The following is a 144179-nucleotide window of genomic DNA, read 5'->3' as shown; positions in this document are numbered from 1 at the left end:
TCTTTTAGTGTGCCTGGTTTCAGGCCCTAATCAGATGTTTTAGTCAGATTTTGAAGCTAGTTTCAAAGGCTACTCAGGTGTTTTGGTTCAGAAGTCAATGCTGCAAAATGATCAAGTTGAAGATCCTAAATTCAATTTCTTTCTCCTCGGGTGCATTAATTCAGTGTATCTGAGCATGTTGAGCAGATCAGTTGTTTAAAAACGAAAAAAAAATTAGTTGGGCCCTAGATGATGGCCAAATGAGTTGGTTGGTGCCTTTGGAAAATAAAATGTTTTATTTAAATCAAATATTTAAATAATATATCACATATGAGAATACTCCAAGAAAAAATTATTAAATCATTTTAATAAATGATTTAATACTAAATGAGCAACTATTCTCTAAATATGGTGTTTGGTGTTGTATAAGTATTTTATATGAGTGACAATGGGGACATATGAAAGACTACAGTCATAATTTTTATAGTAAAGGATACCTTACCTATTGCACAAAAATTAATATTTTTCTCTTGCATTAGTGGGATCCAGAAAAAAAAATGTTAAAATATATCCCCAAGGAATATATTGTCACACTAAACTACATAACAAGAGGGGGGATAAAAAAATGTGCAGGAAAGTAAATATTGAAAGAGACTTTTTGAGGTCTTATAATCTTGCACAACACAAAGGGGAACTCTAAGCTTGTGTGGGGCAAGAGAAGTAAAGGGGCGAAAGGCGGGTATCTTATCCCGCGGGGTCCGGCAAGGGTTAATAAAGTAGCACGGGACAAGAAGAATATGCAGCGGACACATTAATGTCTTATCCCACACATGATCTTCATGACATGAGAGAAGGCGCAGGATAACAAAAAAGAAAAATAAATGAGAAAATGATTTAGGGAAAACATAAGAAATAATTGCAGGCAACATGTTAGGGTTTGCATGCCTTTGGAGGAGGATCCAAGATTCACACGACATGTCGGCAATGACTGATTAGATCATGGTAGGAAATAGGTATGGAAATTGTGGCATTTATGAGAGGATTCTTGACCATCTCTTGGAGATTTGGTTTGCAACCATGAATGATGGAAGGAAATATTAGATAATGTATCACCATAGTATGCAGAGAAGAAAAAATGTGAAGAGGGCCATGTAATAAATTCTTGGGGCCAATTCTTGCATCATATACCATTCCGACTGTTGTATCACAAGGCAAAAAACTGAGATTTGGATAGCACTTGGAGGAATGAGTAGGATTCATTCAAAAGGGAGGTATGTGTTGTTTGCAGACCTTGTAAATCCACTGGATCTCACCAGATGCTATTGTGCCCACGAATGGCGTTGGTAAAGCAAAAAATCTATATGGAAGCACAATGAAGATGCTCATGTGGTAACTATAGAATTGAGTGGGTACCTCGCAATACATTTTAGTAACCATGAAAGATACGCTTTTGGGCAATGATAAGTATTGCAAAAAATTTCATGCAGAGATTGTATTGTGGAAAATACTAAGGGTGGCACAAATAATGGCAAAGAAGACACTCAAAATATTTGATGCGGATGCATCTGGGGAATTATGGCATCGCTTGTGGTTGTTTAGGGCCTATGACAGTGCTTTGCAAGCCCAGGTTACCAGTGATTTTTAGTGGCTCGATAGATGTTGGAACCAATAGTCAGGAAATAGATTCAAACACATGGTTGATCGAAGAAATTGTTTGAGATGTTTTTTTGTGTCATAGAAGGGGGTTCGCAAGGAGGATCCATTTCTTGGGGTTGCCTCTTTTTCATTAAGTTTTGGCAATGAGTGTGTGGATCTTGGTAGGCATTCACAGTGCTATGTAACTCATGCTTGGCCTTGTTCACATGCATAGCTCTGCAATGGGTGAAGGAGTTGATGAGGTGTATGAGGGCTAGGCTCCTTATTAGCAAAATGTTTTGAAAGAGTCACGATTCCACCAATGGTTGTGTTAGAATGTTAATGCAATAAGGCTGGATAGGTCAAATTCTTAGAAGCCCTTGAAATCTTTAGATCAACAATTCATTTGGTGATTTGAGTATCATAGAGCAGATGTAGAAGGTGCAAAGTAGAATATGAGTTTAAGGTCCACTCACAAATGATCCAAGTAAAACATGTGAGGTGAAGAAAGTGAGATTCAATTACTTCTTTTATTTCTCAAAAGCTACTATTCCAATTAAGATTATATGTGAAATTTTACTGATGGTGGGAGAGCTCTACGAGAGAATACTATGTAAAAGGAAGAGTTAAATACTATTGATATTTATTTTCTCTCCTAGAATTGTATATTTTCTCATGGGAGGGTCTTCACTAGTTGAAGCACGAATTTTACTAGAGGGGGATTTTTCTATTGTTAAAGGTAAAATTGGCACATTCAAGATAAATTAATGCAGTAAGATGTTAGTGTAGAATGTGATGAGAAAGTGAGTAAAAGAAATATTAGGAACAAAGAAGAAATACATTATCAAGAGGGGAAAATGTAGGAGGTAAGACATTTTTTTTGGAAAGAGGAGTATGTAACAAGTGAGAAGGGATCTTTTATCAAATCTGAAAGTGACAGGACACCTTTTTTAAGCACAAAGGGGAGTTTTTCTTTTTTAGTTAAAAGGGAGTGTTGTCCTTGATTTCAGCATGACCAAAATAGTGAGGCAACCCTACGAAACTGGTCCATTTCGTACCTCATGTCCTTCGGGAAAGGTTAATCGACTCCGTCGGTTAGTCAAATTCTGCTTTTTGTCATTTTTAAGTTAGATGATTTTTTGCAATTTTACCTGCAAGTCGGACTTTAAAGTCTGACCTGCACGGTGTTTGGGTGTTTTAGTCACTTGCACATCAGACTTTAAAGTCTGATGTGCAAGTTTTGCAGTTTTTAAGTTGCTGCAGATTGGACTTTAAAGTCCAACATGCCAGTCGATTTGACCTTTGTTTAATTGCAGGTCAGACTTTAAAGTCTGACCTGTAGGGATCAAATAACTACAGGTCGGACTTTAAAGTCCGAACTGCAGGAATTTCTAGCTACAGATCGAACTTCAAAGTCTGACCTACATGGCGTACACTGCATTAATTGCAGTCATTAATAAGTTTTTATTAGGGGTTATTAATTAGGTTTCACTTCATTTTAGTTTTGTTTTAAGTTAGTTTCTTTCCTTGTCTTCTCTCTGCTCCTCCAAGCTCACCATTCTACAAATCTTTCTCCTATGCGAGTGCGTTCACGTTTTGAGGTATGTTTTGTTTCCTTTCGTGCTTTTCTTGCATTTGTTTTGTTTTTCATTGTTGGTAGATAGGATTTTTGTTATTTTTGGTTCCTTTTGTTTTTGTTGGTTTTGTTTCTAGGGTATGTCAAATTTTAAAATCTGAATACCCTAGAAACTTAGTTTTTCCCCATTTTACTGTCAACCACATGTCGGATTTTAAAATCCGACATGCGGGAGTTGTTTTTCCCGTGTCTTCACATGAGACTTTAAAGTTCAATGTGAAGAGGTTGAGATTCTTCCTAAGTCGGCATGTCGGACTTTAAAGTCCAGCTTGTTGATCCTTGTTCTTCCATAAGTTGGTAGGTTGGACTTTAAAGTCCGACATGCCGAGGAGCTTTTTCCTTCCCTCGGTTGCACATCGGACTTTAAAGTCCGATGTGTACACCATGTTTCTACTAGAGCATAGATCAGACTTTAAAGTCTGACCGACGGGATTCTATTTTTCCCTATTATGTAGGCCAGACTTTAAAGTTTGATGTACATAATAACCTCTTTGCTAGAGTGCAGGTTAGACTTTAAAGTCCAACCTGCAAAGTTGTTTTATCCTCTTCACACATCGGACTTTAAAGCCTGATATGCAATCTATGAATTTTTCCCTTGCACATTAGACTTTAAAGTCCAATGTGCAAATCTTGGTTTCTTTCTTGATGATTGGACTTTAAAGTTTGACCTACAAGTTGTTGTCCAGTTATTTCCCAAGGCCTTTTTGACTCCGGATTCCTTTTATGTTTGATGAAATATTCCCTTCTGATGCTGATGATTTTCAAAATACTAATGATTAATATTGAATGCAACACTTTGAAAATGTCTAAGACTACTCAAGGCAAATCAGAGCCTTCTTCAAGTCAGTTAGAGCCTTCGCCAAGAAATCCATTTGTGAAAAAGATGAAGTACAAGTATGATAAATACTTGAACATGTTCCCAGAGAGCTTAGTTGACTCCAATGCCAAAGAGATAAGGGATACATAGATCGGTCATGTGGACATGCAAGAGTTCATTTATCGAGTTGAGAAAGCCCCTTCACATATAGAAAATTTAATCAAATTAGAGTTACACAAGTATGCTTATTTCCCAGTAGTAGCTCATGATCCAGAATTTGTAGTTGCAGTGGCAGATCACTTTGATCCACATACAGGGTAGGTGAAGGATTTAAATCAGAATGTTGTCATGACATTAGACAGTATTTTCTTCAACAATGTGTTTAAGGGTTCGCTAGTGGAAGAAATAGAAAACATAACCAAAGATGGAGCTCAAGAGTATTATGAGAAAAATGAAGTGAAATGTAAGAAGATGATTAATATAGTTTTCTTATATTCAGCCAGGGGCTCCACCACTTCAAGATGGCCTAAATACTTCTATAGGAATGATTTCAATAAAGAATACAATGATATGGTCACTATGCTGGCATGAGTGAAAGGTTTGAGAGATTCTCATTACTTTTCAGAACTGGATGTGCTACTACATGAGCATAATTAGGAAAGGGAATAGCAAAATTGATTGGGGTGAGCAGATTAGTGATGCACTTTATGCACAACTAATAGAGGTAAAAACAACACTGAAGTTCTATATGACCTCGTACCTTGTGTATGCAGTAGCCTCTATGAGGCAATATCTAGGTTTGTCTAGAAAGGGTGATACAAGGTTATTACATGTCTGGAACTATTATGATAAGATTACAATCAATAACCAGGGAATTCATTTCAGAAGGGTCAATGATGCCTTCTTTTCTATTTGGAAGTATATGCTTGATAAAAGTTTAGAGAAAAGAAGACTTTCAGAAGCGTCTTACAACAAAGTTTCTTTCTTTGGTTGTGTATTCCTCCAATTTCCCACTTTCACATATATCTATATAGGCTGTTATAAAAGTGAACCATTCATGCTACCAAGGTATCCTTCAGATAAAATTGTTCTCATGGAATTATGTCGACAATTGATCCATGTGCATGAGAAGTAGTCACAAGCTCATAAGACTAGCCTAAAATTTCTAGAAGCCATTGGCCGATATTCAGTGATGACCAACCCAAAGGCCAAAAATATGGAAGAGTAAATGCAATGGAACACCATGAGGAGGTTCGAGGCTCATAATAATTTTGATTTTTGTGGGATGAAGAACAAAATTAGGAGCTATACACATGTATATTGACTCAAAGATGTCTGGGAAGATTATGAAAATGAGGAAGATGTGAGAAGAATGGATTTCAGTCATCTCACTTTAGAGCAAATTGAGAACCTGGATTTGACTAAAATCCCAGATATAATGGAAGATACTCATGATATTGTAGACCCAGTCTACTTTGAATGGAAGATTGTTGATTCTCCATTTCCACCCATCCAATGGTCCAGAAAGGAAAATAAGTCTATTACTCAAAGAATTGCTCCTATTCTGGCCAATACTAATGCATGGTTATTGAAGAAGAAGATAAGAATGAAGCAACTTCCTTCTAGTTCTGGTGATGATGATAATAGTGATGGTCTAGTTGGTCAAAAAGTTGAATTAAGGACCAAGGGCAAAGCAGATGTGCAAGAACCTCCATTAATCCCTTCGATACAATCTAAGGGAAAAGGACCTAAAATCAAATTCACTATCAAAGGGTCAAAGAAAGGTAAATCATCATCAGTTGCACAAGTGACACAAGCAGAGGAGCCTGAGCAACAAGCTATTGAAAAGTTTGTAAAAGAAAAATAATGAGAAGAAAGAGAAATTATTCATGAAGAGGAAATGCAAGTTGAATAGCCAACTCATCAAGGTGAGAGTGATACCCCCACCACCTCACAGGTATCAACTCCTACATAAGTTATCATTCATTCTATTGAATCAAATTTAGATCAAGAGGAAGATGAATATGATGATGAAGGGTTGAATATAGAATTAACACAAAAAGAGGGTGATCAACAATATGTTACATTGTCTAGTCTTGATGATGTTCCTACATCCATTATTGAGTCTTCAATTCTAGATTTTACTGAATCTTTGGAACAAGTAACTATAAAACACCAGTCGGTGACCCTACCTTCCATAACAATTATAACTAAATTTCCACCTATTGTAAGTACTATTGTTTCCACTAATGTACCATCCACAGTTGCAACCACAGTTGTTTCCAAGGAGGTATCAATAATTGTTACTGCTGGTCCATTAACAAAAACATCATATGTTGTCGCAGCCTTAGTACCAGTCATTCCATCTTCTGCTGCTGCAACTTGCGATTAGAATGTCTCTCAAATGCCAGTTTACATTCAGAAGGAGGCTACAACTCCATCTACTAAAGCAGATTTACCACCATGGATGGATATAGTAGCACCTAAAAGGAAGAAATACCAAATGAATTTGATTTTGAGCAGTTGGCTCCTCCTAAATCCAAAAGCACTAAAAAGCCAAAGACTATCTCTCGGGTATTGGTGGATCCTACTACAAAAAGAAAATATGTTGAGGTCATGGTGCCATATTAGATAAGAACACAAATAATAATCAACTTGGATATTATACTATGCAAACTATAGAACTTGGAGTGGAGACACATGAGAGTGTCAAGTTTAGACTCTCAAACTTCTTTCAATTCTCTTATGTGAAGGTTTGATCAAGAAAGAGATGAAAAGAAAGAAATGAAGCAGAAATGTGAGCAGCTGACCAATGTGCTTCTCAATGTCACACAATCTTCTCAGGAACTTGAGCTGATTGTTTCCTCAATTGATACCGAGGCTCTCAAAAAAGTGGAAAAGGTGGGCATCAAGGGTTGAGTAGTGGACGAATTGATTGCCCATTTGAAATCAGAGGGTTCTCATCTTCTGGATTCAATGATTATGTTATTGACTGACTTTGAATTTTTTCAAAGTCAAATGCAAGGTGTCAAAACTTCTTTATCTCAGGAGGTAGAAGATATTGAAAAGTGTGTAACTCTTTGGGGTGAAATGGAGGATTTCAGAATTGATGTCCTTGTAGAAAATAAAGTAATTTCAACAAGAGAGAAATACATCCAGACTTTGTCATTATTATCTCATAAGAGGGAAATAAGAAGGTCAATGATTATGGAGCTGGATCGGGAGAAGAAAGAAGGTGATGATGAGATTAAACATATTTCAGCAAGGATAGCTGAAATTCCTTGTTATTTGTGTGATGATAATCAAAAGCTTGTGACCAGTGACACCATCATACAAGAATTTCTTTCCCTAATAGATCACTGTACAAAACAAGATTTCACATTGAATGCATTTGATAAATTGCTAGAAATACAATCCAGTTTTGAAGTTCTTGCACCAATGTTGAAATATGGAAGGAAGAAATACATGAAAGCTGAAGATGCAATTTCCCATGTTCGCACCATCACTAGTTATACCACAATGCCAGACAAAGCCAAGATGGAAGTTGTTTTGGCCAAGTTCGAGGAATTCCAAAAATCCAATGAGGAGGAGAAACATGAATAAAGTGTCCCCATTGACACTTTCTTTTCATGTAGTTTCATTCTTAGTCATTGCAAATTTTCTTGCAGTTGCATTTTTCATTTTATGCAGTAGTTGTAGTCAAGTGGGACTGTACAATTGAATTAGTCAACTGTGCCTAGATTTTTTTCCACTCTTTTCCTATATAAAGAGGACCCTCATTTGTACATATTTATCTTTTATTATTCTTAGCAAAACTCTGCTAATTTTTTGTCTCAACTAAGACTTTATGCTTTCTTGATGTAAAAGTTGATTCAAGGAAATAAAGATAGCAATCCGCTAGTTTCCAGACTTTGTGTTGGGCAGAAGATTGTGATTATGATTGGAATCATTCTTATGTTTAGTTCTCATAATCATTTCTTATGCACTTGAATCTTTTTTGTGAAATTGTGAATGTTAAAAAAAAGAGCTTTCTAATTATGTAAATAGACTTTGTGCTATTTACATATTTGGGAAATTTTCTGATAATTAAGTAATTATGTAGGAAGCTTTGTATGCTACTAATTGCTTGTAGTTTTTAGGAGTCATTAATCACATCTTGAAGACTTTGAGCTACAAGTTGTGGTTCAATTTAAAATAGTGGTGATTAAAGTAGCTGCACTCATGTAAGACTTTGAGCTTACATGATTGTCTAGATATTAAGAATCTTTGTCAAGAAATTATTTTAGTTGTTAAAGTTTATTAAGTTGTAAGAAATATCACCAAGTGAAGGGAGAATACATTAATTCTGAAAATAGAGAATTTCATACCCTAATCTAACACCCGAATTTTGTTTTGTATAAGTTGTTGAGATACCCAAAATTCCAATAGGGAACCTCCCCTTGATGAGAGGAAAGACATTGTCTTATCATAGCTGTGTGTGAAATATATATTTTGTCATTGGTACGCTGGTGACAAAATATTCACCCAATGGTGACTTTGCTGGGGAGCGACGTGCAACCGGTATCTTCTCTTTTGGGTTGTAGTGCACTTTTGATTGTAATATATGTATTGCTGATTTTCTCAAAGTATTAATCTGGCTGGTCGAAGTTTCACTCAGGGATAATGAGCAAGAAGAATTTTTTATCCTACCTTTGAGTTTTTGTAGCAACATAATTTTCCTTTTGTGACTCCTCCACGAACGTGATTGTTAGGATAATCGATGGACAACTAAGAGGGGGGGTGAATCAATTGAAAACAGATTATAAAACTTTAAGAACACAAAACCTTTTACCAGAATGCATAAACCAAATACCAGAATAGCAGATATAACAATTAAGCACAAACTTAAATCATAGAACAATTACCAACCATCCATAACACATAACACCATGATTTGTATGTGGAAAACCCGGTAAAGGGAAAAACCACTGTGGGAAGCCTACCCACAGTTAGATAATAATTTTGTAACAAGTATGTGATTACAATAATAGGGGCTTGCACATGCAGGAAGGCCAATGTCCTAAAGCGCACTACTCAACACTAAAGGAGCCTCACTGACTACAAAATAAATCCAGACTACAATCCAGAAAGATGAATGAAGTGCACGAATAGCATCTCCTATGCCTGATTACAATTCTAGTTAAGCTCAATACTAGAGGTCTTAAACCTCTTTCACAAACCCAATTCGATCACCTATGATAGAAAAAAACCTTTGCATATGATTACAACTTTATTCGCACACAAATAATCCCATAACCTTGACTTACCACATGATCTACAAAGAGATCTTACATCATATTTATACCAAACCATGATCTAAACAATTAGGTCGGCCACCTAAAAGATAATATAATAGATCCGTTACATAATCCTGCAAACCAATTATAAACCAAGTCGGCCTAAGATCGAAACAACACAAACCAAACAATAAATCCAACCGGTGACATATCGGGAGCATCAACCAACATGCTACATAAACTGGTCCATAACCTAGTAGAATAATACTGAACCCAAAATAGATCACCATAACCCAAATGAAACACTACGAACAACTAGAACACAAACAAGATAACCATCAACATACTAATAACCTTCTAGAAGCCGCACCAACACCACTTAATGGATTCAACAAAATATTTTCATCAAAGCGCTACTGGTAACCAAAAGGCTTACTAGAACATACGATAGCATCCAAATCACCAAATCCAGAACCAACTGAATGTGATGGAAATCGGAAACACATAAATAACCAATTCCAACAGCCGCACAAAAACCGGAGACACATCTCTAGATCAACATGATAATCCAACCACTCTATCGGAAATCGGTAGACAACAAAACAACTAGTGTTGACATCACTGACAAACATCAATGCAACACATAATCAATTCCTCCAAGTTGCCAACAATCTCCCCATTTGGCATTGATGGCAATACTAGATGTAAAAAATATCCAAGTGCCAAGAAGAGTCAAACAAGTCTCCCCCAAAGGAAGACATCCAACAAACTCTCCAAGATGATATAACAATGAAGTTCTGAACCAATAGACCAAACTCCCCCTATGAATGATATCCCTTTTAAGATTTGTTTTTCACATATATATCTCTCCCCCTTTGACATCAATGCCAGAAATTTGACATAAACATCAAAGAAAAATCATAAATCCTCTGAACCACACAACTAACTACTCCCCTTGAGTAGTAGCACCAACACATCAATCCAGAATGAATGATAGTTCGGATAATGCATGTCCGACTGATGCCAATCAACATCACTCAAGTCTCTACTGGAGGGGCAAAAACTCCCAATCTATCTCTGAAGTACTCAAATGATTCCTTATGCAAAGGTTTAGTGAAGATATCGGTAGTTTGCTCTTTAGTGTTCACATAAACCAGTCTGACTTCGTTTGCTTCTACCTTCTCGTTCAGAAAATTATACTTGATAGAAATGTGCTTTGTTTAAGAATGAAATACTGAATTCTTTGATATGTCAATAGCAGTAGAGTTATCACAGTGAATAACTACCAGTTCATTACAATCAACCCTTATATCCTTCAATATTTGCTTCATCCATATAACTTGTGTACAATTGGTAGCAAAAACAACATACTCAGCTTAAGCAGTAGATAAAGAAGTACATGACTGTTTCTTGCTGATCCATGAAACAACTTTCTTTCCAAGAAAGAAATCTCCACCGCATGTGCTCTTTCGGTCATCAACATCTCCAACCTAGTCAACATCTGTATATGCACAAAGTGTAAAGTCATCATTTTTAGGATACCACAAACCATACTTAGTTGTTCTTTGCAAATACTTGAAAATCCTTTTCACCGTACTGTCATGATTCTCTCTAGGATCACTCTGATATCTTAACACAATATAAACAACATTCATTATATCCGGTCTAGTCTGAGTCAGATATAACAAACCTCCAATCATAGATTTATACCTTGTAGGATTTATCAGAGTTAATGCATCATTCTTTGTCAATTTCTCACTTGTAACCATAGGAGTACCAACCGGTTTAGAACTTTCCATACCGAATTTCTTCAACAACTCTCTAGAATACTTAGTTTGACAGATGAAAATACCTTTATCATTCTGAGTAATTTGCAAACCTAAAAAAAATTTCATCTCTCCAATCATAGACATCTCAAATTCATTCTTCATATTTTAAGAGAATTCCATACATAACTTATCCTCACGTCCAAAAATGATATCATCAACAAAGACTTCAATAGTTGATATGTCATCATCAGTCATCTTATAATATAAGTCACTATCAGCATTACCTTTACTGAAACCAAGCTTCAAAAGATATTTGTCCAATCTAGCATACCAAGCTCTAGGGGCTTGTTTCAATCCATATAAAGCTTTCCTTAACTAGTTGCAAACCATGTTCTTGTCATGTGAAAGTGAAAATCCATCAAGTTGCTCAATGTAAACTTCCTCTTTGAGATCTCCATTCAAAAATGCACACTTAACATCCATCTGATAAACCTTGTATTTCTTATGGGCAACATAAGCAAGAAATAATCTCACAGCTTCAATCCTAGCTACCAGAGAAAAAGTCTCATCATAATCAATTCATTCCTTATGAGAATATCCTTTACATACCAATCTAGCCTTATTCCTCACAAATTGTCCATCGTCATTCATTTTACTCCTAAGAACACATTTAGTTCCAATAACGTTCTTATTTTTAGGCCGAGAACTAAAGTCCATGTGTTGTTATTTTCTATTTGATTTAATTCCTCTCCCATAGCTCTCATCCAGTATTCATCTTTAGAAACTTCAATAATTGATGTCGATTCAACTCGAGAAATTAAATATACCTCATAATTTGCCAACCTTGTTCTTGCCAGTACTCCTTTGTTCTTGTTTCTATTGGAAACCAATAACACTGAGAGGGGGGGATGAATCATATAAACTCACAATTCAATGTATTCAACAGATTCAACCTTGGTAGCCTTTACTTTAATATGCAACCTAGACTGTAAATCATTCAAACTCATAAACTAATAACCTTAAAACATCACAACACATTTAATACCAGATTTAACGTAGAAACCCAAATAGGGAAAAACCACTGTGGGATTTTGGACCCACTAAGAAATATACCCTTCTAGAGTATTCTCGGTTAAAAGCCAATCCTGTTACATATTACATAAACACATTGCTAGATGTGACCTGGTTAAGGGATTTCCCTCAAATTTGTTAGAATCTTCACTTTGTTAGAAGTGACCTTGTTAAAGGATTTCAAACACTCATTCAGAATGTTACCTTGCTAGAGGATTTACAAATAAGACTATAAGGTCCACTCGATTAAGATATTTCCTATCACTTACAGAATAAATAACAGTAATAAAATATATCTGCAACTTCACATCTGAAATGCTAAAGCAGATTCTATGTGCTCAATGTACTCAAGATAATCTTGTCATAAGACTTATCTTGCTTCTTGCTGGGCTGCTCAATCTGTTCTTCAATCAGATCTTCAATCTTCTGTGCTCGGTGATCACTACAGCAGCATCACTGTTCTTCTATTTGCCCACATCCATTGTTCATCAACAATTCCTTATTTATAAACAATTCCCAACTGCTTAATCTCCTTGATCACATTTCCCATGATCAATCTTACCCATCAGATCATCATACTTGACTAGATTCATTGAATCCTTCGATCTGAAAAATATTTTATCTCGCCTTGGAACTTGCATTCCTTCCTTGGTACTTGTGCTAGGTTATGACTGTTTAATCTATGCTGTAGATCTGACTCTTGTATTTCCATTATCGTAGATCCTCAACAAACTTCTTGCACGACATACCAATCATTTATTCATCTCCAGCTCATTAGCATCCTTCATTTAATAATGCTCTTATTTCATCCAATGTGTTCTGTTACTACTCGGTTGTTACTTGGTTAATACTAAACTTTTACTCGATAGACATTCTGCCTTCATTAACCGATATCGATAACCTTAGTGTTACCGACTAGCTCCTTGCTCGGTAACATAGAATAGTATCAAACCTTTACTCATGAAATCTTTTCTCCTTCTTGTTCAGGCAATGAATACACATATATAGGATATCAAAACAATCTAAACAACATAATCTCATCACTGTCTAACTCGGTAATAGTTGCCCATTTGAATAACTTATTTTTCCCCTTCATTCTCATCTTTTCTGTGTCACTTACCGACATCTTTATACTTATCAACATACTCATTAAGATATGGCAACATCATACTGAATCAGAAAATCAATTTCTTGACATCAATGACAAAATAATATTATTAAGACAGTGATTATCCTTTATCAGTTATATCAATATTATCCAACAACCTTCTCAATATCCTTATACCAATAGACTTATTGAAATGCCAACAATCTCCCCCTTTGGCATTGATGGCAATACCAACTTTAATGGCAATACCAATTTGATTTATTTCAATTGATTCGGATTTAGATTACTGTAAAACTATCTGCTATTAATCCTTGAGCTGTAAACATCTCCTACAAACTTTCTCCCCCTGTCATTAGTCATCTCCCCCTTTGACAACAATGCCAAAAAGTAAAACTAATGCATGATTACTTTCCCTGTGAAGTAATTTCCTTGCAGTTAAAACATATAAAAATGTATCATCGCAGTCTCGATGAGAGCATCTTGTCTTCAATCACTATTTCCTGCACAACTTTAGGAGACCTCCTAAAGTGTGTAAATCAACATCAACTCATAAATAGTATTCTGTAGAGTCATAGAATTGATGCTTTCACCGAACTCTAATAGTGAGTAGAAGATAGGGGTAGGACCCCTAACTTGCTTCTGAGATACTCAAAAGTGTCCCTTGGCAGTGGCTTTGTGAAGATGTCTGCTATTTGTTCCTTTGAACTAATATATTCCAGCACAACTTTCTTTTCTTGAACTTCTTCTCTGAGATAATGATACTTTATAGAGATATGCTTTGTCTTAGAGTTCATTACCGGATTCTTTAAAATGTTAATAGCACTAGTATTATCACATATTATAGTTACTGGCTCGGTAACTTTCTCATTCATGCCTTCCAATAGTTGTTTGATCCATGCTATATTAGTGCAATTCAATGCTGCAGTGACATATTCAGCTTTAGCTGTTGACTGTGAAATGCATCCTTGTTTCTTGCTAAGCCAACTCACTAGTCTTTCTCCCAAAAAGAAAGCTCCACCGCTTGTGCTTTTCCTATCATCAATGTTTCTGGCCCAATTAGCATCAGTATAGACTTTTAATTAAAAATCATTCCTCTTTTGATATACTAAACCATAATCTTCAATGCCTCTTAAGTATCTGAAAATTCGCTTGATTGTTGTCATATGGGTTTCTTTGGGATCTGCAGAAAATCTTGCAACTATACCTATTGCATGTGCTATATCAGGCCTACTGTGAACCACATATTGAAACTTTCCAATCATAGATCGGCAAAGTGTCTCATCAACAGATGTAGATTCATCATTCTTTGATAGTTTACAATTGGTAGTCATAGGAGTACTTACAAGTTTAGAATCCTCCATTCCAAATTTCTTCAAGATTTCCTTTATATACTTGGATTGAGTAATGAAAGTCTCATCTTTCATTTGCAATATTTGTAAACCTATAAAATACTTTATTTCACCGATTAATGACATCTCAAATTCTTTGCACATTTCATTTCCAAAGTTCTTGCATAAAGAATCATTTCCATAAAAAATAATATCATCAACAAATATGGCTGAAATCAGTATTCCATTGTCCTCATCATTTTTCATATACATGTTGTTGTTTTCACTTGTTCTCATATAACCAATCTTGATTAGATAAGAGTGCAATCTTTCATACCATGCTCTATGTGCTTGCTTCAGGCCATATAATGCTTTGTTCAACTTACATACCTGATCTTTATTCTTCTCTTCAACAAATCCTTCAGGGTGTTCAATATAAACTTCTTCTTCTAGTATACCATTCAAAAATGCAGATTTAACATCCATTTGATATGCCTTGAAATTTTTGTAAGCAGCATATGCCAACAATGTTCTTACTCCCTCAAGTCTTGCCACAGGTGCAAAAGTCTCACCATAGTCTATTCCTTCTTCTTGAGCATAACCTTAGCAGACTAGCCTTGTTTTATTCTGAATGACCTCACCTTTTTCATTTAGCTTGTTTCTGAAAATCCACTTTGTATCGATTACATTTTTCTCTTTTGGTCTTGGGACCAGTGTCCATGTTTCAGTTTTCTTGATTTGTTCAATCTCTTCTGTCATAGCATTTACCCAATCTTCATTGCTAAATCCCTCTTTTCCTATCCTCGGTTCAAATTCAGATATCAGACATGTGTTCTATCTCAGTTTGTTCCTTGTCATCACTGGATCATCCTTATCTCCTATAATCTGACTTGATGCATGATTCCTTCTGACATATTTGGCTAATATAGGCTCGGTAGGCTCTGTATGATCTTCTTCATCACTCGGTAACTGGGTATTTTCTTCATTTTCTTCATCAACTTTCTCAGTAGGACTTCTTGGTTGAACATATACAAACCCTTCATAATCTTCTAGTTCTTTGGAATTTCCTTCATCATTTCTTTCTCCAAATTCATCAATTTTCACATTTGCACTTTCCACTTTTTTGTTAGATGATTTGACCAGACATTTAAATGCTTTACTTCTAGAAGAATAACTAAGAAATGTTCCTTCTTCACTTTTCTAATCAAACTTTCCATTTCTGTCATCTTTGTGAACATATCTACTCCCAAATATTTTAAAATAGCTCACATTAGGTTTCTTGCCATACCAGATTTCATACGGTGTCTTCAAAGTTCTTTTCTTCAGTTATACTCGGTTCAGGGTGTAAACTACAGTGCTTATTGCTTCTCTCCAAAATGTTTGAGGTACCCTCTTTTCTATCATCAGGGTTCTGGCACAATCTACAATAGATTTGTTTCTTCTTTCAGCTATCCCATTTTGCTATGGAGTTCTTGGTGCAGACACTTGTCTCTTTATACCATGATCATTGCAAAATAAGTTAAATTCATCAGAAATGAACTCTCCTCCTCTATCAAATCTTAGACATTTCAGTTGTCTTCATGTTTCATTTTCAACTCTTGCCTTATACCATTTGAACATTTGAAAGGCTTCTGATTTTTCTTTTAAAAACATAACTGACATCATCCTTGAGTAATCATCCACAAATAATATGAAGTATTTATCACTATAATAACTTTGAACTTTCATAGGACCACAAAGATTAGCATGCACAAGGTCTAGAATTCCTTTGGAAGTGTAGGACTTACTTTTAAAGCTTGATCTTGTCATCTTACCCATCTGGCATCCTCGGCACATTGCATTCTTAGGTTTTTCCAAGCTAGGTAGACCTCTTACACGATGCTTCTTACTTATTTTGACCAGATTATCAAAATTTACATGACAACCTTTTATGCTATAACAGGGTATATTCTATTTTTGCATACAGACAATTGTTCTGAGTTGAGTCAAGATGAAATGTATTACCTCTTGTTTGAGTCCCGGTAGCAGCTAACTTTCCATATTTGTCATGAACTTTGACAATTCCCTTCTGAAATTCTATCCGGTATCCTATATTGTTTAGCTGTGCTACACTCAACAAATTGTATTTCAAACCTTCAACCCAATATACATCATCACATTTAGCATTGTCAAGAAGTGTGATAAATCCTTTACCTTTCACCGGACATGGTGCATCATTACCAAATCTTACATAACCTCCATCATAATATTCTAATTTAACAAACTTGTGTTTATCACCTGTCATGTGATGTAAGCATCCACTATCTATGATCCAAGAATCATTATTATTTATGTGAGATATTGAGGTTTTTTCTTCATACCTTTCTTCATCTGATCCATCTTTGATAGCCACATAAACAACTTCCTCTGTCTCAGTTTCATCAAAATTTATCATCGTTGGATTCCTCATCAGCTACTAGGCATGTCTTTCTATCTCGCCTTCTGAAGTCTCGGTGCCCTCTGTAATGATTGTCTATCTGTCCGTCATCTCGGTATTCTCTTTTTTCACTAGATTTTTTGTCATGGCAGTTAGAAGCCATATGTCCTATTTTATCACAGTTAAAACATTTCAAAGGTAACTTTCCTTTATACTTACCTTTGCCTCTCGGTAACCTTCTGGCTAATAATGCTTCAAACTCTTCTTGTTTTCTGATTTCCTCATATAGTTTGTGTACTTCTTCCATGTTTTTGTGAAATATTTCACTTGCTCCACTGTGATTTCCTTCAGTATACTTATACATTCTATCATTGTAATCATCATATTCACCAAGATGAAAAGAACTGAATGCAGATTCAACTTTATTTACTGAAGACCCATTGTTATCAAAATTACTTAACTCAAATGCATGTAGCTTACCGATAGTGGCATCCAAAGAGACTGGCATGTTTGGTATAGACCTTAATTCATTAATTACAGAGACTCGAATGTCATAAGTAGGTAGAAGTGTTCTAAGCAACTTACTTGTTACATCCTTTTCTTCAATAGTTCCTCCTGCTCCTTTGATTTGATTGACAGTTTCCTTTAACCTTGTACTGTATTGGATTATGTTCTCACCTTCATTCATTCTCATGGATTCAAGTTGACCTCTTAGAATATCTACTTTTGCTCTCTGAACATGTTCATCACCACTATACACAAATATGAGCTTATTCCATATTTCTTTGGCATCATTACAACCTTCTAGATCATTAAACTCTAAGTTGGTCAATGCTGATGTTATTTCAATCATTGCTTGAATATGTTCTTTCTTTGCCTTTATCTCTTCCATTGTCATTGGGTAGGTGCTCAGTGTAGTGTAATCATTCTCCAGATAATATGTTGCATATTCTCCTATTTCTGATAAGTGCAGCTTCATCCTTTTCTGCCATGTGGAGAAACTTGACTTGTTCAGTTTTGGGGCATCCCTCTTATACATCTTTGGATCTTGCCTCAAGTTCCTTTAAACTTTTCTTCCAGAGTCCAGAGCTCTGATACCAATTGTTAGTAAGATGAGAGGGGGGGGTGAATCATATAAACTCACAATTCAATATATTCAACAGATTCAACCTCGGTAGCCTTTACTTTAATATGCAACCTAGACTGTAAATCATTCAAACTCATAAACTGATAACCTTAAAACAACACAACACATTTAACACTAGATTTAATGTGGAAACCCAAATAGGGAAAAACCACTATGGGATTTCAAACCCACTAAGAAATATACCCTTCTAGAGTATGCTCGGTTAAAAGTCAATCCTGTTACAGATTACATAAACACATTGCTAGATGTGATCCGGTTAAGGGATTTCCCTCAGATCTCTTAGAGTCTTCACTTTGTTAGAAGTGACCTTGTCAAAGGATTTCAAACACTCATTCAGAATGTTACCTTGCTAGAGGATTTACAAATAAGACTATTATGTCCACTCGGTTAAGAGATTTCTTGTAACTTACAAAATAAATAATAGTAATTAAATATATTTGCAACTTCACATCTGAAATGCTAAAGAAGATTCTATGTGCTCAATGTACTCAAGATAATCTTGTCATAAGACTTATCTTGCTTCTTGTTGGGCTTCTCAATCTATTCTTCAATCAGATCTTCAATCTTCTGTGCTCGGTGATCACTACAACAGCATCATTGTTCTTCTATTTGCTCGCATCCATTGTTCATCAACAATTCCTTATTTATAAACAATTCCTAACCACTTAATCTCCTTGATCACATTTCCCATGATCAATCTTAGCCATCAGATCATCATACTTGACTAGGTTCATTGAATCCTTCGATCTAAAAAATGTTTTATCTCGCCTTGGAACTTGTATTCCTTCCTTGGTACGTGTGCTAGGCTATGACCGTTTAATCTGCACTGTAGATCTGACTCTTGTATTTCCATTGTCGTAGATCCTCAACAAACTTCTTGCATGACATACCAATCATTTATACATCTCCAGCTCATTGGTATCCTTCATTTAATAATGCTCTTATTTCATCCAATGCATTCTGTTACTGCTCAGTTGTTACTCGGTTAATACTGAACTTTTACTCAGTAGATATTCTGCCTTCATTAACCGATATTGATAGCCTTAGTGTTTATCGACTAGCTCCTTGCTCGGTAACATAGAGTAGTGTCAAACCTTTACTCATGAAATCTTTTCTCCTTCTTGTTCAGTTAATGAATACACATATATAGGATATCAAAACAATTAAAACGACATAATCTCATCACTGTCTAACTTGGTAATAGTTGCCCATTTGAATAACTTATTTTTCCCCTTCATTCTCATCTTTTCTGTGTCACTTACCGACATCTTTATACTTATCAACATACTCATTAAGATATGGCAACATCATACTGAATCAAAAAATCAATTTCTTGACATCAATGACAAAATAATATTATTAAGACAGTAATTATCCTTTATCAATTATATCAATAATCTCCAACAACCTTCTCAATATCTTTATACCAATAGACTTATTGAAATGCCAACATGGGGGTGAATTAGTATTATACAGAAATAGTAGATTTTAGCCTTAACAAAACATTCATACACCAACTGGTATAAACCGAATTGAAAGATGTAATCTAACCAATAAGACAACACATAAATGAGAAACATAACACATATTTATACATGGAAAACCTCAGAGGAAAAACCAAGGTGGGATATGTGACCCATAATATCAATTCATTGGCCATATGGAGAGATATTACAATATATGATGGGCTTGCACTTGCAAGAAGGCTTATAACCTAGAGCACACTGATCATCACAATAGGAGCCTCACTGACTACATAACAATCCAGACAAAAATATGGAGAAGTATGAACTGCTTAATATAGCTTTGTCTGGTCTGATTAAAACCCTAAACCTCAGTACCGGAATAACCCTTACAATGAATTCCTCCCATACATAGTGTCTCTGAATAATTTTGCATTACATTATATCCGCATATCCATCCTATCATTATTATTATCCTTATTATAAAATGATCTAATCAATATCCCCTATATACCCTATACAAATTTATGCCTTATGTCAGCTTACAAAGGTATGTACAATATCATATTACATGTTGGCCATATAAATGAATAAGCATTAAAAAATTTTGTTGATGCCAGATCCAAGATGTGTTGGCCTCCAATATCGATTAACTTTACTATACCATGTTGGCCTGCATTGTCGATGACCAAAGAGATCTTCTATCCTGCCGGTGTCGGTGCTAGTGCTGGTGTAGAGTCTGTGAAGTGCCTGTCGGTACACCATATGAAGCCAGAACCCAAAATCATGTTGCCATGAATGACAACATAATGAAACCTAACCAATAGAGTGTCAATTTCTACCTTTGGCATTGATGGAAACACTCATGTGAAAAATGGTCATGGTTTCAATTGTCGGTTTTATCCTGCCCTGCTCCCCCTGAGCTGAATATGCAAAATGCTCCAATACTCCAAAATTCCAAAAACTCTGTAGCTCCCCCTAATGTATGTAACCCTTCATTCTTTTTCCCATCTATACTACTCCCTCTTTGACATCAATGCCCAAATTTTTTTTAAAAATATCTAAGAATAATAATTGTACACTGAATACCTCCAAAAATGTCTTACCGGAGCTTGACAAATTTCAAGATTTCTGGGTAATCTTTCTCTAATAACTCCATATAAGTATCCCAGCTAGTTTTGAATATGCCAGAGATTGATACAAGTCCACTCAATAAATATCCAAGTGATTCTTTCTCATTAACTTCTGTCGATGTGGTCTTACCAAGCATATCCATGCATTCCCTCTTATGTACACCAAGTGAATCCAATCTTGGACTCACCAAAACTCTGAGACTTCTAGCTCTCCGAATGATCTTATCTTTTCCTTTTCAAGAGAACAAAATTTGGTTCTCCAAAGTCAAAAATTTTCCATCAATAGATGTTGTCAGTGAAATTAGTCCATCAAAATAGTTAGCAATACTAGCAATTTTGTCATGTATCTCTTTTATCTTTTCATCTACTTTTGATGTAAGAATCTCTATATTGCAACATACCTTGTATATTTTAGTACCTTGTTTCAAAGTATTTTCTATCAAAATTAGTTTGTCCTCAATCTTTTTCTTCTCTCTCTTAATGATTTGATAAAAAATGACTCTCTTAGCCAAAGTGAATTTTTCAAGTGCTTGTCAGTTAGAGATCTACTGTAATGATTGAAAATATTTAGAGATGTGCTCTGTTATTACCTTAAGCTTGCCAAAAGGCCTTGCTTCATTCTCAATCTTACATTCCAGGACCAATCTGTGCCAAACAGTTATGGATTGATCTATAATTCCTTTGTTTGTAGTTCCTTCCTTCATCAGTTTCTAAGCAACCATCATCATTAGCTCTGTGGGACTCATCTCTGTGATGTTTTTCTTTTCCACTAGAGCAGTGTCAATTGTCAATAATTATGTGCTAGCAACTGGTTCCCTACTGGATTCCCCTATTTTCTCTAGTGATTTAACTTTTATTGCCTCCTCACTTGCACCGGTGGCTTTGCCACTTGGTGCAGTCTGTGCAACTACCGGTTCCTCTCTAGGAACAATATCCTCAACCTATACATTAGTATCTAGAGAAAAAGTGTCTTCAATGTTAGTATCATGTACAATGTTCTCAGCATTAACCAATGTTTTAGTATTTGTTTGTACATTTGTGTTAACTGGTGGCTCAATTTCCATTATCTTGATATTCTTCAAAATTGAGGGTGGAGTACCCATAATCCATTTACCTTTCCCTTCAACCGGTGTATCTACAATATCAGTCTTTATCTCCAATGAAGTGAAGATTCCTCTATGCTCTCCCAAAAACATTATCCAAGCCTTCTATGTTTCCTTTATTATCTCATTCATCCTTCCTAACATTAGGCTAGTTATTCTATGCTTTCTCTAATAACTCCATATAAGTATCCCAGCTAGTTTTGAATATGCCAGAGATTGATACAAGTCCACTCAATAAATATCCAAGTGATTCTTTCTCATTAACTTCTGTCGATGTGGTCTTACCAAGCATATCCATGCATTCCCTCTTATGTACACCAAGTGAATCCAATCTTGGACTCACCAAAACTCTGAGACTTCTAGCTCTCCGAATGATCTTATCTTTTCCTTTTCAAGAGAACAAAATTTGGTTCTCCAAAGTCAAAAATTTTCCATCAATAGATGTTGTCAGTGAAATTAGTCCATCAAAATAGTTAGCAATACTAGCAATTTTGTCATGTATCTCTTTTATCTTTTCATCTACTTTTGATGTAAGAATCTCTATATTGCAACATACCCTGTATATGTTAGTACCTTGTTTCAAAGTATTTTCTATCAAAATTAGTTTGTCCTCAATCTTTTTCTTCTCTCTCTTAATGATTTGATAAAAAATGACTCTCTTAGCCAAAGTGAATTTTTCAAGTGCTTGTCAGTTAGAGATCTACTGTAATGATTGAAAATATTTAGAGATGTGCTCTGTTATTACCTTAAGCTTGCCAAAAGGCCTTGCTTCATTCTCAATCTTACATTCCAGGACCAATCTGTGCCAAACAGTTATGGATTGATCTATAATTCCTTTGTTTGTAGTTCCTTCCTTCATCAGTTTCTAAGCAACCATCATCATTAGCTCTGTGGGACTCATCTCTGTGATGTTTTTCTTTTCCACTAGAGCAGTGTCAATTGTCAATAATTATGTGCTAGCAACTGGTTCCCTACTGGATTCCCCTATTTTCTCTAGTGATTTAACTTTTATTGCCTCCTCACTTGCACCGGTGGCTTTGCCACTTGGTGTAGTCTGTGCAACTACCGGTTCCTCTCTAGGAACAATATCCTCAACCTATACATTAGTATCTAGAGAAAAAGTGTCTTCAATGTTAGTATCATGTACAATGTTCTCAGCATTAACCAATGTTTTAGTATTTGTTTGTACATTTGTGTTAACTGGTGGCTCAATTTCCATTATCTTGATATTCTTCAAAATTGAGGGTGGAGTACCCATAATCCATTTACCTTTCCCTTCAACCGGTGTATCTACAATATCAGTCTTTATCTCCAATGAAGTGAAGATTCCTCTATGCTCTCCCAAAAACATTATCCAAGCCTTCTATGTTTCCTTTATTATCTCATTCATCCTTCCTAACATTAGGCTAGTTATTCTATGCTTTCTATTGCATACCTTCCTATCTGTAGCCTCAATTGTCTTTTCCATCTCATCTGGAAGTATAGAAACACATATAGATAAAATTTATTGCATCTTAATGTGCTTATCCTCTTGCATTGCAGATAACCTTCTAGTATCTAACATGTTATATAGCCCTGTTAGTATTTGATTTTCTATTTCAATTAATGCTTTCTTATAGATATCTAAATATAGAAGAATTTCTTCCTCTACCTCTCTTTGTTCATCATCTTCAAATGTATCATAATAGGACTTAACATTTTTCATCATCCCATCCTTAGTAATTTCATCAACAATTTCAGCACAAGTCTTAGGCAGAATAATTGTTACATTATCAATCTCTAGTGTAAAATCAATGTCACTCTTCTTCCTTCTTCTAGAAGTACCAAATACAGTTGCTGGTGTAGCCTTGGGTGCATTCTTTTGTATCAGTAATTTGATGGTGACCTTCCTAACTGATTGTTTCTTTGCTTCCACTTTAGGTTCTTCCGGTTTCTTTCTCACAAACCTTTTGAATGCTAATGGTGTGTCATCTCCAGGCTCAGAATCTACAATCATAGGTTCAATGTGAACTACCAAATCCTTCCTCTTTCTCCCTTTATCCAGGACAACATCAATGAGTGCCTTAATTGTCCTTAGAAACTTCCTGTGCAAATTTTCTGGCCTTACCTTCTTGTTTTTCCCTCTTCTTTCGGTTGAACTCAGTTTCAACCTCAAGAGTATTTTGATGTGTTGTTCCACAAGGTTTTTCTGCTTCATCTATATCTGCATCAAGTAGAACTTTTGCATATGCATCAAGAACTAATGCATCCACATCATAGCCCATTTCAGCTATCCAAATCTTCGGGGGCTTGACTGCTTCCATGAGGGTCTTATATTTCTTGACCATGAAATGTATGTCGGTAGAGTATTTCTCTACTATATGCTTAGGTACTCTTATTCTAGACCTCATAGATTTATGAAAAGCCTTGAAGTAACCCCATATCTTATCATCTCTAAGACTTCCCAATGCAGAAATTGATTGTTTTAGCTGTCTTCCTACCCGGATGTCAAAATCCCATTGCTTCCTTCTAGAACTGGGAGTATCATTCAAAAAGTATAACATTAAGAAGACCAACAGATTTCCATACTGAAAGGTGCCCTTCTTTTCACCTTTAATCTTCCCTAAATTGTTCAATAACTCCTCAAGCATCTAGTCACAAAGATCTAACTTGATATTTTCTCTCATCATCCTATATGCGGCCAAAATACATGAACTAGAAACTGAATTCAGTTGGTTAGTCCGAGTTACCTTGTAGCCTATGATCATGCTTCCAAATTTGATGTCGGTGTTGGTGATAGTTCTCAAATTCATCGATCTCTTGTCTGATATGGCATTGGTGATCCTCCTTACGAAGTCATTTGATACTTTCTTATCTGGATGTGGCCATGTCGATGACAAGCCAGTAATTACCCAAATGGCTTTCTTAGTAATTTTGTAGGGTCGGTCTAGCCATATGAATTCCCCATGTACTCTGATCAATACATATCTGACTATCTCATCCTCAAACTCTGGAATATCCAGAATATCAGTGAACCCTAGATCTTTGATATGTTGATATGCCGGTTTGATCTTACTAGATTCTCCCATGATTTCATTCATATACATCCCTTTGATCTTTGAAGTGCCTAAGTCCTCTATATGACAATGGATATAAGCCCTAACATCTTCCACATATACCACTCCCTCCAGAACGCAAGAAAATGCTCCAACTGAATCTTCCTTGGTAGCCACATGTGGATACCCCTTAAAAATTGGCCTGGGGTGGTCCTTAATCTCTATTACAGTTGGATTTGCAATGAAAATAGAAGCAAAAGATGATCCCGATTCGATGATTCAAGAAAAATACCTTTAGAACGCTTTCGGTGAAAACCTCCAACAAATCCTTCCAGATGCTGGTGTGATCGGTCAAGAAGAAATCTGATCGCCTCTGAATAGCTTCTGATTGCACTAAGTCACTCTGAATCATTCCAAAATTGCTCTGAATGTTGGGTGATTAACAATGAAGTGTAATCGACCTTTTATCCATCGAGAAAACCCTAATCTTCCATTGACATAAATGAGTGCCGGTAAAAGATACCGGATCTCACTCTGAACATATCAATGCTAGATAATCCTCTCCAATATTTCGAACATCTTCCAAAATCTCCTTCAGGGGCATATGCACCATCTTCCATGAAATTTGCCTACCACTAAGGCATTTGTGTAGTACCCCTTCTCAATAGGACTTATTAGATTGATATTTTGGTTGCAGTTTACTTTTCAGTTGATACATTCTGCTAAACATTATTCAGTCATATTGGATATTATTTCATGTTTATCTGGATATGAGATGTATGAGTTATTTTCAGTATTTCAGTACTTGTGATTATAGCATTTATGGATTATTGCATTGAACTGACACCTTACTTTATCTATGTGATGTGTCATATATATGTTGCGTGTCTGCGATTGTATTGGATGCAAGGGGACGATTTTCCTTCACTCACTTCGGTGAGATAGGGAATGTCACGATTCTCCTTCATCGGTGTGTGTGCTATGTACTCTATATTTATATACATGCATGTGTGATTCGATGATGTAGGATATTGTAGGTACAAGTACCGGGTAGGTACGAGGTATCGTCTCCACCTGGCTTCACAGGTCTGAGCGTGTCTTATATGTCCGATGTGAGTGGAGGAGATAGTTGTTGACCCTAATTCTTACCCTTAGTCTACTCTTGTGAGTGTCATCAGTCAGTTGTTCGTTCCTTTTGTTCAGCCTTCGAGTCTTGTTCGTTTGACTTTGTCAGAGTCTTCTTGTATTTTTTTTGGTTTGCGTGTCATAGTGGGTGTGATTATTTATTTGAGTTTAAGTCGTCATTTCATAGTTGGTATAAGTAATTTATGCATTATTATGCCTTTGTGTTATGAACCTAGCTTGTTGAGTTAATTGATTAGATTTAAATTAATAATTGCCTTATTTAGGAAAAGTAACTATATTTAAATCATATAGACAAATAAAATATATAAGGTTAATTCTATTGATTTTAGATTTAAAGAAAAACAAAAATAGAGTTAAAATTATTGATTTTTACTTTTGTTGAAAAAGTAATTAAATTCCATTATGAGAGAAATGTATTGTTTTCAAAAAAAAAAGAAATTCCCATTTACTTTTGAAGGAAATAGATAAAGTCAATTTTGTTATTTAAATGTTTTGGGTGAGGAAAATATTTCAACCTAAAAGTTTAGGTTAAAATATATTTTTTCCTATTTATCCCTGGAAATATTTTTGGAAGAGGATGCTTGTTTTGGAGGAAGCTCCACAGGTTGGATGGTTTCTACTTTGTGGTTTTAAAAATATATGTTTCTTTCCCTTCTTCCGCGTGTTGTTAAAAATTTGATTAAATGAGTGTGGTGTTATGAAATTTGTTTGCTATGAAGATTATTGAAAATCCCAATCTATTTTGTCATTAAAATGCAATTTCAAACTCTCCCAAATCAATTTCATGAAAGTTTTGGTTTAAAAATCCATTCTTCATTTTGATTATGCAAAGGATTTCATTTCCTGATGTTTGTAGCTTTTAATTTTTGTAATTTTGGGTAGAGTCATGCTGGCAAAATTTTGCCAAGAAATTCCCCTCATGTCTTCAATTGTGAAAAAAATAAATTCTTCTTGGTAATTTCTAAATTGGGAAAAAATTATGAGTTAAATTCTTCTTGTTCTATTCTTGTTTTGGCAAAAATTCCAATTGGGGGATGGCAAACAGTTTATTTCCCAGCCAATTTGAATTTTTCTTGCTGGTTAAATTTCATTACCAGTGAGTTAAATTAATATGCCAGTTTTATTCAATTTTATAAGAATTTAATTAGTTTTATTTAATTCTGAGTTGTGCAGCACACAGAAGTAAAATCTCTGTTATTCATTTTTTTAATGGATAGAGATTTGTTCTTTTAAAAAAAAAAATTATACAAAAAAAAAAAATTGTTTTGAATGGGAGGGGGGAGGTAGAGCCTGCTACCCCACGGTAGCAGGACTACCCTAAGGTAGCAGCTGCTACCTCACAGTAGCAGTACTACCGTATGGTAGCGCCTGCTACCATAAGGTAGCAGCGCTGCCCTACGACAGCACCCGCTACCAAATCATAAGGTAGCACTCACTGCCTTATGGTAGCAGCAGGGCCACCATGGATAAAAAAGCACACAACGCCCCAATTTGCCCCTTGTTTTAATATTCCTTTTTTTTTAATATTTTTTTAAGTTAAAAAAAAAATATAATATAAAAATATAAATGTTATAAAAGGATAAATGTTAATTAATATAGATATTAATTAATAATAATTATAATATATATATATATATATTATTTTGTGTTATTAGTTTATATTTATATATATTTTGGAAAATAAATGTGTTTGGTAATTTTTTTGGATATAAATGCATTTTCTTTAATTAGATATTATATTTTAATATAATATAGTCATATAATATTATATTCATTAAATATATATTATATTGAGATTATTTTATATTATTATATATATGTAAAACTGGAATTTAATATAGATTATGGCTTTAGTCAATTTGGGTAAATTATAATTTAATCATAATCAAATGATTGGAGAATTAAATTTTAAATATGATTTCAATTAATCTTATTAGACATGTGACTTCATCATTTCCTTATGTTAAAATAGATGTGAATTCTTTATTTCTGGAAATCTTTATTGCAAGTATTTTATGTTGTCGACTGCTTAAAGAAAAGATTGCATGTTTAGGATCTTGTGTTAATAATAATTGCAGTCAAGTTTAAATGTCGTTGCAATTTTTGATGAGTTGTCATTATGTCGTATGAAGTTTACTCCCTTAGTAAGGTGTCGTTGTTTTAACCCGATGGATGTGTGTCATTGTGTGTCATGTTTCCAAATGGGCAATCCTGGGTCAGTGATTGTGAATCCTTCACCTGTGTTATGTCAGGATTAGAGATGGCTGTCAGTTTCACCATAGAGTTCTCATAGAGAGACCTTTCCTGTTAGTGTCCTAGAATAGAGAGTGGCTTTCGAGTGGGGGCCGCACCCAAAGTGGATGGCAGGATAACCCCTCGAAAGTTAGTTATTAAGTGATAACCTAATAATTGATTAGGGGGTGGGTAATTATTAAATTAATTAAGATATTGTACCCCGCACACGGTTGAGTGCTTGTATAGGCTCAAGGTATTGTGGGAAGGCCTGGAATGGAAAACCTACCACCTTGTCTTCACTAAAGGTTGGTAGGGTCTGCATGATGCTTAGATGGAGCCGGGGGTTCAGGAGAGGTTACCAGGATAACCCAAGATGGGGGCCGGGACCTATGGAGACCTACCTACTGTAACCATCTTAAGCCATGTGATGACACTCTCTCTTTAGGGTCACTAGTGTTTTGTGAGTTGAGTCACTTGAGTTCTACGGAGTCATGTGTACTGTTGTACTTGTCTTATTGCTTGCTTGAGGGTCTTTTGCTATCTCCTAGCACGGTGGGGTGGTTCCATTATGAGATCACATGGTCGGGTGGTAGTGCCACTTCCCATCGGATATCTTGGTTCTTACCTTCTTGTGAGGATCAGCTTCGCTGGTGGTTCTTGGTTCGTGATTCTTGTATCAACTCTTATTCGATATTATATTATAGTTGTGACCATGTGGTCATTGCATCATTAACTTTGTAACCTTGGCTTTGTAACCTATGTACTTTAATTTTTCTATTGAAGCCATGTAATTTATGGAATGTTGTAATTTGAAATTCAATGAAATGTATGTTATTTCAGTTATCCTTCATCTTATGTATAAATGAATCATTGGAAGTATATATGTTGTAACTCTTTAAACCTATCTATTCGGAATCAGTTATTAATTTAAGTTAATTAATCATAATTAATTTTCCCTATTTTAGATGGATAATTGGATTAACATTGTGATGTAGTTCGAAGTAATCTTCGTTGGTAACCCTTTAGGATGTCATTGTTAGACTTCTGCTTGTGTTATTATTCGTGCAATGTTTTAATTAATGCATTTGATCTTGTAAAAAATATAATTATTTCACCCTTTAGTTGCCTTGTAGCGTTGTATTCCTTTAGGGTTTCTGACAGGGCATTACATTTGGTATGAGAGCCCATGTTTCAACACTGGGTACTCTGGGATGTAGTGAGCCCATTCTGCTTGACCTTTTGTGTAGGTCTTAGTGTATGAGTTTCCCTTGTTTCATCCTTGCCATAGATCTGAGTCATTTTCTCTTTTGCAGTGTTAGGTCATGGCTAGGAAAACTAAGGGAGTTGGCCGTGTTGGTGGCCGCAATAGAGGTAGAGGTGGGGAATGGGGTCGAGGTTCAGACCGCCATAGTCCTTTGCCACCACCCACTCATGTGAGTGTGGAGCAGGAACAATCAGTTCATCAAGATTCATCGCATGCAGAAGAGCAGGTTCCCGAAAGGGAAGAGCTGAGACAGATGTTTCAGGAAGTTCTAGCTAGGCTAGGCCCCAGGCCTAAGGGTGAGCAGCCCATCCACGTTCAGGTTGGGGAGTCGCATCAGCATGTTTCAGAGGAGAGAGAGAGAGAGGTCTCCTAGAAGGAGGGAGGTCCCAGTTGGTCATGACCCAACTCCCTTGAGTCAGATCAAGGACCTGATGAGAACCAACCCTTCATTCTTCGAAGGTCGAGGCACAAGTCTCGAGGTAGAGACTTGGCTGATTAGTTTGGATAGGTGTTTTGCTATGTTTCCCTACAGTAGCAACACCAGAGCGAGATGCGCGATCATGCGTCTTGATGATTTTTCTTCGATCAACACTATTTCTTGGGAAATATTCTTAGAGAGATTCAGGGCATGGTTTCTCTCACCGCAGTGGAGGTAGACTCGAGCAGACGATTTCTATGCTTTGCGGTAGTTTGGTATGTCAGTTGACCAGTTCGAGCATAGATTTTATGAGCTGAAACAGTATGCTGGGATTGGCAATGATGAGGCTATGCTCATGCAACATTTCTTGAGAGGTCTTAATGACCATATCAGTGGAGGGGTTAGAGTTTTCGAGCCTGCTTTAGTGGAGATAGTGGTGGCAAAAGTAAGATTGGTTGAGCAGTACCTCAACCGTGTGCATGGTGGACAGTCAGGAGTTCAGATAGGGAGTTTTCCTTTAAGTGGGAATAGAGCTCGTGGGAATCAGTCCCAGTCAGCTGCACCGTTTTGGACACCTCAGGCACCCGCTAAGGGTGGACAACAACAAACACCAAAACCGAAACAGTCCCAGGGCCAGCAGGGTGGCAACCCTCATCATAGAAGGAACAGGAACTGGTAGAGGAGCATACAAGGTGTTCCAGGACAATCTTCTCATAGTGCATCTCATGCCCCTAACAGGGGAAGCTTTTAGCAGTCCAATGGGCCGACTGGAGGTAAAGGACTAGGCAGAGGAGCTTGTTACTCTTGTGGGCAGTTTGGCCATATAGCCGCGCAATGTCCTCAGCGTTCCCACTAGATGTGAAGTCAGAAGCCAGCTGCATCAGAGCCTATAGTAGGGGATGCTGGTAGATCCCATAAAGTGTTTGCAGTGGTGGACAACTGCCATGCTGAGCATCAGGGGACAATTATTGAGACCGCAGGTGTGTTGTGTGGTATCCCTATCTCAGTGCTTTTTGACTCCGGTGCTTCGGATTCCTTTATTTATTCATCCATTATGGAGCGGTGTGGACTCACATCTACTAAGTAGACAGATAGGTGGCAAGTAGAGTTGGCTACCGGGGTGCGCGTTTTTGTAGATGCCTTTGTTCCTAGTTGTGAGTTTGATCTAGGACCCTTTGTGACTTCTGTTGACCTTCAAGTCATTCCTCTGGAGTCCTATGGAGTAGTGTTGGGGATGGATTGGTTATCATCTCACAGTGCTTGTGTAGACTATCGTCAGAAGACAATAGAGTGTTTGGATGACAATGGTAGGAAAGTGGGGATCGTTGGAGTTTAGAGATCAATATCCTTACGTGTGATTTCTGCAATGCAACTTAAGCAGTGTATATGTAGAGGATGTCAACTTTTTGCAGTAACTCTTGAGGATATGGATGAGGGAGAGAGTCAAGAAATCTCTCTTGATGGTCACCCTATTCTTCGAGAGTATGCTGATGTGTTTCTGTTGGAGATTCCTGGTATGCCTCCGAAGCGAGACATAGACTTTCACATTGACTTGGTTCCTGGTGCAGAACCTATTTCGAGAGCCCCATATCGGATGACTACTTAGGAGTTGAGTGAGTTGAAGTTGCAGATGGAGGAATTGTTGACCAAGGGATTCATTCATCCTAGTGTCTCTCCTTGGGGTGTGCCTATTATCTTCGTTAAGAAGAAGGATGGTTCTCTTTGGTTATGCATTGATTACTGACAGCTGAATAAAGTAACCATCCAGAATCGATATCCATTGCCTCGTATAGATGATTTTTTTGATCAAGTGAAGGGAGCCAAGGTGTTCTCTAAGATTGATCTAAAATTTGGGTATCATCAGTTGCACATTAATGATGCAGACATTCATAAGATGACATTTCGTACTCGTTATGGTCACTATGAGTTCACAGTAGTGCCATTTGGGTTGACAAACTCACCTTCAGTTTTCATGTGCCTCATGAATGAGGTTTTTCACACCTACCTTGATCATTTTGTCCTTGTGTTCTTGGATGATACATTGATTTATTCTAGATCTATGGAAAAGCATGAGGGTCACTTACGACAGGTATTGTAGTGCTGGAGGGAGAATCAACTTTATGCCAATCTGGCAAAGTGTGATTTCTTCCAGACTGAGGTGAACTATCTTGGTCATGTGGTTTCAGAAGAGGGTGTATCTATGGATCCTTCCAAGATCCAAGCCACAGTGGATTGGCTAGCACCGACCAATGTTTCAGAGGTTCAAAGTTTTATGGGTTTGGCTGGATATTACCGTCGCTTTGTTCAGGGTTTTTCCCGGATAGGTCACCCGATTACTTCTCTTCAGAGGAAAGGAAAGAAGTTTGTTTGTTCAGAGCAGTGTGAGTCAGCGTTTCATGCCTTGAAGGAACTCCTTGTCAGTGCTCCAATTTTGGTAGTCCCTGATACATCTCAAGATTTTATGGTATGCACAGATGCCTCTTTAGAAGGTATAGGTGTCATGCTTATGCAGGATGGACGTGTGGTTGCCTATGAGTCTCGCAAACTCAAGGACCACGAGCTGAACTATCCAGTTCATGATTTGGAGTTGGCAGCTATAGTGCATGCATTGGTTAGATGGCATCACTTTTTGTTACGGCGTCGGTTTGAGCTGCATAGTGATCACCGCAGTTTGCAATATATCTTCACGCAGCGGAACTTGAATGCTCGACAGCGAAGGTGGATGGAATTCTTATGCGAGTATGATTTTGAGGACTGATATATTTAGGGGAAGGAGAATGTAGTGGCTGATGCTTTGAGTCGTAGGCAGCATGAAGTTTCAGCAGTGTCCCTTGGAGTGGACTTGAGATAGAGAATTCTTGGAGTTCTTCCTCAAGATTCTTGGTATCAGGATGTTAGAGCCGTGTTGGAGTCTGGAAGGCCTTTAGAGGGTAGGTTTTCTGGTTATAGCCTAGAGGCTGATGGCCTTCTTCGTCATCTTGGCCGGATCTACGTACCTCCTTTGGAGGGTCTTTGCACTTTGATCATGACTAAGGCCCATCGTGCACCTTATTCAGCACATCCAAGTGTCAAGAAGATGCACGCAGCTCTTAGATAGATTTATCATTGGGCTAGCATGAAACGTGACATTGCTGATTTTGTGTCGAAGTGTTTGGAATGTCAGCGAGTGAAGGCGGAGCATCAACACCCGACAGGGCTTTTACAACCTGATATAGTACTGGATTGGAAATGGGACATCATTTCCATGGATTTCATTGTTGGGTTACCTATCTCTTCACGTCGACATGATGCCATCATGGTCATTGTTGACAGGTTGACCAAGGTTGCTCATTTTGTTCCTATTCGAGCTTCCTATATGGCAGCAGTGGTGGCTCGTGTGTTCTTGGAAGATGTAGTGAGATTACATGGGATTCCAAGGCGGATCATTTCTGATAGGGATCCTTTCTTTACCTCAGCATTGTGGACCTCACTTTAGCATGCTTTGGGGACTTAGTTGAACTTCAGTTCAGCTTATCATCCAGAGACAGATGGTTAGACTAAGCGCGTGAATCAGGTTTTAGAGGACATGGTTCGCATGTATGTTATGGACCAGTAGTCATGTTGGGAGGATTATATTTACCTAGTGGAGTTTACTTATAACAATGGATATCATAGCTCCATAGGTATGTCTCCCTTTCAGGCATTGTATGGTTGTCCTTGCCATACTCCTTTGAGTTGGGATCAATTAGAGGACAGGGTGCTTATAGGACCGGATATTCTTCGAGAGATGGAGCAGCAGGTAGAGCAGATTTGTGAGCATTTCGCAGCTGTGTAGGATAGGCAGAAGAAGTATGCAAATGCTCATAGGGTAGATCATCAGTTTTCTATTGGCGACCATGTGTTCTTGAGAGTGCATCCGTAGAAGAGTCTGATCCGTTATGGAAAGGGTTCTAAGTTGGTGCCTCATTTTGTTGTTCCTTTTAAGATCCTCGAGAGGATAGGACCTGTTGCCTACCATCTTGCCTTGCCACCAAGTCTATCCCGCATCCACGATGTCTTTCATGTTTCAGTTCTTCGACCTTATCACCCTGATGTGACACATGTTCTTGATTGGAACTCCTTGCAGGTCGAGGACGGGTAGCTTTCCATGGAGCCTGTGCGAATTCATCAGCATCGGGATTTGACCCTCAGGGGTCGCACCATCGACTAGGTAAGGGTCCTATGGGACCCAAATGATGAGACCTCAGTGACTTGGGAGGATGCATCGAAGATGAGAGAGCTCTATTCTTATCTGTTTTAGGCTTCCAGGAGTAAGCCTAGTTTGGGGGGAGAATGTAGTACCCCTTCTTGGTCGGACTTATTAGACTGATATTTTGGTTGCAGTTTACTTTTTAGTTGATACATTCTGCTAAACATTATTCAGTCATATTGGATATTATTCCATATTTATTTGGATATCAGATGTATGAGTTATTTTTAGTATTTCAGTACTTGTGATTGTAGCATTTATGGATTATTGCATTGTACTGACACCTTACTTTATCTATCTGATGTGTCATATATATGTTGCGTGTCTGTGATTGTATTGCATGTAAGGGGATGATTTTCCTTCACTCACTTCGGTGAGACATGGAACGTCGCGATTCTCCTTCATCGGTGTGTGTGCCGTGTACTCTATATTTATATACATGCATGTGTGATTCGATGATGCGGGATATTGTAGGTACAAGTATCGGGTAGGTACGGGGTATCGTCTCCACTTGGCTTCATAGGTCTGAGCGTGCCTTATATGTCCGATGGGAGTGGAGGAGATAGCTAATGACCCTAATTCTTACCCTCAGTCTACTCTTGTGAGTGTCGTTAGTCGATCGTTCATTCCTTTTGTTCAGCCTTCGAGTCTTGTTCATTTGGCTTTGTCAGAGTCTTCTTGTATTTTTCTCGGTTTGCATGCCATAGTGGGTGTGATTATTTATTTGAGTTTAAGTCATCATTTCATAGTTGGTATAAGTAATTTATGCATTATTATGACTTTGTGTTATGAACCTAGCTTGTTGAGTTAATTGATTAGATTTAAATTAATAATTGCCTTATTTAGGAAAAGTAACTATATTTAAATCATATAGAAAAATAAAATATATAAGGTTAATTCTATTGATTTTAGATTTAAAAAAAAACAAAAATAGAGTTAAAATTATTGATTTTTACTTTTGTTGGAAAAGTAATTAAATTCCATTATGAGAGAAATGTATTGTTTAAAAAAAAAAAAGAAATTCCCATTTACTTTTGAAGGAAATAGAAAAAGTCAATTTTATTATTTAAATGTTTTGGGTGAGGAAAATATTTCAACCTAAAAGTTTAGGTTAAAATATTTTTTTTCCTATTTATCCCTGGAAATATTTTTGGAAGAGGATGCTTGTTTTGGAGGAGAAAACAAATTCTGGAAAATTGCTTGGAAGGAAGATTTTGGTTTTGGTCTAGTAATTTGTTGAAGGATAGAAGCTCACAAATTTCTTGTAGGAAGCTCCACAGGTTGGATGGTTTCTACTTTGTGGTTTTAAAAATATATGTTTCTTTCCCTTCTTTTGTGTGTTTTTAAAAATTTGATTAAATGAGTGTGGTGTTATGGAATTTGTTTGCTATGAAGATTATTGAAAATCCCAATCTATTTTGTCATTAAAATGCAATTTCAAACTCTCCCAAATCAATTTCATGAAAGTTTTGGTTTAAAAATCCATTCTTCATTTTGATTATGCAAAGGATTTCATTTCCTATTGTTTGTAGTTTTTAATTTTTGTGATTTTGGGTAGAGTCATGCTAACAAAATTTTGCCAAGAAATTCCCCTCATGTCTTCAATTGTGAAAAAAATAAATTCTTCCTGATAATTTCCAAATTGGGAAAAAATTATGAGTTAAATTTTTCTTGTTCTATTCTTGTTTTGGCAAAAATTCCAATTGGGGGATGGCAAACAATTTATTTCCCAGCCAATTTGAATTTGGGAATGAATTTGTTTTTTTTGGGAAACTAATTCCCATCTCTATTTTGTCTCAGAGATTTTTCTTGCTGGTTAAATTTCATTACCAGTGAGTTAAATTAATATGCTGGTTTTATTCAATTTTATAAGAATTTAATTAGTTTTATTTAATTCTGAGTTGTGCAGCACACAGAAGTAAAATCTCTGTTATTCATTTTTTTAATGGATAGAGATTTGTTCTTTTAAAAAAAAAAATTATACAAAAAAAAAATTGTTTTGAATGGGAGGGGGGAGGCAGAGCCTGCTACTCCACGGTAGCAATTGTTACCTCACGGTAGCAGTGCTACCGTATGGTAGCGCCTACTACCATAAGGTAGCAACGCTGCCCTACGGTAGCACCTGCTACCGTAAGGTAGCACTCGCTGCCTTATGGTAGCAGCAGGGCCGCCATGGATAAAAAAACACACAACGCCCCAATTTGCCCCTTGTTTTAATATTCGTTTTTTCTAATATTTTTTTTAAGTTCAAAAAAAATATAATATAAAAATATAAATGTTATTAAAGGATAAATTTTAATTAATATAGATATTAATTAATAATAATTATAATATATATATATATATATATATATATATATATATATATATATATATATATATATATTTGTGTTATTAGTTTATATTTATATATATTTTGGAAAATAAATGGGTTTGGTAAAAATTTTGGATATAAATGCATTTTCTTTAATTAGATATTATATTTTAATATAATATAGTCATATAATATAATATTGAGATTATTTTATATTATTATATATATATGTAAAACTGGAATTTAATATAGATTATGGCTTTAGTCAATTTGGGTAAATTATAATTTAATCATAATCAAATGATTGGAGAATTAAATTTTAAATGTGATTTCAATTAATCTTATTAGACATGTGACTTCATCATTTCCTTATGTTAAAATAGATGTGAATTCTTTATTTCTGGAAATCTTTATTGCAAGTATTTTATGTTGTCGACTGCTTAAAGAAACGATTGCATGTTTAGGATCTTGTGTTAATAATAATTGCAGTCAAGTTTAAATGTCATTGCAATTTTTGGTGAGTTGTCATTATGTCGTATGAATTTTACTCCCTTAGTCAAGTGTCGTTGTTTTAACCCGGTGGATGTGTGTCATTATGTCTCATGTTTCCAAATGGGCAATCTTGGGTCAGTGATTGTGAATCCTTCACCTGTGTTATGTCAGGATTAGAGATGGCTGTCAGTTTCGCCATAGAGTTCTCATAGAGAGACCTTTCCTGTTAGTGTCCTAAAACAGAGAGTGGCTTTCGAGCGGGGGCCACACCCAAAGTGGATGGTAGGATAACCCCTCAAAAGTCAGTTATTAAGTGATAACCTAATAATTGATTAGGGGGTGGGTAGTTATTAAATTAATTAAGATATTGTACCCCGCACATGGTTGAGTGCTTGTATAGGCTCAAGGTGTTGTGGGAAGGCCTGGAATGGCAAACCTACCACCTTGTCTTCATGAAAGGTTGGTAGGGTCTGCATGATGCTTAGATGGAGCCAGGGGTTCGGGAGAGGTTACCAGGATAACCCAAGATGGGGGTCGGGACCTATGGAGACCTACCTAGGGTAACCATCTTAAGCCATGTGATGGCACTCTCTCTTTAGGGTCACTAATGTTTTGTGAGTTGAGTCACTTGAGTTCTGCGGAGTCATGTGTACTGTTGTACTTGTCTTATTGCTTGCTTGAAGGTCTTCTGCTATCTCCTAGCACGGTGGGGTGGTTCCATTATGGAATCACATGGTCGGGTGGTAGTGCCACTTCCCATCAGATATCTTGGTTCTTACCTTCTTGTGAGGATCGGCTTCACTGGTGGTTCTTGGTTCATGATTCTTGTATCAACTCTTGTTCAAGATTATTGTACAGTTGTGACCATGTGGTCATTGCATCATTAACTTTGTAACCTTGGCTTTGTAACCTATGTACTTTAATTGTTCTATTGAAGCCATGTAATTTATGGAATGTTGTAATTTGAAATTCAATGTGTAGACACCTAAAATTGTCATGTCTAATTAAATAAATATTTTATTTATTTAATTACTTTAGCTTAATTCTTCTATTAATTAAATAAATCTTTATTTATTTAATTAATTCATTTATCCTCTTCTAGCCTTATTTCTCATTTAAATAAATACATTTATTTATTTAAATTATCCCTTTCCTAAATTAAATAAATATTTTATTTATTTAATTGCCCTACTTCTTCTATTAATTAAATAAATCTTTATTTATTTAATTAATTCATTAACCTTTTCTACACATGACACATGTCATTCATCTCTTATTTCCTACACTACCTACCCCTTTCATTATTTTGGTATTTCTTATACCTACCCTCTAATCCTAGCCGACCTCTCTTTTTACACCTCTCAATCTTAACCCTCCATTTTCTATTGTGTCTTCTATTTAAGGAGATGCTTTCTTCATTACCAAACCCTAATGACTAATTTTGGAGGACTTGGCTACACTACGATCCTACTTGCAACCACATTCCGTTCTTTGTTGAGCTCTTGTGCATACAAAAATCTGAGAGCAAGCATATCAAACAAGATCAATGGAGATAGGAAGAATGGAGATCAAAATCCTAGTGGACATGTGATGGTATAATCTTTGTGATTTTTTGAGTTATTTTGCATTGTCTTAGGTTATCTTCATATGTTATGGTGGATCTTTGTTCATTGTTAGGCTAGGGTTTGGTGGTTGAATCCATTTTAGTCTTTCAATATTGTTGTTTATTGCTATCCATTTTCACCATATACATTTTGGCACGCCCGGTGGGACTCTTGTCCCTTTGCATTTAACATTTTGTTGCAGATTTTGCATTTTTGAAGTTGCAGATCGGACGATTTCGACGACATTTTAGGTTTTTTCGCGTCTGCGAGTGTTTGGATCGCGTTTTTGTATTTCAGAGGCGTCTGTGACATCTTTTATCGCGTCTGTGTTTCTGTCATTTTCTATTTTTGCAGGTTTCCGAAAGTCGCGTCTGTGATCCCGAATCGCGTCTGTGAACCCTCTGATCGCGTCTGCAGAATAAAAAGGCGTCTGTGTTCTGAAATCACGTCTGCGAATCACAGAGCCGCGTCTGTGTCAGACAGACGCGTCTGTGTCTGGTATAACAGCGTCTGTGCATTCTGTTTTGCAAAATTTTTTTCAAGTTTTTTTCGATTCGGGTTTTCGGATTTTGTACTTAGGGTTTCAGATCTGGTTTATTTTTGGCTAACCTTTGCAGATCTAGCTAACCTGGTTTGTGCAGCTTGCTTTGGAGACAAATACGTTTTTGTTGAAGGCCCCTTTTCACAAAGTCTTTTTGGGTTTTCTTAAAATTTACCTAACTTGTGTGCTTGCAGGAAGGGGTTATCATTTGAAACAACCCAAACTACTAACAATTTTGTTGCAGGGCCTTAGCTAGGGTTTTGTAATTTTATTTGTGTGCCTTGTCTGCATAGCTTAGCAAACACTTCAATTGGTGCACTAAAATTGAACCATTGTCTTTTGTGTCTTGAGCAATAGGCTCTTTGTGTTTATTCTTTAGAGGGTCTGTCTTCCCGTGTGGTCATTAGGACTACTAGTGAGAAGAGAACGACCCAAGTGGTAGCAAAAGAAAAGCCATCTTCTTCCAAGCCACTATAATCAAATGTATTCATGGTGAAAACTATGAATAACGTGTGCTGATTAGTTCATACCGACACTATGTCTCCCCATAAACCCGTTTGATCAAATTTATTTGATCATTTGTAGGGCGTAACCCCTACCGGCTGGGAGCCTTCTGTATTTACAGAGCTGAAAGTGCCGCATGTATGGCCACACGAGCGGATGCCCTTACTAGCACCTCATTGTTTTAGATGCCCAAATCCTTCTAGTTGTTGAGGCAGGAGGTCGGACCTCTGGTAGCGGCCCACACACATACGGTTCTTAGTAGAGATACAAAGTTCGCCATGGGGAGTTTTCATGGGGACTGATGCTTGGCTGACCCGAGAAGTGAGTGCCGAGGGTGGAGCCAGTGAGGTCAAGCATCTAAGTATCCGCTCTGAATAGCGTAGCCTCGGGGGTAAAACCCCATGTGGGATCAACAATTATTGTCCTGGCCAGCCATAAGAATTGTGCTTGACTTATGATAAACACTCAAACAATCAAGACAAAACAGCAAAACATTGTGTCTTTTGTGTCTTCAAGTGTATGCAAAAAACTTTTCACATCAAACAACACACTTTTTGGAATCTAAACAGTCTGCAAACATTGGGTCATCAACACTGTGTCCTCTTGTCACGAAAAACAGTCGAAAAATCAGATTTGGTCACAGCAAAACAAATTCACAGATAGGAAAGATTGCACTAAGGTTACAGAAACGCGTCTGTGTCTGTTAAAACCGCGTCTGTGTCTGATAAACGCGTCTGTGAAATACAGAATAGCGTCTGTGTTTTTATCAGCGTCTGTGTCGAACAGAGACACGTCTGTGTCTGGAAATAGCGTCTGTGAAGTATACAGGCGCGTCTGTGTCCACAATTGCAAAAATCTGTCAGTCTTAGCAAACATCAACAGGAAATCTCAGAATCACGTTTGTGTCAAACAGAATAGCGTCTGTGTCTTAAAACCGCGTCTGTGAAGTATACAGAGGCGTCTGTGTCAGGATTTGAAAAAAGTTTAACAGTCAAGCAAACAAAGAAATCAGTTTCGGCACACTTGAGCTTCCTAGGTTATCTCTTCAGGTTCATCTAGCATTCAGCCTGTTCTAAGGTCTTACACAGTCCATCATTGCTTCATACCTCATTTTACAGTCATGCTTGTCTAAACTTGAGTCAAAAAGGTCACTTGCTTGTCCTCACTATACTTTGTCAACACACTACATACTACAACACTTTGCTAAGTGATCCCTCATCAAGGTTTCTTACCTTTGGGTCTCATTTGGTCTTACTTGGAGTCAAGGTCAGCTTACCTCATCAAGAGAAACTATCCTCTCTTTGGAAGTCACACCTACTCTACAACATACATACTTGGTCTTACACTTTGGACATTGCAAGTAAACTTCAGATTCATTTACACTCCATACAACTCTTGGTCTTACATACTCTTGTCATTTTCGTCTAAGTCTCTCACATATTGCTAAACACCTAGTTCATGGTTGAAACCCGTCTTCAAAAATCTAGGAGAAAAGCTAAAGAAGCTCAAGGGTCCGTAAACATGAGTTCTTATGAGTATGACAATGATGTCTTCTACAATCCTGAGCACACTACATTACCAGACATGAATGTTTATAGACACAATCCAAATATGGAAAGCGCAAACGCTATACACAACGCTACACACAATGATAATGTGGACAATTCTTCAATACTATCAGCAGACATACAAGAATCTATAATGGATCCTCAATTCAATAGATTGGTTGAAGAGATAATGAGGAGAGATCGTCAATACTTTCTAAACATGATGGCACAAAGTGGAGCTAAGATACCACATGATTTTGACTTATCTCAACTTATGGAAAGTAGACCTTCACAACAAACTCAACCAAATAGTGGAGGACCAAATAATATGATGTCGGAGTCACCATCAGTTTTGCTTCAGAAACCAGCAATCCCACATACACAAGCTCAAATGCATGATACTTGTACTCAAAGACCATCATGGAGGCCTTATGTTCAAACACATGCTCAAGATATGGGTCAACCAAGACAAATGGATACTCAAGGACTTCCTCAAAATTTTGACACAAGGAGACCTCATGCCAAAATTGGGGGCAACACAATGGAAAATGAAAGGCCTATTGAATATGGTTTATACACACAAAACAGATATGGAGTCCCTCAACAAGAAATTATGCCAAGTGCTCCATACATGTCGCAACAATATAGACCTCCATATGGACATGTCTACGATCAGTATCATCCATATATGCAACAAGCTCCTCCTCAAATGGGTATTTCAAACATGGGATATGCTACAAGAAATCCATCTCCTCCCAAAAATAATTTGGAGCAACAAATTAGAGATCTACAAAAGAAAGTGGAAGACATGGGCACATCAAAACCCACATATACTATGAGAGATATATGCCCTTATCCCTTTGATAAGAGCATTCCAATGCCTCCGTTTCCTCCGCACTTTGCAACACCGAAATTTGACAAATATAGAGGGAGAGGAGATCCCAAGGCACACATAAGACAATTCTTCACAGCTTGCATTGAGGTAGCGGCAGAAGAAACATACTTAATGAGGTTGTTCCCACAGAGCTTAGGAGATCAAGCGATGGAATGGTTTTCTCAATTACCTCCTGGTATTAAGTCATGGGGTGACTTGGCAGAGGCATTCATTCAACATTTCTCTTACAACATTGAAACAGATGTCTCAGTTACTACCTTGTGCAATACGAAACAAAAAGAAGGAGAATCTTTTGCGTCATTTTTGCAAAGATGGAGGAACTTAGCTAGCAGATGCTCTTGTGAAATCCCGCAAAAACAAATGGTGGAAATGTTCACACAAAATGTTAACAAGGCTATTGGTTATGATCTCAGAAAAGCTTGTTTGTCTACATTCAAGGATGTCATTGAAAAGGGCCTAGCAACAGAAAGAGTCTTAATTGAACAAGGAGTTATCAAACTATTCAAAGAAAACAAAGAGGACTTTAAGGGAAAAGACAAACCAAAGTTTTGGAACAAGAACAAGAACACAGTTAATGATGGTGTTGTTGATGCTAACACAGTGAGACCAAAGTTCATCTTTTCTGGATCAAATTCTACCAACAATCAAGTGAACAATCAAACGGCTGCTAGACCACGAAGGAAGTACACTCCATTGGGAGAACCACTTGAATCAGTATTCAAAAAGCTTGTAGCAAACAAAGTGATCACGGTCCCAGATTTTCCTCCATATGAACCAAAGGTAAAACCGAATTGGTGGAATGATGATGAATATTGTGAATTTCATAAGAGCAAGGGTCACAAGACAAGTAATTGCCATCGATTGAAAAACATTGTACAAGATCTCATTGACAGAGGAGATATTGAGATTGAGGGACATTCATCTAACCAAGAGCATGAGGTGTTTAAGGAACCATTCCCAAAACATGACAAGGGAAAAGGCAAAGTCACAGATGATCAAGCCAATTACACCAGAACATCTTACAATTATGATTCCACTATTAATCACATCTCAATGGACAATCATATTTCTACCATTACTATCAAAAATAAAAATCCTGAGAATCCTCCTCAGCGACCTAAAATTGTCCTAAAAGGTGTGGGATCTTCATCCGAAGCTACCTCTGAATGTCATGTTACAACCCGTCGAGGTAAGATCACATTGCCAGGAACCTCTTCTAAGAATACCAATCTTCCGTCAACTAAGCCTGAGTACGATCTTGTAGAGCAATTAGGGAAAACACCCGCACTCATCTCTATTCTTGAGCTCTTACGTATATCTCCTGCACATAAAGCTGTCCTTGACAAAACCTTGAGAGATACTGCTGTCCCTACGGATCTAAACGTGGATCAGTTTCAAGCCATGGTGGGATACCTATCCGTTCCACACTCCCTCACATTTACAGAAGCCGATGACGCCTCCATAAGTTAGCCTCACAATGCACCTCTACATATTGAAGCCTTCATACATAAACACCAAATAAAACGAGTCCTGATAGATGGAGGAGCAGGTCTTAATATTTGTACATTGAGCACCATCAGACAATTGGGATATTCTGACAAAGCTGTGAATGCTACAAACCAAATCACTATTAAGGCTTATGATGATGAAGAGCGCTCGTCCAAGGGCACGGTCATCTTACCACTCAGAATAGGGCCAGTAACAAAGGACGTGATTTGTCAAGTCCTGGATCTAGACCTCACGTATAACATATTGCTAGGACGTCCATGGATTCATGAAATGAGAGCGGTCCCATCAACATACCATCAGTGCATAAAATTTCCTCATAATGGAGTCGAGGTAACGGTCAATGGTGATCCAAATCCATTCATATATTGCAATAACTTGAGATCACATACTGAGACTATCATTCCTAGCAATCGTGAGGCTACTCCTTCTTCAGCATATATTGATCCTGAGTCATTAAAGCCCTCGACATCCAAACAAGGTGAACTTAGAGCCAAGTTTCAAGACAAAGGCATGGGAGAATACGCTCTGAATCAAACAATGTTCTTACGACAAGTCATGAACTCCCCCAAGGAATATGGGAGGCCACATCCTAATAAGCAAATCTCCATCATGCTACTCAAATGGGATCCTACCGTCTTTCAAAAATGGGGCGAACTAGAGGAAGAAAATTTATATAAAATGCTATACAAAGACGCTGAAGATGATACACATGATCAAATTATAATACCCTGTGAAAACTATGGCAAAGGTTTCAAAATTCTACAAAGATTCGGGTATGATGGAAAAAGTCCTCTCGGACTACGCAAAGAAGGTGTCATGGAGCCTCTACAACCTGAGCTAGCTACAAGAAGGGAACGCTCCAAGGGGCTTGGTTTTCTAAATCCCAAGATTCAAAATAAGAGAACAAAACAGATATGGCGAGTCAAAGTGGCTGAAGTTCAACAAGAAGATGACTATTCTACAGACTCCAATGAGTGGGAATGGGGTTCAGACAAATCCTCCAGCGACTATGAGCTCAATGAGACATTTAGAGAGCCAGATGAACCTACAGAGGAGGAGGAGTTTTACAAGAAATTCAGAGTCGGTCAAAAACCGACCCATAAGGATCCCGCACAAGCTTCGTTTCAAGGCCCTAGGTCAGGATCACATAGGATGAGGACACCTGTCCCTGAGGGTGCTACTAGTGATGATAATTTGGACTCACTCACGATCGAAACTGATAAGGAGAGTGCCATTGACGACCTCGATGACTATTTTGACATACCTGAATATAACCACATCTTCACTATTATCCTTGCGGACTCTAAAAACACTCAAGACCTTCCCCTCGTTCACCCCCAACTCATTGACTGGGATCAGGATGGACCACCACAGATCGATACATTTCAAAATGACGAAGCTATTGTGGATTATCTTGGCATTCGCGATGATCTTCCTCTTGGAGACCATAAAGCAGGATACGCCATAGAGCTAAATAACATGGCATACTTTGGTGAGGGTGTCGGGCCTTCTAGTCGCAAAAATGTGAAAATAAAGACAAAACAAGGGTCTTATGGCGAAAACCACACTGTGGCGCTCTCTGACTCTAAAAAAGTAAAAAGAAAGGACGTATCTGAGGGTGAAAACCTCTCTGAGGCGCCCGAAGATGGAAGGCTTGACATTCTCCCCGCATCATACGAGGAAAAATCATCCATGTTGGTAGAGGAGACTATAAAGACAAACATTGGTACAGCAGAGGTTCCACACAACATATTTTTGGCTCAATCATTGACACAGGCCGAGAAAGCAAGGTTCATAAGCTTCTTTAAGGAACGACAAGTCAACTTCGCATGGTCTTATGCTGATATGCCTGGACTAGACCCCGACTTAGTAATGCATCATTTAACAGTCAAACCGGGGGCAAAACCAGTAAAACAGAAATTGAGAAAAATGCATCCACAGGTGGCATTATTAGTCAAGGCAGAGCTAGAGAAATTGCTAGATGTCGGATTCATACGCCCAATTGATTATCCTGAATGGATCTCCAATTTAGTACCTGTCAGCAAACCAGATCGCAGCATCCGAATATGTACAGACTTCAGGGATATCAACAAGGCTTGTCCGAAGGATGATTTCCCATTACCAAACATTGATTTAATTATTGATCTCACAGCAGGCCATGAGATGTTATCTTTAATGGACGGATTCTCTGGATATAATCAGATCAGGATTGCACCTGAAGATCAACATAAAACATCATTCACTTGTCCATGGGGAACCTTCTGCTGGAATGTCATGCCCTTTGGGCTGAAAAATGCAGGTGCCACGTATCAACGAGCCATGACGACTATCTTCCATGATCTCATGCATGTAAAGGTGGAAGATTATGTCGACGACCTTTTGGTTAAATCAATAGACAGAAATACACACTTGGACATACTTTCAGTTGCTTTTGATAGGCTGGAAAAATACAAGGTAAGATTAAATCCAAAGAAATGTGTCTTTGGAGTAACCTCCGGGAAGCTCCTAGGATTCATTGTGTCTAAAAGAGGAATAGAAGCGGATCCAGCAAAAGTCAAGGCTATCTTGGACATGCCGCCACCCAAGAATATCAGTCAACTTCGGTCTTTACAAGGGAGACTCCAGTCCATACGAAGATTCATAGCACAACTTGCAGATAAGTGTAATCCTTTCCAGCACCTGCTACACAAAAACATTAAGTTCAAATGGGACGAGAACTGTCAACAGGCTTTTCAGGCACTTAAAGAATATCTTTTGAACCCGCCAGTTTTGATGCCACCAATCCCGAATCAACCATTGCTACTTTACATATCAGCTACTCCAACAGCACTGGGGGCACTACTAGCACAGCAAATACCTGACGGCAAGGAAAAAGCAGTCTACTATATCAGTCGCACATTGGTGGGATATGAGCTCAACTACACACCAATTGAGCGTGCATGTCTCGCTGTGGTCTTCGCTTCACAAAAATTATGACATTATATGCTCACTCACAAGACCAAGTTGATTGCCAGAATTGATCCACTAAAATATCTGCTCAACAAAGCTACACTTACTGGGCGACTGGCCAAGTGGGTAATGATTTTGAGTGAATTCGACATTGAATACGTGGACAGAAAAGCAATCAAAGGACAAGCCATTGCAGATCAACTGGCAGATGCTCCCATGATAGATGATGTTCCTCTACAGTCAGAATTTCCAGATGAGTCCATTCTAACAATATCACCTGCAAAGCCATGGCAACTATACTTTGATGGCTCATACACACAGCACGGGGCAGGAGCGGGTATACTCTTTATAACTCCCCAAGGCGATTCTATACCAAAGTCATACCGCTTATCATTTCCTTGCACCAACAATATAGCGGAATACGAGGCATTAACAACGGGGTTAAGAATTGCAGTTCAGTGGAAGATCCAGGAACTTCGTGTTTTTGGCGATTCTCAACTTGTCATCCGTCAAGCAACTGATGATTATCAAACAAAAGATGAAAAGCTAATGCCTTACAAACAACTGGTAGATGATCTGAAACAACACTTTGCAAAGATAGAGTTTGAGCAGATACCAAGAGAACAGAATCGCGCTGCTGATGCCATGGCTACAATTGCTTCACTCATTGACCTACCACAAAATGAGACCTGTTATGAGTTCCTGGTTGACAACCTGCTGATTCCGTCATATGAGATCACTCTCACGGAAATGATATGTGTTGTTGGTCCTGAATCCCAGTTATATGGTTCCATATTCACATACCTTCGCGACAACATCTTACCTCCCGATTTATCGAACAACCAACGCCGCACTTTCATCCGCCAATCCTCCCGATACGTTATCCTAGCTGATATCCTATACCGACGAGGTCTAGATGGCACCCTCCTTAGATGTTTAGAGAGTGACGAAGCTCAGATTGCGTTACGAGAAGTGCACGAAGGGATATGTGGTCCGCATACTAGTGGTCCTACCTTGGCCAAGAAACTCATCAGGACTGGATACTACTGGCCTACTATGGAAAAAGATGCATATCAGTTTGTCAAGAGGTGTAAGCAGTGTCAAATTCATGGAGACCTCATACACGCACCAGCACAAGAACTACAGCCACTTGCATCTCCTTGGCCCTTTTGTCAGTGGGGACTCGATCTCATAGGCAAGATTCACCCTCCTTCTTCCAACGGACATAAATTCATTATCACAGCCACAGAGTATTTCACAAAGTGGATTGAAGCCGTGCCTCTCACGCAAGTTACTGGGAAACAAATCGCTACTTTCATCCTGAACTACATCATTTGCCGATACGGGATTCCTACTTCCATTATTACCGACAACGGGCGTCCTTTCAAGAATCAGGATGTTCGTGAACTCTGTGAGCGATTCCATATCTCTCATCGTTTCTCCACACCATATTACCCCCAAGGTAATGGCCAAGCTGAGGCGTCTAACAAAACAATTCTCAAAATACTTAAAAAGACAGTCGACGACGCTGGCCGTAACTGGCATGTCCAACTCAATCCCGCACTTTGGGCCTATCGTACCAATGTCCGCACACCTACAGGAGCTACACCTTACTCACTTGTCTATGGTGCTGAAGCCATCTTGCCTATTGAGGTCGAGTTACCTTCTTTACGGGTCTCCTTGAGAAACATAATCAACGATGAAGACTACAGGGTCTCTCGCTTACAAGAACTAGAACTGCTGGAGGAACGACGACACACTGCTTTTAATCATCTCAAGGCTTACCAACAACGAATGAGTCGCAGTTACAATCACAAGGTCAAGCCTCGCACATTTGAGGTAGGTGACTTAGTCCTCAGAGAGAACCCCAAGAATCAGCAAGATAGAGAAAAGAAGGGCAAATTTGAACCCAACTGGCTTGGTCCTTACATCATCACAGCAGCATATGGATCTGGGGCATATCAGCTCTCAACTACAGAAGGTGAATCTTTGGAGGATCCTATCAACAGCATGCACCTTCGCAGGTTCTACACATAAGCTCTTTTTGAGTATCCTAATGCAAAAACACAAAAAAAATCAAAAAAAATTTCAAAAATACAAAAAAAAAAATTTTAAAACAAAAAAATCGTTACTTGGTGAAAACCTGGCAAACAGGCGCCTTGTGACAACAAAAAAATCGCAAAATCCAAAAAAAAGTAAAGAGAAATAATTTCGTCCAACGGTGAAAACCACTTCGGTGGCGCCCTGGGCAAGTACCATGGTGAAAACTGGGTCACCAGCGCCATGCGTAGGGACTTTGCTCCTCCCTCTTTCAGGATTCCCTTTCATTCTTTCACTTCGCACACAATCACGACCAATTCACTCACAATAAACTTACCCATTCCCATCATGGCTTGTTATTGATCTACCCAAGATTGGTCAGCCATTCATAATAAACCCTCCCTTTTCACTCTCTTTCCATCCATAATAAATCAGATCCTATCTGTGACTACGGCCAATTCCTGCGTCTAGTAATGGGTGTGGAACTGAGAACATCACATGTTTCGAGGAATACAGTTTCTTTCAGCTCTCTTCAGTCTATCCGCGCACAATTCGCAATAAAGCAACATTTTGCATCGCAGATCCGCAATAAAGTTCCATCTTCTCCACAATAAGGTATCAGTTTCATGGATTCAGTCAGTTTCCAAGGAGACACAGCAGCAACAATGGGCTTCAACAAAATCAAATCTTTTAACAGACTCAGACAACATATGGTTCAGTGCTATCTATCCTTTTTGTGAAAGTGAACATTGTGACTACAATCAAAATTTGACTTAAACAAGTGACAAGAGACACAAACTTGAGGACTACAGTGGATGTGGGTGTCGAGTCTTGGTTTTCTTTTGGTTTTATCTTTTTGGTGACATGTCTTTTAGCTTTTCCGGGATGTCTTTGACTAGAGATTCTATCTCCAGGATGTCTTTGACTAGAAAGGCGAGGATGGGGTATCGTCACTTATTTGCATTTGCTGTCTGTGGATTGTCTTTTAGTAATACTATGACTTGTCCAAAAATATGAGGACACTGTGAGTCTAGTGTGAACTGGGGCATTCCTTGTTTGTGACTGTCTTATCTCCATGCAAACAGGTACAATGACTTTCTGGGCCGAACATATGCCTCAATTGTCATAACCTATTCTGCCATAATAAAGCTCAATGATGATAACGCACAAGAAGCTCTTTCACGTTCATATCTTCTGTCTTCCATCCCCCTTTCTTGATTGACTTCCATTGTCCTTCTCGAGTCCGCGTAGCCCGCTATCACATGACTGAGTATAATGACACACCAAAAACATTTGCATTTCATATAGTTGCACCTGCATCACCACATATAAGCATTTCATACATATAGATATTATAATGGCATCACATCCTGCATACAACACATGTTAGCACATCTCACATTTTCATTATGTAAATAATCATTTGCATCACATACATTTTCATTCGCATCATGCATCACATATACAACATAAAAGAACAAAAATATATGGCCTTGCATCATATAAGCATCCATATCATAAAACATGCATCACATAAGAACATCTCATCACATAAGGTACACATGCATATAGCTGCCGCAAAAGATGAATCATCTCATATATATAATCAATCAAATGTGTCATAATACAATGATGTCAAAAGAATCATATGGCTACAAAAGAATCACCCGCAGGTGTCTACAATACAACAATGATACATCTACTGATACAATGGGAGCCCACTATAGCTATGAGGAACTCCCTCCCTCGGAGCCACCTCGCCTCGACGGAGTCTGAGCTGTAGATGGCCCTGCCCCTGGATCCCCCTGTCCCTCTGGTGGTGGTGGAGGCCCCATAACCCCACCGCTGGATGCCTGTCTCCTGCGGCTCCCTCCCGTAGCCGTCGCTGTGCGCGACGACCTCTGGAAGCTCCTAGCCTGCTGCTCTGCTGGCACGGCTGCATAATATAGATCCCTCCAGTAGGCGATCTCCTCTCCCGCTCGCAAAACATAGGCGTAGCCTGCCCCTGCATCCTCTGCTGCCCGCCTACCTGCCCTCAGAGCTGTCTCGGCCTCGGTATATCTCTGGATGGCCTGATCCCTCTCCCGCTCTGTATCTCGGACCCTGATCCTGAGGTGGTTCCTCTCTCGAACCAAATCCTCAATCTCATCTGCCTGGCCCTGGCAGATCTCCCGCAGCCTCACCACCTCATCCTCCTCGGAGTCTCCGCTCTCCGCCCCTGCCTGTGGCTCCTCCTCTACAGGTGCCTGTCCCTGTGCCTCTGCCTGCACCTGTCCCTGTGCCTGTATAGGTACCTGTGGCTGTACCTGTCTCTGTCCCTCTGGCTGTACCTGTCTCTGTCCCTCTCTGGGACCCTGTGCTGCTGGCACCTGTAGGGGCAGTCCACCCCGTCCTCTCACCACTGGAGCTGCTCTCTCCTGACCTCCCTCCCTCCGAGGTGCTACCCGTCTCTCTCCCACCACTCCCCTCCGCCTCCGCCGGCCCCTACCTGCATCCCCTCCTCCCTCATCATCATCTCCTCCACCCTCTCCATCCACTGGCTCTGCCGGATCTGTCAACCTCGGAAATGGATGCTCTGCCCAGTACGCAGAGTACTCTGCGTCCATCCCTGCATCATCTACCTCTGGCCACATGTCCCATGGCATCGGCATCATCTCCGCTAGCTGCATCACTGCCTGATCATAAGATAGCAGTGGGCCAAACTGCACCTGATCTCTAACCGTACGGGCATACATACCCGAGCCTCGGGGCATCCTCTGAATCCGGCCATACTGCCTGCATACCCTATCCACCAGCTGTCTCTCTAATATATAGGGCGTCCGCCCAATCAGGTACCTGCTCCGGAAGGTGTAGGGCAGCTCCAGTGCATCGTCCCCCCACTCCTCGCACCCCAGGTACGGCCTCCAGATCACCATATCAATGTCATCAATGACTCTCCTCCAGTGCTCCAATCTCCCAATCCGAGGCTAGGATGTGATCATGGCATACAAATGAACAAAACTCTGTCCCTGTCCTCTGCCTCTGAAATGAATCGGCCTCGTCACTGGAAGGTGCTCATAGGCCCACACCTGCAATAGAGTCACACCGCAGCCCAGCCCCACTGATCCGTGGTATACAAACTGATGCAGCTCATAGTACAAATGTGCTAGGACACATGGCCCCCATGCATACCTAGTGTGCTCTGCCATCAGCGTCTCCAAGGCCCCTCCCTAGCCCACTGCCAATCCTCGTGTGGCCCTGTCTGGACACAGGTATCCACTGATAACTCCCCCAATAACTGCCGGCAATGCCAATCCTGTGGCAGTCATGGTGTCCCAGGCTACATGCCCTGCTCTCATCTCCAACTCAGGATCCTGAAAAACCCGTCTCAAGGCCTCCCTGTCACCGTCACGGTCGTAGGGGATCAACTCTCCATCAATAGGAACATGTAATATCCTGTATACATCCTCCAGTGTCACTGTCATCTCACCCATCGGCAGGTGAAACGTGCATGTCTCTGAGTGCCATCTCTCGGCCAATGCAGTCAGCAACCCCATGTTTGCCCGAAACTCGGGCACATAGAGCATATATGTGAGACCCATCTCCTCAATGGAAATCATGTCCTGGATGGACAACTCTGGACGCAGTCTCTGAGTCGATGGGAATCTCTCCCGTGACTCCAACATCGGCAAATACTCCTGCAGTCAAGCAAATCAATCTTGTCAGTTATCGTGGCATTCACTGTTTATCACAAAATGCTACTCGCTACCCAAATGCATATGGCTATCTACCCTAGTGACACTCACTGTTCATCACAAAGTGTTGCTATTTATCCTAGTAGTGCTCACTGTTCATCACAAAGTACTACGTGTGTGACATTCCCTGTTCATCACAAAGTGTCACTCACATTCGCACTCCCTGTTCATCACAAAGTGCTGCATATCCTGGTGCTCCCTGTTCATCACAAAGTGCCTTGATCTATCCTAATCTTCCTAGAGGACCTGCTTGAGTGTATCCTCTCAGCAGCTTATCCAATCGACAGCGTATGTTCATCACAGAACTGCCGATTTGACCTAAAGGACTAAAACCATGCATTTAAACACATAAACGCACTTTTTCAACACACACGCGCTTTTAACTCATAAACGCGCTTATAGACTGCATAAACGCGCCTCTACAACACAGACGCGCTTTCTAAACACAAACGCGCCTATGCCAGACATAAACGCGACCAGGGAACACAGACGTCCCTGCATGACATAAACGCTATTCAAAAGCACAGACGCTACTACATTTCACAAACGCGTCCGCATTCAACACAAACGCGGTTCCAGGCACAGACGCGCCTGGACCCGACACAGACGCGCCTGTTGGACACAGACGCGCCTGGCGCTGACACAGACGCGGTTGCGCGTTTTTGCACTTTTAAACTACCCTATTTCTAGCGCATTTATTGCTCCTAAACATGCATTAATGACAAAACTTGAAATGCGTGAAAGTACGAGGAGGTTTTCGGGTACTTACTGGCTCTCCTGCATCGGCTGGTCGCTGGAATCGGCGGACACGGTCGAATCTATGAACGAATGCCATCGCTGCTGACTGCTGTTGCTCTTTTCTCGCTCTGCACTGTGATCTCGTAAGGGTGTGAATGACAATGAGGATGTCTTTTGCCCGTGGTCTATCTTATAGCCTACCCTAGCCCTCGCCCTCATTTCCCGAGTCAGTCTTCCTCATCCCGTGACTTTGTCACTTTATCCAATCAGTCCATTCTATCCCATCTTTCTTATCGAGAGATTGTCTGCAATCTTTCCAGACTTTTTCATCCAATCTCTCGAGGGGGCATATCATTCCCATCCTGGGGCAACTCTGTATCAGTTCATCTTATCTTCTTTGAAACAACGCGACAAGCCGCATTGTCTCAAAGAGGGGCAAAATGTAGACACCTAAAATTGTCATGTCTAATTAAATAAATATTTTATTTATTTAATTACTTTAGCTTAATTCTTCTATTAATTAAATAAATCTTTATTTATTTAATTAATTCATTTATCCTCTTCTAGCCTTATTTCTCATTTAAATAAATACATTTATTTATTTAAATTATCCCTTTCCTAAATTAAATAAATATTTTATTTATTTAATTGCCCTACTTCTTCTATTAATTAAATAAATCTTTATTTATTTAATTAATTCATTAACCTTTTCTACACATGACACATGTCATTCATCTCTTATTTCCTACACTACCTACCCCTTTCATTATTTTGGTATTTCTTATACCTACCCTCTAATCCTAGCCGACCTCTCTTTTTACACCTCTCAATCTTAACCCTCCATTTTCTATTGTGTCTTCTATTTAAGGAGATGCTTTCTTCATTACCAAACCCTAATGACTAATTTTGGAGGACTTGGCTACACTACGATCCTACTTGCAACCACATTCCGTTCTTTGTTGAGCTCTTGTGCATACAAAAATCTGAGAGCAAGCATATCAAACAAGATCAATGGAGATAGGAAGAATGGAGATCAAAATCCTAGTGGACATGTGATGGTATAATCTTTGTGATTTTTTGAGTTATTTTGCATTGTCTTAGGTTATCTTCATATGTTATGGTGGATCTTTGTTCATTGTTAGGCTAGGGTTTGGTGGTTGAATCCATTTTAGTCTTTCAATATTGTTGTTTATTGCTATCCATTTTCACCATATACACAATGAAATGTATGTTATTTCAGTTATCCTTCATCTTATGTATAAATGAATCATTGGAAGTATATATGTTGTAACTCTTTAAACCTATCTGTTTGGAAACAGTTATTAATTTGAGTTAATTAATCGTAATTAATTTTCCCTAATTTAGATGGATAATTGGATTAACATTGTGATTTAGTTCGAAGTAATCTTTGTTGGTAACCCTTTAGGATGTCATTGTTAGACTTTCACTTGTGTTATTATTCGTTCAATGTTTTACTTAATGCACTTGATCTTTTAAAAAAAAAAATTATTTCACCCTTTAGCTGCCTTGTAGCGTTGTATTCCTTTAGGGTTTCTGGTGGGGCATTACAATTTTCCTTAGTTACATGGATGAGCTCAATGTCGATGCAGGAGCAGCCTCTATTGCCGGATAGGTAACCAAGACATTCCCATCTAGTGATTGCTCTTCAGTCTTTCTAACCCATCTCTAAGTATGATCATGTCGGATTTCATTAACCTTCTCTTTGCCTTTATCATTTTATCCTCCATTGCCAACCGGTGGATTTCTGCTTCTATATAACTTAGCAATATGTCCAACTTCATTGCATGCATAACATGTAACATTGTTCATTTGAATTGCCTTCTAAAACCGATGAAATTTCTTGACCTGCACTGATTAGCCACATGTCCAAATTTTCCACAAGAATAGCATTTTACATTCATTCTGTAGTCTTCTATCTTATGACCAATTTTATTGCATTTAGAACATTTACCGAGAGCAGAATCAAGGTTTTGATTTGCTCTGTTTCTACATTTCCTAACCATGTGACCAAATATATTGCAAATAAAACATATACAATTAAATTTATAAGCATTGAATTGCCTTACCAGATTCTTATGGTTTTGATCTTCATTAGAAGTATCAAAACTCTGTCCTTGCTCAAATCCAAGTCTACTGGAATCTCCAATCTGTCTCTGTCTCTTCAGTAACTCATCAAGCTGTCCTAAGCTGATCTTGAATTTTTCTTTGTACTTACTTGCACTAGTTAAATAATCTCTTAGTATTATCATTTTTCTTTCAAGCTCTTGTTTATTGCTCTAGGATTGTACCAAATTAGTCCTCAATATCTCATTTTCATGAGTCAACCTACCACAATCTTCAAATTTGTTCTTTAGGGATACAATAAGATTTTATTCCTTTTTCTTTCTACCCTCAATCTCCTTAGACATCCTCATAGTCATAACTTGCATTTCATTCTTCATAACCATGTTATCCTGACTCAATTTCTGACTTTGTTCCTTAAGTGCATTTTTCTCTTCATCATCCTAATTTTGCAAAAGTTCCTTTCTCCTAGCTTGAAAATATGATAGTCTCTCTTGTAGGACAAGAATAAATTCTTTAGCAGAATTCAACTCATCTTGTAGCTTTAAGTTCTTCAATCTTTCAGCATCATAATCTTCAAATGTCATCTCAAGTGGCTTCTCCAAAGCCATATTCAATGATTTTGGTTTTAGGATTTTCCGCAAGCTGTTAAAATTCCTCTGAGGCACAAGGCTCTAATACAAATTCCAATAACACTAAGAGGGGGGGGGGGGGGGATGAATCAGTGTTATACCGGAATAGTAGATTTTAGCCTTAACAAAACATTCATACACCAACCGGTATAACGTTATAAACAAAATTGAAAGAATTAATGCAACCAATAAGCCAAACACATAAATGAGAAACATAACACATAGATTTTTACGTGGAAAACATCAAAGAGGAAAAACCACAGTGATATTTGTGACCCACAATATCAATTCACTAGCCATATGAAGAGATATTACAATATATGATGGGTCTGCACTTGCAGGAAGGCTTACATCCTAGAGCACACTGCTCATCACAATAGGAGCCTCACTGACTACATAATAATCCAGACAACAATCTGAAGAAGTATGAAGTGCTTAATATAGCATCTCCTATGCCAGAATACAATTTTGGTTTAAGCTCTGTCTGTTCCAGTTAAAACCCTAAACCTCAGTACTGAAATAACCCTTACAATAAATTCCTCACATACAGGGTCTCTCTGAATAATTTTTCATTACAATACATCCGCATATCCATCCTATTATTATTATTATCCTTATTAAAAAATGATCTAATCAATCTCCCCTATATACCCTATACAAATTTATGCCTTATGTTGGCTTACGAAGGTATATACAATATCATATTACATATTGGAAATATAAATGAATAAGGATTAAAATAATTTGTTGATGTCGGATCCAAGATGTGTCGGCCTCCAATACTAATGACCTTTACTATACCATGTTGGCTTGCATTGTTGGTGACCAAAGAGATCATTTATCCTACCAGTGTTGGTGTCGGTGTCGATCTAGAATCTGTGAAGTGCATGTTAGTACACCATATGAAGTCGGAACCCAAAATCATGTTGCCATCAATTACAAGATAATGAAACCTAACCAATAGAGTGTCACTTGTCATCAGTCTCCAATGATCTAATCTTCTGAATGATTTAACCTTACATACCTAGGAGTCTTCTGACTTTCTATTCCTCTACTCTGATCTTCAGTTACTATGGAATTTTCTAATATTGTCGGGGTAACTGGTTTAACATTTTGTTTTGGTGCAAGTTCTACTAGTTCAATTATGATCATCTCCACCTCTGGTTCTCTCTCATAAGTTTTGATTTGACCTTTGTACAACTCATCCACCTTGACATTAGCACTTTCCACAATCTCTGCAATATTTTGTTATAACATCTATATGCTTTTCTTTCATTAGAATAACCAAGAAATATCCCTTCATCACATCTAGGATCAAACTTTTCAATGCAATCATCTCTTTTGATATAGTATTTACTACAAAACAATTTGAAATACTTAACTTTACGTGTATGACCAAACCATAACCCATAAGGTATCTTACCGGTGTCTCCTTTGATATGAACTCTGTTGAATGCATATACCATGATGCTCATAGCTTCTCTCCAATAGATATGAGGCAAATTAGCTTCCATCATCATAGTTATGGCCGCATCCAAGATAGTTATGTTCTTTCTTTCCACAACACCATTCTACTAAGGTGTCCGAGGTGCATGCAACTGTCTTCTTATCCCATACTTCTCACAATAACTATTAAATTCACCATATATGAATTCACCACCCTGATCTGACCTTAAGCATTTAATCTTCAACCCTGTCTTTGTCTCAACTTTAGCTTTAAAGATCTGAAACTTATCAAGAGCCTCATATTTCTCCATTAAAAAAGTAATCCACATCATTCTAGAATAGTCATCAATGATTAGCATAAAATATCTATCACCCTGAAAACTCTTTATTCTAGCAGGACCACACAAACCAATATGAATAAGATCAAGAACATAATCAGATTTGTCTTGTATACTCTTAAAATAAGTTCTAACTTGCTTTCCCATTTGGCATTCCTTACATACCGTATTATAGGGCTTCACAATCTTAGGTATATCTCTAACAGCCTTAGTTGAACTGATCTTTACAATGCAATCAAAATTCACATGACACAACCTCTTATGCCATAACCAAATCTCATCAACCTATGCAATCAAACATGTCTTCTCACCGGAGTTCAAATGAAAGATGTTACGTTTAATATGTGAATCGGTTGCAATCTCCAGACTAGCTCTATTAATGATTTTGCATTTTCCATCATTAAACTATAATTGAAATCCCTTATCCACCAACTGTCCTACACTCAAAAGATTATGACGTAAACCGTCAACATAATAAACATTATTAGTGTTATGGTTATCATCCAATGATATAGTTCCTCTTCCTCTGATCATACATTCTTTGCCATCTCCAAATCTAACCAGACCACCATCAAATTCTTGCAATGATAGAAACTTCATTTTTATCTCCAGTCATATGATGTGAACATCCACTATCTATCACCCATTCATCCTTGTCTTCAATTTTAGTAGCAAGGGCCTTTTTCTCATTTTTAATAACAGGAGCTGGAGTATCTTCCTTGATAGCCAAAAATACCCATTCATTTCCACTGGCGGATACACTAGCTGAATCTTGTGTTGGTTCATCATCAAAATTAGTCACACCTTCCTCATCCACATAGTAACATGATTTGTCTTTGTTTCTCCTATACTTATGCTTGTTCTGATAATCATGGTTACACCTAAAATATCTTCTAGATTTCTCTTCAAATCTTGAATTCCTTCCAGGACATCTAGATGCAAAATGACCTATCTTATTACATGCCAAACATTTAAAAGGTGCTTTCCCTTCATACTTAAATCTTGTTGGACCTTTAGGTACTCTTCTAGAAAATAGGGCTTCAAGTTTCTCAAACTCATCATCTTCTTTCTTCATTTCCTCCAGTTCCTTCACGTATAAATCTTTCCAATCACTCTTGCCAGTTCATGATGCAGATGTGTGAAAAGCAGATTCAGTCTTTGCAACTCCTTGAGGACCAAATTATTCAAGCTCAAAAGAAGATAATCTTCCAACCAAAGTATTCATGTTAACATAAGTGTTATCCATTGTTCCTAGCTCATTAATTGTAGTAGCCTTCATTTTGTAAGCCAGAGGCAAAACTCTCAATACTTTAGAAGCAATTTCATATTCGCTTAGAGATCCACCACAACACTGAATTCCTATAATAATTTCATTCTCTTTCCATAAAATCTGTAATCCTTTCATCTTCTTCCATCTTCAAGTTCTCATACCTCACTTGGTAACCATCACGTTTAGCAATTTTAACAGTAGGGTCACCTTCATTCTAAGCCTCCAAATTATCCCATATAGACTTCGTAGATGATTGGTCAGTTAATCCCATAATTTACTGATAACAAAGTATGCTCAAGAGTGGTTCTCTAGCTCTACATTCATTTTCAATGTGCTTATCCAAAGTTGCCAGAGGAGGATTGCCAGATGTCGGATTATGAGGAGTATATCATTTCTTTGTGACCTCCCAAATCTCTTTCTCAATACATCTCAAATGAGTCTCCATCTAAATCTCCCATACCCTATAATTTATTGAATCAAACTTAGGGGGTTTTCTTCGGAAAACAGATGTAGTTTAACTATTAGTTGCCATAGGATCTTCCTCAAGTGGTTAAGCTTCTGCAGAGAGGACCAAGCTCTGATGCCCATTGTTAGGATAACTGGTGGACAACTAAGGGGTGGGGGGTGAATCGGTTGTCAACAAATTATAAAACTTTAAGCACACAAAACCTTTTACCAGAATGCATAAACCAAATACCGTAATAGCAAATATAACAATTAAACACAAACATAAATCACTGAACAATTACCAACCATCCATAACACATAACACCATGATTTGTACATGTAAATCCTGGTAAAGGAAAAAACCATGGTGGGAAGCCTACCCACAGTCAGATAATACTTCTGCAACAAGTATGTGATTACAATAAGAGGGGTCTGCACATGCAGGAAGGCCAACAACCTAGAGCACACTTCTCAACACAAAAGTAGCCTCACTAACTACAAAATAAATCCAGACTACAATCTGGAAAGATGAATGAACTGCAAGAATAGCATATCCTATGCTTGAGTAGAGTTTTGGTTAGGCTCAATAAGAGAAGTCTTAAACCTCTTTCACAAACCTAATTTGACCATCTATGATAGACAAAAACCTCTGCATATGATTACAACTTTATTCACACATAGACAATCCCATCATCTTGACCTACCATATGATCTACAAAGAGATCTTACATCATATTTATACCTACCCGGGACCTAAATAATTAGGTTGGCCACCTAAACGACAATACAATAGATTCGTTATATAATCCCACAAACCAATGATAAACCAAGTTGGCCTAAGATCGAAACAACATAAACCAAACAATAAATCCAACCAGTGATGCATTGGGAGCTTCAACCAACACGTTAGATAAATTGGTCCATAACCTAGCAGAATAATACCAAACCCAAAAAGGTCACCATAAGCCAAATGAAACACCACGAACAATTAGAACATTAACAAGATAACCATCAACATCGTGATAACCATTTAGAAGGCGCACCAACACCACTTATCGAATTCACAAAAATATTTTCATCAAAGCGCTGCCAATAAAAACCTTACCGGTAACCAAAAGACTTACTAGAACATATGATAGAATCCAGATCACCAAATCCTGAACCAATTGAATGTGATGCACATCAAAAACACATGAATAACCAATCCAAACCAATTCCAAAAGCTGGACCAAAACCAGAGAGAAATCTCCAGATAAACATGATAATCCAACCACTCTACCAAAAGCTGGTAGACAACAAAACAACTAGTGTTGACATCAATCACAAACATCAATGCAACAAATAATAAATTCCTCCAATTCGCCAACAATCTCCCCCTTTAGCATTGATGGCAACACTAGACGTGAAAAACATCCAAGTACCAAAAAATGCGAAACAAGTCTCCCCCAAAGGAAGACATCCAACAAACTCTCCAAGATGATATAACATTTGAACCAATAGACCAAAATCCCCCTCTGAATGATATCCCTGTTAAGCTTTCTTTTTAATATATATATATCCCCCCTTTGACATCAATGCCAGAAATCTGACATAAACATCAAAGAAAAATCATAAAACCTCTTAACCACATAGCTGACTACTCCCCCTAAGTAGTAGCACCAACACATCAATCTGGAATGAATGATAGTTTTGATAATGCATCCTAGACTGATGTCAATCAGCATCACTCAAGTCTCTATTGGAGGGGCAAAAACTCCCAATTTGTCTCTGAAGTACCCAAATGATTCCATAGGCAAAGGTTTAGTGAAGATATCTGCAATCTACTCTTTACTGTTAACATAAACCAGTCTGACTTCATTTGCTTCCACCTCCTCCTTCAGAAAATTATACTTGATAAAAATTTGCTTTGTCTTAGAATGAAATACTGGATTCTTTGACATGTCAATAGCAGTAGAGTTATCAAAGAGAATAACTATCAGTTCATTACAATCAACCCTTATATCCTTCAACATTTGCTTCATCCATAGAACTTGTGTATAGTTGGTAGAAACAACAACATACTCAGCTTCAGCAGTAGATAAAGGAGTACATGATTGTTTCTTGTTGAGCCACGAAACAAGTTTCTTTCCAAGAAAGAAAGCTCCACCGGATGTGCTCTATCGGTCATCAACATCTCCAACCCAGTCAACATCTGTATATGCACATAGTATAAAGTCATCATTTTTAGGATACCACAAACCATACTTAGTTGTTCCTTGCAAATACTCGAAAATCCCTTTCATCGCACTCTCATGATTCTCTCTAGGATCACTTTGATATCTTGATACAATACAAACAACATTCATTATATCCGGTCTAGTCTGAGTCAATTATAAGAAACCTCCAATCATAGTTTTATACCTTGTAGGATTTATCAGAGTTGATGCATCATTCTTTGTCAATTTCCCACTTGTAACCATAGGAGTATCAACCGGTTTAGAATTTTCCATACCAAATTTCTTCAACAACTCTCTAGCATACTTAGTTTGACAGATGAAAATACCTTTATCATTCTGAGTAATCTGCAAACCTTAGAAAAATTCCATCTCTCCAATCATAGACATCTCAAATTCATTCTTCATATTTTAAGAGAATTCCATACATAACTTATCCTCACCTCCAAAAATGATATCATCAACAAAGACTTCAATAATCAATATGTCATCATCAGTGATCTTATAATATAAGTTACTGTCAACTTTACTTTTAGTGAAACCAAGCTTCAAAAGATATTTGTCCAATCTAGCATACCAAGCTCTAGGGGCTTGTTTCAATCCATATAAAGCTTTCCTTAACTTGCAAACCATATTTTTGTCATCTGAAAGTGAAAATCCATCAGGTTTCTCAATGTAAACTTCCTCTTTGATATCTCCTTTAAAAAATGCACACTTAAAATCCATCTGATAAACCTTGTATTTCTTATGGGCAACATAAGCAAGAAATAATCTCACAGCTTCAATCCTAGCTACCGGAGCAAAAGTCTCATCATAATCAATTCCTTCCTTTTGAGAATATCCTTTACATACCAATCTATCCTTATTCCTCACAACTTGTCCATCCTCATTCATTTTATTCCTTAAAAACCCATTTAGTTCCAATAACTTTCTTATTTTTAGGTGGGGGAACTAAAGTCCATGTGTTCTTCTTTTCTATCTGATCTAATTCCTCTTCCATAGCTATCATCCAACATTCATCTTTACAATCTTCAATAACTAATGTCGGTTCAACTTGAGAAATTAAACATTCTTCTAGTCATTACGCCTTTGTTCTTGTCTCCAATGATCTAATCATCTGAATGATTTAACTTTACATACCTAGGAGTCTTCTGACTTTCTATTCCTCTTCTCTGATCTTTAGTTACTGTGGAATTTTCTAATATTGTCGAGGTAACTGGTTCAACATTTTGTTTCAGTATAGGTGCTACTAGTTCAGTTATGATCATCTCCACCTCGAGTTCTCTCTCATAAGTTCTGATTTGACCTTTGTAAAGCTCATCCACCTTGACATTATCACTTTCCACAATTCTTTGCAATCTTTTGTTATAACATCTATATGTTTTTCTTTCATTAGAATAACCAAGAAATATCCCTTCATCACATCTAGGATCAAACTTTCCAATAGAATCATCTCTTTTGATATATATTTATTGTATGCGGGAAAAGCGGGGTGACGAAACCTAAAATGTGAAAATTATGTTCAAAGAGGCTTGTCCACACACCCATAGAACTTCTTGGTGCAAGTTATGGAGTCATGAAGAATGACTCAACTTCCCAAGGATGGTTCCATCATTCTCTATCTCACAAGGTCCTTCAAGCCAATGCCTTTGCTCTCAGATCATTGAGCGTAGTGGCTTAGGGATGACAAATGCAAGAACAAGGGATGCTTATGATTGATTTAGTTATGAAAATGCATCCTATCTATGCATGATTCTAGAAATGCAATAAACTATATTATAAGATGACAAGATTAGTAGCAATACTATCCTAACATAATATACTAGTTTATGAGTTAAGCTAATGATAAAGGAAATAGTCTAAAATACTTATTAGATTTATTCCTATAACAAAGAGAAGCTAGATGTGTTAATAAAATTGAGCATAAATGAGATACTAAAGCTTGCATGGATGCTTAAAATGGAGGAATGAGAGCTCTATTTATAGTGGAAATAGGGCAATGGATGGTCAGGATTCAAAGAGTTAATCAAGGGTCAAGTGTGAAAGTTGTGAATCCATGTTTTCAATTTTCACCAATGAAATGGTGACAATTGTCAACATAAGGCTGGTTGAGAGGAGAGGTAAGAAGCATTAAATGCTTGAGGGGACATGATGGTTACCCTAGGAGGTAAGGGTTAAGGTTAGGTTAGGGTTATCCATTGGATAAAGCTTTTACCCAAGGGGTAAACTCTTGTGCAAAGGTTAAAGGAATAACCATGGTCAAAGCAATAAATGCTTGATGAGACCCTTTGGTTAGATGGAGGTTAAGTTAGTAAAAAAGTCTCTAACCATGCTACTAAGGGTTAGTTAACCATTAATGGTTTGAAGACTTTGGGGACAAATTTGTAAGAGTCCTTCCAAATTTGGGGGCATTCAGCTTGTTGAATGGATAAAGGCTTTAATGCATTTTGAAGACTTTACTCCAAATTTGAGAAGTGACCTCCTCAAATTTAGGAAAAGGGGATAATAGATGGGTTTAGGTCAATGGATTAGGATTAGATGGATTCTAGAAGAAATTAGGAATAGGGTTTAGGATGCAAGTGGGAGTTGTAGGAAAATGAAAGTGGGTGAGGGAAAATAGAATTAATTAAAATAAATTACTTTATTTCAATTTGGTTATAATTTGGAAATTGAATAAATTAGATTTATTCAATTTGGGGTAAACTATTAATTAAATGTAAATTTAATTAAAAGGAGAGAGAAGGGTTTTAATTAAATAAAATGATTTATTCAATTAAATGATGCAAAAAGGGCTTAAGTGAATTTAACTAAATAAATTGAATAATTTACTTAATTAAATAGAGGAATGAGAATAAAATGAACATTAAATATTCATTTAGGAATATGGTCATTTTTATACGTCTAAATTTTGCCCCTCTTTGAAGTGACATGTGTGCACATGTTGATTCAAAGAAAATGATGTGTCGTCATGATTTAGTTATGATCAATTTTTTAATTTTTATGTTGTTTTGAGATTTTCAAGTCGTGCCCCAGATTTGATAAACGACGTTGATAATGCTCCCTTGGGAGATGAATCAAAATTTTTGAAAATTTGATTTGATTTAGATAAATTTGATAAATTTCATTGCATTGTACAATTTTGTCTATGTTGAATGTGGTAATTTGATTCATCTCCCGATATTGCCATTTGGTAGAGTTGTAGGAGATACCGCGAGCAATTTTACACGTCCCTCCATGTAACCCTAATTTTGATTTACCCTATATAAAGGGAAAAAGTGATTTCTTTTGTCTCATTTGTGCTTGTTGACTTTATAGAAAGTGATTTTTGGAGAGAAGTCAACATGCCGGTTCCTTATGCTTCGCATCGATTCGAGCGCATTCGAAGTTATCGGAGGCCTGTCGCGTATGGAGCACCAGTAAGTCAACCTTTTTGACCGCTTTTAGATTTTTTATTTTGTCCTTTTTGATCATGTTTTTGTTTTGTCATGCGGATTTTACGTTTTAGCGCGTCGAGGTCAAAGCTTAGCGCATACGATAAATTTCGTAGTGCGTAGGGTTTAATGAGTTAAGGTAGCATCCGAAAGGTTTAGGGTAGTGCATAGCTAGGTTAGGATAGCGCATAGGATTAGTTTAACACACCGAGATCACAGGGTAGCGTATAGGATTTCTAAGGGGTCGCATGGGTAGGTCTAGATAGCGCGTAGGTATGACCTAGCACATAGGGATATATACACAGCGCAAGAGCAGGATAGAATAGCGGATAGGGTAGGTTTAGCGCTTGGGGTAGGTTAGGTGGCACTTTGGAAGAAAAGAGTAGCGCATAGGTTTCGGCTAGCGCATAGGGTAGATTGGGTAGCGCTTGGCAAGTACAGGGTAGTGCATGATAAGCAGGTTAGCACGTAGGCAAAATTGTTTAGTGCATAGGCAAAATTTATTAGTATAGTGTGATGTGGGAATGAAGAAAATTGATAGGTTGGTGCCAGTTCTATCGGGATAAGTGTAAATTGTCGGTCTGTGTGTCTGCTATCATTGTTTTGATAAGTTTGTCCAATATGAGTTATGATAAAACTTGATTTGATTTGCAATTTTTCAAGTTGATATAGATTTGATGCAAATTTGATATGATGTGGTTTTTGATATGAATGTGGAACTTGAATTGTTTTACAAGTTGTATTGATTGTGGAACTTGAGTTGTTTTACAAGTTGATATGGATGTGAAACTTGAGTTGTGTTACAAGTTGATTTGATTATGAAACTTGAGTTGTTTTACAAGTTGATATGGATGTGAAACTTGAGTTGTGTTTCAAGCTGATATGATTAGATATGAAAATGGATTGATATGATGTGGAACTTGATTAGATTTTCAAAGTTTCAAGTTTTGATATGATTTTGATTTTGGTATCTATGTTGCGAGGAGGAAACTGATATTGGAATTGTTTTGCTTTTTGACAAGAGTGTCTTGGAGTGGTTCAGTTGTGTGAGCGATTTTTGAGACCGTGGTCCTTGATACCATGATTGACATAGGCAGATAGAGACATTATTCAGAGGTGTGGTATGACCTCATTGTTAGATATGCCCTGGTTTATCATGAACCGGGGTTTATTGACTGCATTGGCAGAGAGGTGGCACAGTGACACGAACACCTTCCATTTGGCGACAGGCAAGATTACAATGACGCCTGAGGATTGTTACCGGATTCTATGGATTCTTGTGGTAGGTGCATTGCTTCCCTATGAGCAGACCAAGGAGGGTGGGACTAAGGCACTTCACCGAATCTTTCAGGATGATACTGTTTGCGGGTATAAGATCCCCTAGCAGGAGTTTTTGGATTTGGATTACGCGCCTCTACCATTAGTTCTGGCAGGCTTCATAGGTGGTTTCTTATGTCCTGACCGTAGGTCAAAGGGACTAACAGTGGGGTGGGGATTGGTTTTGGAGGATATGGTGATGCAGGGTCACCGATTTGCATGGGGGTCGGCTATGCTGGCCCACTTATATAGGGATTTACATCATGTGGTATACCTAGGTTATGGCAGTTTATCAGCTGGAGTGACACTGCTGCAGGTATGGGCATGGGAGAATATTCTCATAGCTAGGCCATTGGCAGACAAAGATAGGCCTATTGGGTGTGCGTATGCATATGGATACAGAGGGATAGTTGTCCAACGTAAGCTAGGAAAACTAGAGCACTGGAGGAGAGTGCTGGATGATATTGATACAGTCGTCTGGCGACCATATACAGGTTGCGAGGTATGGGTCAAGGATGGGATGGAGATGCCCTATGTTTACATGACCAGATATTTGATAGGGCAGACACCCTTTTTTATTGAGAGGTTTCTGCATAGCCGGGTGTTGTGGCAGTATGGTCGACAGTAGGGGATTCCACAAGGAGTCTATTTTTATGCTCGACGGAGATAGGATATTCCGGATTGGGGACCTACGATTGATAGTGCGGCGGCAGTGGAGGAGTTCTTTCATGCAGTCAGCCAGATTTGGGATTATGCCCCTGAGATAGTGGATGCAAGGATGACTGACGAGTTTGCAGCACTCTTTGCAGCACGTGCGGTGGCCAGGATATCAGATCCAGCTGAGATGATTCTGACTTTTGATGACGATGAGGAGGTAGATGAGGGGGGTGGTGATGGAGGAGTAGGTGATGACGGAGATGGTGGAGGAGGTGGCCGAGGTCGGTGAGGAGATAGAGGGAGATTGGATCGGGGGAGGAGAGGAGATAGGGTTGGAGATGGTGGTGATAGGGAGATATGGGCGGAGAGAGATGTGCGGCGGGCTGTGATGGATAGAGGGAGAGGAGGTTTGGCTATCAGAGCTGGGGGTGAGGAGAGGGTTGGGGAGGTGATAGCGGCAGTGGGAGGGTATGATGACCTATGACGACCGGCCCAGAGGAGGAGGTCAGATGTTTTACCTCCACCTACACCAAGGATAGGTAGAGGGATAGGGGGTACCCCTTCACAGGTACCCTTACAGATGCAGATTCCGACGCATGTGGAGGATGCGCAGATTAGATCATTGAAATTGTCAGTGCAACACTTGCAGACAGTTGATGGCGCATCAGCGTCAGATTACTCAGCTGACCATAGAGCGTGATACTGAGATAGAGCGGCGAGGTTGAGCAGAGGAGCTCGTAGCAAGTTTGTAGAGAGCTACAATAGGTGGTCTGATGAGAGACAACTTGAGAGAGCTGGGTTTGAGAGCCAAGGAGGTGGAGTACTATAGGAGACAATATGAGGATGCGGTGCCCAGGGAGCGCCTAGTGCAGAGTTTTACACAGTCGAGATCTAGTCGATCCTGAGAGACTGGGTCGAGGACGGAGAGCAAGGGCATGATAGGGCCCCCTAGATAGGATCCACCTGGAGATCCACGTGCTGGGACATCTGTAGCGAGACCATCGCCTTCAGGAGATAGTCATACCTGAGAGACGTTGTCTCCATTGTATTTTGATCATTTTGTTGTATTGGCACAAACATGACATATTTTGTATATTGATCATTCTTTGAGATATATATATGCCACCATTTTCTTTGATCCTCATGTGATGTGTTATGGATTATGTTTTCTACATGCTGTTGTTTATTCTATAATGATGCAATGCTTAGATAGATGCATGTGATGTGAATATGATGTGATAATGTAGGATGTTGTGAGATGTATGATAATGATATGCTATGAGATGTATCTTGAAAATGAGATGTATGATATGATATGCTATGAGATGTATCTTGAAAATGAGATGCATGATATGATATGTTGTGAGATGTATCTTGAAAATGAGATGTATGATATGATATGTTGTGAGATGTATCTTGAAAATGAGATGTATGATATGATATGCTTGTGAGATGTATCTTGAAAATGAGATGTATGATATGATATGCTATGAGATGTATCTTGAAAATGAGATGTATGATAATGATATGCAACTAATTGTAAAATGATATGCAACTAATTGTAAAATTATATGCAACTACTTGTAAAATGATATGCAACTACTTGTAAAATGATATGCAACTACTTGATTTTGAGCATCCTCATTCTGCATTCGTCATCCCTGTATAGCCACATGTTGTTTGCTTTCTTTGTATGTATCATTATTGAGCATTGATTTGTTTTGGGATATGTTGAAAACTTATAAAAGCATAATGGTATAATTGAACCATAATAACCTGAGAAAAAATTATATGATTTTTGATTTTGCAAGATAGCACAAGCGTCAAGGTATAATTGAACCAGGACACAGATTGCGTAAAAATGGAGAAGATTAAACCATTTGTATGCGTAAAGTGGAATCATGTCTTCAGTGATATGGTGTGAATCACATCTCAAGACAAGTATTTACACAGTACAAATGATCGCCTCACATATAGAAAACTAAGAAAATATTTGAGTTCCCACGACGTTCTCTAGCTTTGAAGCATTGTTGAGAAAATTTAGAGGATCCAACAATTCAAAAAGGTCAAGTGCAAAAATAGTCAAAACTTTATGCAAGATGCAACATTTGATATTTCAGAAAATCATCCATCATATTTGTGAATCCTGTTAAGCGATCAATGTTTTGCTTTGCGATTGTGCGAGTGTTGTTTTGTTGGATATGAAGTTCTGAGTTTGCGACAAGTTTTGATTACTGCTCCTAGTCAAGTGTACTTCTTAATGTGGATATGTACAGTGATTACCAAACCATGGTGAGATGCGGTGAAAGGATATGCGGATAAACCAGGATAGTGACTACGCTAAGTATGGCCTGGATGGATATTGTGATAAAAATGTCGGGCGATGGCCGATAGTGCTTTACTGTGGATATAATGGTATGGATATAGATAAAGGAGTTGTCCTCTCACAATAGTGCCTATTGCCAGGTTTTCACCAGTTGCTTTTATTGTACCTTTTTATTGTACTTTTTTCTTGATTTTTTTGATTTTTTCGACTTTTCTGTGCATTAGATTACTCAAGTGTAGTATTTCCTCAGATGAATGTTGTTAGTTGGTTCGTCGATCACATCTCCTTTTGAAGTTATTAGCTGATAGGTTCCTGATCCATAGACTAGTATGATGACATAGGGACCTAACAAATTAGGTTCAAATTTCCCTTTCTTTTCCCGATCCTGCAGATTCCTAGGATTTTCCTTGGGTACTAGGTCACCAATTTTAAAAATTCTGGGAATGACCTTGTGGTTGTAGCTCCTGCACATATGGTGCTAATATGCTTTGAGATGAGTGTAGGCACGTTGATGTCTTTCATCTAGAAGCTCGAGCTCTTGCAGTCGGTTAACTCGATACTCTTCATCTGGGATTAAGCCTTTCAAAGAGACTCTGAGAGATGGAATTTCTACCTCCAAGGGTAAAATTGCTTCTGATCCATATACCAATGAATATGGTGTAGCTCCTGTAGGTGTGCAGATGCTAGTTCTGTAGGCCCAAAGTGCTGGATTGAGTTGTATATGCCAAACTTTGCTTGCATCATTCACTATTTTCTTTAGGATTTTCAATATTGTTTTGTTGGATGCTTTTGCCTGACCATTCCCCTATGGGTAGTAAGGTGTAGAAAAACGATGTCAGATTTTGAATTTTTCACATAGTTCTCATACATCTTGGTTTTTGAAAGGTCGTCCATTATCTGTGATGATAGAGCTTGGAATGCCATATCTGCAGATCAGATAATTAAGGATAAAAGAAGCAATTTGTTTCCCAGTCACTGTGGTCATGGGGACTGCTTCTATCCATTTGGTAAAGTATTTCATTGCAGTTATAATAAAATTGTGTCCATTTGAAGATGAAGGATGAAATTTGCTGACCAAGTCTAGTCCCCACTGACAGAAAGACCAGGATATTGTGAATGGCTGCAGTTCCTGTGTTGGTGCATGTATAAGATTGCCATGGATTTGGCATTTAGGACACTTCTTTGCAAAGTGATAAGAGTCTTTTTCCATTGTTGGCCAGTAATATCCCATTCTTAGAAGCTTTTTAGAGAGAGTAGTACCACTTGAATGTGTGCCACAGATACCTTCGTGAAGCTTGTGGAAAGCGGAGTTAGATTCATTACGATCAAGATAACGAAGAAGAGTACCATCTAGACCTCGACGATACAAAGTATCAATAGTAAGAGTATAACGGGCGACTTGCTGGATAAAGTTGCAGTTTTGGTTTCGGGACAGGTCAATGGGTAGAATATTGTTCTTAAGATAGTCATAGATGGGTCCATGTAATGGAGAGTCGAAACTAGTCAAGGTATAGATAACATGGGATTCTGAATGGTCATAGGTTGGGGAGAACAGTTGCTCTACCAGAAACTCGTAACGATTTTGTTACCCTAGAATTTGTAGTAGTGAAGCGATAGTAGCCATGGCATCAGCTGCTCTTTTATCCAACCTTGGTATTTGCTCGAAGCTGATGTGTACAAAATATTGTTTAAAATCATCCACCATTCATTTGTATGGTAGCAGCTTGTCATCCTTTGTCTGATAGTCATTGTTGATTTGATTGATGAATAGTTGTGAATCTCCGTAGACTTTTAATTCTATGATCCTCCATTCTACGACCATTTTGATGCCTATAACCAATACCTCATATTCAACAATGCTATTTGTGCATGGAAACATAAGCCTATATGATCTTGGTATAGTGTGTCCTTCAGGAGTGATGAACAGAATGCCATCACTTGAGCCATGTTGTGTGTAGGATCCATCAAAATATAAGGTCCATTGTTTGGTGGAGATAGCAAGAACATCTCTGTCTAGAAATTTGATCTCCATAGTTTTTTTTCTAGGTAGTGGTGCTTCTACCAGTTGATCTGCAATTGCTTGTCCTTTGATAGCTCGTCATTCTGTGTAGTGGCTATCAAATTCACTGAGGATCATGACCCACTTAGCCAATCTGCCTGTAAGAGCTGCTTTACTGAGTAAATATTTTGAGAGGATCAATTTTTGCAACCAGCTTAATTGTGTGAGCTAGCATGTAGTGTTGGAATTTTTGAGAGGCAAATACCACTATTAGACAAGCTTTCTCAATGAATGTATAGTCGAGTTCATATCCGTTTAATGTCTTGCTGATATAATAGATAGCTTGCTCTTTACCTTGTTGATCTTCTTGTGCTAACAATGCCCGCAGTGATATGTTTGTTGTTGAAATGTAGAGAATGAGTGGCTTCGCTGCTATTGGCGGTACTAGAACTGGTGGGTTCATTAGATATTGCTTGATTTGATAGAAGGATTCTATACATTTGGCTTCCCTTGTGAACGGTACATTTTTATGTAGCAAATGATTGAATGGGAAACTTTTATCTGCTAGTTGAGTGATGAATTGCCTGATTGATTAGAGTCATCCTTGTAGAGATATAAGTTGGCTGATGTTCCTTTATGGTGGCATCTCCATAATGGCTTGTACCTTTGCTAGATCCACTTCAATACCTTTAGCCGAAACTATGTAGCCTAGTAATTTTCCTGATGTAACCCCGAAGACACACTTCTTAGGGTTGAGCCTGACTTGGAATTTTTCCAATCTATCAAAAATATTTTCTAACATGTTTAGATGTTCTGCTCTGGTGAAGGATTTAGCTAGTAAATCATCCACATAGTCTTCCATGAAGGTATGCATCATGTCATGAAAGATTGTTGTCATTGCTCGTTGATAAGTTGCTCCTGCATTCTTTAAGCCAAAAGGCATGACATTCCAACAGTACGTTCCCCATGGACAGGTAAATGTTGTTCTATCTTGATCCTCTGGGGCTATCTTAATTTGATTATAGTCTGAAAAACCATCCATTAGTGATAGCATTGCATGGCCTACTGTGAGGTCTACAATTATGTCGATACTGGGCAAAGGAAAGTCATCCTTTGGACAGGCTTTATTGACATCTCTGAAATCAGTGCAGATTATGATACTACCATTTGGTTTTGATACTGGTACAATGTTGGAAATCCATTCAGCATAGTTGATAGGTCGAATAAATCCGACGTCTAATAGTTTCTTCAATTCAACTTTAACCATGAGTGCCACATGTGGATTCATCTTTCGCAGTTTTTGCTTGACTGGCTTAGCTCCTGGAGTAATAGATAGGTGATGCATGATTAAGTGTGGATCGATCCCGGGCATATCTACATATGACCAAGCAAAGTTGATTTGCTTTTCTTTAACAAAATTGATAAATTCTGATCTTTCTGCTTCCGTCACAGATTCTGCAAGGTGTATAGTTTTGGCTATTTCTGTAGTACCAATGTTGATTGATTGAGTGGGCTCAATCAATATGGGTGATCGCTCATGATAATACTCAGGAAGAGTGTCAAGTCTCCCATCCTTAGGTGCCTTAAAAATATTTTCACCCTCAGATGCGTCCTTTATTTTTACTTTTGTGTGATCTATTGCTGCCATTGACTGGTTTTCAGTAGCAGATCTTTTTGTTTGCTCATTTTTGTGACTGAGAGACTTGGCACTCCCCTGATTGTAGGCATTGTTACTTTGTTCACTGGTAGAGTCTGTCTCCAGTTTAATAGTACATAAGTAATGGATAATGGATTCATCATTTGGGAAAATTGGTATATCATGAGTTGTAGGTTCGTCCCAGTCTATGAGGTCAGGAAAGACAAGTGGTAAGGAATCGTTAGGTGGATCAAGTTCGACTGCTGTAAGTGTCAGGATGGAAGTATCATCATGATTGGCCAAGGTGTTAAAGAAGTTAAGAATTTCGTCGAGGTCTTCGATGGTATCATCTTCCATATAGACTTGCGCATAATGTTGCTACTCTTTTTCCTTGGCGTCATAGATATTTTGTGGACCAAATTCAAGTGGTCTAGATTCTGTGTCGCATTCTTCTTGAGAGATGGGTGTATTACTATCATTTGCACAAATGTCTTCAATAACATTAGAATAGTTGCCCCATTCATATTCATTGGAATTAGTCTTACAGGTATTATCCCATATTCTAGTAGTGTTGTGAACTGGTATGTTGTAGGGTGAGAATAGGTCTTTGATAATTGAGACAAGTTTGATAGTTTTCTCTAATTTTGTGTCAGATCCTGCTTCCACTCTTTGCATTTGTTCATATACTGTCTCTCCTCGGGGAAGAATGATGTAATCCGGAGGTGATTCTTCTTTGTTGGATATTGGTTCTTGAATATGATGTGCTTCTGTAGTAGATGCTTCCTTCTTTTGATTGATAGTTTGCTTTTGACATTGCTCTCGTTCTTGATGTTCACATTATTTATGTATTATCTCAACTTACTCAAATAGTGCCTCCTACCAGGAGTCTTCTTTGTATTTCTTCTTTGCTTTCCACTGGATTTTTTGATATTTGTGTGGTGCCCTCTTTGGTAGTAGAGTGAGTTCAAAGCCCAATCCTTTTTTTGTCTTTACTGAATTGTGAAGGAGGATCCAATGGTTCTGTGACGCCTTCCTGACGCTTACCAATAGGTCCTTTGCCATTGTATCCCATTTTCTGCATGATTAAGTAGCCTTTTCCATACAGGTGTGTGGGTATATCTACTTCCATAGTAGTTGCTCTGTCTTCTTCTTCATCTTTGTATAGCCAACTAAGGATATCCTTTTCCTCGGATTCATGTGCTAGAGTGTCGAGTTGAATGAATGTGCCATCAAACTTGGTGATAGGCTGAGTTGCTTGATGTGTTGATGTTGTAGGTAATCCATGAGATCTAGGTGATGTTGGTAAGTTGGCCAAACACATGGGTTCCAAAGAGTATTCTCCCATGCCTTGTTCTTTGATCTTCATTTTCTTCTTGAAATCTCTAGGTAATGATTTAGACTTTTCTTGTTGAAGATCTTGTTTTGATGAATTTTGTTTCTCTCTATCATGTGGAACCAAGTTGTCTTAGGCTGCCCCCATAGCATTACAATGCTGAAATGGATTATGATCAGCTGATATAGAAACCTCCAGCCCATTGTAGGGGAATTTGACACACTGGTGATATGTGGAGGGTACTGCTTGCATTTCATGTATCCAAGGTTGACCCAATAGGATATTGTATGTGAGGTCTATGTCTAAGACCTGACACATAGTATCCTTTCGTATCGGTCCTACCTGAATTGGGAACACCACTATTCCTTTAGATGATCTTTCTTCACCATCATATGCATTTATAGTGATCTTTTTGTGTGGATCAATAGACTCCTCCGAGAAGCCTAATGCACGGATAAGTTTTAAGGTACAAATATTAAGTCCAGCTCCTCCATCTATTAATACTCATTTAACTCAGTGTTTATAGACCATGACTTCAATATGGAGTGGAGTATTATGTGGATGGCTCAATGAGATATTATCATGCTTAGAAAAGGTGAGGTTATGAGGTCTTGTCATATGAGCCACCATGGTTTGGAATTTGTCAACATCCAGATCTTGAGGTACATTTGTTTCGAGTAATGCTTGTTCCAATATATCTTTTTGTTTTGGCGAAAGTTTCAGCAACTCAAGTATAGATATTTGAGCAGGAGTTTTGTGTAGTTAACTAACTAGATCATATTGAATTTTGGGTACAGTGTTTGTTGTTGACATATGTCCCTTCAAGACATATTTTTGAGCTCTGGTTGTTACATTGACAGATTCATGTTCACGCCTGTCTTTGATTGTGATAACATTGACTTGATTTTCCTCAGCTGATATGTGATTGATGGTGTTATTGTATATGTGATTGATATGAGCTCCATGTGTATCATTTGAGGTTGAAGCTCCATCCTTGTTGTAGTTTGGAAGAGGATTTTTGAAAGCTCTGTGGTCACCATTTATTTTGAGACCATCGACTGTTAAATCACCTCTATCGATCATGTCTTGAACAATGTTTTTCAGCCTCATGCAATCATTTGTTTGATGACCTTTTTTGTGATGAAAATCACAAAAGTGTGAGTCATTCCAGCAGGGTGGTTTGATTTGTGGTTCAAAGTTGTTGATTGCGGGTAAAGAGATAATTTTGTTTGCTAAGAGTTCTCTAAATGCTGACTCTAGTGATTGCCCTAGTGGTATATAAATGCGTTTCAGAAAGTTGTTTGTGTTAACCCGTGAGTTTGGATTAGGTCCTCTATTGGTGTTATTGTTTTGGGTATTGTTGGTGTTGTTTGTGTTGAGTTGATCTTGATTGGTATTTGGTGCATAAGCATTAGTGCCTGGGTTAGCACCTTTGGGATTATTTGTAGCTTGAGTATTACCTGATAATGCAAGCACGGGTTGTTTTGATTTTGGGTTATTTGATTCAGTTCCTCCTTCATTTCCATTGTTTTTGTTTCTGGTCCAGAATCTAGATTTGTCCAAGTTGTTGTTGTTTTGGTTGTTGTAATTGGATGAACTTGTTCCTTCTTTGAAACATTTCAACATTCCCTTTTTGACACATGCCTCTTCTACTTGGATGCCATTCTCAATCAATTTAGCAAAAGATGGTATGCATTGGAGTTTGAGTCTGTAACTCATCTCACTATTCAAGTTGTTGATGAAAATTTCAATCTTTTCTTTTTCAGGTACATCACAAGGATATCTCGAAACCATAGACCACCATCATTGAAGGAAGACCATGAATGTTTCATTGTTTTTCTGTTTGGTATTACAGACATCTAACACGGTGATAGCATGTTGAATGTTATAGGAATATTGAGTTATGAATTTGTTGACTAGTTCATCGAATGATCTGACGGGAGGTGTGATTTTGGATAACCATTCCATTGTTTGTCCTCCCAAGCTTCTTGGGAATAACCTCATCAAATAGGTATCATCATGAGCAAATTCAAGACTCATTGTGCAAAATTCTCGAACATGATCACAGGGATCTCTTTTCCCATCATATTTGTGAAATTTGGGAACATCTGAGTTTGGAGGAAAAGGTACCATGTTCAATCTTCTGTGAAACGGATAAGGACAAATTTCAGTTAAGGAGTACCGTACTATTGTACCTTGTTGCATGTCTTGCATTTATCTTTGTAACATTTTCATTTGTTGAGTAAGAGCAATCAAAGGTGCATTATTTTGCCAAGGGAATAATTCTTTCCTCGCATTAACTCTAGGCTGAAATAGTGCATAGAGCGGTATGTTTTTCTCGGGGATGTTTTTCTCAGGTATATTTTGCTCTAGTAGATTTTGTTCAGGAATATCCTGCTCAGGGTCACGTGCCTCTTCCTCTCATTTTCATTCTTGATATTCGTAATGTTGAGATCTTGTTTTAAAAATGTATTTGTCAAAGTCTTCAGGAATTTTAACCCCTTTGCTTGTGAGCATGAGTAGGTATTTTTCCTTGTCATTTTCCATGAGTCATTCCACAAGTTTTTGAAACGAAGCGCTCTCTTGACATTCTTGAAGAAGTTCTTCAGAAATTTCAGTGTCCTCTAGATTTGGACGCTTGAAAGGATTTGATAATCTTTGATTCATGTTGGTTTCTGATTGCATTTCACTTTGTTTATTTCATTGAGAGCGAGTAACGATGGGCATCTAGTAGAAGCTCTTTGTGACAAAGGGAATGAACTCTTCTTCAATGTTTTGCTCAGGGGTTGGTGGTTCAAATCGAGGTATGTTATAAGTGATGCACTCTTCGGGAAAGAAGGCTGGATTGATCTTCCCTCCTTGATTTATGCATTGACTGAATGCTGATTTTTGATAGAATGCCCTACTCCTCAAGGGTTCCTTGTCAAATTTGTTTATTTTGTTTTGAAGATATAATCGTATATGATGAAGGAATGTTCGATGATATTTGAAGAGTTGACGATTGATGTATAAAAATTTATTTCTTTTGGCAAGTTTCGAAGAACTTGGTTGTTGTTTCTTCAACTTAGTGTTATGATAAATATTCCTTCTTCTCAGAATATGAAGATTAGTCATGCACAAGCGATCAATGGTTTCCTTTGATTTGTTTTGCATTTAGTTTAGCTTGTTTTGGAAACTCAAGTTTAACTTTATCAAAGTGAAGGTTTAGATGCCCCCTCATGACAAACTGCGTCAAATGATATGGAATACGAGCTTTCCCGATATGGAAACTCGATTTGACAACTTACGGTTTTTAAACAAGTGTGTTTTGGGATAAAAATCCATTTGATTTAAAGGACCTGTTTACTACTTGTGATGATGTTTCCTGATTTTGATAGGATAGATATGTTTATCTTGCGACTAGTTTCAAATTTCAGGCAACTTTGCTTGATGGAAACTTGCTTTTAGAAATAGCTTTTGATACTCTGTTTTTGGTTTTCTGATTGATGAAGTTCAGGCTGGTGAAGGGAAGCTTCCGAAATTGTTCTCAAAATTTTCCAAATTGACCTTTATTTTTGCCCCCTGTTTTTCTGGTTTTGACTACGCGTTGAAACAGAGACGCAATGCGCTATGAAAACTTCTCTATACGCTAGAGAAAAGACTTTGCGTGCTATGTTGCCCCATGATACATGCTAACTGGTTAATATTGTTTAGCTTTGGTTCATCTTTGGTTTTAAAAGCCCATGCGCTAATATGGGCCTTCTATGCGCTAACAGTTAAACCCTATGCGCTAAAGTTTGACTTCTATGCGCTAAACTGATGCTTCAACACGCTAAACTACTTTCAAGATGCGCTAACTACCACTGCTTGTTTTTAAGATCAGGGTGAAGCGCTAAAGAGAAGGTTTAATGTGCTAAAAGATGGTTCCTACGCGCTAAGAAGTTGCTCTTATGCGTTAAACTGCCCTGAAATATATTGACTTGGTTGTTTTTCTGCAATTTTGGAATTTTGCCTTGAGTATTTAGTGCTAATAGATGATTTTCTGAAATAACAAATGAAAGCACGACACCAAAGAGACAACCATTTTTCTTAATCTAAACAATAAGTGTATGTTCTGCGAGGATGTGTTCAAATCCCCAATGTTTCAACAGGTTTAGATACAACATGCATTTCAATCAGACTCTTTATTCAAGGGTCATAAGCAATATCATAGCCCACTAGTCTCGATACTCTGTCAGCTCAAACAGCCGTGTCACCCCCTAGGGGGCGCCCATTTTTTAGCCTTTTGCCAGAAATTAACCCAAAGTGAATTGCTTCACAATTGAGTAGTTATTTTGGGAGATATATGGTGAACGATCTTGGGGACAAATTCTTCCCCACCCTTGCACTATGATATTGCAAATGTCTAGTTACTGACTCGGCTCAAATTTTCTATGCTAAGGTTCGTAATCAAGCTTCTTGTTCGGTCGTCAGTGATAAAATCCCTTAGGAGGCTTCCCAACCTTTAGAACAAAGGCTTTACGTATCTCAAGGATACTGGGGGAAGGCTAATCACTGCGCGCAACCGTTGAAAAGGACTTTCATCACTTTCCACTTTTGATTATAGTGGGTTGGAACACTTGGCTTCAAAGTTGTTTCCCACTTAGGTCGTTCCCTTCACACCGGCCAAAAATGGCTTTAAGAGTTTTTCAACCCCTCGGGAAGGTAGGCCTGCTAAAGGATTTATTGCTTGAATTAAAGAAAGCTTTAAGAGTGGTTTGGCTTTTTGATCACCCAATTAAGGGGAGAGCATATACCTTCCACTTTCAAGAAAAAGCACACAAGTTCTTTTTAGCCCTTTAAACCAATGATTTGCTAATCCTATATGGAGATGTTGCTCCACGAAAAACATGGTGTTCTTTTTAACTTTTCAAGGAAATGATTTTGTAATTTGAAAAGAAGAACTTGGTCAACAAAAGGAACACGATGTTTCGTCAACAAAATAAATCGAGTGAAAGGGGAAGATCTTCCCTCTTTAATTGCAAAACAAAAGACTTTTGGGACTGTGTGATTCTTTTCCTTGCTAAAACCTAAAATGGGTCCTTTTATACACCAAAGGATGGTGAAGTTTGTTTTAATCCATTTGTTTGCAAAACTTGAAAAAATTTGATTTGTTCTTTTTAAAATCCAATTTGAACATTTTCTCTCCTAGAAAAGCAAGGAAAAATTTGTTTTGTGGTTCTTTTTAAAGCCCAAATAAAAGTGAGTTCAATTTTAATAAGAATCAAAAGAAGTTTATATCTTAACTAACTTAACTAAGTTAGTAAAAACTTAAACTATTTAATGATCCTAAAATTAAGCTCCTATCTACAAGAAATTTGTTAGAACCCTACAAAATACCAAGTAAAATTGTTAGAAAATTTGTGGACTTCAACAAGTCTAATTTTTTTCTTTTTTTACATTCGGTTACAGTTTTTTTTTTTTTTTTTTTGGTTTTGGCTTTGTCTGTGATGCGCTACAAAACAAACTATATGCACTATTATATAGTCTAAATGCACTATCGGACAAACCCGATGCGCTAAGCTGTTATTCTTCTACGTCAAGACCTACAGGAAAAAGTTAGTAAGGATGATGTACTAAAGTATGATCTTCACGCGCTGGGAAATGAGTCCCATGCACCAAACAGTGAGCCAAATGCGCTAAAAGGGTCACCATATGCGCTAAGGGATGTTCCCTACACACTGATTCCCATTTCTTGCATACCTGCACAAGTGTTTATTTTTAAAAACCGATTTGATTAATGGGGTAGTGCCCCACGGTGGGCGCCAGAAATGTATGCAGGAAAATCAGGGCGATGAAACCTAAAATGTGAAAATTATGTTCAAAGAGGCTTGTCCACACACCCACAAGACTTCTTGGTGGAAGTTATGGAGTCATGAAGAATGACTCAACTTCCCAAGGACGGTTCCATGGTTCTCTATCTCACAAGGTCCCTCAAGCCAATGCAAGAACGAGGGATGCTTATGATTGATTTAGTTATGAAAATGCATCCTATCTATGCATGATTCTAAAAATGCAATAAACTATATTATAAGATGACAAGATTAGTAGCAATACTATCCTAACATGATATACTAGTTTATGAGTTAAGCTAATGATAAAGGAAATAGTCTAAAATGCTTATTAGATTTATTCCTATAACAAAGAGAAGCTAGATGTGTTAATAAAATTGAGCATAAATGAGATACTAAAGTTTGCATGGATGCTTAAAATGGAGGAATGAGAGCTCTATTTATAGTGAAAATAGGGAAATGGATGGTCAGGATTGAAAGAGTTAATCAAGGGTCAAGTTTGAAAGTTGTGAATCCATGTTTTCAATTTTCACCAATGAAATGGTGACAATTGTCAATATAAGGCTGGTTGAGAGGAGAGGTAAGAAGCATTAAATGCTTGAGGGGACATGATGGTTACCCTAAGAGGTAAGGGTTAAGGTTAGGTTAGGGTTATCCATTGGATAAAGCTTTTACCCAAGGGGTAAACTCTTGTGCAAAGGTTAAATGAATAACCATGGTCAAAGCAATAAATGCTTGATGAGACCCTTTGGTTAGATGGACATTAAGTTAGTCAAAAAGTCTCTAACCATGCTACTAAGGGTTAGTTAACCATTAATGGTTTGAAGACTTTGGGGACAAATTTGTAAGAGTCCTTCCAAATTTGGGGGCATTCAACAAGTTAGCTTGTTGAATGGATAAAGGCTTTAATGCATTTTGAAGACTTTACTCCAAATTTGAGAAGTGACCTCCTCAAATTTAGGAAAAGGGGATAATGGATGGGTTTAGGTCAATGGATTAGGATTAAATGGATTCTAGAAGAAATTAGGAATAGGGTTTAGGATGCAAGTGGGTGAGGGGAAATAGAATTAATTAAAATAAATTACTTTATTTCAATTTGGTTATAATTTGGGAAATTGAATAAATTAGATTTATTCAATTTGGGGTAAACGATTAATTAAATGTAAATTTAATTAAAAGGAGAGAGAAGGGTTTTAATTAAATAAAATGATTTAATCAATTAAATGATGCAAAAAGGGCTTAAGTGAATTTAACTAAATAAATTGAATAATTTACTTAATTAAATAGAGGAATGAGAATAAAATGAACCTTAAATATTCATTTAGGAATATGGTCATTTTTATACGTCTACATTTACTACCAAAGATTTTGAAATACTTAACTGTAGGTGTATGACCAGACCATAACTCATAAGATGTCTTATCTGTGTCTCCTTTGATATGAACTCTATTGAATGTATATACCATCATGCTCATAGCTTCTATCCAATAGATATGAGGCAAAATAGCTTCCCTCATGATAGTTTTGCCGCATCCAAGATCATTTTGTTCTTTCTTTCCACAACACCATTCTGTTGAGGTGTCCGAGATGCAGACAATTGTCTCCTTATCACATACTTCTCACTATAACTGTTAAGTTCACCAGATGCGAATTCACCACCCTGATCTAACCTTAAGCATTTAATCTTAAACCCTATCTCTATCTCAACTTTAGCTTTAAAGATCTTAAACTTATCGAAAGCTTCAGATTTATCCCTTAAAAAAGTAACCCACATCATTATAGAATAGTCATCAATGATTAGCATAAAATATCTATCACCCTGAAAAACTCTTTATTCTAGAAGGACCACACAAATCAATATTAATAAGATCAAAAACATGATTAGATTTGTCTTATATACTCTTAGAATAAGTTCTAACTTTCTTTCCTATTTGACATTCCTTACATACCGAATTATAGGGCTTCACAATCTTAGGTATATCTCTAACAACGTTAGTTGAACTGATCTTTATAATGCAATCAAAATTAACATGACAAAACCTCTTATGCCATAACCAACTCTCATCAACTTGTGCAATCAAACATGTCTTCTCACCGGAGTTCAAATGAAAGATGTTACCTTTAGTCTGTGTACCGGTTTCAATCTCCAAACTAGATCTATTAATGATTTTGCATTTTCCATCCTTGTACTGTAATTGAAATCCCTTATCCGCCAACTATCGTACACTCAAAAGATTATGCCTTAAGCTTTCAACATAATAAACATTTTCAATGTTATGGTTATCATCCAATTATATAGTTCCTCTTCCTCTGAACATACATGGTTTGTCATCTCCAAATCTAATCAGAACACCATCAAATTCTTACAATGATAGAAACTTCCTTTTATCTCCAGTCATATAATGTGAACATCGACTCTCTATCACCCATTCATCCTTGTCTTCAATTTTATCAACAAGGTCCTTTTCCTCATTTTTAATAATAGGTGTCGATGCATCTTCCTTGATAGCCAAAAATACCCATTCATTTCCACTGTCGGATCCACCAACTGAATCTTGTGTCAGTTCATCATCAGAATCAGTCACACCTTCCTTATCCACATAGTAACATGATTTGTCTTTGTTTCTTCTATACTTATGCTTGTTCTGATAATCATGGTTAGGCCTAAAAGATCTTCTAGCTTTCTCTTCAAATCTTGAATTCCTTTAAAGACATCTAGATGCAAAATGACCTATCTTACTACATGCAAAACATTTAAACCATGATTTTCCTTCATACTTACTTCCTATTGGACCTTTAGGTACTCTTCTAGAAAATAGGGCTTCAAGTTTCTCAAACTCATAAGCTTCTTTCATCATTTCCTCTAGTCCCTTCTCATATAGAGCTTTCCAATCACTCTTTCCAGTTGATGATGCAAACGTGTGAAAAGCAGATTCAGTCTTTGCAGCTCCTTAAGGACCAAATTCTTCAATCTCAAAAGAAGATAATTTTCCAACCAAAGTATCCATGTTAACAGAAGTGTTAGCCATTGTTCCCAGCTCATTAATTGCAGTATCCTTCATTTTGTAAGATGGTGGTAAAGCTCTCAATACTTTAGGAAAAATCTCATCTTCGCTCAAAGATCCACCACATCACTGAATTCTTATAATAATTTCATTAACTCTTTCCATAAAATTTGTAATCCTTTCATCTTCTTCCATCTTCAGGTTCTCATACCTCACCATGTAACCATCAAGATTAGCAATTTTAACAGTAGGGTGACCTTCATTCAGAGCCTCCAAATTATCTCATATAGTCTTCACAGATGATTGGTCAGCTAATCTCATAATTTGTTGATTAGAAAGTATGCTCAAGAGTGCTTCTCTATCTCTACAGTCATTTTCAATGTCCTTATCCAAGTTTGCCAGAGGAGGATTGCTAGATGCCAGATTATGAGGAGTATAGATTTTCTTCGTGATCTCCCAAATCTCTTTCCCAATACATCTTGAATGAGTCTCCATCTGAATATTCCATACCCTCTAATTTGTCAAATCAAGCTTATGGGTTTCTCTCTAGAAAATAGATGCAATTGAACTATTAGTTGTCATAGGATCTTCCTCAAGTGGTTAAGCTTTTGTAGAGAGGACCAAACTGTAAAACCAATTGTTAGGATAACTGGTGGACAACTTTGGGGGGGGGGGTGAATCAGTTGTCAATAGATTATAAAAATTTAAGCACACAAAACCTTTTAGAAGAATGCATAAACCAAATACCAAAATAGTAGATATAACAATTAAGCACAAACATAAATCACAGAACAATTACCAACCATCCATAACACATAACACCATGATTTGTACTTGGAAAACCTCGTAAAGGGAAAAACCACGGTGGGAAGCCCACCCACAATCAGATAATACTTTTGCAACAAGTATGTGATTACAATAAGAGGGGCCTACACATGCAGGAAGGCCAATAACCTAGAGTACATTGCTCAACACAAAAGGAGCCTCACTGTCTACAAAATAAATCTAGACTACAATCCGAAAAGATGAATGACCTACAAGAATAGCATCTCCTATGCCTGAGTACAGTTCTAATTAAGCTCAACACCAGAGGTCTTAAATGTCTTTCACAAACCCAATTCTATCGCCTATGATAAAAAAAAACCTTTGTGTATGATTAAAACTTTATTCACACACAGATAATCCCATAACTTTGACCTACGACATGATCTACCAAGATATCTTACATCATATTAATACCAACCCGAGACCTAAATAATTAGGTCAGCCACCTAAAAGATAATACAATAGATCTATTAAATAATCTGGCAAACCAATGATAAACCAAGTCGACCTAAGATCAAAACAACATAAACCAAACAATAAATCCAACTGGTGACGCATCGGGAGCATCAACCAACATGTTACAAAAATCAGTCCATAACCTAGCTGAATAATACCGGACCCAAAATAGGTCACCATAAGCCAAATGAAACACCATGAACAATTTGAACACAAACAAGATAACCATTAACATCCTGCTAACCTTCTAGAAGCCACACCAACACCACTTATCGAATTCACCAAAATATTTTCACCAAAGTGTTGTCGGTAAAACCCTTACCGATAGCCAAAAGGCTTACTACAACATATGATAGCATCTATATCACCAAATACCGAACCAACTGAATGTGATGCACATCAGGAACACATGAATAACCAATCCAAACCAATTCTAATAGCCGGACCAAAACCAGAGACAAATCTGCAGATCAACATGATAATCCAACCACTCTACCAGAAGTCGATAGACAAAAAAATAGCTAGTGTTGACATCAATGACAAAGATCAATGCAACACATAATCAATTCCCCCAAGTTGTCAACAATATCCCCCTTTTGCATTGATGGCAACACTAGATGTAAAAAACATCCAAGTGCCAAGAAGTGCCAAACAAGTCTCCCCCAAAAGAAGACATCCAACAAACTCTCCAACATGATATAACAATGAAGTTTTGAATGAACAGGCCAAACTCCCCATGTGAATAATATCCCTGTTAAGATTTGTTTTTCACATACATATATCTCCCCCTTTGACATCAATGCCATAAATCTGACATAAACATCAAAGAAAAATCATAAAAACTTTGAACCACACAACTAACTACTCCCCCTGAGTAGTAGCACCAACACATCAATCTGGAATGAATGATAGTTCTGATAATGCATACTGGACTGATGCCAATCAGCATCACTCAAGTCTCTACCAGAGGGGCAAAAAATCCCAATTTGTCTCTGAAGTACTCAAATGATTCCTTAGGCAAAGGTTTAGTGAAGATATCTACAATCTTCTCTTTAGTGTTCACATAAACTAGTCTGACTTCATTTGCTTCCACCTTCTCCTTCAGAAAATTATACTTGATAGAAATGTGCTTTGTCTTAGAATGAAATACTAGATTCTTTGACATGTCAATAGCAGTAGAGTTATCACATTGAATAACTACCGGTTCATTACAATCAACCCTTATATCCTTCAACATTTTCTTCATCCATAGAACTTGTGTACAATTGGTAGCAGCAGCAACATACTCAGCTTTAACATTAGATAAAAAAGTATATGATTGTTTCTTGCTGATCCACAAAACAAGTTTCTTTCCAAGAAAGAAAATTTCACCGGATGTGCTATTTCGGTCATCAACATCTCGAGCACAGTCAAAATCTGTATATGCACATAGTGTAAAGTCATCATTTTTAGGGTACCACAAACCATACTCAGTTGTTCCTTGCAAATAACCGAAAATCCTTTTCACCGCACTCTCATGATTCTCTCTAGGATCACTCTGATATCTTGATACAATACAAACAACATTCATTATATCCGATCTAGTTTGAATCAGATATAAGAAACCTCCAATCATAGATTTATAACTTGTAGGACTTATCAGAGCTGATGCATCATTCTTTGTCAATTTCTCACTTGTAACCATAGGAGTACCAACCAATTTAGAATTTTCCATACCGAATTTCTTCAACAACTCTCTAGCATACTTAGTTTGACAGATGAAAATACCTTTATCATTCTGAGTAATCTACAAACCTAAGAAAAATTGCATCTCTCCAATCATAGACATCTCAAATTCATTCTTTATATTTTAAGAGAATTCCATACATAACTTATCCTCACCTCCAAAAATGATATCATCAACAAAGACTTCAACAATCCATGTCATTATCAGTGATCTTATAATATAAGTTACTATCAACATTACCTTTAGTGAAACCAAGCTTCAAAAGATATTTGTCCAATCTAGCATACCAAACTCTAGGGGCTTGTTTCAATCCATATAAAGTTTTCCTTAACTTACAAACCATATTTTTTTCATCTAAAAGTGAAAATCCATCAAGTTGATCAATGAAAACTTCCTCTTTGAGATATCCATTCAAAAATGCACACTTAACATCCATCTGATAAACCTTGTATTTCTTATGGGCAGCATAAGCAAGAAATAATCTCACAACTTCAATCCTAGCCACTGGAGAAAAAGTCTCATCAAAATAAATACCTTCCTTCTGAGAATATCCTTTACATACCAATCTATCCTTATTCCTCAAAAATTGTCCATCTTCATTCATTTTATTCCTAAAAACCCATTTAGTTCCAATAACGTTCTTATTTTTAGGTTGGGGAACTAAAGTCCATGTGTTGTTCTTTCCTATTTGATCTAATTCCTCTTCCATAGTTGTCATCCAACATTCATATTTACAAGCTTTAATAACTGATGTCTATTCAACTTGAAAAATTAAACATACCTCATCACTTGCCAATCTTCTTCTTTTCATTACTCCTTTGTTCTTGTCTCCAATGATCTGATCTTCTGAATGATTTAACCTTACATGCCTAGGAGTTTTCTGACTTTCTGTTCCTCTACTATGATCTTCGGTTATTGTGGATTTTTCTGACATTGTCAAGGTAATTGGTTCAACATTCTATTTTGATATAGGTGCTACTAGTTCAGTTATGATCATCTCCACCTCTGGTTCTCTCTCATAAGTTCTTATTTGACCTTTTTACAACTCATCCACCTTGACATTAGCACTTTCCACAATTCTTTGCACTTTTGTAATAGCATCTATATGCTTTTCTTTCATTAGAATAACCAAGAAATATCCCTTCATCACATCTAGGATCAAACTTTCCAATGGAATCATCTCTTTGGATATATATTTACTACCAAATATTCCAAAATACTTAACTGTAGGTGTATGACTAGACCATAACTCATAAGGTGACTTATCAGTGTCTCCTTCGATATGAACTCTATTGAATGTATATACCATCGTGCTTATAGCTTCTATCCAATAGATATGAAGCAAATTAACTTCCCTCATCATAGTTTTGGCCGCATCCAAGATTGTTTTGCTCTTTCTTTCTACAACACCATTCTGTTGAGGTGTCCAAGGTGCAAACAAATGTCTCCTTATCAAATATTTCTCACAATAACAGTTAAATTCACCAAATGTGAATTCACCACCCTGATCTGACCTTAAGAATTTAATCTTCAACCCTGTCTTTGTCTCAACTTTAGCTTTAAATATCTTAAACTTATCAAAATCTTCATATTTCTCCCTTAAAAAAGTAACCCACACCATTCTAGAATAGTCATCAATGATTAGCATAAAATATATATCACCCTGAAAACTCTTTATTCTAGCTGGACCACACAAATCAGTATGAATAAGATCAAGAAAATCATTAGATTTGTCTTGTATACTCTTAAAAGAAGTTCTGACTTTCTTTCCCATTTGACATTCCTTACGTACCAGATTATAGGGCTTCACAATCTTAGGTATATCTCTAACAGCCCTAGTTGAACTGATCTTTACAATGAAATAAAAACCCACATGACACAACCTCTTACGTCGTAACCAACTCTCATCAACTTGTGCAATCAAACATGTCATCTCAGTGGAGTTCAAATAAAATATGTTACCTTTAGTTTGTGTACCGGTTGCAATCTCCAAATCAGATCTGTTAATGATTTTGCATTTTTCATCCTTGAACTGTAATTGAAATCCCTTATCCACCAACTATCCTACACTAAAAATATTATACCTTAAACCTTCAACATAATAAACATTATCAGTGTTATGCTTATCATCCAATGATATAGTTCTTCTTCCTCTGATCATACATGCTTCGTCATCTCCAAATCTAACTAGACCACAATCAAATTCTTGTCATGATAGAAACTTCCTTTTATCTCCAATCATATGATGTGCACATCCACTGTCTATCACCCATTCATCCTTGTCTTCAATTTTAGCAGCAAGGCCTTTTCCTCATTTTTAATAACAGGTGTCTGAGCATCTTCTTTGATAGCCAAAAGTATCTAATCCTTTCTACTGCCGGATGCACTAGCTGAATCTTGTGTTGGTTCATCATCAGAATTAGTCACACCTTCCTCATTCACATAGTAACATGATTTGTCTTTGTTTCTCCTATACTTATGCTTGTTTTGATAATCGTGGTTAGACCTAAAAGATCTTCTAGCTTTCTCTTCAAATCTTTAATTCCTTTCAGGACATCTAGATGCAAAATGACCTATCTTATTACATGCAAAACATTTAAAAGGTGGTTTTTCTTCATACTTACTTCCTGCTGGAACTTTAGGTACTCTTCAAGAAAATAGGGCTTCAAGTTGTTCAAAATCATCATCTTTTTTCTTCATTTTCTCTAGTTCTTTTGCATATAAATCCTTCCAATCACTCTTGCCAGTTGATGATGCAGATATGTGAAAAGCAGATTCAGTCTTTGCTGCTCCTTGAGGACCAAATTCTTCAAGCTCAAAAGAAGATAATTTTCCAACCAAAGTATCCATGTTAACAGAAGTGTTATCCATTGTCCCTAGCTCATCAATTGTAGTAGCCTTCATTTTATAAGCCGGTGTAAAATCTCTCAATACTTTAGAAATAATCTCATCTTCACTCAGAGATCCACCACAACACTAAATTCCTATAATAATTTCATTCTCTTTCCATAAAAGCAGTAATCCTTTCATATTCTTCCATCTTTAGGTTCTCATACCTCACCCGGCAACCATCAAGTTTAGAAATTTTAACAGTAGGGTTACCTTTATTCAGAGCCTCCAACTTATCCCATATAGCCTTCATAGATGTTTGGTCAGTTAGTCCCATAATTTGTTGAAAAATAAAGTGTGCTCAAGAGTGCTTCTCTAGATCTACAATCATTTTCAATGTCCTTATCCAAGGTTGTTGGGGGAGGATTGCCAAATGTCAAATTATGAGGAGTATAGCCTTTCTTTGTGACCTCCCATATCTCTTTCCCAATACATCTCAAACGAGTCTCCATTTGAATCTTCCATACCCTGTAATTTGTCAAATCAAGCTTAGGGGTTTCTCTCTGGAAAACACAAGAAATTGAACTATTAGTTGCCATAGGATCTTCCTCAAACGGTTAAGCTTCTGCAGATAGGACCAAGCTCTGATACCAATTGTTAGGATAACCAGTGGACAACTAAGAGGGGGTCTGAATCAGTTGTCAACAAATTATAAAACTTTAAGCACCCAAAACCTTTTACCAAAATGCATAAAACCAAATACTGGAATAGCAGATATAACAATTAAGCACAAACATAAATCACAGAACAATTACCAACCATCCATAACACATAACACCATGATTTGTACATGGAAAACCTGATAAAGGAAAAAACCACTGTGAGAAGCCTACCCACAGTCAGATAATACTGCTACAGCAATTATGTTATTACAATAAGAGAGGCATGCACATGCAGGAAGGCCAACATCCTAAAGCGCATAGCTTAACACAAAAGGAGCCTCACTGACTACAAAATAAATCCATACTACAATCTGAAAAGATGAATGAACTACAAGAATATCATCTTTTATGCCTGAGTATAGTTCTGGTTAAGCTCAATACCGAAGTTCTTAAAGATCTTTCACAAACCCAATTCGATCACCTATGATCGACAAAAACCTCTGCATATGATTACAACTTTATTCACACATAGATAATCCCACAACCTTGACCTACCAAATGATCTACAAAGAGATCTTACATCATATTTATACCAACCCGGGAGCTAAACATTTAGGTTGGTTACATAATCCTACAAACCAATGATAATTTAAGTCAGCCTAAGATTGAAACAACATAAACCAAACAATAAATCCAACTAGTGACACATCGGGAGCATCAACCAACATGTTACATAAACCGGTCCATAACCTAGCAGAATAATACCAAACCCAAAATATGTCACCATTAGCCAAATGAAACACCACAAACAACTAGAACATGAACAAGATAACCATCAGCATCCTGATAACCTTCTAGAAGCCGCACCAACACCACTTATCGGATTCACCAAAATATTTTCATCAAAGCACTATCGATAAAACCCTTACCGGTAACCAAAAGGCTTACTAGAACATATGATAGCATACGGATCACCAAATACCAAACCAACTAAATGTGATACACATCAAGAACACATGAATAACCAATGCAAACCAATTCCAACACTCAAACCAAAACCAAAGACAAATCTCCAGATCAACATGATAATCCAACCACTCTACCAGAAGCCAATAGACAGCAAAACAACTAGTGTTGACATCAATGACAAACATAAATGCAACACATAATCAATTCCTCCAAGTTGCCAACAACAATCTCCTTTGCAACAGACATGAATGTTTCCTCCTACTGCACAATGGTCTCCTATACCAAGTGAGGCATCAAGTGTGCAAGTTGCAGTTGTTCCATTTGCCAATCGTTTTTGTAATACCACCATATAATCCATTAAGGATGGTTGTCCAAGGTCCTTGGGGTACTGCTTTTGGCCCTTTGAGCCTAATGACACCTTTACATGAACTTCCAAAAGGCACAAGAAATAATTTGCCTAAGTTTTTGGGAGATGGTGCTCAACATCCTAATGAGCACATTGTTGCTTTTTATATCGCATGTGGTGTTCTCGGTGTTGAACAAGAAGATGTTTTTGTAATATTGTTTATTGAAACTTTGCAAGGTTCAGCTGCTGATTGGTTTTATCATCTTCCAAATAATTGTATTAAAAATTGGGCTAGCCTCAAAACAAGGTTCGAGGCAAGGTTCAAACCTATTGAAGATGATCATGCGCTTTTAGCACAATTGACTCAAATGAAAAACAACCAGAAGAGCCTATGCAAGAATTTGTGGCAAAGTTTAATAAGTTGTCCAATTGTATTCCAACCGCTTCTCAACCTACTGCTGGAAACTGAAAAATGTTTCTTTATTAATGCTCAATTTCCAGAAGTAAGTTTTCTTTTGCATAGGGATAATCCTGCAGATTTGGTTGTTGCACAACATATGGCCATATCAATTGAATATGATCTTATCCTTGTTGGTAAAAAAAGAGAGGATCCTAACAAGATTAGGAATAGTCAAATTGTTGACGTATCACCTTCTTCAACAAATTTTGTTGATCCTATGGTTCAAAAGCTAGCAAATGAGTTGTTAGCATTTAAGAAGAAAATTTCCTCTCAAGGGAATACTTCTTATAGTGATGTTTCAAGAAGGAATTATCCAAATAATGATTCCAATTATGCTATGATCAATCAAAACAAGTTACCTCCTGCTCCAAAGAGACTTGCATTGGAAGCATCGCCTCAGAATTCAGCTATAGGCTACTATGAGGTTGAACAAAATGATCTTCCTTCATTTGGTGATAAAGATACCAATTTGCTTCAAGGGGATGATGCAGAATTGGCTAGCGACTCTGACATTAGATTATGCAATATGAAGAAGATAATGTGCAAGATGTGCATGATGGGGTTGTCTTTGCATTTTTTACTCGTTCGCAAGCACAAGAAGCACAACTTCCTGTCAATGCAAAGAGTGATGACCCTACACAAGTCAAGGATTCTCAGCGCCTACTAGTAACTATTTCTAAGCATGGAACTCCTTTACCAAATCCACCAAAGTATAACTCCATCCCTAAAGACAATTTGAAGGATAGAAATGTAAGTACTCCTTCGACTGCTACAAATTTTTTTGCACCTATTAATTCTTCTACACCTGCATCAAAGATCAATGCACCTAATGTTTTAAGTTCTCAAAATGAGAACCTTAATCAATCTTTGATGAATTATTTTCAATCATTTTATATTATAGATCATGCTAAAAAAACTAAAGTACAAATGTCTAAAGTAGAATATTTGAGATCAATTCGGACCAATTTGATCGATTGGTCAAATTTGTAAAAAAAAAAGATACTTCCTCAAATAATCCTCCTAAAACCAACATATCCCAAAAAATTTTAGTGAGTTCTCCTTCTCCAACGGAAAAGATAGAACCATTTTATATCTCCTTGTTGATTAATGGTCATAGGTTAAGTAAATGTGTAATTGATTCTAGAGCATCTGACAATGTCATGCCGACAAAAGTTGCCAATGCTCTTGGTTTAACCTTGACTAAGATGTTTGGTAGATGCTCTTCTATGGATAACAAGAAAGTCCCATTAATAGGTCAAATTAAGGATGCACAATTTACTTTTGTAGTTTTCCCAGACAACAAGATCAAAATGACAATATTGGTAGCCGATGTGCTAGCTTGCTATGACATATTATTGGGAAGGAATTTTTGCAAAGATGTTGGAGGGGAATTGAATATGGATATGACTGAAGCATGTATTCCCATCAAGGGATAAATAAAAAAGTTATATCAAAAAAAGGAATCACAATACACCGTTGTGAAAGCTGATGATCAACGGGCTCAGATTTTTTTTGAGACATTAGGTATGGGAAATTGTTTCTTATATACTAATGATGAGTTCGAAGTTGTACCTAAAGTAGAGGATGTCATTTCACTTGATGAAAGTTCAAGCGACTGTGAGAGTATTGAAGTTGAATTTGTGGGATCCTCAAGTCCACAAGAGCAACTTCTCAATTTTGATACTGTTAATGTTGGATCTGATGTTTGCACATTAGAGTTTGATGGTAGTTGTTCTTTCACCATATCAGGGGCAGGTATTGTTTTGGTATCTCCTGATGGTAAAATATTCCCATTTTCTTTCAAGCTACAATTTGACAATAAAATAATATTGTTGAGTATGAGTCTCTTCTTTTGGGAATGAATGTTGCTCAAAAGAAAGGAATTAAGAATCTGCATGCTCAAGGAGATGTTGAATTGATCGTTTGTCAAGTCTGAAATATATATCAGATAAGAAGTGATAGGCTAAGGCATTATCATAATCTTGTGTGGGACTCAATTGAGGCGTTTGAGGCCTTTGATCTATTCATTGTTTCCCAAGAATTCAATGATAGATCGGATTCCTTAGCAATATCCGCAACCTTGTTGATTCTGCACAAGGATTTTCCAAGACTGACATATACTATCAAGATGATTTTTTCGACCAAGTGTTCCTGATAATTATGACAATTGGCAGGTGTTCAATGATGATCAACACTTAATCAATTTTTTGCAGACTATTGATAACTTTGATGATTTGTATTTTGATGGTAGTCAATATCCTTCAAGAGATGCCATTGAAAGTGTTGATGCAGAAATTGGTGAAAAGTTCCTACAATTGAAAGATAATAAGATTCCTAAGGGTCTTGTTTCTCTTGAAAAAAAATTTGACAAGCATGACCGCTATGTCAAAAAGCAACAGAAATCAGCTGCTAGTACAATGGAGTATGAGCAAGTGAATATTGGAACGTATGAGAATCCAAAGATGATCAACATTGGAAAATGTTGTTCACATGAAGAAAGGCATAAATTTGTTGCATTATTGCAGCAATATATTTATGTCTTGGCCTAATATTATGATGACTTGAAGTCTTTCTGTCCTAAAGAGCCTTGTCATGATATTCTATTGAAGTCGGGTTTTTCTCCTCTTCGTCAAAAACAAAGGCAGTACATTCCCAAGATTTTTGATACCATCTTTGCTGAAATCCAGAAAATGTTAAAAGCAAGGATAATATTCCCTATTCATCACTCCACCTAGATAGCTAAAATTGTGCCTGTGCGCAAGAAGAATGGTGAGATCCGATTATGTGTTGATTTTCAGAATTTAAATCAAGCATCCTTGAAAGACAATTATCCATTGCCTATCATGGATCAAGTTTTACAAGTTGTCACTAGGTCTAAGATGTTGTCTATGTTGGATGGCTTCTCTGGATATAATCAAGTGGAGGTTCTTGAGAAAGATCAACACAATGCCTTTTGGGTTGATAAATGTAGGAGCGACTTTTCAGCATGCAATGGATTTGGCTTTTTGAGACTTTCTTGGTAAGTTCATTGTGGTTTATCTTGATGATTTAACTGTTTTATCTAAACAACATCAAGATCATTTTTATCATCTACAAAAAGTGCTAGAGAAGTGTCGACAACATGGGATATCTCTTAATCCCAAGAAATCAGTTTTTGGAGTTACAAAGGGAAAATTTCTTGGACACATTGTGTCTAGGGAAGGTATCAAGATTGATGATAAAAGAGTTAAGGCCATCCAAAATATTTCCTTACCAACAAGTTAGTAAGGCCGTTGTGCACTCTTTCTTCGGTAAAGTAAACTTATTGTGAAGGTTCATTCCAGACTTTGTCGAACAAACTCGCCACATAGTTGACATGATGAAAGGGAAATCTCTTTTCAAATGGACTCGTGAAGGAAAGAAATCCTTCCATGACATTAAGGAATCCATGGTGAATGCTCCAGTTTTGGTGTGTCCTGATTACACCAAAGAATTTATCATGTATAGTTATACATCTGATCATACCTGTTTGGCTATACTGATGCAGAAGAATAATGAGGGTGTTGAATCGCTCATTGCGTTCACGAGTTACCCATTGAAGGCTCATGAATTAAAATACTCAGAAATGGAGAAGTATGCCTTTGTCTTGGTAAAAGCGATAAAATATTTTAGATTTTACATTCTAAGTTCACATGTCATTGCACTTGTTCCTGGTGATATTGTCAAGTTAATTTTAGCACAACGGGAATTTGGAACTAAAAGGGGCAACTGGGTTGCCAAAATTCAAGAATATGACATAGAAATAAAGCCTACTAAGTTGGTTCATGGAAAAGGTTTGTGTCAATTGATTGCTGATAACAAATCAAGTGATGAGGTAGTGCTCTAAAATGAAGGCATGAATGAAGATCTTCCCAAGGTTTTGTTTGTCAGCACCACTAATGAGTGGTATTCTGACTCAGCATATCTTTTAACATATGGTGAGTGTCACACGCACCTGTCACGCAATGAAAGGTGTACTTTGAACGACAAAGTGATGAAATTTGTCTTATGGGACAATGGTTTGTACAAGAAGGGTTTGGATGGGAATTTCTTGTGTTGTGTTGACAAGAAACAACAAGTACGGTTACTTCAAGCTTTCCATGATCTTTCTTTTGAAGGACATTTTTGCGCCCTTGTCACTGCACACAATATTTTGTGTGCAAGATACTATTGACCAACCTGGTTGAAGGATGCATACAATTGGGCTCACAAATGCGAACAATGTCAGCAGTTTGTTGGTAAGCCCAAGCTGGCTGCACTTCCTCTCAAGCTAGTGGTAATTGAAGAGCCATTCCAACGGTGGGGATTGGATTTTGTTGGACCTATCAATCCATCATCTAGTGCGGGTCACATGTCTATTCTCACTGCTATATATTACTTCACCAAGTGGGTAGAGGCAATTTTGACAAGGCAAGCTACTTTGACAGTGGTTTGTCAATTTTTGAAAGAGAACATTGTTTCAAGGTTTGGTGTTCCTCATTAGATTGTCACTGATAACGCTCCTTGTTTTTTATCTTATGAGATCATTGACTTCTATTTTGATTATAATATTACCCTTTCACACTCATCTGATTATTATTTGTAAGGGAATGGTCAGGCTGTGTCAAGCAACAAGAATCGGGTTACAATTATCAGAAAGCTTGTTGATTAGAGACAACAGACTTGGCACAAGGCTCTCTATGATGTGCTATGGGTGGATCATATAACTCCTAAGAGAGAAATTGACATGTCCCCATTCCAACTTCTGTATGGAATAAATGTCAAGATTCCTATCACTTTAGAACTTCCAGCATTGAAGCTTGCCAAGGCCGTTGAAGATGAGACCTATCTAAATTCGCTTGATAAGCGGATAATATTTCTAAGTCAGTTGGAAGAAACAAGAGTAGAGGTGGAAGATAGAATTGTTGCACACAAAAGCCAAGTGAAGGTGTTGTTTGACAATAATACAACTTCTCATGAGTTCGTAGTTGGTGATCAAGTCTTGTTATGGCACAAGAGGAGGGAGCTGAAAAGAATGCATGGGAAATTTGATTCCCTATGGAGAGGCCCCTTCACTATTCATGAAGTATGTGGCGAGCATAGTTACTTTCTCGCATATGCTGATGGTACCCCGTTCTCTTTACCTCATAGTGGAGAACATTTGAAGCTCTTTACCCAATAAGGAGAAATGCAGGAACAAAGTTGTACATGTAAATATTTGTATAGTGTTTCTTTTATGTCTTTTTGTCGCTTGAATCTATAGCCCAATGGATACAGGCACTCGAACTTATGGATTCTACAATATTCAAGTGGTGAAGCTTGTTCCCTAGTCAGAGCCAGTTGTTGTTCTCAATTTTGGCATGGCCAAAATCGTGAGGTATCCCTACAAAACTGGTCCATTTCGTACCTCACATCCTCCGAGAAAGTTTAATCGACTCCGTCGATTAGTCAAATTCATCTTTTTCTCGTTTGTTTTTGTCATTTTTAAGTTAGATGTTTTTTGCAATTTTACCTACAAGTCGGACTTTAAAGTCTGACCTACAAGGTGTTTGGGTGTTTTAGTCACTTGCACATCTAACTTTAAAGTCTGATGTGCAAGTTTTGCAGTTGTTAAGTTGACTACAGGTTGGACTTTAAAGTTCGACCTACCAATCGAGTTGACATTTGTTTAACTAAAGTCCGACCTGCAAGGGTCAGTTAAATGCAGGTCAAACTTTAGGGGCTTTTAGCTACAGATCAGACTTTAAAGTCTGACCTACATGGCGTGCACTGCATTAATTGCAGTCACTAATAACTTTTTATTAGGGATTATTAATTAGGTTTTAGTTCATTTTAGTTTTTTTTAAGTTATTTTCTTTCCTTGTCTTCGCTCTGCTCCTCCAAGATTGCCATTTTGTGGATCTTTCTCCTGTGTGAGTGTGTACGAGGTGTTGTAGGTCATTTTTCTTCCATCTTTTCATTTTGTGAGGTATTTTTTGTTTCCTTTCGTTATTTTCTTGCATTTGTTTTGTTTTTGCTTGTCGGTAGATAGGGTTTTCATTGTTTTTGACTCGTTTTGTTTTTGTTGGTTTTGTTTCTAGGGTATGTCAGACTTTAAAATCCAAATACCCTAGAAACTTAGTTTTTCCCCATTTTACCGTCTCCCACATGTTAGATTTTAAAATCCAACATGCGGGATTTGTTTTGCCCATGTCTTCACATCGGACTTTAAAGTCCAATGTGAAGAGGTTGAGATTCTTCCTGAGTCGGCATGTCAGACTTTAAAGTCCGCCCTGTTGATCCTTGTTCTTCCCTAAGTCAGTAGGTCAGACTTTAAAGTTTGACATGCCAAGGAGCTTTGTCCTTCCCTTGCTTCCACATCAGACTTTAAAGTCCGATGTATGAATCTTGGTTTTTTACTTGTAGATATGACTTTAAAGTCCGACCTGCAAGTTTTTGTTCAGTTATTTCCCAAGTCCTTTTTGACTCCAGATTCTTGTTCTATTCAATGAAATGTGCCCTTCTGATGCTGATGATTTTCAAAATATTATTGATTAGTATTGAATGCAACATTTTTCCAATGTATAAGCCTACTCAAGGCAAATTAGAGCCTTCTTCAAGTCAGTTAGAGCCTTCTCCAAGCAAGCCATTTGTGAAAAAGATGAAGTACAACTATGATAAATACTTGAACATGTTCCCAGAGAGCTCAATCAAATCCAATGTTAAAGAGATAAGGGATACAAATATCATTCATGTGGGCATACAAGATTTCATTGATCGAGTTGAGAAAGTCACTTCACATATGGCAAATTTAATCAAATCAGATTTGCACAAGTATGCTTCTTTCCCAGTAGCATCTCATGATCCGGATTTTGTACTTGTAGTTGTAGATCATTTTGATCCACATACATGGCGGGTGAAGGATGTAAATCAGAATGTTGTCATGACATTAGACAACGATTTCTTCAACAATTGCAACCATAGTTGTTTCCAAGGAGGCATCAATAATGGCTATTGTTTCTCCATTAACAGAAACACCATCTATTGTCGCAGCCTTAGTACCAGTAATTCCATCTTTTGTTGTTGCAACTTCCAATTAGAATGTCTCTCAAATGCTAGTTGTCATTTAGAAGAAGGCCACAACTCCATCTACTAAAGTAGATTTACCACCATGGATGGATATAGTAGAACGTAAAAGGAAGAAATACCATATGAATTTTATTTTGAGCAGTTGGCTCCTCCTAAATCCAAAAGCACTAAAAAGCCAAAGACAATCTCTCGAGTATTGGTGGATCCTACTACAAAAAGAAAATATGTTGAGGTCATGGTGCCATATTCAGATAAGAACACAAATAATATTCAACTTGGAGATTATACTATGCAGACTATAGAACTTGGAGTGGAGATACATGAGAGTGTTAAGTTAGACTCTCAAACTGCTTTCAATTCTCTTGTGTGAAGGTTTGATCAAGAAAGAGATGAAAAGAATGAATTGAAGCAGAAATGTGAGTAGTTGACCAGTGTTCTTCTCAAGGTCACGCAATCTTCACAGAAATTTGAGCTGATTGTTTCCTCAATTGATATCGAGGCTTTGAAAAATGTGGAATGGGTGGGCATCAAGGGTCGAGTAGTGGACGAATGGATTGCCCGTTTGAAATCAAAGGGTTCTCATCTTCTGGATTCAACGATTAAGTTGTTGACTGACTTTGAAGCTGTTCAAACTCAAATGCAAGGTGTCAAAACTTATTTATCTCAAGAGGTAGAAGATATTGAAAAGTGTGTAACTCTTTGGGGTAAAATGGAGGATTTCAGAATTGATGTCCTTGTAGAAAATAAAGTAATTTCAACAAGAGAGAAATACATCCAAACTTTGTCATTATTATCTCATAAGAGGAAAATAATAAGGTCAATGATTATAGAGCTGGATAGGGAGAAGAAAGAAGATGATGATGAGATTGACCATATTTCAGCAAGGATAGCTGAAATTGCTTGTTATTTGTATGATGATAATCAAAAGCTTGTGACTAGTGACACCATCATACAAGAAATTATTTCCCTAATAGATCATTGTAAAAAACAAGATTTCACATTGAATGCATTTGATAAGTTGCTACAAATACAAGTCAGTTTTGAAGTTCTTGCATCAATGTTGAAAGATGGAAGGAATAAATACATGAAAGTTGAAGATGCAGTTTCTCGTGTTCGCACCATCGCTAGTTCTACCACAATGTCGGACAAAGCCGAGATGGAAGCATTTTTGGCCAAGTTCGAGGAATTACAAAAATCCAATGAGGAGGAGAAAGATGAATTAAGTGTACTCATTGTCACTTTCTTTTCATTTAGTTGCATTCTTAGTCACTGCAAATTTTCTTGCAGTTGCATTTTAATTTGATACAGTAGTTGTAGTCAAGTGGGACTGTGAAGTTGAATTATTCAACTGTGCCCACATTTTTCTCCACTCTTTTCCTATATAAAGAGGGCCCTCATTTGTACATATTTATCTTTTATTACGCTTAGCAAAACTCTGCCAATTTTTTGTCTCAACTAAGACTTTGTGCTTTATTGATGTAAAAGTTGATTCAAGGAAATAAAGATAGCAATCCGCTAGTTTCTAGACTTTGTGTTGGGTTGAAGATTGTGATTATGATTGCAATCATTCTTATATTTAGTTCTCATAATCATTTCTTATGAACTTGAATCTTTTTGGTGAAATTGTGAATGTTAATAAAAGAGCTTTCTAATTACGTAAATAGACTTTGTGTTATCTACATATTTGGGAAATTTTCTGATAATTAAGTGATTACATAGGAAGCTTTGTATTTCTTCTAATTGCTTGTAGTTTTACGAATCATTGATCACATCTTGAATACTTTGAGCTACAAGTTGTGGTTCAAGTTAAAATAGTGGTGATTAAAGTAGCTACACTCACGTAAGACTTTGAGCTTGCATGATTGTCTAGATATTAAGAATCTTTGTCAAAAAAGTATTTTAGTTGTTAAAGTTTATTAAGTTGTAAGAAATATCACCAAGTCAAGGGAGAATACATTAATTCTAAAAAAAGAGAATTACATTCCCTATGCTTACACCTGAATTTTGTTTTGTATAAGTTGTTGAGATACCAAAAATTCCAATAGGGAACCTCCCCTTGATGAGAGGAAAGACTTTATCTTATCATAGTTGTGTGTGAAATATATATTTTGTCATTGGTATGCTGGTGACAAATTTTCACCAAATATGGAGCAATTTGTGTAGTAAGAGAGCAAATGATTTTCACTTGGAAGTGATTATTTTTTACTTAGATATAGTTTTCGGTGGGGTAAAATGTTTTCCAAATTGAAGTGTACAGAAAATTACTTTTCACTCAAAGGGGGTGCTTTTTTCTTTCCTGTTTTGGAACAGTTGAAAGATGCAAGCTGAAAGTCAATTTTTTACTTTCACAAAAGGAGTAATTTTCAGTTTTCAAGAGCAAAGAGTAAAAGTAAGCTTTTTCAATCAAAAGTAGATAGTGAGCTAAAAGTGGAAATCTTTGCCAAAGGTGCAGATTCAGACTTGACAAGTGCCTGAATATGGCATATTTTTTCAGATTTTCAAATTTCCAACAAGGTGTGCAGCTACATAATTTTTGCAATTTGTTGAAAGGAGAGTTGATACAGGATGAAGATTTCAAAGTTGAAGACAAGTCATTTTCAAAGATGCCTTTAGGGTTTTGATTAGGTCTTCCTCTCTTTGAATGTATATCATTTGTCTCTTCTTCAAAGAGGAGAGAATTCTAAATGTAATTTTCATCCTGGAAGCAGGGCTTCCATTAAGTAGAGTGCAAAATTTTCATGATAGTTAGTGTCATTTTTTCAGTTTGTAGTTGCTTTATGGTCTAAATAGTTGTAACTAGACAAGGATATATTGAATATTGGTCTTTCTTATTGTTGTCTCCAATATGTAACAACATCTTTTATGAAGTAAATAATCAAGGATTGCTTACTTTGTCCCAACAAGTTTGGTGTGTTTTTACTTTTTCTTCTCTTCAAGGAAGAGACTAAGATGCTTGAGTGAAATGATGAAATATATTTTTGCATATAGGAACTTTAAGTATGAGTGCAGGAAAAACCAAGTTTATGGGTGTTAATGTCATGCATTAATGCTGAGATTTCCATGGTTACATTTAAAGCTACTAAGGTGTAAAGTTGTATACTAAGAATAGACTCTGTTGCCCATACAAGGCACTGATCATGGTTATTGTTTCCAATTTTCAGAATCATTCCTTGAATCAAAATCTCTTTTACTTTTTGCATTTCTTTTTGCATTGGGAGTAGGATTAGTGTAGAAACCCTCCTCCTCAATGAAGTGCATAGATTCTTAGAAAATAAGGTTAAAACCAAAACCAAGAGTTCATCCATCTTCCTTAGTACATTTTCATTGAGATGATCTATTGTAAGTTGTAGTGTCTTGGGTGTCATGAAGCTACAAGTTATTAAATACTGCATAGGTTCACCCGCCCTGGTTTCGCAGAGCCAAAAGTGCAGGAGATCTCTGTCCTTGCGACTGAATCTTGTTCGCTGGCCAAATCTTTCCTCAATTTTGTTGACGAGTTAGTGGCAATTCCTTTAGAACTTGGGGACTGTTTGTTTAGGAACCAATAGTACTCATGCAGTGCAACTGAACCGGGAAATCATTTTAAATATATTTTTACTAAAATTAAACAAAATAGATTTTATTAATATTAAATATATATCAATTCGTATTTTTTATTTAAGTTGTTACCTCATGAATAAGATGAACTAAAACACATATTGGGATGAGGACGAGTTCTTACGATCCCACTCTGAAAGAAGCAACACGAGAAGCTTTATTCAATATTTTGAGTTCATCAACAACAAAGCCAAGCATAGACTTATAATAACTACATCATGTTGTAAAATCTAAATTTTCTTCGCATCCTCAATGCAGAAACTCTAGCATAGTAAGAGAACAATAAAAAAAACTAGAAAGCCTTGAAAACATTCATCATGCAACATAACTTGACCCTAAAATTAAAATTTGGGTAGTTATGTAATGCAATTTAAGTAGTGATATTACAAAGAGACTCAATAATATGACGTGAATGACTTAAATGATGTCAGGAATCAATATGGATTCATATAAACCTTTAGCTATAAGATATTTTGATTTTGCAAACAACGGTTGTGATTTTCCAAATTGCCAATAACACGATGTACGATTTGACATTTTTGGAGCCAAAATAGCTTCGTCTTGATTTTCCAAGTTCTCAATAACATGATGTATGATTTGAATTTTTTGGAGCAAAAATAGCTGTGTTCGGTGAACATATGGTAATGACTCGTGAAGTCGCAAAACATCAAATTTTCATAACATAGTGTGTTAGTCGCAATCATTGTTTTGCGGTACAAGAGAATGTGTTGAACAGGGCAGCCATGAAACTACAAAAGCAGATAACATGTCGTGTTAGTCACAATCGTCATTTCGCAGGTCAATAGAAGGTAATGACATGTGAAGTTGCGAAACAACGAATGCGCATAACACAATGTGTTAGTCACAATTGTTGTTTCGCGGTACATGTGAATGTGTTGAACAGGGCAGCCGCAAAACTGTGAATGTGCATCACACACCATGTTAGTCACAATTGTTGTTTCATGGGATATCATATATTATTTGTCATCTTCAACAATGTATCCTTCTCTTCAACTAGCTCTTCATTCCTCCAACCTACAAAAGACTTCAACTACAAATTCAACTCGAACTTTACATAGATTGAGATGAAAATCCATAGCTATTCAATTCAAGTTATACTTAGATTCTGAATGATATGGACTATACCATCAAGCATGTGTTTCAACAGAATAATAAGGAATCATACTATAGACTGGACCAAAAGGATTTGGAAATCATCTCAAATCCTATTAATAGATGGGTAGGATATTACTGCCAATGGAAGTAGGTAACACGACGCAGCTATTATGGCTCTAAAATAGCAGTACGATGTGCATAACATGCAAGTTAGTCCCACATTTACACCGTAGATTTTGTAAACGACTGTGATTGACTAACATGTCAATAACACAGTGTACAATTTGGCCATTTTAGAGCCATAATAGCTGAGGGCATAGGTAAAGTACATAGCTGTGGCACAAAGTGCTATGGGATTTGATGATAGAAGAGGTTATGTGGCTCTAATCCCTCATTTTTTTTGAGCCAATTCTTCTCAAATACTTGGCCTTGACTATTTTGTCCATTTATACCCAGTCAAGGCACTTGGAACCCACAAAACATGGTTTCGTAGATAGTAGACATTGGGAACTTGGAGTGTGACTGTAATGCGATGGTGGATGACCAACTAAGGAATATTTTTGTGTTGGAGGGAGAGGTTGTCGAGGATGTGGTGAGGAAAATCCTTAGCGACAAGATGTTGGAGGGAGAGCATGTTCATAATGTAAACTTGTTGAGAAAGTTTATCTATATTGTGGCTCACACGATTGCTGACTTTGAATGGACTGAGAAGGTCATTAAGAATATGCTTGCGCCAGATATGTAGAAGGATGTTGTTAATGCCATGTGGAATTTGAGCCCCACAGCTTTCATGGACTGAGAAGGTCTAAGGTGGATACTATCAAGGTGATGAGATATTGTATCAAGGAAAATAACATGGATACCTATGCTAGTATTATGGATGTAAACGAGTGCCTGTTCTCATCTGCACAATTTAAGAGAGAATAGGGGGTCATTGAGGCCATTAGGATCCTGTTGTTCACTCTTTGTGAATGAAATCTATTATTTCTCTTTCAATGAATATAATGGTAGCTACCCCTAGGTAGCAGTTTGCCTAAAAAAAAAGAGCCTGAGCTATCTAATCTTCTTATACTCATATTCCTAACTTATCTCTCCAAAATAAACAAACTAAAATTGAAACTAATACTTCAAATGAGCACATAAATTTTCAAATTCCTCTATTGATTTTGCTACTGAAATGAGGTACAACATATTGTTATGGTATTCTCCTATATTCTATTATGTTTTCTATCAGTCTTGGTTTCTCCCTTTTCTACAAAATGGGGAGAAGCAACAAGCTTTAGACCATTACAAGATACCTCTTCATAAATAATTGACATAATGGAGAATTAAGAGAATGTTTTCGCATAAACATAATTTAAAACATAAACAAAGTTGAAGATGATTGCAACTCTCTCATTCATTGGTTGGAATTTTGTGTTCTCGGTTCCCAGGCTCATTCAAATGAGTGATCTCCCATTGGTAAACTTCATAATCACTGGGACACTGAAAGTTCAAAATGATGGGCATGTTCATCAAATGATCTTTCCACTTCTTATCTAATAAAGTCTGAACCTCTGCAACAAACTTGGTGTAACCAACATCCACATTGATAATCATGTCTTGAAACATTAAAGCTCTGAATATTGATATATCCTTCCTCCTTCATATGTTCAATAATCTTTGGTACCATCTGGGTGAAGTCGCTCTTCCAATCATTGAAGTCCTAGAGATATTTGTCATTGTTTGTGATAGAAGGGATAGTCCAATGTTGAAATGTGTGGAAAGAATCAATTTTGGCTCTCACCTTTTGCTCCTCGCTTATGAGATTATTGAGTCCTTCATTAATTGTGTGCACCATTTGCTTAGTTTCCTTTATTTTGGGAGCAACATTAGGGTTTCCTCGAGTCACCTTCCATAGAGTTAACAATGTGACATATGTAGGTTGCCATTTCTTTGATAGGTTTTTTAATTTGGGCATATCCTCTGAACACTTCTAACATCTTCAACAAAGTCTCATAAATCCCATATATTTCTTCCAATTTGTCAAGTATAAACTTGACCCTGTGTAGCAGAATTTGTTCAAAAACATCCAAAGTTTGTTGTGGTATTTTTTGCAAGATCTCATCATTGGCTTCCCTTATATCTTGTATCTCTTTCTCATATATCTTCTTTTCTTCACTCCACTCTTTGCTTTCCCATGTTCTATCAATTAGCTTTAATGGGGCATGCTTATGCAGAACAATGGCCTTATTTTGATTGTTAGGTTGTTCTTCCAAATTTCATTTCAACACAACATTCTCAATATATAACCTATTTATTTCATCATCCATATCCTTTCTCCCATCCTCTAGTTCAGCCAACTTTTCTTGCATGTGCTTTACTACATCCCTAGTGAACATTGTAGAGTGCATAGTCATTGTAGCAAACTCTAATGGAGAGGTATCTTTTATGGTCTTGAAAAGTGTTGTCCCTTGGGTTTCCTTTACCAAATCAAAAAACTTCAACTTATGAGTACTTTTTAAGCTCTCCCATGCAATTAATATCTCAATTTTGGGATTATACCCCATTCCACTCACCCCTTCATCTAAATCAAATTCAGCAATTATCATGGGACCATCATGTTGCCTTACCTGATCCAACAAGAACATTTGTTTCATGGTCATTCCTGAAACAACGAGCATGCTACTCTTTAAAACCATTTATCTTGCTTCTACAAGGGTAACCTGCATTTCATCAAATCTCATTTCTTTGAAGGTTTGAGAAAAAACCTCTTCATGTCTTGCTTCCTCTAATCCCATGAGGTTCATTTGTTTCCTCTCTTCAAATTCCTTCATTTTTTACTTTAACTAAAAATCTTTAAATTTATGAGTATGGATGAAATCATCATCATCAAGGAACCTCATTGATATGGCCACTCTTTCATCAGTATTATTGACAGGCTTTGCTTCTTTTGTTAGGTGTGCCTCGTATTCGTGTATCTCTTCTTGGTACCTTGGTGGATCAATATGTGATTGCTCTGATGGATCTTCTCTCCCTAGGGCCCTTAATGCACTAACAACTTCACCTGTATCACCTTGCCCTTCAGACACATCATAAGAAACCAGGGGGTTTGGATCATTGGTTTGTTGCTTAAAGGAGGGCCAGTATGAGGAACTTCTTTTGTGGATTCATTATCTGAAATGTCAAGAATCACAACCCCTTGGGGTTTCTTGGGTGGAGCCTCAGTATTTTTTGGTGGGGAGTTCACACCTTTTGATTTGCCATATATCTTTTCAAAATTATTTAAACACAATTAAATTTTCTTCAATACATCAGTCTCATCATCATGGAACCCAAGGAAAGAGGGATCATTTTCTTTCTTTTCCTCTTCAACTCTTTCTATGATTTTCCACTTCTTCCTTCTCTGCACAATTTCTCCATATGATGTGAGATTTCTGATGAAGTCTTCTTCTATTAGTACCTCATGTGAAACTAACTTAATAATAGAGCCAATGTGGTTTTTAGGATCACGCATTCTTTCCTTACCAGGCTTCAAAAAAAATTGTTTTTAAAGTAATTTTGTAACTTCTCCAACATGTTGAAGCCAATGGAGAATCCAACAAATGTCACATGATGAGGCATAAATGTCCCTTTTCTCCTTGGAGCAATTAGTTCTCTTTCCAACCATAACATTTTCCATATAAATTCCAAAATGCAAGACTATCTGGTACAAACATAGGCAGTAAATGGGGAGTCTGGGGACATCCATAGACCCTGATAATAGTATTTTCCCCCATGTAAAACCAATCTGCAAAATTGTGAGTGTGACCCTTCTCAAGGTCACAGGTCAAGGGTCTCAATACTTTCCTTATTTGAGGTGACAATCTCTCAACCAAACAATTGAAAACACCAAGAATAGTGACAACAAAGGAGTCATGAAAGACCTTGTAATCTGCATCCCTAGATCTCTTATCCAACATGTAACACCAAAGATGAACTGGGAGCCTTTTTCCATTTTCATCCACTATTCGTAATTTCAATCTTTGTGAAAAGGCCTGCTTGTTTTGAAACAAGATTAGATAACATAATAAGGAATAGTGGTGGAAATAATTTCTTTTCTTCTCCTTCCATGCCACAAATTGCCCTCGTATTCTCTTAATTTCGGATGCAAAATCAAACTCGAGATTTAGCTCAGAGTTTTGAATTCTCATAGCTATGAACATTAAAGATATTGGCATCCTAGGATGGGTGTCTTCCCCCAGTATCTGACACAAGGCAAAGTAGGTTTTTTGGAAATACCCAAGGAAATCATCAATAGGGAATGGCTCAGTGCCTATAATCATCAAGAGTTGGTTATTCACACCCCTTCTCCTATAATATGGGAGCTCATCTTTCTTGAATGTCCTAAATAACCTATTATATTCTATTACAAATTGTTCTAGGTCTACCTTAGTGAGGGCTTGTTTGTTCAATGTGAAGCAATCAATAATGGAAGACCTAGTAATTACCACCAAAGATTTCCCACTCAGAATCCTCACAACTTTAGTGATAGGGTCATAATTGTCAGCCAATACCTAAATTAGATCATGGTCTATAAAAACATTTAGCACAATTAATTTCGCCACATCGTACATCCAAGGGTTTGATATTGGAATATTACCATTTCTATTTTTTATAGAAATACAAAAAAACAAGTCTTTTCCTGAAACTGGGATTAAAGCATCTTTACAACCCTCCATTGTGTCTTTAAACATATTCTTAGTTGTTGTATCTGCAGATCCAGGCAATGCATCTAAAAGTGATTTTTACATAGGCCTCTTGGTCGGGTTTACTATCCTTTTTTTTTTGGAGCTCACATCATGTTTTGAGCTTTCTCCCTCCCCAATTTCCCCTTTTCTTTTATGCATTTTTCTTTGTACTTCTTACTTGGAAACACTTCTATAAATTTAGCAGCTTGAGGGAGAGACTGAATACTTACTTGCAATTCTCCACCGAATTTTGCTTCCCAATTCCATTGCAGAGCCCAAGTCGCCAATTCTCCATCTTTGAATGAGAATTTTAAGCTGAAAATCAGTTATTAATGGTGACCCTTGAGGTCCTTTCTACATTTAATTCATATGTGCCACAAACAAGTCCACCACACTTTCCAAAATAATGCCATGTTTTGGGCTATATCTCAATATATTTTTTCCTTTTTTGTGTTCTCCTTGTGATTAAGTGATATCTCATTTAGCTATCGCTAAATCACGCTTCTCTAAGATCTTTAATGCCAACTTCTAGCGAAATGGCAACACACCTTACAAGCTTGTCTACCTTTTCGCCATTTCACAACATGCCCCACATAATAAATTATAGGTCTTGTTGGGACTCATAAAAATTTGAGGAATTTGAGAGGCCCCATTCAAAATTTTGCACCTGCACTTTCAAAGGACCACCTAATGAGTCAACCTGATAGGCCTATTTTGAAGAAGGGTAGAATGGAGCCAGTTGATTTCAAGGGGTAAGACTTGGGAAATGTGTCCACCTTTCATTTAGCCTATGCAGTGTTCTACAACTTTCAGATTTCAGTTTAGATCAGTTTATCAAGTACCCATTTCAAGGGGTGGACTGAAAGTTATTCTTTGCACATTTTCAGATTTTACTAAGTGGCCCACTTTGAGGCCTTGCATTTTATGACTAGTTGATCATCATTTTGAAATTCAAAGTGCATTAAATTGTATGCATATAAGTGAGCTCACATGCCAAATTTTAAGTCCTTGTGAATCCATTTGTTCAGTTTGGTAAGCCCAATCCATTTGCAGTTTGTATTGTTTGCATAAGTCCCTATTTTAACAGCTAGTCAGAGCACCACTTTGCATATGTGTAAAAGATGCCCAGATGAGTGTTATATCAGAATGTTTATTCTAGGGTACTACTAGTATGAAATAAAAGCTATGTCTCTAGTTTGAAGCTCCTACCAATCCGTTTGATCAGTTTTCCAAGATGGTTTCTTGAGCCATTTTATTAAGTTTTCTGCACTTTCATTGTTATATCCTGTTAAAGTGGCTATTTTCATGAGCTCACCATTTGCACCCTAATAGCTTCCTAGTCAAAATGAACATTCCAAGGTTTTCTCTATACTTCAAGGTACTTATGTCCTAGATTTGGGGATCTACGGAGACCATTTGATATTTTTAATGCGTGCACTTTGAGGTCCCTGCACATTGATTTTATCAAGTTCAAGTGCTGACATATCAGAGTACACGCCTATCAGTTTATGAAGTCCAGAAAGGGGTTCTGACCAGTTTTTGAAATTCCTCTTTGGGTTTAAATGTGAAAATGTGACACATTTGTCTAACAATTGCAAATTGAGTTTTAATGATTGGAAAATTATGCAGATCAACTCCAGAGGTATGTTCAAGGTGCATGAGGCATTTCAAGGGTCAGTTGAATGAAAACGATTTTTTTTTTAGCCGGACCCACTTTTGGGGCCCGACCTGGCCTATGATTTTGTATTGCCGCTTTGGAGGAGATGTTGAAGTTTTAGTTAAGTCATTCATGATTAAGAAACCATAGAACCCATATCTAAGGGTTCTATGGATTGTACCAATTTGACCCTATCTACTGTTAAAATGTGACTTCAAAGAGACACAAGAATGGTTCACAGACAAAGATGTTTGAAGGTAAACATAAGAGTTTAGAGGCTTATTATCAAGATGCTAATAGAAATTTCAAGCAAGTGCATATTGGCAGGTGTAAAGCTTAAACTCCACTCTGAAACAACGCCAGCATTCTCATGCGTGGTGAAGGCATTATAAACTTCAGGCAAATGAAATGATGGGCTTAAAGCCAATGTCCTTCCTGCATGGACATTTGAAACCTTCAAGCAAATTCACTTGGTAGGTGTAAAGCCATCATCTCCTACGAAACGTTGAAAAGGCATTAGAAACCTTCAGGCAAATGCAATTGGCATGTGTGCTACCAAATCCTTGATGAATAATGATGAACAATAAATACTCAACAGATACTAAGAGGGGGGGGGGGGGGGAATCAGTATAGACAAAAACTTCATTAACAACTTAAACTGCAAAGACTGCACTAACTGGTAAACAACATCACCGATCTAAATCAGGGCATTACCGGTAAAACACAGTATGACTGTGAAAGACATAAACTAGTAACACTTCGATCTTCACAAAACCTAATATCTCATTTCCACTTCACCCATATGCTTAAACAAGTAATACATAAAAAATATAAAGACCACTGGATCAACATGCTTTTACTGCTTAACAGAAAACACTAAAGCATCACATGAAAAAGCATCACACATAACACAATCATTTTTCACGTGGAAACCCAACTGGGAAAAACCACGGTGGGGATGAATACCCATAAGTTGTTCTTGAACTCTTCTAAAGTTCGCTTTGTTAGGAGCCTAGTCCGATTAGAGGCTTTACAATAGGTTCTGCTAGGAACTGATCCTGCTAGGGATCACCCAGTTAAGGGATGGCTAAATATTCAGTTAAAGGTTAGAACCTTGTTAAACGTTACCTCGCAAGAGGATTTGAAGAACTCAATGATTTTGAGCCACCCTATTAAAGGATTTACAAAAAGCCTGTTAAAGCTACCCGGTAAAGGGATTTTCCAACTGTTGAAATGATTAGAAGTCAACAGGTAATACACTGATCTGATAACAACACTCAATGCTAAGGCAGATCCACTTCAGTTCCTATACTTCTGCAATCACACTTTGCAGGTATCTACTCACTTCTCTGGTCTGGAAAGAATCACCCCACATATAATCATTTGCCAACAAATTTTCAACAATAAACAACATCGACCTTATAGACAACAATTAGGTCAATAGCATAAACCCTAAACCCCTGAGCATCTAGGTTATCAATAGAGTCGGTCCAATCTTGACCGTTTAATCACATTGCATAGAGTAAAACAATCTTGAACAAATCTCAAGACGTTCTCTATCGTTCGTTCTTCACCGCTTCTGGAAGCTGATAACCCATCACACGCTCTCCACCATTTACTGAGATTTTGCACATTCCTGAGGTGGATAGAATCAATCATCTTCATGCAAGATCCTTAAGAAGATTCTTCACGTGCACAAGGCTAACATGGCAACACGATCTCATCTTCATTTCGATGCTAACTCATCACAGAATATCGTCGGTTGAATCACACATACTTGGAATGCATCAACCTGAAATCTTGAAGCTGAGACTACCAACCAATAGTCATAACAAATGAAACCCCGATACAAACTTTGCATAAACTAGTTCACATTCCAACATACCGCTTTACTTTTTCGCATATATCGGTTCACATCATCATACCGGTTCTCTTGCCAGTTTGCTTACTTCAATATACCGGTTCATACTTTAGCATATTGACATCAATGACAACATACAAAACTATCAAGTCATCATACTTTGCACATATGCCAACAATCCTTCCCCTGCAGATATCGTAATAATGGAGAAGGCATTTTAAGAGTTTTCAAACAAATGCATATTGGCATGCGTAAAGCCAAGTTCCACGACCTTTGCCAAATCCTCCCTGTCGTGGGCTGGAAAGTGAATGTTTAGAGGGCATTAAAAAACTTTCAGCAAATGTAATTTGCATGTGAAATGCTAGCCAGCATCCTCCCTGCATTAAATTAGAAGTGGAGATTGAAGAGGCTTTAGAAACTATCAGCAACTGCAATCTGCAGGCATGAAGTTACCTTTCACGTGACCATTCCATTTCTTCCTTGTTGTGCATGAAATTGGCAAGCATTGAAAAGGCTTTAAGAAAGTTTCATGTAAATGCTATTGGCAGGTAAAGCCCAAAGTCCACGATCTCCATCCAGCTCCTCCCTCGTAGATGGCGTGATGGCATAGCAGATGGAGGGCGATGGAAGTTTTTCAAACAAATGCGCTTGGCATGCATACAACCAAATTACACAACCTTTATCAGATCCTCAATGCGTGGCTAAGGAGAGACTTAGGAAATTTTCAAGCAAATGTAAATGAAATGTGTAAAGACATTTATCCCACATTGGTAGTGGGGAGGAAATTTGTTAAATTTAAAAGCAATGCCACACACATCTATAGTGTCAAATGTTAAAGGCTTTTGACAAGAGGTTTCTTGGCGACTCAGTGGACCCCACGCACGCATGCATCTTGAGGCAACCAAATTTTGTGATAGAAATGGAAATTAAAGGTCGAGCAGGTTCGAGCTGATCTGACGACTGTCGCTATACTGCAATGTAAAGTTGCATGACAGTTAACCATCGTGACACAGCGACTGAATGGTGAGTCTGGCGATGCTAAGGTGGCAGACAGGTGGCAGGTCAAGGGGCGCCCAGGTGGATTTTGAGCAAACTAGAGGCTGACACATGGCGGAGTGCAGAGTTAAAAATCAAAGTTAAATAATATAGTTGCAACTATAGAAAAAATTCAAAAATTTAAATGACTGGTCTACATCTGGGATTAATTCAATAAAGGGGTATTTTTTTACGCAAATATGCAAGTATTATATGTTGTTGGAAAGCTCTCAGAACAAGGAGTTCATTTTTGTAATTAGTTTCAGAAAATATCTGATATTTTGAGAGAAGTTTCTACGGGAATGATGCAAAGAATTTTTCAGTTGGGGAAAGAGGACACTTGGCAATGTGTGAGGCAGATCTGATTTTTTTCCCTCTTCTTTATATTCTTAGTTCTTCTCATTTGTAAGGGTTCCAATTTTTTGGAGAATTTCTCCAAAGGAGATTTCCAAGAGGGGTTCCAGTCTTATGCATTTAATTTTCTTGGTTGTAACTGTTGATGTTCCCATTCTTCTGTCATTGAATAGATACATTTAGCTGTAAATTCTTAGTTGCAGGTCATATATATGTAAGGCATATATACATTTCCATTAGACTATCTTCGGGCATTTTTCAATTTCAATAAATCTAGCCTTCAAGGGAGTTTGAATTTATCCTCTCCAAGGGAGAGTGTAATTCCTATTCTTAGGCATCTTTTACATAAGGGATTTAAATTCTATGAGCAGAAATTATGAAACTGAATTAATGTTTGGATTTGTATGATCTTTTTATTTGAAGTTTAGAATGTATTAATGTTAGGCATTAATACAGGGATATCTTTCAGTAAATCTGATGTGCAACTTGGATTTCATTTATGGCTATTTGTATTGACTCTATTCCCGGATTGAGGCACTGATCTATTACAGCTAGAAGTTACTTGCAACATTTTAAAATCAAATAAGGATATCTTTCTTTTTTTTGTTCTATGGTAGTGCTCCATCCATCTCATGATTCAAACATTGTTGAGTTGTAAGTGTAGATCTAGCCCATCTATAGTACCCTCCTTGTTTTTTGAACCTTTAATGAGATCTATCTGTTTTTGTTGATGCTATCATATGTGAGTAATGGATCTAATTTTAATGCATCAAAGGGTGTCTCACCTAGGTCTACCAGAACCTGAAGTGTAGGAGGATCATTAGGATCCTATGTTATGTTGTCCAAGTCCCGAGGTTCTTCATATATTGAAATTGTCTATTTCATAGATCAATTGCAGGTGAACTTAGGTTTCTCATTTTTTGAGAACAACAGGTCCTGTGAAATAGCGATGTGTTATGCGCTTACAACTAACATGATGTGTTATGCACTTGTGACTAACATGATGTGTTATGCGCTAGCGACTAACATGGTGAGTTATGTGCTTGCATTTAAACACGATATGTTATATGCTTTCGCAGTTTTGACGCTTCACTGGTCAACACCATATGTTGACCTGCGAAACAACAATTGCAACTATTACTATATGTTATGCATGTTGTAATGCCCCGCTAGGAACTCTTAAGGAAAACCACACAAACTAACCAACTAAGGGTGAAATAAAAATAAATTAAGTTTAATCCACATGAAGTACTTTCATTACTACATTGCACGTTTATTACACAAGGGAAAGTCTAACACAAAGAATTCCTAAAGGGTTACCAATGAAGAATAATTCAACAAGTTAAATTTCATTATTAAGGTTAAACCAATTATCCATCCTAGGATACTCAAATATATACAATTACCATCATTACCTATGGAACACAATTAAATCATATTCATACAACAGATTTCATCCTTTGGAAGATTGAAAGTATTACAATATATTTCTTTTCAAGAAAGCATTTGCACATTGAATAAAGATAACTGGTATATTAAACATATAAATAAACTAAGATTACATTAATCAACTATTACATGGCTTCCAATAATACATATGAAATTAGATCTTTAAAAATTGCCAAGATAACATAATCCACTGATACAAATGACCACACAGGTCTTAAAGGTACAAAAATCTCCAACATGAGATGATCCAAGAATCACAAACCATAGAAATATCTGCAAAGCCAATCCTCGCATGAAGGCATGAACATAAACATCCGATGGGAAGTGGCACTACCACCTGACCATGTGATCCCAAAATGGAACCACCCCACCGTGCTAGGAGATAGAAGAAGACCCTCAAGCAAGCACAAGCAAAACATGGTCGACAATACAAGTGTGACTCCACAATACTCCAAGTGAACTCAACATCACAATACACTAGTGACCCTAAGGAGAGAGTGTCATCACATAACTTGTGATGGTTACCCTAGGTAGGCCTCCATAGGTCCCGACCCCCATCCTAGGTTATCCTGGTAACCTTTCCCAAACCCCCATCTCCATCCAAGACTCATGTGGACCCTACCAACCCTTCGTGAAGATAAGGTGGTCGATTTTCCATTCCAAGCCTTCCCACCACATCTTGAGTCTAAACGAGCACTCAACCATGCACGGGGCACAATATCTTACTTAGTGTTTATAACTACCCACCCCCTAATCAATTATTAGGTTATCACTTATTAACTCACTTTCAAGGGGTTATCTAGCCATCCACTTAGGGTGTGGCCCCCACTCAAAAGCCACTCTCCCATAGGACACTATACAATCACGATCTCTCTACGAGAACCCTATGGCGATATTGACAGTCATATAACCACGACAAAACACAAGTGACGAAAACACAATCTTACTAACCCTTGGTTCACCATTTGGAACATAACACAACATGGTTTACATCAACAAGGTTATAAGGACAACACCTATTCAAGAGGTTACGACAACCACTACAACATGACGACTAAACAATTACAAGAATTGCAACAAAATCAAGCTCTTTGCTAAGAAATACCAAATTCGCTAAAGATCATAATTCAAACAATGTTTTGAAAATAATTAAATCATTATATACTTGCAATTCAATATTAAAGATTTAAGAAAACACAACCACCCCTTTTAAAGGAAATTTGAAGTCGGCATTAGTCTAATAAGGCTAGAATTTAAACTATCCTCAAATAACCAATTGCCCCTTTAAAAAAAAAAATCAAATCATAATAACTTAATGAAATAAATCATCCCACATTAAATAATACATCTTTCACATAATCACCATTTTTATTAATATCCCAAATAAAACAATTTCCATAAAATAATAAAAATCACATTATATATATATATATATATATATATATATATATATTTGTCGAATATATACTTATATACACATACGATATTATGTATATATACCACATCTAAATTTTAACTCAATTCACAGATACATACATACATACATAAATACATACATACATACATACATATATATATATATATATATATATATATATATATATATTCCGCATAATAAAAAAACTGGCGAAATCATTGTTTAAACAACGTTGGGAGGAGGACTGGCGGCATGTGCTACCATATGGTAGTAGCGACTACCAGATGGTAACGCTGCTACCCTATGGTAGAAGAAGCTACCTTCCATGTGGTGGGGGGAGGTGGGTCCCCTGCCACGTGGTTAGTATTATTTAATTTTATTTTTATTTTTTATTTTTTCTTTATAATTTTTTTTTCCTGTACAATTAACTATGCTAAAATAGAGTATAAACAAAAAAAAAAATTGAATGAAAATTTTCTTCATATAATTTTTTTTGTATACTACCAGAATATAAAAGACCCAAATTAATTGATTTTGGGGAAAAAAAACCAAGTGAAATTTAAACAAAACAAAGGGGATCAAATTCAAATTTTCATTGCTCTCACACACATGGAATATCATGAACACACACAGGGAGGTCAAATTACAAAATTTGGCCAGCATATCCCTTGATTTTTAACAATTTGAAAACCTCCATTCACACATAAAAATAAATCTTTTACTCCCAATCTTGAAAAAATAGATTTAAAACAAATTGCTCAACTTGAAAACACACACAGACAAACTAAATTTTTGGTTTTAAAATTCAATTTCTTCACAATTAACAAATTTGATTTGGGAAAAGATTAATTCAAATATAAATCACTCAATTCCCACAACTTATATTCAATTTAAAGCTTCCAGTAAAAATTTCATGATTTTCAAGCACACACGGGAAGTTTTCAAACCATTTAAATTTTTTACCAAAAGGAAAGATAAAGTCTATCCAACTTGTAAATGCATTGCTGGAAGGAAATTTTGGGATAAGCCCTCAACCTGCACACCAAAATCTTCAATCCAGATTCCAATCTCCAATTTTTGTTTACAAACTGAGCTTCCAAAAAAAATCCTCCTCTCTTCCCGCGAACTCTCAGATAAATATATGAAAAATTTTAACCTAAAAACTTCTAGGTTAAAGTTTTCATTCCACCAATAACAATTTCCCATAAAAGGTAATAATCTAATTTCCTCTTTTCCTCATGACTCAATTTTTAATTTAAAATTTAAAATCTAATTTCCAAATAAAAAGTCAATGGGGAATTTTCTTTTTCATTTCCTTATTTTGAAATTAACTCAACATATAATCTAAAAATTCCAATAGCATTTTATTTAACTTTATATCCTTTTTTCAATTAAATACAATTACTTTTTAAATATAACATGTAATTTATCAATTTAAATTCAATAACTCAATTTATTTAACTAAATCAATAATCACAAAGGTATATTAATTTAATTCAAATACACCAACATGAAATAACACTACTCACTCAAACTAACTTTTCTAACCTAGAAGCATGCAAAAAGAGATATAACCACACGACAACTCACAAAATGAAAATGTCAAAGAACCAAGACTCGCATACCAGTCAAACGGGAATTGACGATCGACTGACGACACTCACATGAGTGTAACTAGGGGTCAATTTTAGGGTCTACCAACTATCTCCTCCACTCCCATTGAACAAATAAGGTACGCTCAGACCTATGAAACCAGGTGGAGTCGATACCCCGTACCTACCTGATACTTGTACTTGCAATGTCCTGCCTTAGTGAACCACGCGTGCATATAGACATATATAAAAGACACGACATGCACACCGATGAAGGATAATCGTGGCGTTCCCTATGTCACTGAAGTGAGTGAAGGAAAATCATCCCCTCGCACCCCATACACTTACAAACATGAAACATGTATATAATGCATTGCACGTATAAAGTAAATGTGTTAGACCATGTTAGGTAATCTAATAAAAATTACATTTAACATCAATAAGGAAATACTATATGAAAAACATACACTGTAAATCAAATTAAAACATATCACCATACCACATAATGTCTAAGTAAAATATCACAATAATGTATCCACTGAAAAAGTCAACTAAAGTCAAACATGAGTCTAAAAGTTTGTTCAAGAAAGGGGTACTACACGCATTTGCAATCACTTGTATCACAATTCAATTGGTGCTATTGACTGGTGAACAGTCAAAAAATGTGAAAGCACATAACACAACATATTGGTAGCTAGTGCATCTGTTGAATTGTGAAATGGTGATTGTGACTAACACGGTGTGTTATGCATATTTGTTGTTTCACAGCTTCACGAGTCATTACCATTTGCTAGCCCACAGAATAGAGTTTGTGACTAACACGACGTCTTATGCACTTTCTCAGTTTTAAGACTGTCATGTTCAACACAATCTCTTGTATACAGAAACAACGATTACAACTAAAACGGTGTGTTATACGCTTTCGCTTTCGTAGTTTCGCGGCTTCAATGGTCAAAAGCATCATTTGACCCACAAAACAATGATTGTGACTAACACGATGTAATATGCGTTGAACAGGGCAGCCACAAAACTACAACAACACATAACATGCCTTGTTAGTGGCATTCTCTTGTAAGATGAAACAGTGATTGCAACTAACACGTTGTGTTATGCGCCTTCGTTGTTTTGCGGCTTCACTAGTCAATACCATCTGTTGACCCGCAAAACGGAGATTGCGACTAACACAATGTATTATGTGTTTAATAAGACAGTTATGAAACTGAGACATCACATAACACGCCTTGTTAGTTGCATTCTCTTGTACTCCAAAACAATAATTGCGACTAACACATTGTGTTATGCACCTTCGTTGTTTCTCGGCTTCATTGGTCAATACCATATGTTGACCCGCAAAATGACAATTGCTAACACAGCATGTTATGGGCTTTTGAAGTTTCGCGGTTTCCCTATTCAACGCATTCTCTTGCACCACAAAACAATGATTGTGACTAACATGTGTTATGTACCTTCGTCTATTCTAGCTCCAAAATGATAGTACGGATTGACTAACATGAGTGTTAATCGTGCATTTTACACCATCAATTTTGCAATAAATAGTTGCGATTGACTAACACGTCGCTATCACATTGTACAAAAGGTCCATTTTGGAGCCAGAATAGCTATGACCCTTCATTATTTTACTGCTTCACTAGTTAATACCATTTGTTGACTCGCAAAGTGATGATTGTGACTAACACACTGTGTTATGGGCTTTTGTAGTTTCGTGGGTTCCCTACTCAATACGGGCACATCTATTCTGGCTCCAAAAGATAGTATGGATTGACTAACATGCATGTTAGTCGCACGTTTTACACCGTCAATTTTGCAGTTAACGGTTGCGATTGACTAACTTGTCACTAACACGCTGTACAATGGGTCTGTTTTGGAGCTAGAATAGTTGCAGTCGCTCAACACATTCTCCTGTACAGAAAAACAACAATTGCGACTAACACTCTATGTTATATGCCTTTGTTGTTTTGCGGCTTCGCTAGTCAATACCATCTAATGACCTGCGAAATGGCAATTGTGACTAACACGACATGTTATGCACTTTTATAGTTGCGCAGCTGCCCTGTTCAACGCATTCTCTTGTACCGTGAAACAATAATTGTGACTAACACGTTGTGTTATGTGCCTTTGCTATTCTGCGGCTTCACTGATCAATACCATCTATTGACCCGCAAAATGGTGATTGCGACTAACATGACGTGTTAAGCGCTTTTGTAGTTTTGTGACTGCCATGTTCAATGCATTCTCTTGTATCATGAAACAACGATTGCAACTAATATGTTTTGTTATGTGCCTTCATTTTTTTGTGGCTTCATTGGTCAAAACCATCTGTTGACCCACAAAATGGCGATGGATACTAACATGACTTTTATAACCACTTTTGGGAGACCATATGTTGACCCACAAAACGGTGATTGTGACTAACACACGCATGTTATGCACCTTAGTGGTCAATACTGGCCAATAAAATATTTCCAAATCATAAGGAGGATAATAAATGAAACATGAAGTGGTAATATAAGCGATAATAGGTAGATTACATGTCATTAACACACTATTTTGAAAAGGTGGCATTGTTGGCACCATTAATAGTCAGTTTGTGCTCGAAATTTCTATTCTACGCTGGAGAATTGAATAGATCAAGCTCTACAACAGATGAGCATGGGCCAAAATCAATTGTGACAACTTACAAGTAAGTACTCATTTACCACCCCAAGGTGCAGAATTTACAAAAATTGGTTGGAATTCTAATAAGAAGCATAAAGTAAAAATTCCTAGGAAGAAGGAAGAGTCTAATAAGGGCGAGGGTTCTAAAAAAAACCTAGGATATCCAATCTAGCAAAGAGACCCATGCAAAAATATCTACTAGACGCCCTACCTGGATTAGTTGATTATGGAGCTAAGAATGTGTTTAAGGATGGGTTCGAGGGGTGTAGTGATGCCTCAATTCTCATAGCAGGAAGAGTTTTGTTCTGGTTTTTTTTATGAGAATAGAAATAATAAGGTCCTTGTGTCGAACCCTTGGACTTTTGATATGGGAAAGTTAATTGTGCCCAATGTTTTCATTGATATCAAGTTAAATCAAATATTGGCAAACAGATATGACCCTGTAACCTAAATGATTAGGATGTCTAACGGACACCCTTTGTTGGTGGTTTCAAAGTCTATCATTATTGATTGTTTTATGTTGAACAAGGAAGCCTTGACAAAAGTTCACCTTGAACAATTTCAAATGGATTATAATAGATTGCATAAAACATTCAGGAAAGATGAGGTCCCAAATTATAGGAGGGGTGTAAATAATAAACCCAAGATAATTACAGCCACCGATCCATTCCCTGTGGATGAATTTCTTTGGTACTTTCACAGAACATATTTTGCCTTGTGGCAGATACTGGGAGAGGATGCCAAAGTGAGAATGTCAGTGCCATTAATGTACATGGCCATGAGAATTCAAAATTCTAAAGTAAACCTTGAGTTTGAATTTGCCTCTAAATTAGATAGAAAAATCCACACTCAATTAGTGGAGTGGAAATAGAAAAAGAGCCATGACTTTCGCCATTATTCTTTATTGTGTTATCTAATCATGTATTAGAACAAACAAGCTTGCAGTAAACCTTTGAAGATGGGGATGGTGGACGACAATGGGAATAGGCTACCAGTACAGTTGTGGTGTTATATATGGGATAAGAGGTGCAAAGATTGCAATTACAAAAGATTTTGTGATTCATTTGTTTTTGTAGTTTTCAGAGCAGTGAATCATGAGGTTCAAAGAGTTTCTTTGAAAATAAGGAAGGTATTGAGGCCACTTGCTCTCAATTCAAAAACAGGCCATACACACAACTTTGTGGATTGGTTTTATATGGGGGAGCACACCATCATCAGGGTGTATGGTTGTCCTCAAGTTCCCCATATATTACCCATGTTTGTATTGGATAGGCTTGTGTTCTTAGAGTTTATGTGGAAGATGTTGTGGCTTGAGATGGAAACTATTGAGAAGAGAAAAAAAGGGAACATTCATGCCCCATATCACCATCTGTGCAGAGTTTTCTATTGGATCAAATATTTTAGGAAAATTGCAAGCATATTTAAAAGAAAACTATTTCTTGAAGTCGGGTGTGCAAAGAATATGTGACCCAGAAGGTCATATTAATTATCTTGTTAAAGAAATCTGTCAAACAATATTGTTGGAGGAAGATTTGATCACTAATTTTTCATCAGTTCATGAGATAGTGCAAAGGGTAAAAAAGTGGTAGATCATGATGAGACTAGAGGAAGAAAGAAAGAAAATAGATCCTAGTTTTCCTGGGTTTTTTGCTGATGAAACTGATAATTTGATAAGATCTATATTTAGATAATTTGAAAAAATCTATGAAAAATGTGGAGTCAGTGAATCCCCTACCACATAGGCCAAAATTCCACCAATGAAACCCCATGGGGTTGTTATTCTTGATGTGGCTGAAGAGGCATCTACTCGGGTACTTCCACATGCATCACCCCCACAAAAAAAAATAGAGGATAGTTGATCCTAAACCATTAGTTCCTCATAAAGACTCATGAGGAGTTGGGGATAGTCATGAAGTCATCAATGCATTCAAATCTTTAAAGGAAGATGAAGGTGCACAATATTCACAAAAAAAATAGAGGATACCTGATCCTGAACCATTAGTGCCTCATGAACACTCAGAGGGGAAATGGGGACAATCATGAAATCATCAGTGCATTAAAAACTTTAAAGGGTGATGAAGGTGCAAATCATTCACAAATGGGTCTAGCAAGGTATGAAGAAGAAACCCATGGATATGAAGCTTAGATGGAAGAAGGGGCAAACCTTATCAATATTGCGGATGAAAGGATAGCAATTCCACTGAGGTTTATGGAAGATGACGAGTTCATCCATACCACAAAATTCAAATATTTTTGGATAAAGATAAAAATGAAGGAGTTTGAGGAGACAAAACATAGGAACCTAATGGGAGTCATGAATCCAAACATGATGATGTGACTACCTAGACTTTCAAATAAATGAAATTTGATGAAATAAATGTTACTCCTACGAAAGCGAGAGAGATCATGATGAAGAGTGGCATGCTTATTGTTCCAGGTATGGCACTAAAGCAAATGTTCTTATTAGATCGGGTGAGATAGGAAGATGACCCCATGCTAGTGGAAGAGTTTGATTCTAATGAAGGGGTAAGTGACATGGGATATAATCCTAAAACTGAGAAACTAATTGCCTAGGTGAAGTATAAAATCACTAGCAAGCTGAGGCTAGTAAATATGGTAAAAGAGAAGAATGGATCAACAATTCTAAAGACCATGAATAATACCTCCCCATTAGAGGCAGCCACATTAACTATGCACTCTACTATGTTTACCAGAGATGTAGTGAAACACACACAAGAAAGGATAATTGAACTTGAAAATGGGCACAAGGAGATTAACGATGAAATTAATAGGTTGTACATTGAAATTGCTATGTGGAAAGAGAAAGCAAAAAGACAGTTTGATAACCAATGCAAGGCCATTATCTTGCACAAATATGCTACCCCTACACCAACATGCAACACTGAGGATAGTAAAGGGTGGAGAGAAGAGAAGTAGAGGTATGATAAAGAAATCAAGAACTTAAAAGCATTTGATGAAGAAGCCCATTAGAAGGTGCCACAACAAATCTACTATACCTTTGAACAAATATTGACACATAGAGTACATCCCATCATTGACAAGTTGGATGAGGTGTATAAGAGCTATGAGTCCTTACTAAAGATGAAACAAGTATTTACGGAAAGTAAACCTAAATTGGAGGCTCTATCAAAGATGTGGTAGCCAGAATATGCAATCCTAGTCACTCTGTGTGATGTAACATGTAGGGATCCTGATGCTCCTCTTGCAATAAATAAGACTCAGAGAACCATAGATGCAATTATTCAAGGCCTCGGGTATGTTGCCAATGAAGAAGAAAAAGCGAGGGGAAAAAATGATACTTTTAATACATTTCAACATTGGACAATACCCCATATCCTTGATAAAGATGGGTACATAAGAGATTTAACTGATTGGAAAATTGACTTTTGTTATACAATGCCAAAAATTATAACACATATGAAGGAAGAAAGGGACATGAGCGTTCAAAGTTTCCATTTCTTTCAGGATAGGATTATAGCAGTGGAGGTTGGCTATTCAAAATTTGTCACGGATGTAAGAGCAATGACTGACAAAAGCTAGAAATATTTTCTCCTAAATGCACTTGCTATTCAAAATTATGAATGGCCAACCGATTATGATGTGTACCAATGGGAGAACACCTATCTGAGGACCTCAAGAGACTAAAGCTTTTTTTTTCTTTTTTATATAGAACTATGTTGGTTAGCTATGAATGGTTATATTGTACCAGTTTGAAGCTTATTGCTTCTCCCAATTTTTGTTATATCAGGGAGAAACCAAGACCAAGTAAAAGGGATATTGGGAAAACAATATAGACAGAGCAATAGAAAATTTTGGACATTTTTTATAATGCCAAACTTTAATACAAGAATCAAAATGGTTACTAATTAAAACTATGTCCTATTCAAGTATCTAACATAAAGATATTTTTACAAACTAACAGAAGAATGATCAAAATGGTTGACATGATTTTTTCAGTCCAATGAACTTTCAATTAGTATGTATTTTATGTCTTTTGTCAATTTAGCTGCAAATACCCACAATAAAATGTATCATGCATTTGTATCATTCATTAAGCAATAGTAAATAAAAATTGGCATCATCATTTCTATCATTCATTAAGCAATAGTAATTTTAAGTTGGAATTTCTAAAAATTTGGCATCATCATTTGTATCATTCATCAAGAAATAGTAATGGCACTACATGACATACATAAAAAATATTTATTCAAAGTTACCAATGTCACATCGTTTTTGTGTTATTCAAGTTTGTAATAAAAAGATATCTTTTTACAACTTAAAACAGTATGGTGAAAATGGTTGACATGATTTCTTGAGAGCAGTCAACTTTCCATTAGTATGTATGTTATGTCTTTTATCATTTTAGCTGGAAATGCTCACAATACAAAGTGGCTTAAAATTTTAGCTTCTTGAAGATTTGGGTACTTCATTCATTATTTTACGAACTAACAAAACATGCAATTTTGAGCATTGATCATCAAAGTTTCATAAAAATCTCAAAGTTTGATTCTATGCTCCTATTTACATTAATTTGTTCATCAATGGTGAATTAAGTTTATCTGAGGATATAGATCCCTTTTGTGTGGTTTCATGTATAATATTTTCAAGGAAAGATATAGTATAACATATCGTGTCAGTGTGATGTATGTAATTTAACATATTATGTTAGTGTAATGTATGTAATATAACACTGATGGATGCAATATAGCATGGTGTGGTTTTTGTATCAATATTATTTGTATTGCACATGGAGTGGTTTATAAACATAAAAAGTAGGAAAATACCTAAATTATAAATGTAGTCCAAGAATACATATGAAGATCAACTATGTAAACATAGAAATGAATTGTTTTATAAAAAAGCATAGTCATATAGGTACAATTATATAATTTTAAGGAGAGGACCTCCTATGTGATTGAAATCTACTATGAATCCCAGCAAACCTCGATGGTGGGTGAGGACTGTCATATCCTGTAAAAAGGTGTGTATAGTCCATAACGACAAGATTCAAAGGAAAAAAGGTAGTGGCTTCCTCAATAATAGAATTGGGACATGGCACTAGGACCCATCCACCTCTCCATGGGTCTCTAAAAGTGCATAGGATGTGAACCCGAGGGAGAGCCATTGGCTAGTACACAAAGGCCAAATATATGGCCATAGTTGCCTATGCATAATGTTTGCCCCCCAATTATGATTAAAGAAATAGGCCTCATCTATGCAGACAGTGTACCTCAAATCCCTCCCATAATATCTATCCAAGCGAGCATGCCACTCAATGGTCCATCTTTGAATTATCCTTTCCATAATATCCTTGATTATATCATTTTGAGGAGATGAAATAATGCAAACTCTTTGTTGCACACTACTAAATTTGCTAGCAAGCTGCAGATACATATAATAAGAGTGTTAGTAATTAACTGTAGTATTCAATAAATGTAAGATGTAATCATATAATACTATAAATGTAAGACATATTCAAGCATTCTATAAATGTAAGACATATTCATATAATAAGAGTGTTAGTTATTTAACTATAACATTCAATAAATGTAAGACATAAACATATAATACTAAAAATTAAGTGGTAGAAACAAAATCACAACCTCTGCCTATGGCCTAATGTGTAGGTCTATGACATTGGAGCATGTATTGGATGAAGAAACTGACAAATGGGACCTGCATATAAAGATACGTTATAAAAAATGGTTAGGGACAATAATACTCAACATTACAACAAAATTACAACAACCAAAGCTAGTCCATATTACACAACGTGTTGAATGATGAAAGGCTAAACATGGACCACATATATGAAATACATACAAATAGAAATCTAAAAATGAACAAATAATACCAAAAATTTTGTCACTGAGGGACATTTTGTGATCCTTGTCCACATATAGTACCTTCAAAAGCCAATTGCTGACGAGGACTCCTCTACCCAGATGTTGAGGATGTAGTGAACATTGTCACACCTATGTGTGGACCCCTTTGACCAACTGCAAAACATAACGACTAAATAACCGCATGCATGATTGACATGTTTAGAAACCACTTAAAGGTGACACTTGAGTACCAACCTGTATTAGACGCAACAAATCCAGTGGCAAGGACATGCAGTTCTAGTGCTTGGTCCAATTGCCTCTTTCCCTTCCGCCTCCTATAAGTCTCCAAGAGGAACTCAAAGGTGACAGGCTGCATAACATCATGAGAGATCTCAGTGCTAGTAGTTTGCCTATGTTGCCACCGAATTTGACAATGGTCCCTACTTGCATTGAACCAAGGCCGTATGCAAATGGTGCTTGTATCGGATAGATCATTAGTGGGACTAAAATCAAATGCCATGGCACCAGAATTGTCAAGATCAACCATGAACCTCTCCACATAGCCTACAAATGCCATTATTTTTTCACATGACTATGGCATTGTTTACGACAACGTCTTTAAATTTGTGTTGACTTTGTTCCACATCACAATTTCAACATCCTCTATATGTGTACCTGCATGAGAAATGCACTATCGATGACGGGTTGAGGTGTTGGGTCTTCATTAACGTTAGCAGATGTTGGAGTTGACATAGGAATAGGGTATACATAAAACAAAATCTTAGAGTGAAGTGTAGATCTTTTAAGTCAAAAATGATCAACATTCACTAACCAAACAAGTTGAATTGCATTTAATGTCCACCTACCCAGTACACATGAATCATCAAATGTTGTTCAACATTGCAGCAACCTTCAACACATGCTTTCACATGTTTCCTTGCAAACCCCATGGATAGCAATAGATGTACAAGTGATCGCCACATTTCCTAACCACATACAAATTGCATGAGGACTGACTTTTCACCAAGTACCAACTAGGACGAGTGTCATCTAGAACATAATTGGCATCAGGAATTTTCCTTGTCCTGTCCATACTAGTTTGCAAATGTGTCAACCTGTAGTTTTTGATAAATTCAAAATGATACAACTCTCACTTATGCTTGTAGAATAGTTCCACTTTATACGTAAGTATAAAATACAGATTGTCCATCCTCCTTGAGCATGTCTTTTTATGATCTCTTAGGTGCAGCGCTTTCAATTTTCCATGGTATGATTCAATGGCATTATTTGTGTCTTGGTTAGCATGAGGTAAATTGCTTAAGTTTTTTGCCCACATAGCTAGCAAAAAAAAAAAGTAGGAAGTCTACTACCAAATGGATGCATCAAATATCGTACCAAAAGAGTTAATGAGTCGTGGAAGGCAAATCCAAGGTAATGTCAAACTCACTGATACGACCATTTGCTTGACACCATGTGTTGTAGAAGTACTCTAGAAAATATGGTTGATCACTAAATTCAACAAAAAAAAAAGTTTGCAATTGCTATATAGTACTCTCATCACTTTCATGAATTGCCATCATTATCTTTCCTAGATAGTGAAAAATGTCCATTGCTCTTTCATTTGTTGTGTGCTTGTAGACATTCCTCAACCATGCTCGACGCATGTGCCAAATACAAAGTATGACATGACATTGAAAAACACTCTTGTTACGAACACAACAATCAATTGTACCTAATCATATAGAATAAAACATAGAGAAATGTATCATACTATTTGATTTGATCAAGACAAACAATTCAAACATGCATGTACTCTATCACTTGAATCTTTGTTCTCGCATCATCTGTGATAAATGCATTGATCCTCCAATCAATTTTTTTTCCTTTGCTTGTCTCCGCAACTCCACCAACCACACCTCAATGTCCTTAATCTTGTTCCTCGATATCACAGCCCATACAAAGGGCACCTCCAATTGTTTCTCGTCAAAAATGATACACGAATATAATTGGTATTGTTTTAAAAAACAACCACAAAGATCAATAGCATCTACAAATACAAAGGGCAGCTTGAAAATATGTTGAAGACGCATTACAAGGAGTTTGAGGAGACTTACCCCATATTTATTTGTTGTAAATGTGGAATCCATTGAGATGATTGAGTCATGTGAGTGTTGAACCATCATGTCAAGCATCCAGGGCATTTGTATTCCCATAATGAAAGGTGTGTTCGGACCTTGTGGCTACTAGAAAAAAAAGAAATTAGCCTCATCTTGTTTTTTCCATTATAAGATGCCAGTGGCATTGTGCACATGCTTTTGTGATCAAATGGAGAGGACCCTCATTGCCATGTTCAAAACATCCTTGCGTGTTACGAATGAATCTCTCTTCCTCAACATGCTACAAAAAATGGGATCATCAAGATGTCTGTCCATAATAGCATCAATGTTGACATACATCACCAAAAAGCTCTCTATATATGCTTTGCATTCATCAGACAGGTTTGGCATAAATTGAGAGCACAACTCATTACTGGTATCATCCACACCATGAAAAGATTCACCCTTCTTGTCTACATGCAACAGTTGCTTAAATGTCAAGATGGCCACATATGGCCTACCATATAACACCTTAACAATGAAGTGGCATGTACAACCTCAATTTTTTTGATATTTCCAATCCTTCTTCTTAGGCGGCAACTTATCCCTATTGTCTTCTAGTCCATATACCCACCAATACCTTCAAAAACAACTGTTATATTATCAGTAAGAATCCTAATGTCATTAAACATAGACAAAGAATAGCAAATAATGTGTCTACTAACCGGTTGTACATCTTTGTTGTACGAGTGTTGTGCACAGTACTATGGTCTTCAGTGTCCCGCTTTCAGACAAATTTGGTTTCACTACCTTGAAGCAATTATTACCCATTGACGAGTGTATCCAATATACCAAGTGGACTTGTTGCACAAAGGTCTATCGTGAAATCATTTTTGACACAAATTGGCATCCACTGAATATCCCTTGAATAGAAATGACGCAAACCTTCACCACCATCTTGAGTTTCCAATTTCATGATGTGCTGCCATTTTTGGTGTTTTTCCATCCTCGTGATGTACATATCAGACAATATCGTCTAATTAGATACCACTTTGTGAACAATGGCAAGCCACAAAGCAGGGTCGACAAAGAGTTAGTACATTGGCATAGACATAGAGACATAGAGACATTTACAATAGTAAAGAGCCAACATCAATCAATGACAGCTTAGAATGGCGATGCACATACAATCAAAAGCATTTCATCTCAAAATCAAATTATAGTTTGATGTTGAGATCGTTGTGTTCTTGACTAAGACCAAACCATTGCTAAACGTTTTATTCATGCAAGGCATTTTAGATGTCCAGTTAATAGGTGTATTCAAAATTATTGAGTTCTCCAACATCTATTTAAGGTAAAATAAATCTCAATCTCAAATCACAAAGCTCTATCCAAATATGAAAATAAGTTAAAGATATCATGACCGCCACTTCAATGAGTGATTTTGTACCAAAATTTGCAGCCTAACTAGATGGTCAGGTCTCTTATTTGTTCAATTTATTTTCGCCACGAATTCACATATTTCGTCAATACTTAACAGTGTTCAAATCCCTATATATCATAAATCTAAAAATTGCAGATATGAACGCAAAAAATGTTCCTCTTCATCATTTTATGTTTCTCTCTTTTGGACTAGATGCAGCCACTCAACTCAGGTGTCATGACTATTATAAATTAATCAACTTCTCCAAGAGAATGAGGTATGAGGCATATTATCATCATTCCCCTATGATCTTGTATGAGAATAAAAAATATTTTATGCATGGGTTTACTTCATTTTGTTCATAGAAGCAAAGTTATGATAAGAAAAGAGCTTTATCATAAACATCACAAAGATACAATAGTCCTAAGTCAAAAGTAGTCTTAAGTAAGCTCTCTTTCCATTAAATTATAATTTCCAAAACCAATACCTGACACATAGGGCTCAGTGGGTTTATAGTACATTACAGGTATGATGTAAATTTTTTAATCAATGAAGTACCATTTGTACAACTACAAGCATGTGAATTCAAAGATGTTTGTAGGTACAATTCTGGAGATACCTTTTGGTTGTTTATTTCATGAATCCAGTATAGGTTTAAGGTTAATAAACTATTGATCTGTGATATTTCCATCTGAAGTTTATTTAGTCAACTTCAAAACCTAAATAATTTTGGTTGTGTGCCTTGAAACTTAAATAAGTTTAGATGGGTACACAATATTTTATTTTGTAGGTGAGGTTATTCTAGAATACTCCAATATTTTTTTTGTCATAGATAATTCAAATGCTCAAATTTCTTATAGAACAAATTTTAACCAAGGACGCTCCTAGTTAAAATGCTGACATAATCCTTTAAACCTTAACTTTGTTATACTGGTGCTATTTGACAAACAATGATGTTTACAAACAAGGGGAAGGGGAAGAGTATTAGTTATTGTCTATATTTTAATTATTTATTCAATTTTGCAAATTAAATTCCACTAAAAGGTCAATTGATACATTTTTCTTCCATTCATTTGTCATATGGACCTATTCACATATTTCTTTCATGTTATGCCATTGTTATTGTTACTAGGTTGAGAGATTTTTCCCTTATGTTACTTGTATTGTCTAGTGCAATGTATTTTTCTACTTACTTTAGCTGGTTTTTTTTGGATCTTACTTTGATTCAATTAAAAAAAATATTAAAATAACAAAAATATAAAGACATTTGTTGTAAACAAAACTCTTTACTTTGGAATGTTAACTCAAATACACAATTATTTTGCAATAAAACATCATTTCAAATACACAATAATTTAGCAGTAAAACTTAATTTCATTATGGCTTTAGAAAAAAGATGATTGAAATAATAGAAGAAGTTGATTATCAAATTGAACTGTTAAAAATCAACACTTCAAACAAATAATAGTAGAGTAAGAAAAAAAATCAAAAATCAAAAATCAAATTAAACTGTCAAAAATCACCACTTCAAACTTTTTTCTCCTTTGCACTTGAACTGTTAGGTAGTCTTAAGGAAGCTCTCTTTCCATTATAGTATATTTTCTTAAACCAATACCAAATAGCCATCTTCAGGAGAAGGGAGGCGATGAAATATTCATTGGTTCATACACACATATATACGCACACACACACACATATATATATTCACTCCTATATACATACATATATATTCATTGATATATACACTCACATATATATACATTTGTGTGTGTGTGTCTACGTATATATATATATATGTCTATGTATGTATGTATGTATATTTATATGTGTGTGTGTGTCTACAGACACACACGAATGCAACTAAAATCTATCATATATATATACAGACACACACACATAGACGCGACTAAAATTTGTCTCCAAAACGGATCACTAACCTTCATGTCTATGCACTACATGCCTAGTCTGGCTCCAAAACAATGCAAATGTACATCATGTTAGTGACCACTTGGAAAATCTTAACCGTTTAAAAAATATCAACGATGTGTAATGTGTGACTAACTTTCGTATTAGTCAATTTTCTGACAAACGTGTTGTATTTTGGGAGCCAGTTTAGACACGGGAAAAATCTATAATTTTCGGCTAACAGACACACACACACACATATATATACAAATACATACATATATATGTATGTATGTATATATTGTAGCGTCATAAAATTACAACCTTTGTAATTTTGACCGCATTTTAGGCCCTCACCCTAGCGATGGCATTTCCCTTTCTGCCCTATTTCTTCAAATTTGCCTTTGTTTTAACCCTAGTATCATCTCAGGACCCTATCCAAGCCCCAAAATAGGGAAGGATAGGGGTGTGGCGCCCCTGTCCCCCTCCCTTTTGTGGCCCCAAAATGGGTTCATCCGTCCCTTGGACCTAAATCTACTTTCGGGAATTAAATTCCCTCTATGTTGGCCTTTGATTAGAGGATAATTAACCCTCCAAGGCAAGTATAAAAGGGGGCTTAATTATCTCATTCGGGTAGGAAAGATGATAGGGGTGAACAAGAAAGAGGTCTTCATTATCATCATCAAGCTTTTAAGTGTTCAAGCATTCAAGCATCCATCACGTCTTCTTCTTCATGTGTCTTCTCATTCATCCATTGGAGCAACACTACAACATTAATTTGCAATCATGTGTGTGTGTTAGGTTTCTATCATGTTACATGCCATTTCATGCAACACTTGTGATTACATTCAAGAGGCAAAGCAACCATCATCAATAAATTGCAGATCTACAAGGTATACATTTCCATTATTTACATTTAAGCATTTACAATTACTTTCTTTCAAGGTTGATTCATCAACTAGGGTTTGACTAAAGAAAACCCCTATCCACAACCCTTCTTCCCTTTTTTTATGTGTGTAGGTTGCAAGTGTGTAGCTGTAATTGCACATTTAGGCTTCATTTGCAGAGATGAAAAAACCCTTTTTGACTCGCGGATTTTTTGGAGGATTGGGTACAACTTCAACCCAGTCTCAATGAATTTTCTCCAAATTTGTGAGGCAGATCTATATTAGTCTAAATATCTCAGATCCGAAGTTACACCGCAATCCCAAATCGGTAGCTCCTTATTTCACCTCTTTTGTCTTCATTTTCTGCATAGTCAACAAGTCAGCTCTTCCACTTATAAAAGAGGGTGAATTGCATTGCACCCTTGCAATTCACTTAGTATTTAGATCCTTATTCACTCTAGGGTTTGGACCTAATGAATTCAACCCCTCTTTTGAATGTAAAGTATCTCCCAAGTGAAAATCATCCTAGTGATTTCCTTTCTCTCTCCTAGGTGGGGAATCACTAGCGTTCAATTTTCCACTTTACATTTTGGTGAACCCGACGTCTTACATGCTTGTACTTTGTAAAAATTGCTCTTTATTATCTTAGATATGAAAATTACATTGCTTATCAAATTCAATTCTTTCATTGTCTTGTTCAATTTGCAAATAAAATTTACAAAACTAAGTGGTTAATTGTCAAAACCCTAATTTTCAAATATCAACTTGCACTTGTGCAAAAATTGGATTTACATTTAATTTTCAGATTGGTGACTATTTTTAGACTTGTCTTCTTGCCTAAAATTCAAATTTTCAATTTCCCTCCTTTTCCCAAAATTCAAAATTTTAAAATTCAATGGTTAGGTCCTAAAACCCTAATTTTCAAATTTAATTGGATTTTGTGCAAATTTCAATCAATTTCAACCAATTTCTATTTTCTAAATATTATTCAAGGTGGTCTTGTTCATTAGGTTTGACCTTTTTCAAATTTTCAATTTAATTTCTTATCTTTTTCAAAACCCTAACCTTAATTTTGCCTATCTACAGATCATAAAATCAATCAATTTTGGGGGGTTATCTCTCAAATCATAATAGCTTTCATCCCTGAAAATTCATGAAAAAGTTGGGAGGACCAAGTGCACTTTCAACCTGGTCCCTGGCTTTTTTCCAAAAATTTCGAGAGATTGTTATGACTGTATTTAAATGCTTAAATCCATAAAATTGGTTGATTTTGTCGAATTTTGATCTCTGAAAATTTTCGAAAAATTTGGGAGGACCAGGTGCACTTTCAACCTGGTCCTTGGTTTTTTTCCTGAAATTTTGGGAGATTGTTATGACTATATTTAATTGTTTAAATCCAAAAAATTGGCTAATTTTGTCGAATTTTGATCCCTCTAAACTCAAAAAACATTTCCCAATTTCGACATTGCAACTTTCAAGGAAAAATTTAAAATTAAGTGGTTAATTATAATCTGCCCTAATTTTCAGATCTTAATTGTGTCCATTTTAAATTTTAAATTAAGTGGTATCCCATAGGCCCTAATTTTAAAAATTCAATCTCTTTTGGATAATTTTAAATTAAGAGGTTATTTTTTCACATAATCCTAATTTTAAATTTCAATTTCCTAGGAGGTTTCATTATTATTCTTTCAATCAATTTGTTCATTTAATTAAACAATCATTTTTCCTAGAATTTTGAATTATTCAATTTTTTTGCAAGTTTCAAATTCAAATTTCAAATTTGCAGTTCAAATTCTATTTTCCCTCTTTTATTCGATTTTCTATGCATGTATGGGGTGAACATTATTATGGTTAAATGACATATGAGTTTGTTGTTTGATCATAAGAGCATATGGAGTTATTATCTTATTTTGTTAATTCAATTTTAAGTTACATTAAAGATGTTCATGATGTTCCCTTTCATTCATAGCTATGATTTACCCTCTCCCAAAATTGATCTCATTAATGAGGGCACATTGGTACAAAAAGGGAATATGGACACTTCTTTCAAAGATCTCCCTCCTAAAGATGAATCTTTAGAGAATCATGTTCCTTCTTCTCCTAAAAAGTACCTCCCTCATACAGATTATTTGGTGCAAGAGGATAATATTATGGCTACTTATCCTAGGGATACCATACCTTCTTTTCACGATATTCCCTCTAAAGATGAAGTATTGATTACATATGATAGTCCTTTTCCTAATGAGTGTCTTGAACATAAAGATACCTTAGAACAAGAGGATGATATTATTTCTCATCATAATGCTCTCTCTCCCAAAAATCAAGAGCCTAAGAAAACTCAAATCAATTTTATTCAAGTTCCTAGGAAACCAAAAATTCTTCCTAATTATCATGTTGTTCCTTACACATATACTAATGAGGTAGTTGATGAGAACATAAGTGAAGCATCATATGCTTTCTTAGTTCCTACAATCCTCTCTTCAATTCACTGAAATACACCATCTCCTACCAAAGAAGTTCCTAAAGAAGAACTCTTAGAGGATGATTGGGGGTCCTTAGATTTCACTTCTACCTTTTCTAGAAAGTCTAAGATGCCTAAATTTTATATTCCAAATTTTTCTCTTAACAAATCTTGAAATTGATTGGGCCACTTTAAACTTCAATCCAATTCCCCCTAAGACTGCACCCTCTTTTGAACATACACATGGATGCAATAGACAAATGCTTGAATATAAGAGACAAAGTCATGAGAAATCACACTTTCCTTTGTCAACATCTTCTTCTCCATTGTCTTGTAAATCCACACCTTCTCATTCTAATTTTGAGTTACAACAAGAACATGTGCTGACCAAGCTTTGAAAACACAGATACAACATTACATTGATTCAGGCATGTTAAAAATAACATCTGACAATGAATGGCATATTCATCATGATCATTTAAAATAACATTCAAGTTCCTATTATGTTTCTCCTCACTATGTGACATAGTTAGCCTACCTATTGGGGGCTCCTTGTCATTCATGGTGGTACAATTTCAGGTGCAATCATACTTAGTGAGCAACGTAGTAGTCTATTTATTCTTGCCTCTATGCTTGGGGGGCAAGAATACTCATTTTCCTCTTTATAAGGTTTCACTATTTTCTTTATGGAGTACATTATTCATAAAATTGTTCCTTCATGTGAGCGCATGGATGTTCCATGAGTGGGATCTTCTCCTTGCTTGAAATGATATGTCTATTATCAACAATCTCTCCTTACAGAAATTTTGTGAATTTTCTTCTTTCTGTCTTTTTACAATCTACCTCTTATATTGTGTTATTCATAACTTGATTTCCTTTCTTGAATGGAGTTATCCTTCATGCAAGTGAATGTTTGTTCCTTGGTTAGCATGTATTCCTTTCTTGAAACGATACGTCTCTTATGAGTAGTCTCTCTCTAGAACTTGTGGAATTATTCTCATTGTCCTACACTTGGGGGGAAATTATATCTCTCTCTTTCCTAAGGATCCACTCTTTCTTATGTTGCGGATGGTGTGAGTTTTATTACTTGATGTCATTCCTTGTGTGGAATTGTTGTTGTTCACTCAAGGGTTCTCTCTTATATAAGACGTGTAAGTCCTTGACTACAATCTCTTTCACACTTGGTAATGTACATCTATAATAAATTCACCCATCCCCATTGGGATAAGAGTGAGTCATCCTTCATCAAGAATCCCTTTCACCTAGCAATAGGAGGAAGGATTGAATTCTTGTTCTCTTTTGCACTTCATTTTAGAAGATGTTATATTTGTCTAAGACAACTCCTCTTGGAGGTAGATGTCTTTTGAGCAAAGATCTCTTCTCCTCCAAGGATCTCCTTTACACTTACAGCAAGATATCTCTTTTCAACTGTCTTATCCTTGCTTGAAGAGTATTTCCTCTCTTGCATAGATCTATGACATTGTTGCATAATGGATATCTTCTTTGTGTTGAAGGTAGGTATCCTTGTTCTACTTTCCTTAAAATATCAACATTAAACTATGTTGACATCTTAAGGGGGGAGCACCTATGCTACTCCTTTTGTATTATATTTCTCTCACGCATTGTATCCCTTATACAGTGGATCATTCTCGGAACCAGAGGGCAGCCTCTTAGAGAGAGATGTAGCCACTCTTCCCTTATATGGTGGGTCATTCTCAGAATGAGATGTCGCCACTTTTCTTTTATACAGTGGGTCATTCTCAAAATGAGATGTCACCACTTTTCTCTTATACAGTGGGTCATTCTTAGAATGAGATGTTGCCACTTTTCTCTTATACAGTGGGATATTCTTGGAACCAGAGCGCAACCTCTTAGAGAGAGATGTCGCCACTTTCTTGACATTTGTACTATACATCTTATACAGGTTGTTTCATACTTGGGCATAGACTCCTATGAGGTGCTTCGAACCTCACTTTCACACACGTGCACGAGGTTGAGTGGAACTAACAGTGTTCTCACTCTTCTCCCTTACATGGATCACCTAGACAGAATCTAGGGGCTAGCTTTCCATGTCCTTTTTTCTCCATGGTTCCTTTTTTTCTCCTTTCTTCTCATGGATCACCAAAGTGTGTATTCATGTTTTCTCTCTTCTTCCTCTCATGAACTCATAGTTTTACTATTAATGGTTCATAGTTGATGTCAGCTTTTCTCTTTTATCTGATTATTGGTGTTTATGCAATGGCATTTGTCTTTTTGTTTCAATTAATTGTTGAGACATTTGAGTATCGAGGTCTCTTCGGGTAGTTGATTTGTGGTCTCGTGTTTTGTTTTGTCATGTGTTGTTTTGTGTTTTGTCTTGTTCTTTTGTCTTATGTACTCTTGCATATGTTTGGGTGAGTTAAGGTCCTAAGATTGGGGGCTTTGTTCCTCAAGATTAGTAATGTCTTATACTCCTTCTGGTATTGCTTTGCATCTCTCATCTTCATCTCTCTCTTTATTCTAATTTACCTATAGTATTGGCATAAGCCATACTCCAGCTAAAGTGGGGGCTAAAAGTAGCGTCATAATTTTGACCATATTTTAGGCCCTCACCCTGGCGACGACATTTCGCTATCCAATTAGGACCCCTTTCTGCCCTATTTCTTTAAATTTGCCTTTGTTTTAAACCTGGTATCATCTTATCACCCTATCCAATCCCCAAAATAGGGCAGGACAGGGGCATGGTGCCCCTATCCCCTTAGGACAAGGTCATGGTGCCCCTGTCCCCCTCCCTTTTGTGGCCCCAAAATGGGTCCATCTGACCCTTGGACCTAAATCTGCTTTCGAGAATTAAATTCTCCCTATGTCGGCCTTTGATTAGAGGATAATTAACCCTCCAAGGCAAGTATAAAAGGGGGCTTAATTCCCTCATTTGGGTAGGAAGGATGATAGGGGTGAACAAGAAAGAGGTCTTCATTATCATCATCAAGCGTTCAAGTGTTCAAGCATTCAAGCATCCATCATGTCTTCTTCTTCATGTGTCTTCTTTAGTAATCCATTGGAGCAACATTACAACATTCATTTGCAAGTATGTGTGTGTGTTAGGGTTTTTTCATGTTACATACCATTTCATGCAACACTTGTGATTACATTCAAGAAAAGAAAAGCAACCATCATCAACAAATTGTAGATCTACAAGGTATATATTTCCATTATTTACATTTAAACATTTACAATTACTTTCTTTCAAGGTTGATTCCTCAACTAGGGTTTGACTAAGGAAAACCCCTATCCACAACCCTTCTTCCCTTTTTTTTTGTGTGTAGGTTGTAGGTGTGAAGCTGTAATTGCAAATTTAGGCTTCATTTGCAGAGACGAAAAAACCCTTTTTGACTCGCAAATTTTTTGGAGGATCGGGTGCAACTTCAACCCGGTCCCAATGAATTTTCTCCAAATTTGCAAGGCAGATCTATATTAGTCTAAATATCTTAGATCGTAAGTTACACCGCTATCCCGAATCGGTAGCTCCTTATTTCACCCATTTTGTCTTCATTTTCTGCATAGCCAACAAGTCAACTCTTCCACTTACAAAAGAGGGTAAATTGCATTACACCCTTGCAATTCACTTAGTATTCAAATCCTTATTCTCTCTAGGATTTGGATCTAATGAATTCAACCCCTCTTTTGAATGTATACTAACAGTTAGGGTTTTTTCATGTTACATACCATTTCATGCAACCGATACTAACAGTGCGTGAATATATATATATATATAGACACACACACATATGTATGTATGTATGTATGTATGCATGTATGTATATGTATGTGTGTGTACATACATACATACATACATACATACACACATACATACATACATATACATGACATGTATATGTATGTATGTATGTATGTATGTATGTATGTATGTATATATGTATGCATATATGTATATGTATATATATATATGCATATGTATACATATGTACACATATGTATATATATGTGTATATATGTGTGTATATATATGTATATATAAGTAAATGTATATATATATATATGTATGTATGTATATACATACACATATATATACATACATGTATATGTATATATGTATATATGTATATACATATATACATATATATAGTATGTGTATGTGTATGTGTATGTATATATATATATATATATATTCAAACAAAAAAATGCAAACCATAACCCATAAACTAAGTCAATAACACGTAAACTAAGCTCAATTTGAAACAAAAAATGCAAGCCATTTGAGTTATGCATTTGGATTTGAACATACCTTTCGTGTTAGTGTCGCTTCCACCAAACTCTTGTCCATCCCATGTCACTGCTGCCAATCCCCAACCGGCGAGCCTAACTTGACACCAAAATATGAAGATTGAATCAATAACACATCAACCTAGATTGATTTAACACAGAAAAAAATGTTGTGCCCTATTTCAACAGAAAATACCAACCATTGCACTTACCCTTGTCTAGCGCCACTGTAGTGAATCCCTGACACGTCGATTATGCCTAGCAAGGCCAAGATTTGTTCTCTAATTGTCTATGAACACAGAGAAGTGCAGGTCGAAAGAACTCGGCTACTAAGAAATGAACGCCCAAAACAATTTTGCTGCCCTAACATGAGTTGACTAATTGGTCGAAAGAACTTGGTTGCTAAAAAATGAATCCCTAAAACTCCTCTGTTGCAAGTTAGACTAACTGGCTTTACTTGCCTAGAAAATCTCATTATTGACATGTGCGACACGTGTTAGTCTTTCCCGCCGCTAGCTCCAAAACTCGTACATCAAATCATAGTTGTATCTATTTCAATCAATTGTCTAAAATGTGGGTTTTGTGACTAACTTCCGTGTTTGTTGCATTTCGTGCAAACGTACTATGTCTTTTTCCTGCCTTTGCAGACTCCAAATGTGATTGGACTCAGTTTCCTCTTTTAATGTGTATTTTATACACACTTAACCACACCGGTAACAATGAAGTCAATCCCTATCCTCCAGCATGTCCACATTAGTTCGTGCCAGCCCCAGCAAGTGAGTTCGGAAACTCCACATCAGTTCATGTGGATCCGGGCCTTTCCACAACTTGGCAGCAAGTTTGCATGGATGGGTATGCGAATGCATTTATGTCGATGCATGTCGTTGCTACGAAAATGACATTTTGGAGCTAGAATAGATGCTTCCATTAAAAAGGATCCACAAACTTTATTTTTTGTGCTATGTGCATTGCTAGTTATATCATCACTTATTAAATGCATTTGAATGATTAGTGTTCTCTTACTATCATCGCTTATTGCTTGCTATCTGAATGGCTAGCTAGAGATACACATTGATTGCATTTAATAGGAGGTCATTTTTCAAAAACAGAAAGTAAAGTATGTGATTCAAATCCTATGATGACACTTAAGGTAATAAAGAATAAGAATATCCATATCAAATGAGTATAATTGAATATTCATATAAAAAGAGCATAATAGATTAATAAAATTTAGTTGAAATATCAAAAGGAATATATATTATTGATAGTAAATTGATCTATAGGATCAAGTTTATATCTATAGACACCTAAAATCTGCACACTTAATTAAATGAATTTTATTTGTTTAATTATCATTTATACACCCATTAATTAAACTTATATTTAATTAATATCCCATTTTCTTCTATCTAGACATTAATTAAATACAACATTTGATTAAATCCCCTTTCTTCCATTAATTGAATAAATTCTATTTATTTAATTAAATTCTCTTTCCACATTTTAATTCAATTTACATTTAATTAAAATCATTTCTTGCATATAAATAAATCAAATTTATTTATTTATCCCCCCACTTGTATTTTCCTACAAATGCAAGTTGCATTCATTTTGGTTGAAATAAATCTTTTTATTTTAATTAAAATTCTCCTTTTCTCCCACTTGCATCCTCCAACAAAATCCACTTGCATCCTAAGCATCCTTCTAGAATCCCTCTAATCCCACTTAACTAGCTTAATCCTTCTATCATGTCACATCCTTAAATTTGGGGAAGTCACTTCTCCAAATTTGGAAGAAAGTCTTCTAAATGCATTAAAGACTTTATTTCTTCAACAAGTTAACTTGTTGAGTTCTCCCAAATTAGCCTCTAAAGTCTTCTAAACCATTAAAGGCTATTAAAAAGCCTTGAAGATTTCTCCCTTCACACAAGCTAAACCTCTAAAGTCTTCAAAAAGCCTTTAAGGCTCTTACAAGAAATCATTCTTTCAACACATCAACCTTAATGGCTTGTCCCTTTGACCATCTTTCAACTTTCCAAAAGAGTTGAACCAATGGATAATAGCCTTCCTCATTGGATATTAGCTTTATCCAATGAATCATCCTCTTGAGGTTAGTTAAGCATCTAATTCTTATTTAGCCTCCTCTCAACCCTTCTCATGGGGACACTTGTTAACATGAGATTGGATTGAAAACCCTACATGGATTGATAACTTTCAATCCTAACCCTTTTTAAGGTTATTCAGTCTTGGCCATCCATTTGACCAATTCCTCTATAAATAGAGCCCATTTCTTCAATCCAAAGATCTCATCTTTATTTTGCATCCAAGTTATAGCTAATTTGTCTTGTGCAAGTTATCAAAGAGCTCATTTTGTCATCTTCAAGCATTTAGATCATTTTAATTACATCATAGCTTAGATTTTATCATGCTTCGAGTATCATGCTAGTTCCATATCATCTTTCGCATTCACATGCTAGCTTAATCTCACACTAAATCCTCTCATTTTGGTAACATATCATAGTTTGCATATCATTATCTTTTCACTAAGATCTTAGTTGCATCCATTTAGATCTTAGATCATACACTATATCTCATTCTTTGAGTAGTCATCCCAAGATCAAGTGCTCTTCCAAGCTGAGAGCCACTTTGAATCTAAGGGATCCTTGGAGATAGAGGACAATGAGATGATTTTGAGATTTTTTTATAAACTAACTTGTTTTGTTGATTTTAATCTCTAATGCAATGTCCCATTGGTGTGTTTGTGTTGTTTGTGTCTCTTTTGCAGCTACCACAATCTGAGCATACAATATCTAATGCATATTTAGGGAACAAAAAGTTTTTAAAAAAGGTCTTAAAAAAAGGATGTTATTCAAAAAGAAAGAAGTGAAATTAGTCATAGATTTGATTTATTTTTAAATATTAATATGATTAGGCTAATTAGTGTGATGTTTATTAATCTTTTAATTTTTTTAATAAAATGGATATGAAGACATTTTTTATAATATTAAATAAGAGATAAAAATATCTATCGAAAAAATCATAAGGATTTTTAAAAGTAGAATAATAAAGTTATATTTGCAAGTTACAAAGAGTTTAATACAAAGTGAAAACATTAAGGGCATGTTGTGAAGTTTGTAAACCTAAAGATCTTATAGAGAGCCCATCTTACCCTAATCTTTTTTTGTATAAAAAAATGTGATGATGGATAAAATAGAGGATTAGCAAGAATGATTAAAATGGACAATCTAGAGTTGAAAAGGGTGACATGCTATTATTTTATTAATCTAATTATTGACATGTTTTCTTTCTATAATTTAATAATCAGATGTAATACTAACTACATCAATTTAAGATGAGTTGAAACTATCTATATCTCACTATACAAAAACATGTATAGCACATTGTAAAAGTAAATGTTGGAGACCCTTATTTAATTAAATCTAAGTAACTATAGCATTCCTTACATGGTTAGTTTAGTTTCAATGTATTTTTCTTCTTTCAAAAATCTATTATTCAAAATTAGTATTAAAAAAATTATATACATTAAATACATTTCATATATATAAAGATTAAAATTTTGAAATAGATTTGCAAATTTTGATGAAGAAAGTCTAATATAAGTTATATTTTCAACTTCAAATTAAGTGTTTACACAATGTAGAAATATTAATAAAAAAATTACGTGTTGCTACTAATAAAACAATATGTAATAATAGAAAAATATATTATAACAACAATAAAGGAAATAGTGTGATTAAGAAGACAAATAATAGTGGATTCTTACCTTTCAGACTCTGAGGATGAGTCTTTTGATGATAAATTCATAAAAAGAAAGAAGAGAAAGGGTATGGTTAAGCAAACCCAAAGGACCAAAAAGACCAGTAAGGGGATAAACAAGGTGAAAAGGAAGATTATTATTTCTTTTGATGGGGATACCGAGGTTGAAAAAACGGACAATAATAAAGGTAAGGAGGGAGATGAAATGCTGGAGGGTGATCATGGGGAGAACCTGAGCACACAAAGAATGCAAAATGAGGGCCAGGAAAACAACATGGGAACTCAAAATGATTGTCATGGTGCCATTGGTAATGACAACATCAAGGGTTTTTGTGAGGTCATTAGCAAAATGGCGAAAGAGATTAGTGAATTGAAGACTGACCTCAATATGATCAAAAAGGCTACTATAGGTGAGAAGCCTCTCTCTTAAAACGTTAAAGAATTAATGGTTGCTATTAACAAGGCTGAAGCAATTGAGGCTATGGTTAGTAAAATTCTGGAAACAGAAAAGAAGGTGAAGGAGCTAGAAGGGATCAGAGATGATAAGGGTCTGAATACTAACTTGAACAATCTAGTCAATAGAGTGGATAGGATGGAGCTTACTGTGAAGAGGATTGCTGAGAAAAACTTCCAGATCCTTAAGGCTACTGTTGACCATGTTAACATCCTGATTAACAAATTTGAACATATTAAAGGCAAGGAGGATGATAAGGATCAGATGGAGAAGAAGGGTCACGAAAAAAGAACAACGGCCAACACTCGGAAACAGGTTGATATCAAGGAAAAAGGGCTGAAGAAATGAAAAAATTTGTGATCAATATGAAGCAGATGGTGGTTGATGTTGAAGAACTCATGAGAAACATTTAGTTGTCCCTGTGTTGTCTTTGTGTTGTCTTTGTGCTTTCCTTTGGCTGTCTTGTGTTGCTTTCTTTGTCTTGTGTCCCCTTTTTGTTTTGACTGGGAACTGTTCTATGGGTGATCAGGCATTGTTGTTTTATGCCTTTTGTATGCTTTATCTTTCTCCTGCCATGTAACAAGGTTCTGGGTTCCTTTCAAAAACATGTTTTTAATTAATCAAAACAAGTAATTTATATTTTCTATAAAATAAACATTTGTAATGTGAAAACAAATAACAATTTAACTAATATAGAAGCTTATAAATTATACAAGAAAAAATTATAAATATTTATCATCACCATATTTTAGAATCAATCAAAATTAATGTAATTCTAGATAGCATAATATGTATTTTAACAAGTGTCAATTAAATGAAAAAATTTAAAAATACAAGGATCATAAAAATTATATAAATGGATAGCTTATTAGTCATGAAAAGGCCGTTTTCATTTTTAAATTATCAAGTTTGTATACCATGAAGAACTCTTCTATTATGAAAAAATTGGTAAACAAATAAAATCTACCTTCAAATTTAAGCTTTCATTAGAGCTATAGGTTAATATAGAAAAAAACCACAACACAAGTTCTTAATTGTTTTTCCCCTATCTAGATTAGAGTGCTTTGCTAAAAGATACAATGTACCTTGAAGTTCACAATTTCATGTTCCAACTACAGTTGACAATGTAATCAATGACCAATTATCGCAAGTGCTTTGATCAAATTTTTAAATCAAAATTTAATTCCTTTTGATCCTAAACATGTTTTTTCGTTTTCTTGAGTGGTTAATGTGTACAAGTTTTTTGCATTT

Source organism: Cryptomeria japonica, chromosome 8 (assembly GCF_030272615.1).
Source record: "Cryptomeria japonica chromosome 8, Sugi_1.0, whole genome shotgun sequence".
NCBI lineage: Eukaryota > Viridiplantae > Streptophyta > Pinopsida > Cupressales > Cupressaceae > Cryptomeria > Cryptomeria japonica.
Note: the sequence above shows the minus strand (reverse complement) of the source record.